At 39.3% G+C, this 126712-nt stretch overlaps 12 protein-coding genes across 20 annotated transcripts in view; 3 read left to right on the top strand and 9 right to left on the bottom strand.

Moving 5' to 3' along the window:
• Window positions 1-7002: 7002 nt before the first annotated feature.
• si:ch211-170d8.2 (uncharacterized protein LOC571755 homolog) lies at window positions 7003-10759 on the bottom strand. The gene is made up of 3 exons (XM_066644366.1): window positions 9579-10759; window positions 8817-8961; window positions 7003-8215 (listed from the first exon to the last, which is right to left on the bottom strand). The coding sequence occupies exons 1-3, from the start codon at window positions 9913-9915 to the stop codon at window positions 7903-7905; spliced, it is 795 nt and encodes a 264-aa protein (XP_066500463.1). The 5' UTR covers window positions 9916-10759; the 3' UTR covers window positions 7003-7902.
• Window positions 10760-10804: 45 nt separating this feature from the next.
• hps4 (HPS4 biogenesis of lysosomal organelles complex 3 subunit 2) lies at window positions 10805-19998 on the bottom strand. 6 transcript variants are annotated; one of them, XM_066643935.1, is made up of 13 exons: window positions 19613-19998; window positions 18513-18623; window positions 17830-17920; window positions 17341-17484; window positions 16967-17074; window positions 16686-16802; window positions 16342-16436; window positions 16167-16239; window positions 15956-16086; window positions 14629-15358; window positions 12598-12724; window positions 12225-12336; window positions 10805-11899 (listed from the first exon to the last, which is right to left on the bottom strand). In XM_066643935.1, exons 2-13 carry the CDS (start codon window positions 18539-18541, stop codon window positions 11728-11730), a joined length of 1929 nt encoding a protein of 642 aa, XP_066500032.1. In that variant the 5' UTR covers window positions 18542-18623; window positions 19613-19998; the 3' UTR covers window positions 10805-11727. The 6 variants fall into 6 exon arrangements, with proteins under 6 accessions (XP_066500032.1, XP_066500030.1, XP_066500031.1 ...); XM_066643933.1 differs by having other exon boundaries at window positions 19685-19998; XM_066643934.1 differs by lacking the exon at window positions 19613-19998 and adding an exon at window positions 19318-19526.
• A 532-nt stretch (window positions 19999-20530) lies between these two features.
• Window positions 20531-23533, bottom strand: cox6a1 (cytochrome c oxidase subunit 6A1). The gene is made up of 3 exons (XM_066644133.1): window positions 23375-23533; window positions 22315-22457; window positions 20531-20865 (listed from the first exon to the last, which is right to left on the bottom strand). Exons 1-3 carry the CDS (start codon window positions 23469-23471, stop codon window positions 20779-20781), a joined length of 327 nt encoding a protein of 108 aa, XP_066500230.1. The 5' UTR covers window positions 23472-23533; the 3' UTR covers window positions 20531-20778.
• Window positions 23534-24122: 589 nt separating this feature from the next.
• On the bottom strand, window positions 24123-35847 carry LOC136665677 (zinc finger protein 850-like). The gene is made up of 4 exons (XM_066643345.1): window positions 35737-35847; window positions 34249-35168; window positions 29801-30274; window positions 24123-26383 (listed from the first exon to the last, which is right to left on the bottom strand). Exons 2-4 carry the CDS (start codon window positions 35061-35063, stop codon window positions 25291-25293), a joined length of 2382 nt encoding a protein of 793 aa, XP_066499442.1. The 5' UTR covers window positions 35064-35168; window positions 35737-35847; the 3' UTR covers window positions 24123-25290.
• A 1978-nt stretch (window positions 35848-37825) lies between these two features.
• On the bottom strand, window positions 37826-50355 carry LOC136665676 (zinc finger protein 850-like). The gene is made up of 3 exons (XM_066643344.1): window positions 50313-50355; window positions 48033-49257; window positions 37826-40205 (listed from the first exon to the last, which is right to left on the bottom strand). Exons 2-3 carry the CDS (start codon window positions 49166-49168, stop codon window positions 38309-38311), a joined length of 3033 nt encoding a protein of 1010 aa, XP_066499441.1. The 5' UTR covers window positions 49169-49257; window positions 50313-50355; the 3' UTR covers window positions 37826-38308.
• Window positions 50356-50548: 193 nt separating this feature from the next.
• On the bottom strand, window positions 50549-53411 carry LOC136665675 (zinc finger protein 391-like). The gene is made up of 2 exons (XM_066643343.1): window positions 53348-53411; window positions 50549-52663 (listed from the first exon to the last, which is right to left on the bottom strand). Exon 2 carries the CDS (start codon window positions 52561-52563, stop codon window positions 51766-51768), a length of 798 nt encoding a protein of 265 aa, XP_066499440.1. The 5' UTR covers window positions 52564-52663; window positions 53348-53411; the 3' UTR covers window positions 50549-51765.
• Window positions 53412-56739: 3328 nt separating this feature from the next.
• On the top strand, window positions 56740-93549 carry asgrl1 (asialoglycoprotein receptor-like 1). Of its 2 annotated transcripts, XM_066644679.1 has the most exons (8): window positions 56740-56846; window positions 57245-57343; window positions 62722-62805; window positions 62927-63004; window positions 63173-63211; window positions 63303-63442; window positions 63555-63676; window positions 92486-93549. In XM_066644679.1, exons 2-8 carry the CDS (start codon window positions 57247-57249, stop codon window positions 92646-92648), a joined length of 723 nt encoding a protein of 240 aa, XP_066500776.1. In that variant the 5' UTR covers window positions 56740-56846; window positions 57245-57246; the 3' UTR covers window positions 92649-93549. The 2 variants fall into 2 exon arrangements, with proteins under 2 accessions (XP_066500776.1, XP_066500777.1); XM_066644680.1 differs by lacking the exon at window positions 62722-62805.
• Window positions 93550-94464: 915 nt separating this feature from the next.
• pla2g1b (phospholipase A2, group IB (pancreas)) lies at window positions 94465-97939 on the top strand. Its single transcript, XM_066644584.1, has 4 exons — window positions 94465-94498; window positions 95499-95649; window positions 96207-96334; window positions 97404-97939. The coding sequence occupies exons 1-4, from the start codon at window positions 94465-94467 to the stop codon at window positions 97538-97540; spliced, it is 450 nt and encodes a 149-aa protein (XP_066500681.1). The 3' UTR covers window positions 97541-97939.
• Window positions 97940-98653: 714 nt separating this feature from the next.
• Window positions 98654-105369, bottom strand: prkab1b (protein kinase, AMP-activated, beta 1 non-catalytic subunit, b). 3 transcript variants are annotated; one of them, XM_066643844.1, is made up of 9 exons: window positions 105223-105369; window positions 104890-105005; window positions 103184-103332; window positions 102739-102890; window positions 102081-102174; window positions 101159-101273; window positions 100597-100730; window positions 100303-100371; window positions 98655-99447 (listed from the first exon to the last, which is right to left on the bottom strand). In XM_066643844.1, exons 3-9 carry the CDS (start codon window positions 103328-103330, stop codon window positions 99370-99372), a joined length of 789 nt encoding a protein of 262 aa, XP_066499941.1. In that variant the 5' UTR covers window positions 103331-103332; window positions 104890-105005; window positions 105223-105369; the 3' UTR covers window positions 98655-99369. The 3 variants fall into 3 exon arrangements, with proteins under 3 accessions (XP_066499942.1, XP_066499941.1, XP_066499940.1); XM_066643843.1 differs by lacking the exon at window positions 105223-105369 and having other exon boundaries at window positions 104890-105025; XM_066643845.1 differs by lacking the exons at window positions 104890-105005; window positions 105223-105369 and having other exon boundaries at window positions 98654-99447.
• A 1584-nt stretch (window positions 105370-106953) lies between these two features.
• LOC136665783 (transmembrane protein 233) lies at window positions 106954-121732 on the bottom strand. Its single transcript, XM_066643532.1, has 5 exons — window positions 121031-121732; window positions 119438-119495; window positions 114462-114694; window positions 109851-109985; window positions 106954-108821 (listed from the first exon to the last, which is right to left on the bottom strand). The coding sequence occupies exons 1-5, from the start codon at window positions 121046-121048 to the stop codon at window positions 108810-108812; spliced, it is 456 nt and encodes a 151-aa protein (XP_066499629.1). The 5' UTR covers window positions 121049-121732; the 3' UTR covers window positions 106954-108809.
• Window positions 114249-118031, top strand: LOC136665782 (uncharacterized). Its single transcript, XM_066643531.1, has 7 exons — window positions 114249-114525; window positions 115846-115975; window positions 116255-116590; window positions 116810-116920; window positions 117009-117046; window positions 117579-117647; window positions 117893-118031. Exons 2-7 carry the CDS (start codon window positions 115924-115926, stop codon window positions 118016-118018), a joined length of 732 nt encoding a protein of 243 aa, XP_066499628.1. The 5' UTR covers window positions 114249-114525; window positions 115846-115923; the 3' UTR covers window positions 118019-118031.
• The window catches only part of msi1b (musashi RNA binding protein 1b), a 10845-nt gene continuing 3556 nt past the window's right edge, over window positions 119424-126712 (bottom strand). Inside the window, exons 5-8 of the mRNA XM_066644280.1 lie at window positions 126286-126348; window positions 125634-125788; window positions 125510-125555; window positions 119424-119495 (exon numbers count right to left, since the gene is read on the bottom strand). Coding sequence (XP_066500377.1) covers window positions 125514-125555; window positions 125634-125788; window positions 126286-126348 — 260 coding nt within the window. The 3' untranslated portion in view covers window positions 119424-119495; window positions 125510-125513. The remainder of the gene's footprint in view (window positions 119496-125509; window positions 125556-125633; window positions 125789-126285; window positions 126349-126712) is intronic.

The following is a 126712-nucleotide window of genomic DNA, read 5'->3' as shown; positions in this document are numbered from 1 at the left end:
ACACACTCTATCAGATTTGTCATTTTAAGGTGGAATATGTCATTTAAGGTGGAATATGCCATTAAAGGTGGAATATGTCATTTAAAGGTGAAATATGTAATTTGAGGTGGAATATGTCGTTTAAGGTGAAATATGTAATATAAGTTGGAATATGTCATTTAAGGTGAAATATGTGATTTAAGTTGGAATATAATTGTATATTTCACCTTTAATGGCATATTTCACCTTAAATGACATATTCCACCTTAAATTACATATTTCACCTTATATTACATATTTCACATTAAATGACATATTTCACCTTAAATGACATATTCCACCTTAAATTACATATTTCACCTTAAATTACATATTTCACATTAAATGACATATTCCACCTTTAATGGCATATTTCACCTTAAATTACATATTTTACCTTAAATGACATATTCCACCATTAATGGCATATTTCACATTAAATTGCATATTCCACCTTAAATGACATATTTCACCTTAAATGACATATTCCACCTTTAATGCATATTCCACCTTTAATGGCATATTTCACCTTTAATGGCATATTCCACCTTTAATGGCATATTTCACTTTAAATGACATATTCCACCTTTAATGGCATATTCCACCTTAAATGACATATTCCACCTTAAAATGACATATTCCATCCTAAATGACATATTCCATCTTTAATGACATATTTCACCTTAAATGACATATTCCACCTTTAATGGCATATTCCACCTTAAATGACATATCCACCTTAAAATGACATATTCCATCCTAAATGACATATTCCATCTTTAATGACATATTTCACCTTAAATGACATATTCCACCTTTAATGACATATTTCACCTTAAATGACATATTTCACCTTAAATGACATATTCCACCTTTAATGGCATATTCCACCTTTAATGGCATATTTCACCTTTAATGGCATATTCCACCTTTAATGGCATATTCCACCTTAAATAACATATTTCACTTTAAATGACATATTTCACCTTAAATGGCATATTCCACCTTAAATGACATATTCCACCTTAAATGGCATATTTCACCTTAAATGACATATTCCATCTTTAATGACATATTTCACCTTAAATTACATATTCAAAGGTGAAATATGCCATTAAAGGTGGAATATGTCATTTAAAGTGAAATATGTCATTTAAGGTGAAATATGTAATTTAAGGTGGAATATGCCATTTAATGTGGAATATGTCATTTAATGTGAAATATGTAATTTAAGGTGGAATATGTCATTAAAATTAAATATGTTTTAAAGATGGAATATGTCATTTAAGGTGAAATATGTTATTAAAGATGGAATATGTCATTTTAAGGTGGAATATGTCATTTAAGGTGGAATATGCCATTAAAGGTGGAATATGTCATTTTAAGGTGGAATATGAAATTTAAGGTGAAATATGTCATTTAAGGTGGAATATGTCATTTAAGGTGAAATATGTCATTTAAGGTGGAATATGCAATTTAAGGTGAAATATGCCATTAAAGGTGAAATATGTCATTTAAAGTGAAATATGTTATTTAAGGTGGAATATGCAATTAAAGGTGAAATATCTAATTTAAAGGTGAAATATGTCATTTAAGGTGGAATATGCCATTAAAGGTGGAATATGTCATTTAAAGTGAAATATGTTATTTAAGGTGGAATATGCCATTAAATGTGAAATATGCCATTAAAGGTGAAATATGTAATTTAAGGTGAAATATGTAATTTAAGGTGAAATATGTCATTAAAATTAAATATGTTTTAAAGGTGGAATATGTCATTAAAGATGGAATATGTAATTTAGGGTGGAAAATGCCATTAAAGGTGAAATATGTCATTAAAGGTGGAATATGCCACTTAAGGTGAAATATGTCATTAAAGTTGAAATATGTAATTTAAGTTGGAATATGTCATTAAAGGTGGAATATGTCATTTTAAGGTGGAATATGTCATTTAAGGTGGAATATGCCATTAAAGGTGGAATATGTCATTTAAAGGTGAAATATGTAATTTGAGGTGGAATATGTCGTTTAAGGTGAAATATGTAATTTAAGGTGAAATATGTCATTAAAGATGGAATATGTCATTTAGGGTGGAATATTTCATTAAAGGTGAAATATGTCAATAAAGGTGGAATATGTCATTTAAGGTGAAATATGTCATTTAATGTGAAATATGTAATATAAGGTGAAATATGTAATTTAAGGTGGAATATGTCATTTAAGGTGAAATATGTAATTTGAGGTGGAATATGTCGTTTAAGGTGAAATATGTAATATAAGTTGGAATATGTCATTTAAGGTGAAATATGTGATTTAAGTTGGAATATAATTGTATATTTCACCTTTAATGGCATATTTCACCTTAAATGACATATTCCACCTTAAATTACATATTTCACCTTATATTACATATTTCACATTAAATGACATATTTCACCTTAAATGACATATTCCACCTTAAATTACATATTTCACCTTAAATTACATATTTCACATTAAATGACATATTCCACCTTTAATGGCATATTTCACCTTAAATTACATATTTTACCTTAAATGACATATTCCACCATTAATGGCATATTTCACATTAAATTGCATATTCCACCTTAAATGACATATTTCACCTTAAATGACATATTCCACCTTTAATGGCATATTCCACCTTTAATGGCATATTTCACCTTTAATGGCATATTCCACCTTTAATGGCATATTTTACTTTAAATGACATATTCCACCTTTAATGGCATATTTCACCTTTAATGGCATATTCCACCTTTAATGGCATATTTTACTTTAAATGACATATTTCACCTTAAATGACATATTTCACCTTAAATTACATATTCAACCTTAAATGGCATATTTCACCTTAAATTACATATTCAACCTTAAATGGCATATTTCACCTTAAATGACATATTTCACTTTAAATGACATATTCCACCTTTAATGGCATATTTCACGTTTAATGGCATATTTCACCTTAAATGGCATATTCCACCTTAAATTACATATTCCACCTTAAATGGCATATTCCACCTTAAATGGCATATTTCACCTTTAATGGCATATTTCACCTTTAATCACATATTTCACCTTAAATGGCATATTCCACCTTTAATGACATATTCCACCTTAAATGACATATTCCACATTAAATGGCATATTCCACCTTAAATTACATATTTCACCTTTAATGACATATTTCACCTTAAATGACATATTCCACCTTCAATGACATATTTCACCTTAAACGACATATTCCACCTCAAATTACATATTTCACCTTTGATGACATATTTCACCTTAAATGGCATATTCCACCTTAAATGGCATATTCCACCTTAAATGGCATATTCCACCTTAAATGGCATATTCCACCTTTAATGGCATATTTCACCTTTAATGGCATATTCCATCTTTAATGACATATTTCACCTTAAATGACAAATTTCACCCTAAATGACATATTCCATCTTTAATGACATATTTCACCTTTAATGACATATTTCACCTTTAATGGCATATTCCACCCTAAATGACATATTCCATCTTTAATGACATATTCCACCTTTAAAACATATTTAATGTTAATGACATATTTCACCTTAAATGACATATTCCACCTTAAATTACATATTTCACCTTATATTACATATTTCACATTAAATGACATATTTCACCTTAAATGACATATTCCACCTTTATTGACATATTTCACCTTTAATGAAATATTCCACCCTAAATGACATATTCCATCTTTAATGACATATTTCACCTTAAATTACATATTTTACCTTAAATGACATATTCCACCATTAATGGCATATTTCACATTAAATTGCATATTCCACCTTAAATGACATATTTCACCTTAAATGACATATTCCACCTTTAATGGCATATTCCACCTTTAATGGCATATTCCACCTTAAATGACATATTCCACCTTAAAATGACATATTCCATCCTAAATGACATATTCCATCTTTAATGACATATTTCACCTTAAATGACATATTCCACCTTTAATGGCATATTCCACCTTAAATGACATATTCCACCTTAAAATGACATATTCCATCCTAAATGACATATTCCATCTTTAATGACATATTTCACCTTAAATGACATATTCCACCTTTAATGACATATTTCACCTTAAATGACATATTTCACCTTAAATGACATATTCCACCTTTAATGGCATATTCCACCTTTAATGGCATATTTCACGTTTAATGGCATATTTCACCTTAAATGGCATATTCCACCTTAAATTACATATTCCACCTTAAATGGCATATTCCACCTTAAATGGCATATTTCACCTTTAATGGCATATTCCACCTTTAATGGCATATTTCACCTTTAATGGCATATTCCACCTTTAATGGCATATTTCACTTTAAATGACATATTCCACCTTTAATGGCATATTCCACCTTAAATGACATATTCCACCTTAAAATGACATATTCCATCCTAAATGACATATTCCATCTTTAATGACATATTTCACCTTAAATGACATATTCCACCTTTAATGGCATATTCCACCTTAAATGACATATTCCACCTTAAAATGACATATTCCATCCTAAATGACATATTCCATCTTTAATGACATATTTCACCTTAAATGACATATTCCACCTTTAATGACATATTTCACCTTAAATGACATATTTCACCTTAAATGACATATTCCACCTTTAATGGCATATTCCACCTTTAATGGCATATTTCACCTTTAATGGCATATTCCACCTTTAATGGCATATTCCACCTTAAATAACATATTTCACTTTAAATGACATATTTCACCTTAAATGGCATATTCCACCTTAAATGACATATTCCACCTTAAATGGCATATTTCACCTTAAATGACATATTCCATCTTTAATGACATATTTCACCTTAAATTACATATTCAAAGGTGAAATATGCCATTAAAGGTGGAATATGTCATTTAAAGTGAAATATGTCATTTAAGGTGAAATATGTAATTTAAGGTGGAATATGCCATTTAATGTGGAATATGTCATTTAATGTGAAATATGTAATTTAAGGTGGAATATGTCATTAAAATTAAATATGTTTTAAAGATGGAATATGTCATTTAAGGTGAAATATGTCATTAAAGATGGAATATGTCATTTTAAGGTGGAATATGTCATTTAAGGTGGAATATGCCATTAAAGGTGGAATATGTCATTTTAAGGTGGAATATGAAATTTAAGGTGAAATATGTCATTTAAGGTGGAATATGTCATTTAAGGTGAAATATGTCATTTAAGGTGGAATATGCAATTTAAGGTGAAATATGCCATTAAAGGTGAAATATGTCATTTAAAGTGAAATATGTTATTTAAGGTGGAATATGCAATTAAAGGTGAAATATGTAATTTAAAGGTGAAATATGTCATTTAAGGTGGAATATGCCATTAAAGGTGGAATATGTCATTTAAAGTGAAATATGTTATTTAAGGTGGAATATGCCATTAAAGGTGGAATATGCCATTAAAGGTGAAATATGTCATTTAAGGTGAAATATGTTATTTAAGGTGGAATATGTCATTAAAGATGAAATATGCCATTAAAGGTGGAATATGTAATTTAAGGTGAAATATGTCATTTAAGGTGGAATATGCAATTAAAGGTGAAATATGTAATTTAAAGGTGAAATATGTCATTTAAGGTGGAATATGCCATTAAAAGTGGAATATGTCATTTAAAGTGAAATATGTTATTTAAGGTGGAATATGACATTAAATGTGAAATATGCCATTAAAGGTGAAATATGTAATTTAAGGTGAAATATGTAATTTAAGGTGAAATATGTCATTAAAATTAAATATGTTTTAAAGGTGGAATATGTCATTAAAGGTGGAATATGCCACTTAAGGTGAAATATGTCATTAAAGTTGAAATATGTAATTTAAGTTGGAATATGTCATTAAAGGTGGAATATGTAATTCAAGGTGAAATATGCCATTAAAGGTGGAATATGTCATTTAATGTGAAATATGTAATTTAAGGTGGAATATGTCATTAAAATTAAATATGTTTTAAAGATGGAATATGTCATTTAAGGTGAAATATGTCATTAAAGATGGAATATGTCATTTTAAGGTGGAATATGTCATTTAAGGTGGAATATGCCATTAAAGGTGGAATATGTCATTTAAAGGTGAAATATGTAATTTGAGGTGGAATATGTCGTTTAAGGTGAAATATGTAATATAAGTTGGAATATGTCATTTAAGGTGAAATATGTGATTTAAGTTGGAATATAATTGTATATTTCACCTTTAATCACAAATTTCACCTTAAATGACATATTCCACCTTAAATGGCACGGTGGCGCAGCAGGTAGGTGTCGCAGTCACACAGCTCCAGGGACACTTGCTGGAGGTTGTGGGTTCGATTCCCACTCCGGGTGACTGTCTTTGAGGAGTTGATGTGTTCTCCCCGTGCCCGCGTGGGTTTCCTCCGGGTGCTCCAGTTTCCTGCCACAGCTCCAAAAAACACACGTTATTAGGTGGATTGGCGACTCAAAAGTGTCCGTAGGTGTGAATGTGTGTGTATCTGTGTTGCCCTGTGAAGGACTGGCGCCCCCTCCAGGGTGTATTCCTGCCCTGCGCCCAATGATTCCAGGTAGGCTCTGGACCCACCGCGACCCTGAACTGGATAAGGGTTACAGATAATGAATGAATGGCATATTTCACCTTAAATGACATATTCTTACCTGGACCCTTGAAGAACAGTGAATGGAGGCTAACAAAGTATGCAGAGCAACAGGTAGACAGTTCTACAGTGTGTAAGTGTAGAATTACAGAGGGACTGGTGTGGTCAGCGGCGCTGAGAGAGTGGACAGTGAGTGTGTGACTGAATATCTGTAGTATACACTTATTTCCTGTCAGCTGTTGTACATCTCTTAGCCTTTGTGTGTGTGTGTGTGTGTGTGGATTCCACACACCTGAAAACAGCACAGTAGACTTCACTCAAACTCTAATTGGAAACCGTCTTTTATTTTGAAAAACGAGTAAATGCAATAAAACACAATTCTGAGAATGAGGGCAAAAGCACGATATATAACTTTGTCTTTACACTATTTACATTTCTCTTCCCACAGAACAACACCCATATAAATTAAATAAACTGAAAAGGACTTGCTGAAGTGCTCGAGATGTAAAGCTAGGAGCATTAGCAGTGAACAGCTTCTCTATTGTTATTAAACAGCAGGAGCCATTAGCATTAGCATCTCTCCAGTCAGGCTAATCCACCGCTTAATCTCGCTCCCCCGTGCTAATCTCACCTCCCCTGGATTTCTGCCACGTTATTGGTTGGATCTCACACTTAAGAGCCGTCAGTCTATGACTGTGGATGGCTCAGGGGTTGTTTACGCTGAGGACATGTCCCCGCCGCTTCCTGCAATGGCTGACTTTGACGTTGTGTGATTTTGAAGCTGTTTCTCAACTCGGACACTTGCTGGAGCGCTAGCCCTGCTACATACTCAGCTCTCCCCCCTGTTCTTTGTTGTTTGTATTTGTGGTCTTACAGTTTACAGTCTGAGCGCACAGAGCAGACAACACACGGGGGCGCTGTGGAACTTCAGCTGCTGCAGTGTGGCTCACTGCAGTGGAACAGTCTGGTATAAAAGTGGGTATTACACTGGAGCTAATGAGCTCTAACCCTGGATCTCTGCCCTCACCCTCCCTCCTGTAACGGTGTATCTATGCCACAGTGAATACTGTGCCCTCTGTATTGTATTTGATAAACACTCTCAGTGGAGTCTTGGGAGGTGAGATTAGGACGGAGCACTGGGATTACACAAAGCACTGGAGCTGTGTGTGTGTGTGTGTGTGTGTGTTATCTGTACGACAGTGTAATGAAAGGTGTGTGTAGAAGCTGAACTCCATATTTATCACACGGCTCAGTTATATCCCCCTCTTTGCTGCAGTGCAAAGCGAGTCCAAGCTCCACTGCCTCCTCTAGGGGGCGCTCCACTGATCCCTCTCCTGGGGTTTTTTCTCGCGGGTCTGAAGCCCATGGTCCCCTCAGGACACCCACCCTCCTGATGTCCAGTAAACTCTGGCCTTTGTCGCCTCCATCATGCGCCTGAAAGAAGAAGGACAAGTCCACCCTCAGCTCCAAAATACCGTTCTCAGACCATACACTGTGCCTAGAGAGAGAGAGAGAGAGAGAGGGAGAGAGAGAGAGAGGGAGAGGGAGAGAGAGAGAGAGGGAGAGGGGGGGGAGAGAGAGGGAGAGAGAGAGAGAGAGGGAGAGGGGGAGGAGAGAGAGGGAGAGAGAGAGAGGAGGGGGGGGAGTTCATCATTAGTTCTAGATCCCAGCTCATATCAATCCTCCAACCTGACCTCACTGATGCCTGGATGCCATCAAATCCTCACAGCAGTTCAGAGGTTCCCGAAGCAGGGGCTTGTCCCATGGGGTGGTGCAGGCATGTGATTGTAATAATTCACACTGTGAAGGTGATGTGTGGCTTTGTTTTCAGTTGTGTGTGTGTGTGTGTGTGCTGGAGTGAAAAGAGGGGCACTGCAGGGAATGTTTGGTAACCTCTGATCCAGTGTAAGTCCCCCCTGGAAGAGCAGAGGCTGCCGTAAACAGAGGAACACGCTCCCGATTAATGTTCTTCTTTTCTGGGAGTAACACCAGCGTAAGATGCAGATTTAATGGGACTCTTATTTTGAAACAGGAATACAGTTTATAATGAATAATAAACCTATCTCTACAGAGTAAAGAGGCAGTGTTTGGGGTCACACCTCGTGGGCAGCTGGCGTTTCTCCAGTGAAGGCAGAAGCGGTCGGACGCTGAGAGGCTGAGGGTCTAAAACGTGGAGGTGGAGCTCCGCTCTCAGCACCGGCGCCGAGAGGACGTCCTCGCTCAGAACAAACTCAATACCGCCACCTTCAGGACACAGAGAACACAGGCGTTACACCAGGACACTGCTCTGGGTTCATTTACATCCGGGACACGGTTTAAACCCTGCTCTGCTTAGTTCAGTAGACACACATCATCCAGAACATTAAAGCCCCCGCCACAGGCCACACGCTGTAGTCCTTCTGTTACTCTGCATACTTTGTTAACCCCTTTTTCACCGTTAAAGCTCAGGATTTTTTTTGTACTGTCTTTAATTCTGAAGTATTATTTAGTTGGAGTGCACCCCTGGCCCCGGTGTGTGTAGGAGGTATGGTGTTGTCCAGCTCTACTCTGAAATCCTGCTTTATTTAACGCCCTCGTGGACTGAGAAGAATGTGTTGTATTTAATGGAGTCCCCAGCAGAAACACTTCTCTGAGACCGTTGTGAGTCCTCCACTCGTTTCTTTAATTCTTTTATCCTTCTTCCAACAGGAAATAAAGCTTAACAATGAACTGAGAGCAAAACAAAGTACTTTCTCTGGAGAACAATAAGCAGAAACACATCTAGAAATAAGAAGAGGAAGAGTAGAGTTCTCTGTTTCTTTAAAAACTCCCCTGGACCCAGGCCCCTCTATTAACCCCCCGTTTTCCTCCCGTATAAACGCCCCTCTTACCCCCGGTGTCTCTGCCCTGAATCCCCTTCACTCCTCTGCAGTAGAAGCCCATCTGACAGCAGCGATAAACTCGTCTCACGTAGCGAAAGAGCGGCTCCTCTGGAAAAACCGTCCTCTTCGCCCCGTCTCTGCTCATGGAGAGGACCCTGAGCCTGTAGATGTGACCCCAGTGACCTCGCTGAAGCCGGGCCTCTGTCCAGGGCGAGTCTAAGGCAGCGCACTTTCTCTCAACCTCTCCTCGAGCTGCAGAACTGAGGAACAGGGTTCTGCAGTGGCCTAGTGTCAGCAGCGTCACGGAGGTGAGGATCAGGAGCGCGGAGTGGAGCATGGTGAAGAAGATCCCACAGAAATAAACCAGAGAACACAGAAAGCTCTGAAACGACTTCTTCTGGAAATGAGAGCCTTCTCCTCTGAGCTCAGCTCATTTCAGTGGAGCCCTGTGGCTCTCCTCCCCCAGGGAAAGCCATTCACACCCCCACAGGCCCACGCATAATGTCCCGCACCCCCACTAATGACCCTCATTACACTGCATCACTAACAATGCAGTCATTTGCAAAAGAAAAAAAACAAAAAGCAGCCACCAGCGGAGAGAGCGTTAAACTCCTCTGTCCCCGAGAGCACAACGGCTCAGAGCGACCGGGACAAGAGCTTTAGAAATTCACTCCTCTACGGTGATCACTCTTTATTTACCCTTTAACAGCCGTGTGGATAAACAGACCTTAAAAAGCCAGGACTCGTTTCTTTACGAGCGTCAAACCTCCCCCAGAGAACAACGCAGAGCTTTACTTTCACACACCACCAGTGTTTTTATAGAAAGTTTAAAGAAAAGTACTCACTGTTTCCCTCCTGTGGACGATATTGACTTTGGCGGCGCCTCGTGGTCAGCAGCTGGAACTGCAGCTTAAGGTTTTTAAGATTTTAAAGTTGAAACTCCTGTGGTTCGTAGTTTGCTTTGAAAACAGTTAATTATTTTTCCGTTTACTTCAACAACTTCCTGCGAGGAGCTTAACAACTTCCTGTGAGGAGCTTAACAACTTCCTGTGAGGAGCTGTTGGAGGCAGGCGCCTGGTTCCACTCTTCAGCACCGCCCTGAACTCTGGCTGACGATACGCAGCAGAAACGGGGAGATGTTCCTCTGTATTTTCTCAAACCGCACCGTGTCAACTGTCTGTTTCACGAAATTAATAAAATAAATCATTCCCAGTCGATATCATCACAGTTTTTATTATAATTTATGAGAAATATATTAGAAAAGAGCTTTAAAACACTGTATAACTTTAATATTCAAAGCTCCGCTCCACAGCGACATGATTTTAACAAAAACACCAGTGAGAAACAAACACTCAGCCGTCACAAAGATCCACAGTTAAGTGCTTTGTGGGTTCCCCACTCTTTATAAAGGGTTTATAAAGGACTTACTATCACATTAATGCTCATAAATACATAATAAAGACACTAAAATCCTTTAATATAAATTATATTTAATGAAGGCAGCAGTGAGGCGCCGCGTGCGCTCGTCTGCACGTGAACCTCAGACGCTGCTGTTTATTAAGAACTCTTAAATGAACCTGCGCCAACGTCTTTAAGGCCCTTTCCCACAGCGTCAGTCGTCAAAAAGACTGCATTCATTACAACACTTCAGTCGTTGGAGATTAATGTTTAATTAAAGTGTCATTTAATGAAGTGCAGACCTTTAATGAACTCCTCTGCTGTAAAAGGGCAGTGCTCTGTTTAATGTCGTGGTTCTATTGGCTGATCGTGTTCAGTGGGCGGAGTCTGAGGAGGTGTGGCTGTGAGCAATGAGCAGAAATGTGGTGAGATTATTATTAGATTATTATTAGATTATTTCGCCGTTTTATTCAGAGAAAGCGTTTTATTTCATCAGTCGACCGTTTAACTTTCATTCTTCCGAAGAGAGACGCTTATAAAACAAGCCCAATCTGCCACTTTCTCTGGAATAAAGGCACTTACAGCAAGTGAAATGTGCCCAAGGCACGGCTCAAATAGTCTTCTAAAATCCGTACAATAATCTGACACCGTGCTTCACCTTAAATCTCTGATATTTCACTGAGTACGGGATCGGTGCACTCCTCGTGTCACACACAGGGACCTCCTGCTGGTGGAGGGCGGTGGCGCGCGGTCAGAGGAGGTTAACCCCGTGTTTGAGGAGCCGGTGGCGAGCTTTACTGGGCAGAGAGAAAGCGGTGTCCTGGGCGTTGGGGACCCCCGAGTTCCTGGAGTTTGCCCCCTGCTGGAGGAAATATGTCTCCTGTGCAGCCGTCCGAGTGCCATACACTGCACAGCTGGCGTTCCTGAAAACCAACCACACACACACACACACACACACACACACACACACACACAGAGAGAGAGCGCAGCTTAAATCAGTATAAGTTTAACCATGAACTTACTATTTTCTCACATTTTTCCATAAAGTGCAGCTCACTGAATGACACAGTCATAAGGCAGGTCCGCCACAAGGGGGCGTCCATCTTTATAATAATTTCAGTACAAAATCTGATACAGACAACAGAATAAAGTAAAAACAATCATTTTCTCTGATTTTAACTGAGAGCAGACAAGATTTCAACTGTGATTTTTACTCAGTTCTGTCAGGCCACACACACACACACACACCTGATGATGGCCTCCTGCAGCGTTTGTGTGTGAGAGAAGTGTGAGTGCAGCAGAGCCGTGGCCTTCACGAAGGAACGATCCTGAGGCCCCGCAGAAGGGCCACACACATTCGCTAAAAAACACACACAGACACGAGGTTAATACATCACACATATCACACACCTGACATTCAGAACATCTATAATCATATATCTCTCTTATTACAAACTTAAAACACATGCCTAGGTTCTTTAATGTTCAATAAAACAAGAGTCTCCTGGCTTTAATGTGTGTCACAGACTCTGCTCCTCGTTCTGGAGTGTGGCAACGTCTCTGTTCTGTTCAGACATGAAGTCATTTAGTGTGTGTGTGTGTGTGTGTGTGTAAAACTTACTGGTGAGTGTGTTCTGGATGCAGTCGTAGTGTGTGAATGTGTACGGTCCTGGAGCTGAAGTGGTCCTGGGAGAGATGGTCCTCAGATGAGCCTCCAGTCCGTTCAGAGACGCCAAACTACTGTGATACTGCAACAGAGTTTATAACTTCACATTAACATCAATAGCAATGCACCAGCCACTAGCTCAACACTAACCTCTGTTCATCAGACTCAACACGCTCAGAGGAGAACACTAACCTCTGTTCATCAGACTCAACACGCTCAGAGGAGAACACTAACCTCTGTTCATCAGACTCAACACGCTCAGAGGAGAACACTAACCTCTGTTCATCAGACTCAACACGCTCAGAGGAGAACACTAACCTCTGTTCAGCAGACTCAACACGCTCGGAGGAGAACACTAACCTCTGTTCATCAGACTCAACACGCTCAGAGGAGAACACTAACCTCTGTTCAGCAGACTCAACATGCTCGGAGGAGAACACTAACCTCTGTTCATCAGACTCAACACGCTCAGAGGAGAACACTAACCTCTGTTCATCAGACTCAACACGCTCAGAGGAGAACACTAACCTCTGTTCATCAGACTCAACACGCTCAGAGGAGAACACTAACCTCTGTTCAGCAGACTCAACACGCTCGGAGGAGAACACTAACCTCTGTTCATCAGACTCAACACGCTCAGAGGAGAACACTAACCTCTGTTCAGCAGACTCAACATGCTCGGAGGAGAACACTAACCTCTGTTCATCAGACTCAACACGCTCAGAGGAGAACACTAACCTCTGTTCATCAGACTCAACACGCTCAGAGGAGAACACTAACCTCTGTTCATCAGACTCAACACGCTCGGAGGAGAACACTAACCTCTGTTCATCAGACTCAACACGCTCGGAGGAGAACACTAACCTCTGTTCAGCAGACTCAACACGCTCGGAGGAGAACACTAACCTCTGTTCATCAGACTCAACACGCTCAGAGAGCACACTAACCTCTGTTCATCAGACTCAACACGCTCGGAGGAGAACACTAACCTCTGTTCAGCAGACTCAACACGCTCGGAGGAGAACACTAACCTCTGTTCATCAGACTCAACACGCTCAGAGGAGAACACTAACCTCTGTTCATCAGACTCAACACGCTCAGAGGAGAACACTAACCTCTGTTCAGCAGACTCAACACGCTCAGAGGAGAACACTAACCTCTGTTCATCAGACTCAACACGCTCAGAGGAGAACGCTAACCTCTGTTCATCAGACTCAACACGCTCGGAGGAGAACACTAACCTCTGTTCATCAGACTCAACACGCTCAGAGAGCACACTAACCTCTGTTCATCAGACTCAACACGCTCGGAGGAGAACACTAACCTCTGTTCAGCAGACTCAACACGCTCGGAGGAGAACACTAACCTCTGTTCATCAGACTCAACACGCTCAGAGGAGAACACTAACCTCTGTTCATCAGACTCAACACGCTCAGAGGAGAACACTAACCTCTGTTCAGCAGACTCAACACGCTCAGAGGAGAACACTAACCTCTGTTCATCAGACTCAACACGCTCAGAGGAGAACACTAACCTCTGTTCATCAGACTCAACACGCTCAGAGGAGAACACTAACCTCTGTTCATCAGACTCAACACGCTCAGAGGAGAACACTAACCTCTGTTCATCAGACTCAACACGCTCGGAGGAGAACACTAACCTCTGTTCATCAGACTCAACACGCTCGGAGGAGAACACTAACCTCTGTTCATCAGACTCAACACGCTCAGAGGAGAACACTAACCTCTGTTCATCAGACTCAACACGCTCGGAGGAGAACACTAACCTCTGTTCAGCAGACTCAACACGCTCGGAGGAGAACACTAACCTCTGTTCATCAGACTCAACACGCTCAGAGGAGAACACTAACCTCTGTTCATCAGACTCAACACACTCGGATGAGAACACTGACCTCTGACCCTGTCACATCAGTGAAAGTCAGGAAACTGAAAAACTGACTGGTGAACAAACTGTTATTTTCCTCACCACTTCCTCCTTGGCCGTGGGGTGTGTGCTGAAGTTTGGTTCCACAAGCAGCGCCAGAACCAGAGCTCGGATCCTGTGCTGATAGAGAACCATCAGCTCCAGAGACGTCTCACAGTCTTCCAAAGGCTCTTCGCTCGTCTCTCTGCTTTGGTTCACCCGCTCTTCCTCCTCGGTCTCTCTCGGCTCGTTCCCGAGGCTGGCGTCGTCGTTAAATGGCTGTAGTTTGGTCAAACTCTCGTTCAGGTGCCGGCTGAACTCGTCCGGTTCTGACGGACGTCCGTTACAAACAGAACTGGGTTGTTTCTCTTCTGTAATTTCATCGTTATCTGTTAAAACCTGGGATGTTTTACTCTCTGAATCACCCTCTTGCTCACTAACATCCTCTTTCGAGCTGTTACCGCCATTTGCTCCGCCCCCTTCCACCTCACATGGAAGGGTCCCATTGCTCAGACCATGGTCACGTGACCCGGGAGGCGTGCCTCCATCCGATCGGCCGACGAGGCTGGAGCGAAGCGGGGTGCTGAACTGCGAGGGCGTGGGGCTGAAGCAGGACTCGTCCGAGAGGGAGGAGCGAGGGGAGGACGGCAGGGTCTGATAGGACGGCTGAGGAACATGGGCGGAGTCAAACTCAGACGAGTCTTGATCTGTGATTGGTGTGTCAGAGAGGGTGCGAGACAGGAGGCGGGACTTCCTGGGGCGAGAGAGAGGCTGAGGGACCATTCCATTGGATCTAAAAGAAAAGATAGAAACGTGACAAATGATGGTTCTACAAGGGTTCTTTATTAAAGGAAACGGTTCAGTACAGAACCCTGAACACTTGAAGGAACTTTTGCATCATGAAGGGGTTCTTCAGTTTGATGAAGAATGTGCTGTAGATGGTTCTACATGGTACCTTTCAGAAAAGGGTTCTATAAGGAACCAAAAGTGGTTCCTCTGTTGTAACATGTAAGAACCCTTTTTGGTGCTGAATAGAACTCTTCTCTAAAAGGTGCTAAAGCCATCATTAGCACATTCTTCATCAATCTGAAGAACCCTTTAATTGTGCAAAAGTTTAGTGCAAAAGAGTGCAGTGATAAACAAACAACTTGCAGGAGACAAAGAATCACACTGCTCTGCCGTCCCTGAATAAACCAGTTTATGCTCCATAGAGAGGGCCCACACCAGGGCACGGCCATGTTTATTTATTTCCCATTCATTATTAGTACAGAGCCTCTGACACATCCTGACCACAAGGTGTCAGTGTTACTGCGGTTACAGGACGTGAAGAAGAATCACTTTAAAGAAGCAGAGTTAATGTTTTTATTATAAAACTGTTATAGAGTTGTACCTGCTGGAGTTGTCCACTGGGGGGCAGCGGAGTGTGTGTAGTTCACTTGGTGTGAGGAACACTCTCGTTGTGCTGGTGGTGGATGGAGGTGAAGATCCTGAGGTCAGTCCATTAGCTCTCAGTCTATGATCCTGGAGAGAAAACGAGTGTGTGAACTCTCAACCTCAAGGAGAGACGGACTCTGTGTGTGTGTGTGTGTGTGTGTGTTTACCTGGCTGTAGGTTTCAGTCTCATGCACCATCACCTTCACAGTAAGTTCTGGAGGCATTTGTGTACTCACCACCCTACACACACACACACACACACACACCAGATTACCACATTCATTTTGTAACCCACGACCTGTCTCCTCCTCCTTTACGAAGCCTGTGTTTATTCCCACTGACCTGCCACGGTACAGAATACACCCTGCCACCACCAGGGGGCAGCGCTGACATGCCTGCAGGATGAGGGCGGCCTTTAAAAGCAGCAGGGGGTCAATCTAAAAGGAACAGAGAGAAAGAAGTGAAAAAGTGAAGAAGAATCACTTCTTTGGCTCCATTAGTAAAAACAAACAAACACTACACTGACACCTAGTGGTCTAAATCACTACATCTCCATTTATGTGACCCTCTCTATGGAGCATAAAGACACATTTTAAAACTTTAGACCAGTCTGAGTAATGAGTAATGAATGAAATCTCTGGACTGTCGCTTTAATGCCTGCGCTATAAATCTGAATCGTGTGTTACATGAGTGGAGTCGATGGTTCTCAGGCAGCTGAAGATGTGATGGAGCTCAGTGGCGCTGCCCTGCAGGTGAGAGAGATAATGAGCCCAGCGCAGAGCCAGCTCCTCCCGACTGTGCAGCTACAGCACAACAGACAAAACGAAAACTATCACTAATGTTTAACGGGTCTGTAATGATTAGTCAACAAGAAAATGTCCACAGCGTTTATACGGTCCAAACGGTCATTCTGACAGACTGTAATGCACTACAGGAAATGTAGGGGGCGATATGACAGATGTGTTACCTGATAGCTACGACGAACCGGGCCGTTATAAAAACAGAAAAGTTCAATCAGCTGATCCAGAAAAGCACACACACTCACATCAGGGACATCTGATACACAGCTCAGAGCCTGAGAGGAGGGGGGGGGGAGAAAAAATATAATTTGTCCATGCATATGTACATCAGTGTTATCTTTGTGAGGTCACAAATATGCACCTCAATACACACACAGACACACACACACACAGACAGACAGACAGACACACACAGACACACACACACACACACACAGACAGACAGACAGACACACACACAGACAGACAGACAGACACACACACAGACAGACAGACAGACAGACAGACACACAGAGACACAGACAGACACACACACACATACCCAGAGGAAGTTGTCTCTCATGTGAATGGCATATTTGCTTTTCCTGAGCCTGAGGAGTCGAACTGGAGAGGACGAGAGCTCGGAAACACAGCGGCTGACACCAGCTAACTGACCACACAACAACTCCTGCTGATCCAGGGGAGTCTGAGAGACACACACACACACACACATTACGGACACTGCTTTGACAAACCTTTTCAGAACTCCATTTTCACATTGGCCTAGTCCTGTCACATGAGCTCAGCTCAGGACAACACTCACTAATACATGTCTGTTATGATGGGGGGGGGGGCATGTTCTCCACCCAGAGAGACCCAGAAGATACTTACGGAGGGCTGTGGCATCACTAGAAGAGAAAAGCTAAGGTTTAAACCTGTTGTAAGTTTGTTTCCCCTTGTATTTGAATGTTTAAGGCCCGAATGTTGGCTAAGATTACCTGGAGTTTCAGATTAGCATTAACATTAATCAGAGAAAGCGTAGATACATTACATCTTCAGGGTAAAAGTAGCAAATCCCAGCTCTGGTGAGATCCCCCTCCTCCTGAACCTTCGAGCGGTCGTACAGGAAGAAATAGATGTATCTGAAAGTGTCACAAAGGAAATGAAAGTGAGACAATAATAGATTATTATTAATAATAATAATACAATAATACAAATCTTAATGTGATAATACAATAATAAGGTGCTGAGAAACAGCCATTTTAACAGTCCCTTAAATATGACCTCATCATAAACTAAGGCACTCATTAAATGTTACCAAAACGACTGCATTTAAAGGTGCACTAGGTCATTTCTATCTAATACAAATTAAACACATTAAAAGCTGATATTTTAGTAACAACATCATGTTTTCGTTCTAAGGTCAAAGAACCAACTTGGGAAACTGCACCCTGGGACCAAGCAGCTGTTTTTGTTGTTGAGCTTCATCTGTTTGGCCACAAGAGGTCGCCAAGAAAAACGGAGAAGAAAGAGAACAGAGTGAAAACGGCTAAAAACCAGAGCTTCTGCTCCTCGCTCCTCACTGCTGTGCGCTCGGGGTCGGGGTGAACAGCGAGCGGCTCATTATCATTTAAAGGAACAGGTGCTGTTTACACAGGGGGAGAACACTGCTGTGGGGCTCGTGGGGGTTCGTTAAGAAACAGAACTATGTTCACAACAAAGATCCTAACTTACCGTCTGGACTCTGACACCGTGTCCGCCATCAGTGAACGCTTTGAGATGGACTCAACCCTGATCAAACGTCCTGTCCTCCTCCCATTCCCCTCAGCCACAGCTTGGCGTGACCTGGAAGAAAAGCAGAAGTGTAAAGAGAAGCAAAACTAACTTCGGTTTATTTAACTTCAGATTATTTTCAAACCTTTTCTATCAAAGGAAATGTAATTAACTCATCAGTGCCAGCCTCACACAAGCTAACGTCACCATGCTCAATACCAAGAGTGGGCCAGAGAGGTATAAAGCCCTGTGGAGCGGTACCTGGCCTCATTAATGTTTATGTGGCTGAATGGCATCAAATCCTCACAGCAATGTCCCACTGCGTCTGGTGTAAAAGCTTAGAGCGGGTAAACAAGGGGTTTATAAGGGGGAATTTTGGAAATGTGGTGAAGCTGTCCTTTAACTTCTGTAAACGCTCAGACAGTTGCTGCTACACCATTTAAGGTGGAACGGTGGAAACAGTAGGAAATCCTAAGTCACCTTTCACTTCTGGCGGCGCGTACACAGCAGTTACCGTTATCTACCTCAGTATTTAAGGTGGAACGGTGTCATAGCCGTAAAATGTTAGAAAGTAACATTATCCGCTCATTTAAGGTGGAATTCTCTTAAGCACATTACAGCTTCGTCTCATTCTGCCATTGACTGCTACAACTTTTAAGGTGGAGGGGATTACATTAACTCCTTAACTTCTTTAATCACCTTAAACACCTGCGATATTTAAGGTGGAACGAATTAATTAATCATCATTAATTCCCGAAACACTTACCGTTAATGTGGAACAGATCAATTCAGGAGAAACTACAGCCCCCACTTAAGGTGGAACGAATTAATCCATCACCACTTCCGCAACGCTTAAGGTGGAACGGATTCCTCAGAACCACTAACCGCTGCTTCATTTAAAGTCTGAATAAAACCCCGAGGACAGCTTCGTTTGACTTCTATCGTCACACAGTCACTGGTTAACGTTATTTCAAACGCTGCAGGTTTGTGTTTAATAGATTAATAATTAATGAAGGGAGTAAAAGCCTGGTTTAGCGGCTGTCAAAGTAAAAGCTCTCAACCTGAAAAACTCCAAACTTTCAGAACTGAGCGCAGAGGACTCTCGGATTTAAAGCTGATTTTCGAATAAAAACCTGGGTTTAAGGCTCCAGAGTTTCTCCGGGAAGAAGATGAAGTGGTGAGAGTCTGTCAGAGTCAGGAATGTGGATCACAAGAGCAGAGTCATGTGAGTCCCTCTGAAAGTAAGGCGAGCACCAAGGGCCAGGCTCAGTCTGTACACACACACACACACACACTACTGAACGTCATCTTTAACACTCAAAGATTAAAACAATCCACACCAAGTGGAAACATGACATTTCTCTGAACTGTGAAGATTAAGAGCAACATTAACACAGTTGTTATTTAAAGAACAGCCTCAGCGCCTGTGAAAGCCCTTCTCCGTCTGAGTGCCTCTGTGTTGTTGTGGTTCACCCTCCTAACCACCGGGGGTCTCCCTCAGTAACACCATCAGTCACTGACTGAGACCCAGGACACGTAACCTGAAGAGGTACGGACAATAACAGACCAACAACTCCAGTGAAACTACACACTTCACCTTTAATACCCGACTGAACATCCGTCTCAAACATTTAAAAGCCCTTTAAACTAACGTTAGACTGTAATTTAAAGAGCTATTTAATTCCTAAAGGAGCCTGTCCGTTATTGTAGTTCACACACCCAACCACCAGAGGTCACCTTCTGAGTTCTTATTGTTGAATTAAAAATAGTAAAAATGGTACAAATATAGAGCAGAATTTCTAGAAAAACGTAAGAACGAATAGCAAACTCCGAACAAGAACGGCTCCAAAACAGTCCATCGTCAGCGCCGATAGCCGTGGGGTTACATTTAAATCAGATATTAAACTAACGTCAGCCTCATATTTAACCTCCAGAACCCCAATAAAAGGTTTAATTCAAATAACACACAGACTACCGTTGTATAACTTAAGGAATATCATCTTTATTTTCGGTTAAGTTCCGACAGCTGTGGTGTGATGGTCCGATGTAATGGTCTCCTGCAGGGGGCTCCACTGAGAGGAGCCCAGAGGTCAGTGAAGGGTTTTATTTTAAACGTAAACTGAAAGAGGAGGATCATGGTCCTGGGAAGTGAGAGGGGGGTGAGGAAGCCCTCTGGTCCACCGAGAGAAAGAGGGAGAAAAGAATGAGAAACAGAGGATAAAAGCCTTTATTCGTGTCCCTCGTATCCGTCGGGAAGAGCGTTCACGTGGGAGTTGTGGAAGAGGGATTTGTTTCCGTCGCCCCAGGGGAAACGCTGCAGGGGGAAAAAACAAAAAACAATTGAACAGCGATTAAATCATTTATAATATTCACCACAAAACAGATTACTATAAGAATCAATAGTTAATTACATACGAGAAAAATCAAATCTATATTTACAACACGTACAGAGTGTCCTTGTGGGAAATGTACACACTGCTGCAGTAAAAGTATTTATATTTATTCTTATTTATTCCCACATTTTATTTTGGTTAAATGTTAAATTTGATCACGTCTCAATATTTACATAAACACAGAGAGTAACATTAACTCATTCATCTTCAGTAATGGCCTCATCCTGTTCAGAGTCGTGGAGAAGACGGGGGTGAAACCCAGTCACAAAGCACCACCACGTTACACTCGGAGGGAACTAGAACTTAGTGGGTTCTTTTACACGCCTCTGTACTTCAACAGAAAAAAACTAAAATGACTTTTAAATGATAGCCACCTCATTAAAACTGAATGTGCACAAATAATAAGGCACTTTCCACATTCAAACTCTTTTTATAAAGTGCTATGTGCAATAAGAACTATAGACACAGCACAAAGAAAGTAAAATAACGCATCCGCCCGCTAGGGCCCTGTAAAATAACGCATCCGCCCGCTAGGGCCCTGTAAAATAACGTATCCATCCGCTAGGGCCCTGTAAAATAACGTATCCTTCCGCTAGGGCCCTGTAAAATAACGTATCCTTCCGCTAGGGCCCTGTAAAATAACGTATCCTTCCGCTAGGGCCCTGTAAAATAACGTATCCTTCCGCTAGGGCCCTGTAAAATAACGTATCCTTCCGCTAGGGCCCTGTAAAATAACGTATCCATCCGCTAGGGCCCTGTAAAATAACGTATCCATCCGCTAAGGCCCTGTAAAATAACGTATCCATCCGCTAGGGCCCTGTAAAATAACGTATCCATCCGCTAGGGCCCTGTAAAATAACGTATCCTTCCGCTAGGGCCCTGTAAAATAACGTATCCTTCCGCTAGGGCCCTGTAAAATAACGTATCCTTCCGCTAGGGCCCTGTAAAATAACGTATCCTTCCGCTAGGGCCCTGTAAAATAACGTATCCATCCGCTAGAGCCCTGTAAAATAACGTTACTCCTGTGATTTGAGGCAGCATCTAAACAAATAGAAAGGAGAAATTTACAGAAACTTAATTGAAGAGGAAAAAATAAAAATGACACTCTGAAAAATAACACTCACAGGAACAGGTCTGAACTACACAGTAAATACTCCACATTTCCTCATGTCTGTGTTCTTCAGTGAACACTCCTTCTGGGGTATTGTCAGGTGGTAACACTATAGTTATATTTGTGTTTGCAGTCACACTGAGGACTGGCTGATTAGGGGTGGGGTGGATAATAAAAGACAAGGAATATGAGGACTTTATCTGGGGAGAGACGGCGCATGCGCACGCGCACACACCTGACCAGTCCCATGTGTGTTTACCTTGCTGCGGATGCGCAGGTGGGTGTATGGAACAAACTCTGGAGTTTCGTGGCTATGGTGCTGAGCCTTCAGGAAAGTGTTGAGCATACACACCCCCACGCCAGGGAGAGCCACGATGAAGCTCAGGATCTTCCATGTCTTTGCTGAAGGAGAACGTTTGAACACGGGTTAAACACTCGTCTCAGGCTTTAAACAGGAAAGTCTCCATTTATCCACTATATTTAGACACAGAGCTCCTCGTGGAACAGGCCTGGAACTCTCACGTAGACTACACTTCACATACAATAACACATCTGGGGTAAAATGAGTGCATATTCATCATGAGGCTACTTTCAGATTAAATCTTTGGGCACTGGATGAACACGAAGGGGCAGATTTAATTCTCAGCTAATTGTAAAGTGTGAGGGCACTTATTTTGACATTAACTTCAGGGGGGACTTTAGACACAGGGACGGTGTGTGTGTGTGTCCTTCACTGTAACCTATGGGCAGGTTTCAGATTAATAAAATATATATTTAAAAACACACAGACCACTTTAAGAATAGGATTCTGTCTGAACAAAAGTCACTTTAAAAACCCTCAACTCTTGAAGCATAATCCTTTAAACACGGCCCGTTAAATCATAGACAATGTGGATGAAAGTTAATTTTCAAACACTACACCTCCTAGTTGTAGAATCTGCCGATAGCTATCGGTAGAATAACATTTAAATACGTTTTAAAAGGTATCGAAAGTGCTGCTGTGGTGTCAAAGTTAGTCCTCTGTAGCTAAAGCTAAGCTAACTGACAAAACTTCAGACTCTACGCTGTAAGGTTTACAAATAAAGCACTTCAGCGGAACCTGTTCAGACAAACACGACATTAGTTGCTAAACAATGTCAGACAAAGCGTAAACAAACGCTTAAATACAGAGATAAACTGTTATAAAGTTGAGGATTAGCATTAGCTTCTACGCCGCGTTTCCGCAGCAAGGTCAAAGCGAGCCACTACAGTTCCGACACCCAGCGCCAACAGACCCGGACTCTCCCAGCGTTCCAGACCGGGAGGGTTCATCAACTCACCCCCCTGCTCGCCGTGGGCAACAGCGGACAGCTGGCGGGACTGAGCCGCAGTCACAGAGCGGCGGAGAGCGGTGCTGAAACGGCCGAACAGAGCCATCTTTGATCGCGGAAAATGACGCTGCTGTGGCGCTTTATCAGAGAGAACCGCCCACAGAGGGGCGCTATAGGAAAGGAGGGAGGTCCAGGGTCACGTGGGTTTTACGAGGAAGGGTCATTCTTCTCTTAAAACATTCATTAATTCAATCGTTATTTTTTTCGTTAAACCGTTAAATGTTCTGTGACTGATTTATTAGAAAAAACTAAATGCACAGATATTTTTACTGAGCTATAAATAACCTGAAAATAATACAATGATGACGTAATAAATCACCTAATCAAACATAAACACTACGTTTCCAGATTATAACTGAAAAACGTTTAATAGACATTCATTATTATAACTAACGTCTTTTACAATGTTGTGTATTAGCTGCAAAATGCAATTTACTGAACTCTTTTCATGTTTTATTCCTGTCGTTGTTATTGTAGTCATGTTTATTGTTGTTTTATTATTATTTATGATCTCCTTGATTCACATTTATGAAATGTTAGGTGCTAATGTGCTCTTTTCGCTCCTCTACAGTGTTGCTGTAACACGACTTTCCCTCTGTGGTCAGTAAAATGGTCCATCTATTCTACATCATTTATATCTGTGATTCTGCGTAGGCTCTGGACCCACCGCCACCGTGACCCCACCGCGGCGTTTACAGACAATAAATAAACGAATGAATGTTTCCAGCAGCACTCCTTGGAATTGGAGACTATCCTCACGCTCCACAGTACGACTGATAAACCGTGTGTTAATACAGTGGTGTAAGAAAGTATATAACAATCAAAGCCTTTATTTGCATTTTCTCTGGAGTGTTTCAGCAGACAATGAGCACATTTGGAAAATTAGACGTGCAGCACTTCATATCTCTTCACATATTAACATCACACACACACACACACACACACACACACAAGAAGCACTGGCTCAAGGGGCTGTGTATGTGAGGATTTGAGGAAAGATAAACTCAGTGTTACGGTGATGTAGATGACGACAGCAGAACGTTACACAAACAAACCCAACGTCACTTTACACACAAACACTGACAGAGAAATCATTTTTAAAGAAGGTGTAATTGACTTGATTCAGACGGTAATTATAAAGCTCCACGCTGAGGGTTCATGACGGAGGAGAGTGTAAACAAGTTTAAAAAGTGCATCTCCGTGTGGTGACTGCTGTAAAAGTCTATTACAGAAGATTAGATCTTGACCCTGAGACCTTGAGAAATCTAGGTCACGTTTTTAACTCCAACTGCGGCGACGCTGAGGAAGAGGATGGAGTACTGAGGCTTTCATTCGTTCAGATTTGACCTCAGATACAATTTATACACAATTCAATGGCAAATCTAACCCTCAGTCCCCCACCACGCCACGCCTCACCTCACAGTCAGTCAGGTACACGCTTAAAAATCATGGTTCTAAACGGCACCAAAAAGACTTCTTCTGTTGGGACGGTGTCAACCTTTTTACAGCAGAGGAACCGTTTTTGGTGCCGTACAGAACCCTTCTCTAAAAGGTGCCGTATAGAACCATCTACAGCACATTCTCCATCGACCTGAAGAATACCTTCATGATGCAGAAGGTTCTTCAAGTGTTCAGGGTTCTTCACAGAACCATAATTTTATGGGGTACTTTTTGAACCGATTGATAGTTTTTTTTATACTAAGACCACACCTACATCTCAAACAATCTTCTGCACTTTCCTACTGCATTTATTCACCTGCGAAGTCCAAGTGTCTGAAGGTATTCCCTCATTGTGTGCATCGTTCCTGCTTCTATTCTGGGTAAATGCACTTTTTATTATTATTATTGTCAGATGTCCCACTTCCTCACTCTGAACACGGATGCCGTTTTCCTCCGGCGTGACTACGCCAGTGTCTCTGGAGAGAAATCTGATGAGTAAAGCTCCTCTCACACTCGGAGCACTGATAGGGTTTCTCCCCCGTGTGAATGCGCTGGTGTGTTTGGAGATTACTCTGGGTGGTGAAACTCTTCCCACACTCTGAACACGGATACGGTTTCTCTCCTGTGTGAACGAGCTGGTGTCTTTGGAGATTACTGAGTTGAATAAAACCCTTCCCACACTCGGAGCACTGATACGGTCTCTCCCCCGTGTGAATGCGCTGGTGTGTTTGGAGATTAGTCTGTCTGGTGAAACACTGCCCACACACTGAACAGTGATACGGCTTCTCCCCCGTGTGAATGCGCTGGTGTTTCTGTAGATCACTCAGTTGAGTAAAGCTCTTCCCACACTCGGAACAGTAGTAGGGCTTCTCTCCAGAGTGAACGCGCTGGTGATGTTTGAGAGAAATCATGTGAGTAAAGCTCTTCCCACACTCTGAGCACAGATAGGGTTTCTCCCCAGTGTGAACGCGCTGGTGGTCTCTGAGAGAAACGTGGTGTGTAAAGCGTTTGCCACACTCCGAACACAGATACGGTTTCTCTCCCGTGTGAACGCGCTGGTGTCTCAGGAGATAACTGTGTCGTGTAAAACTCTTGTCACAGTCTGAGCAGTGATACGGTTTCTCTCCTGTGTGAACGCGCCGATGTCTTTGGAGACTACTCCGTAAAGTAAAACACTTCCCGCACTCTGAACAGGAGTAACGTTTCTCTCCCGTGTGAACGCGCCGGTGAGTTTGGAGGTTACTCCGTTGAGTAAATTTTTTCCCACACTCCGAGCACTGGAACGGTTTCTCTCCCGTGTGAACGCGCCGGTGTCTGTGGACGTCATGCAGCTGATTGAAACGCTTCCCACACTCTGAACAGGAATAGGGCTTTTCTGCAGTGTGTTTTTGAAGGTCACTCCTTTGAATAAAGGTCTTCTCACAATCTGAGGAGTAATACTCGTTGTCTCCAGCGTGAATGCACTGGTGGTGTTTGAGATTAAAGCTCTTCCCACAGTTTGAACAGTCGTACATTGTCCTATCGTCTATAACGTTAAGGGTTTGTTTGTCAGATGTGTTAGTGTCCTCAGAATTGGAGCTTCCATAGTCCACACACACATCTAATCTCTCCTGGTTTCAACGTGGTAATACTTTCCTCTTCACACTGTGACTTGATGTGATTGCTGAGGTAAAGTAGAATGGTGGACAGTAGGAGACTTGCAAAGAGTCACTGAAAGAAAAAAGTAAAAGGGAGACAAATGTAAAGTGAGTAAAGTGTGTGTGTGTGTGAGTGGGGGGGGGGGGGGTGAAGCAGAATAGAACAGTGTAACAGGGTCTACACGTTAAAGACTAAAATTCAACTGAGAAGAAAAACAAATCCCTCAATAATAAACTACAGGAGAAATAATTGGTTATTAAAGTCCTCAGTAATAAACTACAGAAGTGTTATTAAAGCTCTCCTCCGTCAGAAGGTTTATTTCCTCCCTGGAGCTGAATAAACGGCACTATTTCACCGTCCTCCACTCAACTCTAAACATTATTATCTCCCAGAGTCACAGCTAAGAGCTAACATTAGCCTCCTGAGCTCAGTGTGGACACAGCTCCCACATTTCCCCCCATTCTCCACCTTCCTTTCAGAGAGAGAAGCTGTCCGCCCCCGTTTCTGAGAGAGAGACAGTTACAGACACAGTGTAAACAGTGGGGAACAGTCTCACACACATCTTTACCTTCAGTAAAAACAGACCCTCATTTATCTCCAACACACAAAGCCCCCAGCACTGCGGCAAAATAAAAGTCCCCATAAACAAAGGAAAACAGTCCGCTCAAATAAATCAGTCCCTCGGATAAACACCGAATAAACTTTAATACGACATCATATAATACATTTGTGAAGTCGTTATTGTGAGGTGATAAACCGAGAATTTCTAACGTGAAGATACGTCACATAGACGAATTATAATAAAGAAATAAATATATTTAAAAACAAGAGCAAGTCCTAAATCTTCATAACACTTTTCTCCAGTTAATCTCTATTTATTTTGGAATGTAATTGTAGTTCAGCAGAATGTTTCGTCGTTACATTTAGTTTGTGACTAAATAAAACTAGTTTAGAGTTCTGATGATATTTTTTACATTTATTAGAAATAAAACAGAAAAACGGGCTGATGCTAGCAGTTTTCACAAATAGGTGCTTTAGTATTTTAATTTTTTTCTTTACATTTTTTAAAACATTTTAACATTCCATAATTACATTAACTCAATTTAAAATTTGGGTGCTTTTTTTTCTTTTTTCCATGTCTCTCTATTATACCTGAGGTGGAAACAGTCAGATCGATTACAGACAGTGTAGCCGTCCCCAACATTCAGACTGTAACTCAGTGAGAATCTTAGTAAAGTTCTAATTTATCAGTTTGAGTAATGAGCTTTAGGGCCTTAAAATAATAACATTACAAACAAAAAACGAACTATTGCAACAAAATCAATGTTATATGAATATGAACTATATTCAGTGAAATATATTCATTCATTCATTGTCTGTAACCCTTATCCAGTTCAGGGTCACGGTGGGTCCAGAGCCTACCTGGAATCATTGGGCGCAAGGTGGGAATACACCCTGGAGGGGGCGCCAGTCCTTCACAGGGCAACACACACTCACACCTATGGAAATTTTGAGTCGCCAATCCACCTACCAACGTGTGTTTTTAGACTGTGGGAGGAAACCGGAGCACCCGGAGGAAACGCACGCAGACACAGAGAAAACACACCACACTCCTCACAGACAGTCACCCGGAGGAAACCCACGCAGACACAGAGAGAACACACCACACTCCTCACAGACAGTCACCCGGAGCGGGACTAGAACCCACAACCTCCAGGTCCCCGGAGCTGTGTGACTGCGACCCCACCGTGCCGCCCAATATATTCATTATATATTAATAATATTAAAGGCTTGTTTCATTTGTAACACCATGGTTTATTGTACATCTAATAATTTACAACTAAACCACCTCCAGAGCCACTCTCCACTGTACTTCACTGTGGAGAAACCACTCATGAAATGAACGTATTCTGTGTAACTGCACACTGATGTTTTTATCGTTTTAAAACATGACGATTTTATTGTGAACGATACGATACGGAACAGTCCTAACGAGGACTTCATACATTTAGATTTGACAGCAGTTAAAGGCTTGTACTATTCACATAAAAACTGTCATTTCATCCACGGTCTCCATTCACACAATTCATTCTTAGATCTAAAGTCACACGTCAGTGGGTGGCTCCCTGGCATCTTCTAAACGTACACCCAAGCTTTCTGTAAATAACTCAGCAGAGAGGGAACACAGCCCGGGCCTTTCAGTCAACCTTTATTTTCACTCCAGAGAAACACAGAGGGAAGCCCTCTTTTCAAACAAAGCTGAGGATGTACAGTGCAGGGGCCTAAGGGGAAACTAAAACGAACCTTCAGAAATATTGCAGATTAATACATTATTAAACAAACCTTAATATAAAAATGAACGAGTGACTGAATTATAGAAAATTAAAAATGAAAAAGAATGAATGAAAACTACAGATAAAAAGATCAATCAAGTCAAATTAATAAAGCAATAATTAGATTAAAGAATAAAGAATTTAAAAATGAATGTCATGAAAGTTACTGATGTAAATGTAAAGGAGAAAGGACAGAACAATACAATTAAATAAAAACAAACTAAAAGTGAAATAAATAAATGGAGGAAAAGAGAATTGAAAAGAGAACTGTCGCTCACTGGTGCACTGCAATAAAAGGCTTATGTTCCCAGTTTTTGGACAAATTTGTACCTCTTCACACATCAACACCACACACACAGCTCAGGAACCGGGGAAATGTGGATTTCACAAAACGCCAAATCAGCGTTCGACAGATGAAGATATGACAACAGCAGACCTGTCCTTCCAGTTCTGTTTGAGTAGCACCTTCACCACCACCACCTGGACTCATCCACCATCACGGCGTCCGTCTCCAGGCCTCGGAAAACATCAGAGTCTTCCGCTTGTTTGAAATGTCCAGAGAAAATATTAAAGACACTCTTCTGAATGTTGAGTACAATTACACACTTCTACCACAGAGGGCGCCACATCCTAAAAGTAGTACAATGCATCTTTAAATAAAATGTAGCTACTTCTTTGAATGGTGTGCCACAATATAGTAATTAAACAAGCTCTTTTTATTGCTCATTATCAACTACACACACTCTGGTATTTATAGAGTTAACAAAGCCCAACCCTGCCCTCAGTAAAACTGAATATCAATCAGCGGGACGTCACTCTACGACTTTCTTAATGCGTTTATTGTAGTTCCAGTCCAAAGGCCCGAGGGCACTCTCACGCGCTGTAGTGTGGTTTTCTCGAGTTCTGTTTGAACGCGTCGACGTTTCCGTTAACGTTCCGCTGTTAGTCGCCCCACGTGTACAGCTCCTCTCCTACGTGGATGCGCTGGTGTCGCTGGAGAGAAATCTGATGAGTGAAACTATTCCCGCACTCGGAGCACTGATACGGCTTCTCTCCGGTGTGAATGCGCTGGTGTCGCTGGAGAGAAATGTGATGAGTGAAGCACTTCCCACAGTCCGAACACAGGTACGGTTTCTCCCCCGTGTGAATGCGCTGGTGCGTCTGGAGAGAGCTCTGTCTCGTGAAACTCTTCCCGCACACAGAACAGGAAAAGGGTTTCTCCCCGGTGTGAATGCGCTGGTGTGTTTGAAGGTTGCACCGTAGGGTAAAACTCTTCTCACACTCCGGACAGGAATACGGCTTCTCTCCGGTGTGAATGCGCTCGTGTTTCTGGAGGTCGCTCAGCTGAATGAACGTCTTCTCGCACTCGGAACAGTAGTAGCGCCTCTCTGCGTTGTGAATGCGCTGGTGTTGCTTGAGATTACTCTGCTGACTAAAGCTCTTCCCACAGTCCGAGCACTCAAACACTTTCCCGTCGTCTGTGTTCTTCTGCTTTTCTTTGCCAGACGCGTCAGCGCTGGGAGCTGCTGAGGATGTTTCGGGTGAAATTGAGTTTTCACTCTCGGTGTCCTCACGTTTTATCTCGCTAGCTTTCAACATTGTGGCGTTTTGCCCTCGGTGATGTTGACTGATGTATCTGTGGAAGCAGTGTAAAGCTGGACACCAGGAGCTGGAGAAGACTTCAACGGGACTTTATTCTTTTACTGGAAAAGAAAAAGAAAACAAAGTAGTTAATGATTCTGCTGCTGGCGTTTGTTCTTTATTTATATGGTTATGGTGCGTATCTATAAACACACTACTCTGGTTTCCAGCTTCGCCGCACACGGACTGAGATTACTCTAAATAATGTACAGAAGATGGTGGAGAGAGTTGTAAGGAGATAGTTTGGTTTTTCAAGTTAAATAAAAGGTTTAAGCGCATTATAAAACATTTCTGGAAAAGTAGTTTACACAAATGAAATGAATCCTCACAGTACAGAAAAAGCACTACATTATCGTCTGAGCAGAGCTATGGATCTCTGCTGCTTGGTTTTAGTGCAGCGTTTGAAGACCCTGATCACACCACAGCTGAGATTAACTGGGTGGGGATGTGGCTGTCACACTTGTTGGGTTTAGATCTGATAACAGTCTGGAAGTGTAAACAGCATCTGTACTTACAAAATAAAACAGGTACCACATGGTTTTGTTTCAAAATAAATTGTTGCGTTCATATTCTCTGTCTCAGCAAATATCTTTATACTTTTAGACAAAAACTACAAACATTATTAATAAAGTAGATGTGTAGAATAAATTCACATAATATTTACATGAAAGATTTAATTTGGTTTGTTGAGTTTTACTGAACTAGGAAATTAAATTTCGCTGAGGTCACGTGACGTCTATTTGTTAAATTCAGAATATTCAATTCAGCAGAAGTGTGTAAAGGGCGTGTCGCTTATTTCAACTCAATTTCAAAACCAACCAGGAATTGTCACAGCAAGCACCAACACATAATAACATTGACATTCCACGACTGCGCAGCTCTTATTAAAGTGTAGTGCTCGTGATACAAACACCAGAAATTAAAATGTAACTTAATACCCACGGCCTGTTGGGTGGGTATCAGTCTAACAATAGACCACACGTGCTGCTGCTAGCCATCTGTTTCCCACCAGTCTGTTAGTTTAGCAGTACGTTAGCATCTGTGGTCTCTGATTAGCTTAACACAGCAAAATCAAGCCTTTAACAGACCTGTCCTGCTGGGCTCAGTCTGGTTATTTACACATCTTCAGTGCTGTCTTCAGAAGTGGTTTTCCTCGTCTTCGACCCAATGTCTCACTCCAGACGAGACTGCAGCACAACTGTAGGAGGAAAGCAGACAGGTTTATAGCACATTTAGACATGGTTTACCTTTTCATTTTTTGCTGGAGTCTCTTTAAAAAGCTGCAGTGAAACTCCTGACTACATCCACCTCAGGAACTGAAGTGTACCACTCTGTTTACTAATGAACTACAGGAGGGGAATAAAGGGTTATTAAATCCCTCACTAATAAACTACAGGAGAATAAAGGTTTATTAAAGCCCTCAATAATAAACTACAGAAGTGTTATTAAAGCTCTCCTCCGTCAGAGGGTTTATTTCCTCCCTGGAGCTGAATAAACGGCACTATTTCACCGTCCTCCACTCAACTCTAAACATTATTATCTCCCAGAGTCACAGCTAAGAGCTAACATTAGCCTCCTGAGCTCAGTGTGGACACAGCTCCCACATTTCCCCCCATTCTCCACCTTCCTTTCAGAGAGAGAAGCTGTCCGCCCCCGTTTCTGAGAGAGAGACAGTTACAGACACAGTGTAAACAGTGGGGAACAGTCTCACACACATCTTTACCTTCAGTAAAAACAGACCCTCATTTATCTCCAACACACAAAGCCCTCAGCACAGTCACACACTCACTGCGGCAAAATAAAAGTCCCTACACCTCCCAGAGTTATCGCAGCCACTCGCTGTGGCAAAATAAAAGTATCCGAAGCACAGAGATAGTGGCAAAATAAAAGTCCCAATACCCGAGAATCAGTCTTTGTGTAAATAAATAAATAAACCAGGTTCAAAACGGGAAACTAGACAAAATTGAAAATACTGATTCTTCTGTTGGTTTAAAACGAGTAAAACTTGAACATTTTCTGATCATAGATAATAAAAACACAAATCAGCTGGTTTCCTATTTTATTTATTTAAAAATCAAGAAAATCTAAATAAATTTCCGTGTTCTCATTTCCAAACTAAAGTCAAATGACTACAGGAAACAAAAAAAAAAAAGAATATTTAGTTGTCCACCAGTTACCTTTTAGTGCTCCAAGATTACTGCCATTCCATAGTGTGGTCAAACTAGGAGGACATTACACAACGGCTGGAGAAAGACCCCAAACAGAACCTGGATTAATTCAGTCCATTTCTCATTCACGACACCGCTCCCAACATCTAACAGCTCGTCAGAACTGACCACGAGTCACAGATTTTAGCAGTAAACACTTTCCCTGTGCAGGCTGCTGAATGTAGCTCTCAGTAACAGGTTGTTTTAGTAAAATGGCTGATGGCTCTTTGAGTGAAAGAAAAATTCTTTTGGATAATGTTTATTTAAACTGCAGTCACATTAAATGACACTTCTATCATCTTTTGGACCTCATGGTAAATTGATGCTAGGTCAGGAGCAGGTTACATTTTGTTCATTCCCTCAAAGATTTGAAGACTATGAACATTTAAACAAATCATTTGTGGGAAAAAAAGTGTGTTTCATTAACAACATTACACTTTTATTCTGCTCACTTTTAATTAAACAAGGCGTATAGAGATTAAGTATAGACCAAATTCAGGGTTTAATCCACTCCCTGCGTCAGTATTAAACTCTAATATCTAATACTGTCAATGTGTCAAAATAAAAGCTTCTACACCGTCCAGGCATCTGACCCAATGTGGACCAGGAAAGAGCATTAAAACTAATCACTGTGAGGTTTGGGCTACATTTGGGAAAGAGGTGAACACCAAACACTACAGCTTTGTCAGCTGATGTATTCAGTGTCTCAGTAAGTCAAATAAATAAATAAATAAATAACACTCTGATTTACTTGGCAAAAATAAAAGTATCTAAAAGAAAAGGAAAAAAAACACATTATAATAAAGTCAGCCATTATATGATGTAACTTTATTTAGGTCCCAGTTAAAGACGTGTGTAAACCAGACACAAAGGTCCTGATGGTCTTGTTTGGGTTTCTGTAGATGTGAAGCAAGGACTGGCGCCCCCTCCAGGGTGTATTCCCGCCATGCGCCCAATGATTCCGGGGTAGGCTCTGGACCCACCGTGACCCTGAACTGGATAAGGGTTACAGATAATGAATGGATGGATGGATGGATAGATGTGAAGCTCTCCTAAAAGCTGTAGGTGGAAGTTACTCTGCTGGTATTATTATTATTATTATTATTATTTTAACTTTATTCACTTATGAGATAACGATGTGAATTCCCCTTTCGCGGGACCTTTCCTGCATGCATTTCAATCTGTATTCACCTTAGTGCTCAGTCATCAGATTCATTCATTGGGGGAAGGGTTTGAATAACAGCCCATGTTCCTAAATATATTTACTACAATTACACATTCCCACCACAGGGGTCTCCAATTCCCCAAAGTAGCAAAATGCAGCTTTAATTTGTTACAGTGGCGTTTGAAAATGTGTGACCCCTTTAGAATTGTCTATATTTAATCGACATAAACACAGAAAAATAGTTCAAAACAAACAAAACTCCCGCTCTGCACAACTACCCACTAAACAACACATCACAATAACGTCTTCCTGAACGTATTCATGCAGAGCGTGTGGAGGCATTACATCTGCTCTGTGTGAATGCAGTGATGTTTCCGGAGAGTGCTCTGATGAGTGAACCTCTTCCCACAGTCTGAACAGGAATACGGCTTCTCTCCCGTGTGAATGCGCTGGTGAACGTGGAGAGAATGCTGAATAGTGAAACTCTTCCAACACTCAGAACAAAAATAAGGTTTCTCTCCTGTGTGAATACGCTGATGAACTTGGAGAGAACTCTTTAAAGTAAAACCCTTCCCACAGTCTAAGCAGTGATACGGTCTGTCGCTCGTGTGAACGCGCTGGTGCATCTGGAGAAAACGCTGTAAAGCAAAGCTCTTTCCACAGTCTGAGCACTGATACGGTTTCTCTCCCGTGTGAATGAGCTGGTGTCGTTGTAGATGACACTGTTGAGTAAAACTCTTGCCACACTCCGAGCACCGATACGGTTTCTCTCCGGTGTGAATTCGCCGGTGCCTTTGGAGTGAAATCAGATGAGAAAAGCTCTTCCCACACTCTGAGCACTGATACGGCTTCTCTCCCGTGTGAACGTGCTGGTGTCTTTTGAGAGTACTCTGTTTGGAAAAACGTCGCCCGCACTCAGAACAGGGATACGGTTTCTCTCCGGTGTGAATGCGCTGGTGCACTTGGAGATGAATCTTCTGAGAAAAACTCTTCCCACACTCCGAACACCGATGCGGTTTCTCTCCGGTGTGGATCCGTCGGTGTCTGTGGAGGGCACGCACGTCACAAAAACCCTTCCCACACTCTGAACACTCGTGTTTTCTCTTAGTGTCTGCACGCGAACGTGTTCGTCTACCAGACTCATCCGTGCGGAGAGCAGCCGAGGATGTTCCACACTCGTTATCCTCACATTTAATCTTTCCTGATCCCAACATTGCGATATGTTCCTCTTTGAGGTGTTACCTGAAGGGTTTGTGGATCAGACGTTTCTCTTGGGCACCAGCAGCAGGAGAAGACTTGTTTAGGAACATCTCTTTTCACTGGAAGTGGGGAAAAAAAGGAGGGAAATGCAGGTTAAGTAAGTAACAGAACAGTTTATTTTCTCTGACAGTTCCCTGAGAGTGAGGTCTCAGCACCTAGAGTTCCTCATGTATAAATCAGTCAGAATACGTTAGAAATAGATTACATTTTCTGTATCTTATTTATTCATGAATAATAAAGAGAAAAAAGTCATTTTTGATTCTTGTGCATTAAATCACATAATATTCACTCACTAATAAACTACAGAAGGAGAAGTACAGGGTTATTAAAGCTCTCACTAATAAAACACAGAGGTAAAAGGGTTTACAGAGTGTTTATTTCCTCCCTGGAGCTGAATAAACGGCACTATTTCACCGTCCTCCACTCAACTCTAAACATTATTATCTCCCAGAGTCACAGCTAAGAGCTAACATTAGCCTCCTGAGCTCAGTGTGGACACAGCTCCCACATTTCCCCCCATTCTCCACCTTCCTTTCAGAGAGAGAAGCTGTCCGCCCCCGTTTCTGAGAGAGAGACAGTTACAGACACAGTGTAAACAGTGGGGAACAGTCTCACACACATCTTTACCTTCAGTAAAAACAGACCCTCATTTATCTCCAACACACAAAGCCCCCAGCGCTTAATAAATAAATAAACATAAGCAACGTAAAAGACCCCACATCTCAGCCGCTCACTGCTACAAAATAAAAGTCATCTGATTCGGTCTCTGTGCAGATGTTTATATCTAAATACGTTTATAGGATCGTGCAGATTTTGGATATTCGAATTTATTTTTAAACAGGGGAAGAGGAAATTTGCAACAATATATTTACTGACATTAAAAACACAGCGCCCCTGAACTCAATAATCTAGGGAGACCGGGGGGGCGTTGTGTGCTTAGCTGAACATATGTGTGCTTTTAGGTCTTTTACACATTTATTTTCTACACAAAACATGGGAATTTCTTTTTTAATTCATCCGAGAACTTACATTTACGTTTCGGCATAGCTGCTCGAAATGAGGGTAGGTACCTGAGCTCTGCCTGAGGTAAATAAGGACTACAGACGTGCAGACTGACCAATTAAAGGTTGTCGACCAATAACGGTAGCTCTACAGTCAGACCGTCCAATCAGAAGATTTTAGGCTACTTCACCACGCTCCCTTCTCACTCAAGCGAACCAATCGGGGTAGGGGAGGGCGGGACTAGTTTGTGAACGAATCTTCTCGAAGTTCTATGTGAGCTCTAAAAAAACAACATCCCGGAGGTTTGTGAAATTACGGCCGGACATTTTTTTAAGACTAAAAAAAAGAGGACATGTCCGGGTAAAAGAGGACGTCTGGTCACCCTAGGATAACCCGTTACAGACAATGAATGAAGGATGTTGAAAACGTAAATAGAGAAAATTCAAGATCTGCTCAAATATAGCTTCGTTAGCATGATGCTACATTACACTCGCGCCACAGCTTACTAAACCTCATATAAAACTCTTCTTTACGTAGATCCTAACATTAATACTCCGACTATAATCCCACAGTCCCACTAGGTTTTGCTATCAGAATTAAGCCGTCCCTCATTAACTGGCCCTGCTGTGACATTAACCCCAAGACTTATAGGCCCCAATATGGTGTACATGTCCAGTACCATTCAAATATACAAAATCAATAATTTTACTAGAAGGCTGCCATTTTTGTTATTTAGTGTTTATTGATATTAAAATCAACATATCCTTCATCTGAAAATAAATATAATTTTAATAATAATAATAGGGAGGCAGTGTCTCTGTCACAGCTCCAGGGACCTAGAAGTTGTGGGTTTGAGCCCCGCTCCCAGTGACTGTGAGGAGTGTGGTGTGTTCTCCGTGTCTGCGTGGGTTTCCTCCGGGTGACTGTCTGTGAGGAGTGTGGTGTGTTCTCCCTGTGTCTGCGTGGGTTTCCTCCGGGTGACTGTCTGTGAGGAGTGTGGTGTGTTCTCCCTGTGTCTGCGTGGGTTTCCTCCGGGTGACTGTCTGTGAGGAGTGTGGTGTGTTCTCCCTGTGTCTGCGTGGGTTTCCTCCGGGTGACTGTCTGTGAGGAGTGTGGTGTGTTCTCTCTGTGTCTGTGTGGGTTTCCTCCGGGTGACTGTCTGTGAGGAGTGTGGTGTGTTCTCTCTGTGTCTGTGTGGGTTTCCTACGGGTGACTGTCTGTGAAGAGTGTGGTGTGTTCTACCTGTGTCTGTGGGTTTCCTCCAGGTGACTGTCTGTGAAGAGTGTGGTGTGTTCTCCTTCTGTCTGTGTGGGTTTCCTCCCACGGTCCAAAAATATAAATTTGTAGGTGGATTGGTGACTCAAAAAATTAGGTGTGTATCGCCCTGTGAAGGACTGGCGCTCCCTGGATAAGGGTTACAGGCAATGAATGAATGAATGAATAATAATAATAACGATAATACACAATCCCCTGAGAATAAGGTCTGAACACCAAAGGGGTGATTTCCCAGACAGGGATTAAGCCTAGTCTTGGACTACACAACATTTTGAATTGGGATTTTCCACGGAAAAGATGATTTAGTCCAGGACTAGGCTTAATCCCTCTCTAGGAAAAGACCCTCAAGAGTCTCCCCTCTGTAAATCACAGTCAGCTGGAAAAAAAATTGAAAATGAAGTGTGGTTTCTGTAAAGTTCACAATATATTTTATTTATATATTTTTCAAACAAAAGTAAGGTACAGTTTAAGGAAATTCATTTCTGTAAATGAACAGTGTCTCATTATTCTGGGCACCACATTTAAAGCCTGAAATATATTTATGTGAACACGAGTCAAAAGAGCTTTCACCGCAGGCTGCAGGGAGCGTTTCAGATTCCTAACACTGACGTTAACCACCTGCCATCCTTCTGCATTCACCAAGTAACGAAATCAAGACCATTTCTAAACCGTCTGCACTCAAAAATCAGACAGATTTCAACCTTCAAGACACGTCATCAGAAGAGGTTTCCCCTCACCTTCATCCCAAAACCTCACTACAGACGGGACATCTGTACAACTGCAGGAGAGCGAACACGTTTACAACAAAGAGAGACTCATTAATATTTAAAATAGCGATAATCCGTAATATGTCATAGCATTTTAGAGATATACACAAACACACCTCCCACTCAAAAGTCCCCAGCCTTTCATCAGAAAATATTTACACATCGCACTGCATTTCAAGTTCTGAACAGGAATACAGCTCCTCTTCTGTGTGAACCTGCACATGCTGTTTAAAACCAGTCAGGTTTAAAAAGCCCTTTCCACACACTGAACAATAGTATGATTTTTCTCCAGTGTGAACACGCTGGTGTTTCTGGAGAATATACTGTAAAGAGAAACCCTTCCCACACTCCGCACAGGTGTAAGGCTTCTCTCTTTTGTGAACGCACTGGTGTATTTTGAGAGAAATCTTGTGATTAAAACTCTTCCTGCACTCTGAACAGGAATAGGGTTTGACTCCAGTGTGAATGCGCTGATGTGTTTTGAGAGAACTCAGTTTAATGAAGCTCCTCCCACACTCTGAACAGGAATACGGCTTCTCTCCTGTGTGAATGCGCTGGTGCACTTGGAGAGAGCTGTTCTGAGTAAAGCTCTTCCCACACTCGGAACAGGAATACGGTTTCTCCCGTGTGTGGGTCTGCTGGTGTTTTCTGAAAGTACCCTGCTGGGTAAAACTCTTCCCGCACTCGGAACAAAAATACGGTTTCTTTCCCGTGTGAATGCGCGAGTGAATTTGGAGGGAACACTGTGCACTAAAGCACTTCCCACACTCCGAACAGCAGTAGAGTTTCTCTCCAGCGTGAACGAGCTGGTGCTTCTTGAGAAGGAACTGGAAAGTAAAACTCTTCTTACACTCTGAACAGGAATACGGTTTCACTCCAGTGTGAATGCGCTGGTGGTTTTGGAGTGAAACCTTAAAATTAAAACTCTTCCCACACTCGGAGCATGAATACATTTTCTCTTTGGAGTGAACGCGCTGGTGCTGTTTGAGATAATCACGATGAGTAAACGTCTTGTCGCAGTCGGGACAGGAGTACGGTTTCTCTCCTGTGTGAATGCGCTGGTGTTTTCGGAGAGAACTGTTTTGAGTAAAATACTTCCCGCAGTCGGAACAGAAGTACGGTTTCTCTCCTGTGTGGGTCCGCTGGTGCTTTTGGAGATGACTCTGCTGAATAAAACACTTCCCACACTCCGAACAGGAGTACGGTTTCTGTCCTGTGTGTATTCGCTGGTGTGCATGGAGAGAACTGTTTGTACTATATTTCTTTCCACACTCTGAACAGGAGTACGGTTTATATCCCGTGTGAATGCGCTGGTGCTTTCTGAGGTAATTCAGAAAAGCAAAGCTCTTCCCACACTCCGAACAGGAGTACGGTTTCTCTCCTGCGTGAACGCACCTGTGTTTTCGGAGAGAAATCTTTTGACTAAAACTCTTCCCACACTTGGGACAGGAGTACAGTTTTACTCCCGTATGGGTCCGTTGGTGTTTCTGGAGCGTACCCTGCTGAGTAAAGCTCTTCCCACACTCTGAACACGAGTACGGTTTCACTCCTGCGTGAAGGCGCTGATGTATTTGGAGAGAACTCTTGGCACCGAATTTCTTCCCACACTCTGAACATGAAAACAGTTTCTGTCCTCTGTGAATGAGCTTGTGCTTCTTGAGATTGCACTTGAGCGTAAAACCCGTCCCACACACTGAACAGGAGAACAGTTTCTCTCCCTTGTGATTGTGCTGGTGGTTTTGGAAAGACAGCTTATGATTAAAACTCTTCCCACACTCTGAACACGAATACAGCTTTTCTTTGGAGTGAATGCGCTGGTGCTGTTTGAGATAATCGTGATGAGTAAAGCTCTTTCCACACTCTGAACAGGAATACGGTTTTTCTCGCATGTGAACACGTTGATGTTTATTGAGACAGTACTTTTGGGCAAAACTCTTCCCACACTCTGAACAGGAGTAGGGTTTCTCTCCACTGTGATTGCGCTGGTGTTTTTTGAGAGAAGACTTACGAAGAAAACTCTTCCCACAGTCTGAACAGAAGTACGATTTTTCTTCCGTGTGGTTTTCCAGTTGTTGTTTGGGAATACACGGCGGAGCAAAACTCTCCTCACCATCTGAATAATCATATTTCATTTGTTCTGTACTTCTCCGTGTTTGTTTGTCAGACACATGGGGAGAAGCTGAGGATGCTTCCGGAGAAATGGAATATTCCCACTCTGTTTCCTCACATTTAATCTCTTCCGCCTTCAACATTGTGATATTGTCCTCTGGTGATGTTACTTTGTGTATTTGTGGAAGCAGAGATTTGTCTGTGACACTAGCAGCGGAAGAAGACTTGCTTAGGAATCTGCCCTTTCACTGGAAGAGAAAAATAAAGATGAAATTTAGTAAGTAACAGAATAATTTATGTTCCCTGAGAGTGAGGCCTGAGCATAAAGAGCATCTCCTGTATAAATCAGTCAACAGGAATAAGCAGAAAATTGGTTATTTAAGGCCTCATTCACCTGTGGCATTAACACGTGACCTTGGCGATCATAAGTGTTCAGTACAAAGTACAGGTGTGAACAGGTGACACTTCATCTGGAGGATACACTGTAAACCAATCACTCAAACCACAGGCAGCGTGGTCTGACACACACACGACCATGTTATTCCTGTCACGGTTTTCTGAATAAAGGATGTTGTGATTCACAGACTGAATGTGTCTTTTGTTTTATTATGATTCTCTCAATAAAACCTAAAAATAAAAGTATTTTCAAACTGTTCATTAAGGAAAACAGAAAATGTGTGAGAAATCCAATCACAAGAATCACGATTAAATGCCAAGTGTGAATGGCTGTGTGAATGGACAGTGACAGTGATCACATCTCCCTAGCTGCATATTAATGCCATATATAAATGTGGCCTTAATTTCACTGTACAGTGAATATAAATATATTTACTGACAAAAATGTAGTTTAAAAAAATATTCACCAGGTAATGAAAACAAGAACATTTCAACAGTCCATTCTCAAACATCAGCTGTTCATCCGTCGTTGGTCTTACCTTCAAAACATGTCAACTAAGGAGTATTCCTCCATCTTTAACCTGACATTTCACCACAGACAGGATTGTAGCACAACTGTAGGAGCAGAGTGAACAGGTTTATATCACGTGTAGAAACCGGTTATCTTTTCATTTTGCCTGGAGAGATCCTTCAAAAAGCTGCAGTGAAACTCTTGAATACATTCAGCAAAGGAACTGCACTGTGTACCACACTATTTACTAATAAACTACAGGAAAACTAAAGGGTTATTAAAACTCTTACTAATAAACTACAGGAGAAGTAAAGGGTTATTAAAACTCTTACTAATAAACTACAGGAGAAGTAAAGGGTTATTAAAAATCTTACTAATAAACTACAGGAGAAGTAAAGGATTATTAAAACTCTTAGAAAATAAACTACAGGAGAAGTAAAGGGTTATTAAAACTCTTAATAATAAACTACGGGAGAAGTAAAGGGTTATTAAAACTCTTACTAATAAACTACAGGAGAAGTAAAGAATTATTAAAACTCTTAGAAAATAAACTACAGGAGAAGTAAAGGGTTATTAAAACTCTTAATAATAAACTACGGGAGAAGTAAAGGGTTATTAAAACTCTTACTAATAAACTACGGGAGAAGTAAAGGGTTATTAAAACTCTTACTAATAAACTACAGGAGAAGAAAAGGGTTATTAAAACTCTTACTAATAAACTACAGGAGAAGTAAAGAATTATTAAAACTCTTAGAAAATAAACTACAGGAGAAGTAAAGGGTTATTAAAACTCTTAATAATAAATTACGGGAGAAGTAAAGGGTTATTAAAACTCTTACTAATAAACTACGGGAGAAGTAAAGGGTTATTAAAACTCTTACTAATAAACTACAGGAGAAGTAAAGAATTATTAAAACTCTTAGAAAATAAACTACAGGAGAAGTAAAGGGTTATTAAAACTCTTACTAATAAATTACGGGAGAAGTAAAGGGTTATTAAAACTCTTACTAATAAACTACAGGAGAAGTAAAGGGTTATTAAAACTCTTACTAATAAACTACAGGAGAAGTAAAGGATTATTAAAACTCTTACTAATAAACTACAGGAGAAGTAAAGGGTTATTAAAACTCTTACTAATAAACTACAGGAGAAGTAAAGGATTATTAAAACTCTTACTAATAAACTACAGGAGAAGTAAATGGTTATTAAAACTCTTACTAATAAACTACAGGAGAAGTAAAGGGTTATTAAAACTCTTACTAATAAACTACAGGAGAAGTAAAGGGTTATTAAAACTCTTACTAATAAACTACAGGAGAAGTAAAGGATTATTAAAACTCTTACTAATAAACTACAGGAGAAGTAAAGGGTTATTAAAACTCTTACTAATAAACTACAGGAGAAGTAAAGGATTATTAAAACTCTTACTAATAAACTACAGGAGAAGTAAATTGTTATTAAAACTCTTACTAATAAACTACAGGAGAAGTAAAGGAATATTAAAACTCTTACTAATAAACTACAGGAGAAGTAAAGGAATATTAAAACTCTTACTAATAAACTACAGGAGAAGTAAAGGATTATTAAAACTCTTACTAATAAACTACAGGAGAAGTAAAGGGTTATTAAAACTCTTACTAATAAACTACAGGAGAAGTAAAGGGTTATTAAAACTCTTACTAATAAACTACAGGAGAAGTAAAGGATTATTAAAACTCTTACTAATAAACTACGGGAGAAGTAAATGGTTATTAAAACTCTTACTAATAAACTACAGGAGAAGAGTTATTAAAACTCTTACTAATAAACTACAGGACAAGTAAAGGATTATTAAAACTCTTACTAATAAACTACAGGAGAAGTAAAGGGTTATTAAAACTCTTACTAATAAACTACAGGAGAAGTAAAGGGTTATTAAAACTCTTACTAATAAACTACAGGAGAAGTAAAGGATTATTAAAACTCTTACTAATAAACTACGGGAGAAGTAAATGGTTATTAAAACTCTTACTAATAAACTACAGGAGAAGAGTTATTAAAACTCTTACTAATAAACTACAGGACAAGTAAAGGATTATTAAAACTCTTACTAATAAACTACAGGAGAAGGGTTATTAAAACTCTTACTAATAAACTACATATGGCCCTAAAATTATATCATATTTCAGGGTGTTTCTGCGATGATATTCGTGGCGATGTAAACAAAACACTGAAAAATACTTTTATTAATTTCAAGAACACAATATTAACAAAATACATTATATATTAATTTTAATGATATTAAATTAACTATAGTTAATACACATTAATGTTTTATTTTAAATCTGCTTCGTTTGTAAACAACAGTAACTTATAAAGATTTTTTTAATTACAAAAATAAAACTTTTTTGTTTTTAATTTAGCATTTAAATCTACCACACGCCGATCATTTCTGAGGTAACACCATGGTTTATTTTACATTTGCTGTTTTCACCAAACCACCTCCACTTTTTTATTTTTGTAAACTCCTCCGCGGTTCACTGTCTCACCCACTCGGGTAATGAATGTATTATGTGTAACGGCATAATGTCATTTCATAATCACGTCAGAATATCGCGATATTGATCTTTTATCGTTTAAAAAATTATGACATCACGAACGATACGATGCAGCACAGCCCTAACTCTCACTGTTAAAAACTAGCTACAGACGTAAAGGGTTACTAAAGGAAATCACTCCTCCGTCAGAGGGTTTATTTCCTCCCTGGAGCTGAATAAACGGCACTATTTCACCGTCCTCCACTCAACTCTAAACATTGTTATCTCCCAGAGTCACAGCTAAGAGCTAACATTAGCCTCCTGAGCTCAGTGTGGACACAGCTCCCACATTTCCCCCCATTCTCCACCTTCCTTTCAGAGAGAGAAGCTGTCCGCCCCCGTTTCTGAGAGAGAGACAGTTACAGACACAGTGTAAACAGTGGGGAACAGTCTCACACACATCTTTACCTTCAGTAAAAACAGACCCTCATTTATCTTCAACACACAAAGCTGCGGCAAAGTTAAAGCCCTCATACACCCAATATCGTCATCGCAAAATAAAAGTCTCCACAGCTCTCAGAATTAAATCACTGTGAATATGTAAATACCCACAAAAAGGTCAATGTACATTTTTGTCATTTAACTTTAGTTTTGTCTTTGGAAAATAGAAAGCGGGAAACGACCAGGAATCTTAAAAATAAAATATAAAAACATAAAATGCTGTCTCTGTGTTTTGGGGGCTGTGACTTGAGGCGTGTTAACTTTGACTTTTCTCCACGGATTTCTCTGTTCACAGAGCGGCTGTCAGTTAAAACCACGACAGCACCACACCCACGAACTGCTCAAATTCAGCTATCTATTTTTATTGTGTATGATCTGATTATAAATGGTATTTTATGGACATAAAAATGTTTGTGTTATGTAACTTATTTTGTATCTCTCTTAATTAAGCACTAATGGACATATTTTTTTTTATTATTATTGTCCCTGATATTTTGTTGTTTTCTATTAATTACAAAATGCCTGGCACCCATAATAGTAAAAAAAAAAAAAGTAAAATTCAGACAGACGTGGACCCACTACAATAAAAGTGCTAATCAAGAAGAAACTGCAGTCACCTGAGCTAAACTCTGTCAAAATAAAAGCCCCTCACCCAAAAAAGAAAGTTCAGTCAGCTGATTCACTTGTTTTAAAAATTAAATCCGGAAAAAATGCTGATTTATTAATACTGACTGACAAAAACATCCCATAACTGAAAAACCGTACATAATAAAGTTGTCAAAATAATAGTCTAAAAATAAATAAATAAATAAATCACTTTACAACACAACCAGCCATTTCATGTTACACTGTGTCAAAATGAATGTCTCTCTATCATTTTATTCAGTTACAAGGTTCTAATTCAGTTCCACTTAAATACAAGGCTAAAACACAGTTCCTGATGATCTTGTTTGGATTTCTGAATAGCACTCTTCCTAAAATCTGTAGGGGTAAATGCCATTTTTTTTAAACTTACAAAGACATGATAATTCAGTTCCATCTCTGAAAGACCTTTCCTGTATCAAGTTTAGTCTGAGTTCACTTTAGCAGTCTCATCCTCATCCTCATCACAATATAGAAAATTAACCAACATATATTGCTTATTATTAATTATTCACTAACCTTGAGTACTTTATTAATAAAATTCAAACATGCAATTCAAAATGCAGCCTAGCCACCAATATATCATGAGAAAATTTGGCATTTCCAAATCCAAATGTCTTAAGGTACTTCCACACGGTGCAGTGGTGATATCCTGGGTTCTGTGTGAATGAATCAATGATATTACAGGGAGAATTTAGAAAAGAATAATAAGGTTACACTTATATAGCGGCTTTCACATACACAAGCACGCTTTACAATTGAGTATGTTGGTTGGAGGGAAAAAAAAGAATAACCAGAGAAAGAAAGTATGGCAAGAAGAGTGTAAGGAGTTCCAAAGTCCTGCTGCTCCTAAAAATAAGCCCATTGAGTAATGCCCCTTCCACAAATCCGTTTATTTTTAAAAACTGACATTTTCATCTCTCCATATTTGAAAGGATTCCCATCTAGACGAACACGAAAACGGCTGAATTATCATGTCTGTCCAGCAGGGGGCAATAGCACCTCACTAACAGTGCAGTATGTATTTCTAACCCACATCATTTCAATTTATTTATCTGTGTGAATCTGAGCTCTAGTGCTGTCTGTGTGTGTACAGTGTAGTTTATGACCGATGTAGTTCACTGTAGAGGGAGTGAGGAGCTGTGTGTGTACAGTGTAGTTTATGACCGATGTAGTTCACTGTAGAGGGAGTGAGGAGCTGTGTGTGTACAGTGTAGTTTGTGACTGATGTAGTTCACTGTAGAGGGAGCGAGGAGCTGTGTGTGAATAGTGTAGTTTTCGACTGATGTAGTTCACTGTAGAGGGAGCGAGGTGCTGTGTGTGTACAGTGTATTTTGTGACTGATGTAGTTCACTGTAGAGGGAGCGAGGAGCTGTGTGTGTACAGTGTAGTTTGTGACTGATGTAGTTCACTGTAGAGGGAGTGAGGAGCTGTGTGTGTACAGTGTAGTTTGTGACTGATGTAGTTCACTGTAGAGGGAGTGAGGAGCTGTGTGTGTACAGTGTAGTTTATGACCGATGTAGTTTACTGTAGAGGGAGCGAGGAGCTGTGTGTGTACAGTGTAGTTTATGACTGATGTAGTTCACTGTAGAGGGAGCGAGGAGCTGTGTGTGTACAGTGTAGTTTATGACCGATGTAGTTCACTGTAGAGGGAGTGAGGAGCTGTGTGTACAGTGTAGTTTATGACCGATGTAGTTTACTGTAGAGGGAGTGAGGAGCTGTGTGTGTACAGTGTAGTTTATGACCGATGTAGTTTACTGTAGAGGGAGTGAGGAGCTGTGTGTGTACAGTGTAGTTTATGACCGATGTAGTTTACTGTAAAGAGAGTGAGGAGCTGTGTGTACAGTGTAGTTTATGACTGATGTAGTTCACTGTAGAGGGAGTGAGGAGCTGTGTGTGTACAGTGTAGTTTGTGACTGATGTAGTTCACTGTTGAGGGAGTGAGGAGCTGTGTGTGTACAGTGTAGTTTGTGACTGATGTAGTTCACTGTAGAGGGAGTGAGGAGCTGTGTGTGTACAGTGTAGTTTGTGACTGATGTAGTTCACTGTAAAGGGAGTGAGGAGCTGTGTGTGTACAGTGTAGTTTGTGACTGATGTAGTTCACTGTAAAGGGAGCGAGGTGCTGTGTGTGTACAGTGTAGTTTGTGACTGATGTAGTTCACTGTAGAGGGAGCGAGGTGCTGTGTGTGAATAGTGTAGTTTTCGACTGATGTAGTTCACTGTAGAGGGAGCGAGGAGCTGTGTGTGTACAGTGTAGTTTGTGACTGATGTAGTTCACTGTAGAGGGAGCGAGGAGCTGTGTGTGAATAGTGTAGTTTTCGACTGATGTAGTTCACTGTAGAGGGAGCGAGGTGCTGTGTGTGTACAGTGTATTTTGTGACTGATGTAGTTCACTGTAGAGGGAGCGAGGAGCTGTGTGTGTACAGTGTAGTTTGTGACTGATGTAGTTCACTGTAGAGGGAGTGAGGAGCTGTGTGTGTACAGTGTAGTTTGTGACTGATGTAGTTCACTGTAGAGGGAGTGAGGAGCTGTGTGTGTACAGTGTAGTTTATGACTGATGTAGTTCACTGTAGAGGGAGTGAGGAGCTGTGTGTGTACAGTGTAGTTTGTGACTGATGTAGTTTACTGTAGAGGGAGCGAGGAGCTGTGTGTGTACAGTGTAGTTTATGACTGATGTAGTTCACTGTAGAGGGAGTGAGGAGCTGTGTGTGTACAGTGTAGTTTATGACTGATGTAGTTCACTGTAGAGGGAGCGAGGAGCTGTGTGTGTACAGTGTAGTTTATGACTGATGTAGTTTACTGTAGAGGGAGCGAGGAGCTGTGTGTGTACAGTGTAGTTTATGACTGATGTAGTTCACTGTAGAGGGAGCGAGGAGCTGTGTGTGTACAGTGTAGTTTGTGACTGATGTAGTTCACTGTAGAGGGAGTGATGAGCTGTTTGCATTTCAGACAGAGACAGACCTTTCTGAAACCCTCCACTTACCGTCGTCTACATGGGAACACTGGCAGTTTTCGTTTGGACACAAGGACAAAAACCAATGTTTTTTAAAAAAAAATAAACGGATCCATGTGGACAGAGCCTAAAATACTTCCCACATTCACAAGAGAAACACGGAATCTCTCGTGTGTGAATGCTCTGGTGTTGCTACACATCAGTCCGTTGAAAAAACCAGCTCCATATTCTGAGCTGTAATGTCTTTCTCTCCTGTGTGAAGGCACCTGTGTCTTTGGAGATTCTTCAGTGCAGAAAACATCTTTCCACACTCTGAACAGGAGTATGATTTCTCTTCTGTGTGAATGCGCTGGTGATTTTGGAGGTTACTCAGCGTAGTAAAACTCTTACTACACAAAGGACAGGAATACGGTTTCTCTCCTGTGTGGCTGCGCTGGTGTTTTAAGAGAATACTCAGCGTAGTAAAACTCTTAGCGCACACTGAACAGGAATACGGTTTCTCTCCTGTGTGAATGCGCTGGTGATTTAGGAGAGTGCTCCTGTGATTAAAGCTATTCCCACACACTGAACAGGAATACGGCCTCTCTCCCGTGTGAATGCGCTGGTGTTCTTTGAGAGAATCGTGGCGGGTAAAGCTCTTCCCACACTCTGAACAGAAATACGGTTTCTCCCCTGTGTGAATGCGCTGGTGTTGTTTGAGAGCGCTCTGTTGCGCAAAACTCTTCCCACACTCTGTACAATAATACGGTTTCTCTCCAGTGTGAATGCGCAGGTGATCTTTGAGATAAAAGTGAAGCGTAAAACTCTTCCCACACTCTGAGCACTGATACGGTTTCTCCCCAGTGTGAATGCGCTGGTGGTCCTTAAAATAACTCTGACAGCTAAAACTCTTCCCACACACAGAGCAGGAATAGGGTTTCTCCCCCGTGTGAAAGCGCTGGTGTTCTTTCAGGTAACTGTTACAGGTGAAACTCTTCCCACACTCCGAACAGTAGTAGAGTTTCTCTCCCGTGTGCATGCGCTGGTGTCTTTTGTAAGAACTCTGTGTAGTGAAACCCTTCCCACACTCTGAGCACTGATACGGTTTCTCTCTGGTGTGAACGCGCTGGTGATCTCTAAGAGAACTGTGTTGAGTAAATCTCTTCCCGCACACGGAACAGAAAAACGGTTTCTCCCCCGTGTGAATGCGCTGGTGCTGTTTGAGGTGACTCTGCTGAGTAAAACTCTTCCCACAGTCCGAACATTCGTGACTTTTCCTTTTGCCTGTAGCCGTCTGTGTTTGGAGGTGGCAGGAGGTGTTAAAGTGGGGCGCATCCAAGGATTCCTCCTGAGTGCTGGAGCTTCCACTCACTGCGTCCTCACATTTAATATCCCCTGACTTCAACATTGGGATGTTGTCTTCTCGGTGACGTAGTTCTGGAAGTAGAACTGTCTTGAACAAAAGGAGAAGTTCTGTAAAGGGCCGTTACTCTTTTACTGGAAGAAAAAAGACAGAAGATTCATGTCAAATGAGTATAAGAATGATGTGTGTGGTCGGATGTGTTTTACACAGCACTGAGGGTGAGGTCTCAGCAGAGTCTCCTCCGTACAAATCACAGCCATCACAAATAAGTTGGAAATGGGTTGTTTTATATATTTTTTCAGATAGAAGAATGGTAAAGTTCACGAAAATGTATTTCTGTAAATAATCAGTAGTATATTATTATGGGAACCATATTTAAAATCTGAAAAATATCTACATTAACACAGGGGTCAGATTAAAGCTCTCACTACAGGCTGAGGGGAGGGGTTCAGGTCATTATCACTGACACCTGTCACTCTTCTGCATTCATCAGCGAATGGAAACAAGACAGTTTCTAAAGAGTCTGTGCCCAATAATCAGACACAACACAACTGTTCTCCTCTTTCTGGATCATTCTACACTTAAATAAAGACTCACTAATCAACTACAGAAGAGGTAAAGGCTCATTAAAGACACAATGTAGCTGTAGTTTTTCAAAACTTTGCCCTACATTCAAAACGTGTCATCAGAATTGCTCGAATTTAACTTAAAAATAAATAACTAATTATTTTTTAGCTAAAAAGCTCCTTTACAGAACTGCAGAGAAACCCCTGAGAACGTCCAGCACCTACAAGCAAAAGAAGTGAAGTGTGTATCACTCTGTTCTTCCATTTCTGGATCATTCTGTTCTGAAGTAAAATTTAAACTCTCACTAAAACACAGAAGAATTAAAGTGTTATTAACGCCCTCAGGAAAAGCTCTCCTCCGTCAGAGGGTTTATTTCCTCCCTGGAGCTGAATAAACGGCACTATTTCACCGTCCTCCACTCAACTCTAAACATTATTATCTCCCAGAGTCACAGCTAAGAGCTAACATTAGCCTCCTGAGCTCAGTGTGGACACAGCTCCCACATTTCCCCCCATTCTCCACCTTCCTTTCAGAGAGAGAAGCTGTCCGCCCCCGTTTCTGAGAGAGAGACAGTTACAGACACAGTGTAAACAGTGGGGAACAGTCTCACACACATCTTTACCTTCAGTAAAAACAGACCCTCATTTATCTCCAACACACAAAGCTGCGGCAAAGTTAAAGTCCCCACACCTCCCAGTCAGCGCAGCCACTCACGGCGGCAAAATAAAAGTCTCGATAGCCCAGAGATTATATCGAATATGGAAAATAGAAACGACCCGTTATAAAAGCGGTAAATTTAAAAGAGAATGACAATAAGAATCTGAAAAGTGTTTATTGGCCGGGATGTTGAAAAATACAGGTAATTTGTAAAATAATCAAAGTTAAATTCACAAAGACAGAACTGAAAAACACTTCATTCAGGATTCTACAATCAGCTGACCCTAGCAGAGAACAGTAAAAACATTAAAAAAGAGCACAACTAAACCCGACCAGCAGAGGGCTACACTCAATTGCACAGCTCTGGACGTAAGGTCACATCTTGTAAAATTATTGTTTATTTATTGATACGACTTTATCAGCCATTCAAACTCAATTTAAAAGTGGGAAAACTGTGTTTCCCCCAGTTTCTGAGACCATCTGAATACAGATATAATTAAGGTGTCTGCCATTTTGTAATGTGGACAAATTGAAAACACGTTACAAAATGGATGACACGGTGTCGCAGTTAAGAGTGGTAATCTGAACCTGTTTAACCCAGATGAGCACTTTATAATACAATTCATCATAATATTAGGTATATTCTATATACATAAGATACAATATGCCAGAAAATTCCATCGTGACTTTCTACACAGATATATGTAATTACACCTGCTTTAGCGAATTAGCATTAGCATCAAAATAGGAAACATCATGCGTCCACTTTATTTTTTCAGAACCCGTGATATTTTTTGTTTTTCTTTATTTTCTTCTATATTTTAAGTCTGTTATATCTATTCATTCATGTTTTATTATTGACAAAATAAATCCAATCTATATAAAAAATATTTGTCCAACTCAGTCTGACCTACTTTGTAAAAATAAAAAAAAAATCCTCATTCCAGAGAACACTAATCTTATTAATCGACTTTGTCAAAATAAAAGTCCCCACCTCTGAGACAGTAATCATTAAAGCTGGATAGAAAACGCAGACTGCTTATTTTTAATGCTCTGATTATTCATCGTTATATTAATATTATTACACATTACTAACACAGAGGTTTCACATTCCCCAAAGTAACAAAAATGCAGCTTTAAAAAACACAATCTTATAAATGATCTGCCAAAAATAGTAAATAACCAAATTATGTCTGATATTAATTATTTATAAAGTTGGATACTTTCATAATAAATATGTACAAACCTGCCATTAAAAAATAGCTAAGCCACCAATGTATCATCAGAAAAGCTTGGCCTTTCTAAATCCAAATATCTGAAAGTATCCCCCACACACTGTGCATTAGATTTATATCTGTTCTGTGTGATTTCTGTTGAGTAAAACCCCTCCCACACTCTGAACATGAACGTGGTTTCTCTCAGGTGTGAAGGCGCTGGTGTTTTTGGAGATTACTCAGTCTGGTAAAACTCTTTCCACAGTCTGAACAGGAATACGGTTCCTCTCCCGTGTGAACGCGCTGGTGTCTTTGAACGGTGCTCAGTGTAGTAAAGCCCCTCCCACACACTGAACAGGAATACGGTTTCTCTCCCGTGTGAATGCGCTGGTGTTCTTTGAGAGAATCGCAACGAGTAAAAATCTTCCCACACTCTGAACAGAAATGAAGTTCCTCTCCAGTGTGAATGCGCTGATGTGATTGGAGAGAACTATTCTGTGTAAAAAACTTCCCACACACGGTACAATAATACGGTTTCTCTCCAGTGTGAATGCGCTGGTGAACCTGAAGAGAAAAGCGCTGCGTGAACCTCTTCCCACACTCCCAGCACAGATACGGCTTCTCTCCTGTGTGAACGCGCGAGTGCTTTCGGAGAGAATTGTGATGAGTGAAACTCTTCCCACACTCAGAACAGGAATACGGTTTCTCTCCGGTGTGAATGCGCTTGTGTTCTGTGAGGTGACCCTGCTGAGTGAAACTCTTCCCACACTCTGAACAGGAAAATGGTTTTTCCCCGGTGTGAATGCGCGTGTGTTCTTTGAGGTGACTCTGCTGAATAAAACACCTTCCACAGTTTGAACAGTAAAACCTCTTCCTTCGGTCTGTAGGTGTCTGTGTTTGTTGGTGGGACGTGTCAGCGTGGAGAACAGCCGACGGTTTGTCCTGAGGATCTGAGCTTCCACACACTGCATCCTCACATTTAACCTCTCCTATTTTCAACATTGTGTAAACTTCCCCTGGGGACGTTACGCGGTGTATTTATAGAAGAAAAGTAGTTCTTGGGACACTAGGAGCAGGGGAAGATTTGAAATCTTCTAATTTACTGGAAGAGAAAATGAAACAACATGGAAGGCGAATGAGTAACAGAATGGTTTATGTTTTCTGTTGTGCTTTACGCAGAGTGAAGTCGTAACGTACAATTTTGTAAACCTATTAAATGTATATCATCTGTGGTTCACAGCTGGGAACAATCTATAAAACCTGTAATACATCTACATTAACACAGGGGTCTGAAGAGCTCACTACGGGCTGCAGGGAGTTTCAGGGTATTAGCACATTAGCTATCTGTCACCCTTCTGCACCAACTAACGAACACAAGACCGTTTCTAAAGAGTCTGCCCTCAATAGTCAGACACAACATAGCTGTTCTTTTCTTTCTGGATCATTCTGCTCTGAAATAAAACAAAAAGCTCTCACTAATAAAACTAGGAGGAGAATTAAAGGCCTCAGGAAATCACTCCTCCGTCAGAGGGTTTATTTCCTCCCTGGAGCTGAATAAACGGCACTATTTCACCGTCCTCCACTCAACTCTAAACATTGTTATCTCCCAGAGTCACAGCTAAGAGCTAACATTAGCCTCCTGAGCTCAGTGTGGACACAGCTCCCACATTTCCCCCCATTCTCCACCTTCCTTTCAGAGAGAGAAGCTGTCCGCCCCCGTTTCTGAGAGAGAGACAGTTACAGACACAGTGTAAACAGTGGGGAACAGTCTCACACACATCTTTACCTTCAGTAAAAACAGACCCTCATTTATCTCCAACACACAAAGCTGCGGCAAAGTAAAAGTCCCCAGAAACGAAGGAAAAAATAATCGGAGTCACTCACAGTGGGAAAATAAAAGTCCCCAGACACAAACATGTTTATTTCATGTTAAACAGTCATCTCTTCAGAAGTTTACATTTGGTAAATCCCAGAGTCCTAATTTCATAGATTTTTGTGTCAGATTTTGAACAAATACAGAGTGTGTTAATTTGAAATGTGTTTCATCATATAATTAACAAGCGATGATCGAGTTCATTAATTCATTCCCCTCTCTATACGGCTCTAGAGAGAACGCGCTTCTGATTGGTCGTCACGTAACCAATAACCAATCAGCAGCCAGAGTTAGCTGTCCATCATTTAGTGCTGCAGCTAATGGAGTCAGAGCCCCTCCTAAACAGACTGCACTGAATGTCAGTTTTAATCTTATTTTAATAACCACTTCCAGAAATTAAAACGATGATTAATAATTAAATATAAATTCTTGTAAATGTACTTGTTTTATGGCCCTATTATTCAGTTTATAGTCTGGGAAGGAGCATGGGAACTTTAATTTGAAGGAATTGTTGAAACGTTCTTTGACAAGTTGGTCGTTTCTTTTAAGAAGCTGTTTCTTCATTTGGAGAAATTTGTTTCACTTTAGCACTGGGAAAATTGTATATTGTGGTTTTGTTAATGTTTTTGTAACACTGAATAATAATGTAATAATACATTTTTTTTAGGTATAACCCAGTAAACATTTAGCTGTTGATTCAACGTTGAAATAACGTAATGACTGCCGTCTAATCAACGTTCTCTTAAGTTTGAAAATGAAAAGACGTCCAAACACAGACATTGAAAAGACGACTATTAGACACATTTTGGACGTCAACTGACGTTATCGATTGGTCCGCACTTAACTAACTTATTAAGATGGATTTTGGACGTCCACTGACATTTAAAATATGTCCTTGACGGACAGACTACTTTTAGACCTATTTTGAACGTCCAGGGAGGTTCCTTGTTTACTGGGAACGCTCTTTTTCTCTTTATTGTAACTTTTCTAGGCATCGACCAATTGCTCAACCACAGAAAATGGATCAGGGTTAGGAACTGACCACAGGGTTTAATCAGTGTGTGTGTTTGTGTGTGTGTGTTTGTGTGTTTTTGTGTGAGTGTGTGTTTTTTGTGTGTGTGTGTGTGTGTGTGTGTGTGTTTGTATGTATGACTTCATTCAGAAAATATAGGAAAACATAAATATTTTAAATTTGCAGTATATTTTATCATTTATATATTTTAAAGATTTAAATATTTAAATCGATGTTGATGTGAATGGTAGACTTAAAAGCCAGTGTAAACAGCATGTTATTTTATACAGGTGTATAATGTATAAAAATATATTATATTATTAATAGAGATTAATTATTAGACAGAATTGTATTTACCTCTGTGTTTGTCCTGAGGTCAAAGATTTCCATAAAACTAAAGAGCATAATGCTTTATATAAAAAACAAAACAAAAAAACAACAAGTTACAGTTTTGGGCAAATGTGAATTTGAATGTGATTTTGAATTTTGTTTATTTTTACAATTACAGTCATGAGTGAAAATGATAAAAAAAATAATAATAATATATTCTATTTACAAAGAGCTTTTTTTCTTAAACAAACCCATGTGAAGCACCATAATATTACAATAAATAAATAAATTAATTAATAATAAAAATAAGATCACATGAATTAAGATTTAACTAAATTAATTACATTTTATTTACAAACCAGATTCCCAAAAAGTTGGGACACTAAACAAATTGTGAATAATAGAACATAGACGACAGATCAAAAGTTTAATCTGAGTAAATGTAACAGTTTAAAGTAAAAATATGTTGATTCAAAATTTCACAGTGTCAACAAATCCCAAAAAAGTTGGGACAAGTAGCAATAAGGGGCTGGAAAAAGGAAAAGGAAATCATCATCAACCGTACATTACATCATCAAAAGATTCAGAGAATCTGGAACAATTGCTGTGCGTAAGGGTCAAGGCCGTAAAACTCTACTGGATGCTCGTGATCTCCGGGCCCTTAAACGTCACTGCGCCTCAAACAGGAACGCCACTGTCAAGGAAATAAGAGAACGGGCTCAGGAATACTTCCAGAAAGCATTGTCAGTGAACACAATCTACCGTGCCATCCGCCATCGCCATCTGAAACTCTTCAGTGCAAAGAGGAAGCCATTTCTAAGCAAGCTCCACAAGCTCAGACATTTGCACTGGGCCAGGGGTCTTTTAAAATGGAGTGTGGCAAAATGGAAGACTGTTCTGTGGTCAGATGAGTCACGATTTGAAGTTCTTTATGGAACACTCTGACGCCATGTCATCCGGACCAGAGAGGACAAGGATAACCCAAGTTGTTATCAACGCTCCGTTCAGAAGCCTGCATCACTGATGGTATGGGGCTGCATGAGTGCTTGTGGCATGGGCAGCTTGCATGTCTGGAAAGGCACCATTAATGCAGAGAACTATGGTCAGGTTCTAGAACAACATATGCTCCCATCTAGACGTCATCTCTTTCAGGGAAGACCCTGCATTTTTCAACAAGATAATGCCAGACCACATTCTGCAGCAATCACAACATCACGGCTACATAGGAGAAGGATCCGGGGACTGAAATGGCAGCCTGCGGTCCAGATCTTTCACCTGTAGAGAACATTTGGAGCATCATAAAGAGGAAGGTGCAGCAAAGAAGGCCCAAGACGATTTAACAGTTAGAGGCCTGTATTAGACATGAATGGGAGAGCATTCCTATTTCTAAACTTGAGAAACTGGTCTCCTCTGTCCCCAGACGTCTGTTGAGTGTTGTAAGAAGAAGGGAGGATGCCACACAGTGGTAAAAAATGGCCTTGTCCCAACTTTTTTGGCATTTGTTGACGCCATGAAATTTTGAAACAACATATTTTTCCCTTAAAATGATACATTCTCTCAGTTTAAACTTTTGATCTGTGATTTGTGTTCTATTCTGAATAAAATATTAGATGTTGGCTCCTCCACATCATTGCATTCAGTTTTTATTCACAATTTGTTTAGTGTCCCAACTTTTTTGGAATCCGGTTTGTATAATTAAAACATATTCTTTAAAATGAAGTAGACATAATTAAATGTAATGAAATATGGTCAAATAGGAATAATAAAAATTAGTTTAATAGAAAATAACAAATGTATCTAAAATTAGAAAGAAAAGATAATAATTAAGGGTTAAAGAATCTGTCATGTTTTATCCACTGTTTAAATCAACTTTAACTGAGGAACAGATAATGACTCTAACAGTTTGGGATGGAATAACATTTATATTCTGTGTTTATTTTCAGGTTAATGTTCAACATATGAGCGCTGTCCTTTGAACATTAACCATTCCACAGTTTTCTGGCCTTAACTCGTGTTGACTTTGATGTTTACAGCATTAATGTGTCTACGGGAAGTGAAGAGGAATCACTGGTGATTATTGTTCATTTTAAAGTTGTATTTATTTTTCTGCTTTTATTTGGCAGGACATTAGAAGTTATTTATTTATGAACTCAAAAAGTCAAATTAAAAAAAGTAAATTAAAAAAGTAAAATTAGTTAAAAATAACGTTTGAAGGAAATGGAGTAAATGATGTGAGAGTAAATATAATTTATTTAAAATATCACTGCTACTAACTGTTTTTAATGTCAGATGTTTGAATGAAATTAAATCAATTACAGATAGAGAAATAACACGAGTAACATGCACTAATCTTAAACTTTTTAAAAGTAAATACGTTCACCGTGTGGTTTGTTTGTGTAAATGATAATAATATTTATGTGAAAAAGAGAGTGAGTTTTTACTGGCCGTGTCTGTTTTTCTCTGCTCAGAGATGGAGTCTGTGGGGTACAATCGATTCTCATCATCTGACCCAGAGATTTCACATAATCAGCCTCATCATGAATTCCAGCCGCACTTCAGTCTTCCCAGTGAGTCCAGCTCCTAATTCCACTGACTATTATTCATGATTCATTCTTCAGTAACACTTCAGTCTTTCCAGTGAGTTCAGCTCTTACTTCCACTGACTATTATTCATTCTTCAGTAACACTTCAGTCTTCCCAGTGAGTCCAGCTCCTAATTCCACTGACTATTATTCATTATTCATTCTTCAGTAACACTTCAGTCTTCTCAGTGAGTCCAGCTCCTAATTCCACTGACTGTTATTCATTATTCATTCTTCAGTAACACTTCAGTCTTCCCAGTGAGTCCAGCTCCTAATTCCACTATTATTCAGTATTCATTCGTCAGTAACACTTTTCAGTCTTCCCAGTAAGTCCAGCTCTTACTTCCACTGACTGTTATTCATTATTCATTATTCATTCTTCAGTAACATTTCAGTCTTCCCAGTGAGTCCAGCTCCTAATTCCACTGACTGTTATTCATTATTCATTCTTCAGTAACACTTCAGTCTTCCCAATGAGTCCAGCTCTGACTTCCACTGACTGTTATTCATTATTCATTCTTCAGTAACACTTCAGTCTTCCCAGTGAGTCCAGCTCCTACTTCCACTGACTGTTATTCATGATTCATTCTTCAGTAACACTTCAGTCTTCCCAGTGAGTCCAGCTCCTACTTCCACTGACTGTTATTCATTATTCATTCTTCAGTAACACTTCAGTCTTCCCAGTGAGTCCAGCTCCTAATTCCACTGACTATTATTCATTATTCATTCTTCAGTAACACTTCAGTCTTCCCAGTGAGTCCAGCTCTTACTTCCACTGACTGTTATTCATTATTCATTCTTCAGTAACACTTCAGTCTTCCCAGTGAGTCCAGCTCCTAATTCCACTGACTGTTATTCATTATTCATTCTTCAGTAACACTTCAGTCTTCCCAGTGAGTCCAGCTCCTAATTCCACTGACTGTTATTCATTATTCATTCTTCAGTAACACTTCAATCTTCTGAGTGAGTCCAGCTCTTACTTCCACTGACTGTTATTCATTATTCATTCTTCAGTAACACTTCAATCTTCTGAGTGAGTCCAGCTCTTACTTCCACTGACTATTATTCATTATTCATTCTTCAGTAACACTTCAGTCTTCCCAGTGAGTCCAGCTCTTACTTCCACTGACTGTTATTCATTATTCATTCTTCAGTAACACTTCAGTCTTCCCAGTGAGTCCAGCTATTACTTCCATTGACTGTTATTCATTATTCATTCTTCAGTAACACTTCAGTCTTTCCAGTGAGTCCAGCTCTTACTTCCACTGACTGTTATTCATTATTCATTCTTCAGTAACACTTCAGTCTTCCCAATGAGTCCAGCTCTGACTTCCACTGACTGTTATTCATTATTCATTCTTCAGTAACACTTCAGTCTTCCCAGTGAGTCCAGCTCTGACTTCCACTGACTGTTATTCATTATTCATTCTTCAGTAACACTTCAGTCTTCCCAGTGAGTCCAGCTCTGACTTCCACTGACTGTTATTCATTATTCTTTCTTCAGTAACACTTCAGTCTTCCCAGTGAGTCCAGCTCTTACTTCCACTGACTGTTATTCATTATTCATTCTTCAGTAACACTTCAGTCTTCCCAGTGAGTCCAGCTCTTACTTCCACTGACTGTTATTCATGATTCATTCTTCAGTAACACTTCAGTCTTCCCAGTGAGCCCAGCTCCTAATTCCACTGACTGTTATTCATTATTCATTCTTCAGTAACACTTCAGTCTTCCCAGTGAGTCCAGCTGACTTCCACTGACTGTTATTCATTATTCATTCTTCAGTAACACTCCAGTCTTCCCAGTGAGTCCAGCTGACTTCCACTGACTGTTATTCATTATTCATTCTTCAGTAACACTTCAGTCTTCCCAGTGAGTCCAGCTCCTAATTCCACTGACTGTTATTCATTATTCATTCTCCAGTAACACTTCAGTCTTCTGAGTGAGTCCAGCTCTTACTTCCACTGACTATTATTCATTATTCATTCTTCAGTAACACTTCAGTCTTCCCAGTGAGTCCAGCTCTTACTTCCACTGACTGTTATTCATTATTCATTCTTCAATAACACTTCAGTCTTCCCAGTGAGTCCAGCTATTACTTCCACTGTTATTCATTATTCATTCTTCAGTAACACTTCAATCTTCTGAGTGAGTCCAGCTCTTACTTCCACTGACTGTTATTCATTATTCATTCTTCAATAACATTTCAGTCTTCCCAGTGAGTCCAGCTATTACTTCCATTGACTGTTATTCATTATTCATTCTTTAGTAACACTTCAGTCTTCGCAGTGTGTCCAGTTCTTACTTCCACTGACTGTTATTCATTTTTCAATAACACTTCAGTCTTTCCAGTGAGTCCAGCTCTTACTTTCACTGACTGTTATTCATTATTTAGTAACACTTCAGTCTTCTCAATGAGTCCAGCTCTGACTTCCACTGACTGTTATTCATTATTCATTCTTCAGTAACACTTCAGTCTTCCCAATTAGTCCAGCTCTGACTTCCACTGACTGTTATTCATTATTCATTCTTCAGTAACACTTCAGTCTTCCCAGTGAGTCCAGCTCTTACTTCCACTGACTGTTATTCATTATTCATTCTTCAGTAACACTTCAGTCTTCCCAGTGAGTCCAGCTCTTACTTCCACTGACTGTTATTCATGATTCATTCTTCAGTAACACTTCAGTCTTCCCAGTGAGCCCAGCTCCTAATTCCACTGACTGTTATTCATTATTCATTCTTCAGTAACACTCCAGTCTTCCCAGTGAGTCCAGCTGACTTCCACTGACTGTTATTCATTATTCATTCTTCAGTAACACTTCAGTCTTCTGAGTGAGTCCAGCTCCTAATTCCACTGACTGTTATTCATTATTCATTCTCCAGTAACACTTCAGTCTTCCCAGTGAGTCCAGCTCTGACTTCCACTGACTGTTATTCATTATTCTTTCTTCAGTAACACTTCAGTCTTCCCAGTGAGTCCAGCTCTTACTTCCACTGACTGTTATTCATAATTCATTCTTCAGTAACACTTCAGTCTTCCCAGTGAGTCCAGCTCCTAATTCCACTGACTGTTATTCATTATTCATTCTCCAGTAACACTTCAGTCTTCTGAGTGAGTCCAGCTCTTACTTCCACTGACTATTATTCATTATTCATTCTTCAGTAACACTTCAGTCTTCCCAGTGAGTCCAGCTCCTAATTCCACTGACTGTTATTAATTATTCATTCTCCAGTAACACTTCAGTCTTCCCAGTGAGTCCAGCTCCTAATTCCACTGACTGTTATTCATTATTCATTCTTCAGTAACACTTCAGTTTTCCCAGTGAGTCCAGCTCTTACTTCCACTGACTGTTATTCATTACTCATTCTTCAGTAACACTTCAGTCTTCTGAGTGAGTCCAGCTCCTACTTCCACTGTTATTCATTATTCATTCTTCAGTAACACTTCAGTCTTCCCAGTGAGTCCAGCTCCTAATTCCACTGACTGTTATTCATTATTCATTCTCCAGTAACACTTCAGTCTTCTGAGTGAGTCCAGCTCTTACTTCCACTGACTATTATTCATTATTCATTCTTCAGTAACACTTCAGTCTTCTGAGTGAGTCCAGCTCCTAATTCCACTGACTGTTATTCATTATTCATTCTTCAGTAACACTTCAGTGTTCCCAGTGAGTCCAGCTCCTAATTCCACTGACTGTTATTCATTATTCATTCTCCAGTAACACTTCAGTCTTCCCAGTGAGTCCAGCTCTTACTTCCACTGACTGTTATTCATGATTCATTCTTCAGTAACACTTCAGTCTTCTGAGTGAGTCCAGCTCCTACTTCCACTATTATTCATTATTCATTCTTCAGTAACACTTCAGTCTTCCCAGTGAGTCCAGCTCCTAATTCCACTGACTGTTATTCATTATTCATTCTTCAGTAACACTTCAGTCTTCCCAGTGAGTCCAGCTCTTACTTCCACTGACTGTTATTCATGATTCATTCTTCAGTAACACTTCAGTCTTCTGAGTGAGTCCAGCTCCTAATTCCACTGACTGTTATTCATTATTCATTCTTCAGTAACACTTCAGTGTTCCCAGTGAGTCCAGCTCCTAATTCCACTGACTGTTATTCATTATTCATTCTCCAGTAACACTTCAGTCTTCCCAGTGAGTCCAGCTCTTACTTCCACTGACTGTTATTCATGATTCATTCTTCAGTAACACTTCAGTCTTCTGAGTGAGTCCAGCTCCTACTTCCACTATTATTCATTATTCATTCTTCAGTAACACTTCAGTCTTCCCAGTGAGTCCAGCTCTTACTTCCACTGACTGTTATTCATTATTCATTCTTCAGTAACACTTCAGTCTTCCCAGTGAGTCCAGCTCTTACTTCCACTGACTGTTATTCATGATTCATTCTTCAGTAACACTTCAGTCTTCTGAGTGAGTCCAGCTCCTAATTCCACTGACTGTTATTCATTATTCATTCTTCAGTAACACTTCAGTGTTCCCAGTGAGTCCAGCTCCTAATTCCACTGACTGTTATTCATTATTCATTCTCCAGTAACACTTCAGTCTTCCCAGTGAGTCCAGCTCTTACTTCCACTGACTGTTATTCATGATTCATTCTTCAGTAACACTTCAGTCTTCTGAGTGAGTCCAGCTCCTACTTCCACTATTATTCATTATTCATTCTTCAGTAACACTTCAGTCTTCCCAGTGAGTCCAGCTCTTACTTCCACTGACTGTTATTCATTATTCATTCTTCAGTAACACTTCAGTCTTCCCAGTGAGTCCAGCTCTTACTTCCACTGACTGTTATTCATTATTCATTCTTCAGTAACACTTCAGTCTTCCCAGTGAGTCCAGCTCCTACTTCCACTGACTATTATTCATTATTCATTCTTCAGTAACACTTAAGTTTTCCCAGTGAGTCCAGCTCATAATTCCACTGACTGTTATTCATTATTCATTCTTCAGTAACACTTCAGTCTTCCCAGTGAGTCCAGCTCCTACTTCCACTGACTGTTATTCATTATTCATTCTTCAGTAACACTTCAGTATTCCCAGTGAGTCCAGCTCCTACTTCCACTGACTGTTATTCATTATTCATTCTTCAGTAACACTTCAGTATTCCCAGTGAGTCCAGCTCCTACTTCAGTAACACTTTATTACAAGGCTGTTTTCAAAGTAGATTTCCATCACCTTTTACAGTTCACACGAGAAAAAGAAAATCTAATCATTCTGTAGACATTGAATGAACTGGTTTATCCTCCACAGAGCAGGCCGCCCAGATGAAGGTGGCCATGTTTAAAACAGGTGTCAATACAGAGGCTGTTTAATGACAGATTATCATTTTGTGTGTGTGTGTGTGTTCAGACAGACAGAACAGGCGGATGTTGGTTGTGTTTGGAGTTATCTTTCTCTTTCTCCTCATCCTCTCACTCGTCATGGGGGTTAAATGTAAGTGAATACAATGAGTATAAAACTATTATTGCATATTGTAATATAGTGATAACCTCTCTCTCTCTCTCTCTCTCACCCCCACTCTCTCTCTCTCTCTCTCTCTCTCTCTCTCTCTCAGTCTCGGAGGTGAATCAGCAGATCTCTGATGTGATGGAGTCTCTTCATTATTTCCAGCACTCCTTCAAATTGCCTCAAGGTCCCTCTCTCTCTCTCTCTCTCCTATTCCTTTCTCTCTATCTCTCTCCCTCTCTTTCTTTCCCTCTCCAACAAAACATATGAAATACATTTGTCTATGTACATATACATCACTTTGAAAAGTCTCCCCCCCCCCTCTCTCCCACCTCTCTCTCACTCTCTCTCTCAGCTGGTCTTTTGATTTCTGAGCCTGTTGCTCCAGTCCAAGGTGAGAGATTACAGTCCATGAATTAAAATTATTCATTTACACTTAACTCACTGCCCCATCTCTTACTGTGTGTGTGTGTGTGTGTCTACAGGGACCTGTAAGGAAGGCTGGACATTCTATAAAGAGAAATGCTACTTTGTGTCTGTACAGATGAAGGACTGGGAGTCTGCAGAGAACGACTGCATCCGTAAAAACGGGCACTTACTTGTGGTGAACAACAGAGAGGAGGAGGTGCAAAACACGGACCTCATACTCTCCTCACACTGAAGTTATAAAGAGTGTTCCCCACTGCATTCACACAGCCAATCGGAAACAAGTCTATTCTCTCTCTCTCTCTTCTCAGGACTATATTTCCCAGTTAATAAGACATGATCATAACTCTCATTTCTGGATGGGTTTGGTGGAGCGGGAGACGGAGGGGGAGTGGACGTGGGTGGATGGAACCAACTTTGGAAAAACAGAACAGTGAGATTCACACATCTTTATAATCATTAAGTAAACACCTCGACTGCAGTCAGTCATTTCCACCTCTGATTCTGTTTGTAGCTTTAAAAATACACTGTTTGTGTCTTTAAAGATACACTATACTGTTTGTGTCTTTAAAGATACACTACACTGTTTGTGTCTTTAAAGATACACTATACTGTTTGTGTCTTTAAAGATATGCTACACTGTCTGTACCTTTAAAGATACGCTCCACTGTTTGTGTCTTTAAAGATACACTCCACTGTTTGTAGCTTTAAAGATACACTACACTGTTTGTACCTTTAAAGATACACTACACTGCCTTTAAAGATACGGAACACTGTTTGTGCCTTTAAAGATACACTACACTGTTTGTACCTTTAAAGATACACTACACTGTTTGTGCCTTTAAAGATACACTACAATGTTTGCACCTTTAAAGATACGCTACACTGTCTGTACCTTTAAAGATACGCTACACTGCTGTACGTTTAAAGATACGCTACACTGTTTGTACCTTTAAAGATACACTACACTGTTTGCACCTTTAAAGATACGCTACACTGTTTGTAACTTTAAAGATAAGCTACACTGTTTGTGCCTTTGAAGATACACTACACTGTTTGCACCTTTAACGGTACGCTACACTGTTTGTAGCTTTAAAGATACGCTACACTGTTTGTAGCTTTAAAGATATGCTACACTGTTTATACCTTTAAAGATACACTACACTGTTTGTACCATTAAAGATACACTACACTGTTTGCACCTTTAAAGATACGCTACACTGCCTTTAAAGATAAGCTACACTGTCTGTACCTTTAAAGATACGCTACACTGCTGTACGTTTAAAGATACGCTACACTGTTTGTACCTTTAAAGATACACTACACTGTTTGCACCTTTAAAGATACACTACACTGTTTGTACCTTTAAAAGGTATGCTACACTGCCTTTAAAGATAATCTACACTGTTTGTACCTTTAAATATACACTACACTGCTGTACGTTTAAAGATACGCTACACTGTTTGTACCTTTAAAGATACACTACACTGTTTGCACCTTTAAAGATACACTACACTGCTGTACATTTAAAAATACACTACACTGTTTGTAGCTTTAAAGACAAGCTACACTGTTTGGAGCTTTAAAGATACACTACACTGTTTGTACCCTTAAAAGGTGTGCTACACTGCCTTTAAAGATAATCTACACTGTTTGTACCTTTAAAGATACGCTACACTGTTTGTGTCTTTAAAGATACGCTACACTGTTTGTACCTTTAAAGATACACTACACTCTTTGTACCTTTAAAGATACGCTACACTGTTTGTACCTTTAAAAGGTATGCTACATTGCCTTTAAATATAAGCTACACTGTTTGTACCTTTAAAGATACGCTACACTGTTTGTACCTTTGAAGATACTCTACACTGTCTGTACCTTTAAAGATACGCTACACTGTCTGTACATTTAAAGATACACTACACTGTTTGTAGCTTTTAAGATACATTACACTGTTTGTACCTTTAAAAGATACACTACACTGTCTGTACCTTTAAAGATACACTACACTGTTTGTACCTTTAAAGATACGCTACACTGTTTGTACCTTTAAAATATACGCTACACTGCCTTTAAATATAAGCTACACTGTCTGTACCTGTAAAGATACGCTACACTGTCTGTACCTTTAAAGATACACTACACTGTTTGTACCTTTAAAGATACACTACACTGTTTGTACTTTTAAAAATACGCTACACTGTTTGTGTCTTTAAAAATACGCTACACTGTTTGTGTCTTTAAAGATACACTACACTGTTTGTACCTTTAAAGATACGCTACACTGTTTGTAGCTTTAAAGATACGCTACACTCTTTGTACCTTTAAAGATACACTACACTGTTTGTAGCTTTAAAGATACACTACACTATTTGTAGCTTTAAAGATACACTATACTGTTTGTGCCTTTAAAGATACACTTCACTGTTTGTACCTTTAAAAGGTATGCTACATTGCCTTTAAATATAAGCTACACTGTTTGTACCTTTAAAGATACGCTACACTGTTTGTACCTTTAAAAGGTATGCTACATTGCCTTTAAATATAAGCTACACTGTTTGTACCTTTAAAGATACCCTACACTGTTTGTACCTTTAAAGATATGCTACACTGTTTGTACCTTTGAAGATACGCTACACTGTCTGTACCTTTAAAGATACGCTACACTGCTGTACATTTAAAGATACACTACACTGTTTGTAGCTTTAAAGATACATTACACTGTTTGTACCTTTAAAGGTACGCTACACTGTCTGTACCTTTAAAGATACACTACACTGTTTGTGCCTTTAAAGATACGCTACACTGTTTGTTGCTTTAAAGATACGCTACACTGTTTGTACCTTTAAAAGATACGCTACACTGCCTTTAAATATAAGCTACACTGTCTGTACCTGTAAAGATACGCTACACTGTTTGTACCTTTAAAATATACGCTACACTGCCTTTAAATATAAGCTACACTGTCTGTACCTGTAAAGATACGCTACACTGTCTGTACCTTTAAAGATACACTACACTGTTTGTACCTTTAAATATACACTACACTGCTGTACGTTTAAAGATACGCTACACTGTTTGTACCTTTAAAGATACACTACACTGTTTGCACCTTTAAAGATACACTACACTGCTGTACATTTAAAAATACACTACACTGTTTGTAGCTTTAAAGACAAGCTACACTGTTTGTAGCTTTAAAGATACACTACACTGTTTGTACCCTTAAAAGGTATGCTACACTGCCTTTAAAGATAATCTACACTGTTTGTACCTTTAAAGATACGCTACACTGTTTGTGTCTTTAAAGATACGCTACACTGTTTGTACCTTTAAAGATACACTACACTCTTTGTACCTTTAAAGATACGCTACACTGTTTGTACCTTTAAAAGGTATGCTACATTGCCTTTAAATATAAGCTACACTGTTTGTACCTTTAAAGATACGCTACACTGTTTGTACCTTTGAAGATACTCTACACTGTCTGTACCTTTAAAGATACGCTACACTGTCTGTACATTTAAAGATACACTACACTGTTTGTAGCTTTTAAGATACATTACACTGTTTGTACCTTTAAAAGATACACTACACTGTCTGTACCTTTAAAGATACACTACACTGTTTGTACCTTTAAAGATACGCTACACTGTTTGTACCTTTAAAATATACGCTACACTGCCTTTAAATATAAGCTACACTGTCTGTACCTGTAAAGATACGCTACACTGTCTGTACCTTTAAAGATACACTACACTGTTTGTACCTTTAAAGATACACTACACTGTTTGTACCTTTGAAGATACGCTACACTGTCTGTACCTTTAAAGATACGCTACACTGCTGTACATTTAAAGATACGCTACACTGCTGTACATTTAAAGATACACTACACTGTTTGTAGCTTTAAAGATACATTACACTGTTTGTACCTTTAAAAGATACACTAAACTGTCTGTACCTTTAAAGATACACTACACTGTTTGTGCCTTTAAAGATACGCTACACTGTTTGTTGCTTTAAAGATACGCTACACTGTTTGTACCTTTAAAAGATACGCTACACTGCCTTTAAATATAAGCTACACTGTCTGTACCTGTAAAGATACGCTACACTGTTTGTACCTTTAAAATATACGCTACACTGCCTTTAAATATAAGCTACACTGTCTGTACCTGTAAAGATACGCTACACTGTCTGTACCTTTAAAGATACACTACACTGTTTGTACCTTTAAAAATACGCTACACTGTTTGTGTCTTTAAAGATACGCTACACTGTTTGTACCTTTAAAGATAAGCTACACTGTTTGTACCCTTAAAGATACGCTACACTGTTTGTGCCTTTAAAGATACGCTACACTGTTTGTAGCTTTAAAGATACGCTACACTCTTTGTACCTTTAAAGATACACTACACTGTTTGTACGCTTTAAAGATACGCTACACTGTTTGCACTTTTAAAGATACGCTACACTGTTTGTAGCTTTAAAGATACACTACACTGTTTGTACCTTTAAAGATAAGCTACACTGTTTGTACCCTTAAAGATACGCTACACTGTTTGTACCTTTCAAGATACACTACACTGTTTGTGTCTTTAAAGATACACTACACTGTTTGCACTTTTAAAGATACGCTACACTGTTTGTACCTTTAAAGATAAGCTACATTGTTTGTGCCCTTAAAGATACACTATCCTGTTTGTAGCTTTAAAGATACACTACACTGTTTGTACCTTTAAAGGTACGCTACACTGTCTGTACCTTTAAAGATACATTACACTGTAGCTTTAAAAATACGCTACACTGTTTGTGTCTTTAAAGATACGCTACACTGTTTGTACCTTTAGAATATACACTAGACTGCCTTTAAAGATAAGCTACACTGTCTGTACCTTTAAAGATAAGCTACACTGTCTGTATGTTTAAAGATACGCTACACTGTTTGTACCTTTAAAGATACACTACACTGTTTGCACCTTTAAAGATACACTACACTGTTTGTACCTTTAAAAGGTATGCTACACTGCCTTTAAAGATAATCTACACTGTTTGTACCTTTAAAGATACACTACACTGTTTCCACCTTTAAAGATACACTACACTGCTGTACATGTAAAAATACGCTACACTGTTTGTAGCTTTAAAGACAAGCTACACTGTTTGTAGCTTTAAAGATACACTACACTCTTTGTACCTTTAAAGATACGCTACACTCTTTGTACCTTTAAAGATACGCTACACTGTTTGTACCTTTAAAAGGTATGCTACATTGCCTTTAAATATAAGCTACACTGTTTGTACCTTTAAAGATACGCTACACTGTTTGTACCTTTGAAGATACGCTACACTGTCTGTACATTTAAAGATACACTACACTGTTTGTAGCTTTTAAGATACATTACACTGTTTGTACCTTTAAAAGATACACTACACTGTCTGTACCTTTAAAGATACGCTACACTGTTTGTACCTTTAAAATATACGCTACACTGCCTTTAAATATAAGCTACACTGTCTGTACCTGTAAAGATACGCTACACTGTCTGTACCTTTAAAGATACACTACACTGTTTGTAGCTTTAAAGATACATTACACTGTTTGTACCTTTAAAAGATACACTAAACTGTCTGTACCTTTAAAGATACACTACACTGTTTGTGCCTTTAAAGATACGCTACACTGTTTGTTGCTTTAAAGATACGCTACACTGTTTGTACCTTTAAAAGATACGCTACACTGCCTTTAAATATAAGCTACACTGTCTGTACCTGTAAAGATACGCTACACTGTTTGTACATTTAAAATATACGCTACATTGCCTTTAAATATAAGCTACACTGTCTGTACCTGTAAAGATACGCTACACTGTCTGTACCTTTAAAGATACACTACACTGTTTGTACCTTTAAAGATACGCTACACTGTTTGTGTCTTTAAAGATACGCTACACTGTTTGTACCTTTAAAGATAAGCTACACTGTTTGTACCCTTAAAGATACGCTACACTGTTTGTGCCTTTAAAGATACGCTACACTGTTTGTAGCTTTAAAGATACGCTACACTCTTTGTACCTTTAAAGATACACTACACTGTTTGTACGCTTTAAAGATACGCTACACTGTTTGCACTTTTAAAGATACGCTACACTGTTTGTAGCTTTAAAGATACACTACACTGTTTGTACGTTTAAAGATACGCTACACTGTTACTAGCTTTAAAGATACGCTACACTGTTTGTACCTTTCAAGATACGCTACACTGTTTGTGTCTTTAAAGATACACTACACTGTTTGCACTTTTAAAGATACGCTACACTGTTTGTACCTTTAAAGATAAGCTACATTGTTTGTGCCCTTAAAGATACACTATCCTGTTTGTAGCTTTAAAGATACACTACACTGTTTGTACCTTTAAAGGTACGCTACACTGTCTGTACCTTTAAAGATACATTACACTGTAGCTTTAAAAATACGCTACACTGTTTGTGTCTTTAAAGATACGCTACACTGTTTGTACCTTTAGAATATACACTAGACTGCCTTTAAAGATAAGCTACACTGTCTGTACCTTTAGAGATAAGCTACACTGTCTGTATGTTTAAAGATACGCTACACTGTTTGTACCTTTAAAGATACACTACACTGTTTGCACCTTTAAAGATACACTACACTGTTTGTACCTTTAAAAGGTATGCTACACTGCCTTTAAAGATAATCTACACTGTTTGTACCTTTAAATATACACTACACTGCTGTACGTTTAAAGATACGCTACACTGTTTGTACCTTTAAAGATACACTACACTGTTTGCACCTTTAAAGATACACTACACTGCTGTACATTTAAAAATACACTACACTGTTTGTAGCTTTAAAGACAAGCTACACTGTTTGTAGCTTTAAAGATACACTACACTGTTTGTACCCTTAAAAGGTATGCTACACTGCCTTTAAAGATAATCTACACTGTTTGTACCTTTAAAGATACGCTACACTGTTTGTGTCTTTAAAGATACGCTACACTGTTTGTACCTTTAAAGATACACTACACTCTTTGTACCTTTAAAGATACGCTACACTCTTTGTACCTTTAAAGATACGCTACACTGTTTGTACCTTTAAAAGGTATGCTACATTGCCTTTAAATATAAGCTACACTGTTTGTACCTTTAAAGATACGCTACACTGTTTGTACCTTTGAAGATACGCTACACTGTCTGTACCTTTAAAGATACGCTACACTGTCTGTACATTTAAAGATACACTACACTGTTTGTAGCTTTTAAGATACATTACACTGTTTGTACCTTTAAAATATACGCTACACTGCCTTTAAATATAAGCTACACTGTCTGTACCTGTAAAGATACGCTACACTGTCTGTACCTTTAAAGATACACTACACTGTTTGTACCTTTAAAGATACACTACACTGTTTGTACTTTTAAAAATACGCTACACTGTTTGTGTCTTTAAAAATACGCTACACTGTTTGTACCTTTAAAAGGTATGCTACATTGCCTTTAAATATAAGCTACACTGTTTGTACCTTTAAAGATACCCTACACTGTTTGTACCTTTAAAGATATGCTACACTGTTTGTACCTTTGAAGATACGCTACACTGTCTGTACCTTTAAAGATACGCTACACTGCTGTACATTTAAAGATACACTACACTGTTTGTAGCTTTAAAGATACATTACACTGTTTGTACCTTTAAAAGATACACTAAACTGTCTGTACCTTTAAAGATACACTACACTGTTTGTGCCTTTAAAGATACGCTACACTGTTTGTTGCTTTAAAGATACGCTACACTGTTTGTACCTTTAAAAGATACGCTAAACTGCCTTTAAATATAAGCTACACTGTCTGTACCTGTAAAGATACGCTACACTGTTTGTACCTTTAAAATATACGCTACACTGCCTTTAAATATAAGCTACACTGTCTGTACCTGTAAAGATACGCTACACTGTCTGTACCTTTAAAGATACACTACACTGTTTGTACCTTTAAAAATACGCTACACTGTTTGTGTCTTTAAAGATACGCTACACTGTTTGTACCTTTAAAGATAAGCTACACTGTTTGTACCCTTAAAGATACGCTACACTGTTTGTGCCTTTAAAGATACGCTACACTGTTTGTAGCTTTAAAGATACGCTACACTCTTTGTACCTTTAAAGATACACTACACTGTTTGTACGCTTTAAAGATACGCTACACTGTTTGCACTTTTAAAGATACACTACACTGTTTGTAGCTTTAAAGATACACTACACTGTTTGTACGTTTAAAGATACGCTACACTGTTACTAGCTGTAAAGATACGCTACACTGTTTGTACCTTTCAAGATACGCTACACTGTTTGTGTCTTTAAAGATACACTACACTGTTTGCACTTTTAAAGATACGCTACACTGTTTGTACCTTTAAAGATAAGCTACATTGTTTGTGCCCTTAAAGATACACTATCCTGTTTGTAGCTTTAAAGATACACTACACTGTTTGTACCTTTAAAGGTACGCTACACTGTCTGTACCTTTAAAGATACATTACACTGTAGCTTTAAAAATACGCTACACTGTTTGTGTCTTTAAAGATACGCTACACTGTTTGTACCTTTAGAATATACACTAGACTGCCTTTAAAGATAAGCTACACTGTCTGTACCTTTAAAGATAAGCTACACTGTCTGTATGTTTAAAGATACGCTACACTGTCTGTACCTTTAAAGATACGCTACACTGCTGTACATTTAAAGATACACTACACTGTTTGTAGCTTTAAAGATACATTACACTGTTTGTACCTTTAAAAGATACACTAAACTGTCTGTACCTTTAAAGATACACTACACTGTTTGTGCCTTTAAAGATACGCTACACTGTTTGTTGCTTTAAAGATACGCTACACTGTTTGTACCTTTAAAAGATACGCTACACTGCCTTTAAATATAAGCTACACTGTCTGTACCTGTAAAGATACGCTCCACTGTTTGTACCTTTAAAATATACGCTACACTGCCTTTAAATATAAGCTACACTGTCTGTACCTGTAAAGATACGCTACACTGTCTGTACCTTTAAAGATACACTACACTGTTTGTACCTTTAAAAATACGCTACACTGTTTGTGTCTTTAAAGATACGCTACACTGTTTGTACCTTTAAAGATAAGCTACACTGTTTGTACCCTTAAAGATACGCTACACTGTTTGTGCCTTTAAAGATACGCTACACTGTTTGTAGCTTTAAAGATACGCTACACTCTTTGTACCTTTAAAGATACACTACACTGTTTGTACGCTTTAAAGATACGCTACACTGTTTGCACTTTTAAAGATACACTACACTGTTTGTAGCTTTAAAGATACACTACACTGTTTGTACGTTTAAAGATACGCTACACTGTTACTAGCTGTAAAGATACGCTACACTGTTTGTACCTTTCAAGATACGCTACACTGTTTGTGTCTTTAAAGATACACTACACTGTTTGCACTTTTAAAGATACGCTACACTGTTTGTACCTTTAAAGATAAGCTACATTGTTTGTGCCCTTAAAGATACACTATCCTGTTTGTAGCTTTAAAGATACACTACACTGTTTGTACCTTTAAAGGTACGCTACACTGTCTGTACCTTTAAAGATACATTACACTGTAGCTTTAAAAATACGCTACACTGTTTGTGTCTTTAAAGATACGCTACACTGTTTGTACCTTTAGAATATACACTAGACTGCCTTTAAAGATAAGCTACACTGTCTGTACCTTTAAAGATAAGCTACACTGTCTGTATGTTTAAAGATACGCTACACTGTTTGTACCTTTAAAGATACGCTACACTGTTTGTAGCTTTAAAGATACACTATACTGTTTGTACCTTTAAAAGGTATGCTACACTGCCTTTAAAGATAATCTACACTGTTTGTACCTTTAAAGATACACTACACTGTTTGCACCTTTAAAGATACACTACACTGCTGTACATTTAAAAATACACTACACTGTTTGTAGCTTTAAAGACAAGCTACACTGTTTGTAGCTTTAAAGATACACTACACTGTTTGTACCCTTAAAAGGTATGCTACACTGCCTTTAAAGATAATCTACACTGTTTGTACCTTTAAAGATACGCTACACTGTTTGTGTCTTTAAAGATACGCTACACTGTTTGTACCTTTAAAGATACACTACACTCTTTGTACCTTTAAAGATACGCTACACTCTTTGTACCTTTAAAGATACGCTACACTGTTTGTACCTTTAAAAGGTATGCTACATTGCCTTTAAATATAAGCTACACTGTTTGTACCTTTAAAGATACGCTACACTGTTTGTACCTTTGAAGATACGCTACACTGTCTGTACCTTTAAAGATACGCTACACTGTCTGTACATTTAAAGATACACTACACTGTTTGTAGCTTTTAAGATACATTACACTGTTTGTACCTTTAAAAGATACACTACACTGTCTGTACCTTTAAAGATACACTACACTGTTTGTACCTTTAAAGATACGCTACACTGTTTGTACCTTTAAAATATACGCTACACTGCCTTTAAATATAAGCTACACTTTCTGTACCTGTAAAGATACGCTACACTGTCTGTACCTTTAAAGATACACTACACTGTTTGTAGCTTTAAAGATACATTACACTGTTTGTACCTTTAAAAGATACACTAAACTGTCTGTACCTTTAAAGATACACTACACTGTTTGTGCCTTTAAAGATACGCTACACTGTTTGTTGCTTTAAAGATACGCTACACTGTTTGTACCTTTAAAAGATACGCTACACTGCCTTTAAATATAAGCTACACTGTCTGTACCTGTAAAGATACGCTACACTGTTTGTACCTTTAAAATATACGCTACACTGCCTTTAAATATAAGCTACACTGTCTGTACCTGTAAAGATACGCTACACTCTCTGTACCTTTAAAGATACACTACACTGTTTGTACCTTTAAAAATACGCTACACTGTTTGTGTCTTTAAAGATACGCTACACTGTTTGTACCTTTAAAGATAAGCTACACTGTTTGTACCCTTAAAGATACGCTACACTGTTTGTGCCTTTAAAGATACGCTACACTGTTTGTAGCTTTAAAGATACGCTACACTCTTTGTACCTTTAAAGATACACTACACTGTTTGTACGCTTTAAAGATACGCTACACTGTTTGCACTTTTAAAGATACGCTACACTGTTTGTAGCTTTAAAGATACACTACACTGTTTGTACGTTTAAAGATACGCTACACTGTTACTAGCTTTAAAGATACGCTACACTGTTTGTACCTTTCAAGATACGCTACACTGTTTGTGTCTTTAAAGATACACTACACTGTTTGCACTTTTAAAGATACGCTACACTGTTTGTACCTTTAAAGATAAGCTACATTGTTTGTGCCCTTAAAGATACACTATCCTGTTTGTAGCTTTAAAGATACACTACACTGTTTGTACGCTTTAAAGATACGCTACACTGTTTGCACTTTTAAAGATACGCTACACTGTTTGTAGCTTTAAAGATACACTACACTGTTTGTACGTTTAAAGATACGCTACACTGTTACTAGCTTTAAAGATACGCTACACTGTTTGTACCTTTCAAGATACGCTACACTGTTTGTGTCTTTAAAGATACACTACACTGTTTGCACTTTTAAAGATACGCTACACTGTTTGTACCTTTAAAGATAAGCTACATTGTTTGTGCCCTTAAAGATACACTATCCTGTTTGTAGCTTTAAAGATACACTACACTGTTTGTACCTTTAAAGGTACGCTACACTGTCTGTACCTTTAAAGATACATTACACTGTAGCTTTAAAAATACGCTACACTGTTTGTGTCTTTAAAGATACGCTACACTGTTTGTACCTTTAGAATATACACTAGACTGCCTTTAAAGATAAGCTACACTGTCTGTACCTTTAGAGATAAGCTACACTGTCTGTATGTTTAAAGATACGCTACACTGTTTGTACCTTTAAAGATACACTACACTGTTTGCACCTTTAAAGATACACTACACTGTTTGTACCTTTAAAAGGTATGCTACACTGCCTTTAAAGATAATCTACACTGTTTGTACCTTTAAATATACACTACACTGCTGTACGTTTAAAGATACGCTACACTGTTTGTACCTTTAAAGATACACTACACTGTTTGCACCTTTAAAGATACACTACACTGCTGTACATTTAAAAATACACTACACTGTTTGTAGCTTTAAAGACAAGCTACACTGTTTGTAGCTTTAAAGATACACTACACTGTTTGTACCCTTAAAAGGTATGCTACACTGCCTTTAAAGATAATCTACACTGTTTGTACCTTTAAAGATACGCTACACTGTTTGTGTCTTTAAAGATACGCTACACTGTTTGTACCTTTAAAGATACACTACACTTTTTGTACCTTTAAAGATACGCTACACTCTTTGTACCTTTAAAGATACGCTACACTGTTTGTACCTTTAAAAGGTATGCTACATTGCCTTTAAATATAAGCTACACTGTTTGTACCTTTAAAGATACGCTACACTGTTTGTACCTTTGAAGATACGCTACACTGTCTGTACCTTTAAAGATACGCTACACTGTCTGTACATTTAAAGATACACTACACTGTTTGTAGCTTTTAAGATACATTACACTGTTTGTACCTTTAAAATATACGCTACACTGCCTTTAAATATAAGCTACACTGTCTGTACCTGTAAAGATACGCTACACTGTCTGTACCTTTAAAGATACACTACACTGTTTGTACCTTTAAAGATACACTACACTGTTTGTACTTTTAAAAATACGCTACACTGTTTGTGTCTTTAAAAATACGCTACACTGTTTGTACCTTTAAAAGGTATGCTACATTGCCTTTAAATATAAGCTACACTGTTTGTACCTTTAAAGATACCCTACACTGTTTGTACCTTTAAAGATATGCTACACTGTTTGTACCTTTGAAGATACGCTACACTGTCTGTACCTTTAAAGATACGCTACACTGCTGTACATTTAAAGATACACTACACTGTTTGTAGCTTTAAAGATACATTACACTGTTTGTACCTTTAAAAGATACACTAAACTGTCTGTACCTTTAAAGATACACTACACTGTTTGTGCCTTTAAAGATACGCTACACTGTTTGTTGCTTTAAAGATACGCTACACTGTTTGTACCTTTAAAAGATACGCTACACTGCCTTTAAATATAAGCTACACTGTCTGTACCTGTAAAGATACGCTACACTGTTTGTACCTTTAAAATATACGCTACACTGCCTTTAAATATAAGCTACACTGTCTGTACCTGTAAAGATACGCTACACTGTCTGTACCTTTAAAGATACACTACACTGTTTGTACCTTTAAAAATACGCTACACTGTTTGTGTCTTTAAAGATACGCTACACTGTTTGTACCTTTAAAGATAAGCTACACTGTTTGTACCCTTAAAGATACGCTACACTGTTTGTGCCTTTAAAGATACGCTACACTGTTTGTAGCTTTAAAGATACGCTACACTCTTTGTACCTTTAAAGATACACTACACTGTTTGTACGCTTTAAAGATACGCTACACTGTTTGCACTTTTAAAGATACACTACACTGTTTGTAGCTTTAAAGATACACTACACTGTTTGTACGTTTAAAGATACGCTACACTGTTACTAGCTGTAAAGATACGCTACACTGTTTGTACCTTTCAAGATACGCTACACTGTTTGTGTCTTTAAAGATACACTACAATGTTTGCACTTTTAAAGATACGCTACACTGTTTGTACCTTTAAAGATAAGCTACATTGTTTGTGCCCTTAAAGATACACTATCCTGTTTGTAGCTTTAAAGATACACTACACTGTTTGTACCTTTAAAGGTACGCTACACTGTCTGTACCTTTAAAGATACATTACACTGTAGCTTTAAAAATACGCTACACTGTTTGTGTCTTTAAAGATACGCTACACTGTTTGTACCTTTAGAATATACACTAGACTGCCTTTAAAGATAAGCTACACTGTCTGTACCTTTAAAGATAAGCTACACTGTCTGTATGTTTAAAGATACGCTACACTGTCTGTACCTTTAAAGATACGCTACACTGCTGTACATTTAAAGATACACTACACTGTTTGTAGCTTTAAAGATACATTACACTGTTTGTACCTTTAAAAGATACACTAAACTGTCTGTACCTTTAAAGATACACTACACTGTTTGTGCCTTTAAAGATACGCTACACTGTTTGTTGCTTTAAAGATACGCTACACTGTTTGTACCTTTAAAAGATACGCTACACTGCCTTTAAATATAAGCTACACTGTCTGTACCTGTAAAGATACGCTACACTGTTTGTACCTTTAAAATATACGCTACACTGCCTTTAAATATAAGCTACACTGTCTGTACCTGTAAAGATACGCTACACTGTCTGTACCTTTAAAGATACACTACACTGTTTGTACCTTTAAAAATACGCTACACTGTTTGTGTCTTTAAAGATACGCTACACTGTTTGTACCTTTAAAGATAAGCTACACTGTTTGTACCCTTAAAGATACGCTACACTGTTTGTGCCTTTAAAGATACGCTACACTGTTTGTAGCTTTAAAGATACGCTACACTCTTTGTACCTTTAAAGATACACTACACTGTTTGTACGCTTTAAAGATACGCTACACTGTTTGCACTTTTAAAGATACACTACACTGTTTGTAGCTTTAAAGATACACTACACTGTTTGTACGTTTAAAGATACGCTACACTGTTACTAGCTGTAAAGATACGCTACACTGTTTGTACCTTTCAAGATACGCTACACTGTTTGTGTCTTTAAAGATACACTACACTGTTTGCACTTTTAAAGATACGCTACACTGTTTGTACCTTTAAAGATAAGCTACATTGTTTGTGCCCTTAAAGATACACTATCCTGTTTGTAGCTTTAAAGATACACTACACTGTTTGTACCTTTAAAGGTACGCTACACTGTCTGTACCTTTAAAGATACATTACACTGTAGCTTTAAAAATACGCTACACTGTTTGTGTCTTTAAAGATACGCTACACTGTTTGTACCTTTAGAATATACACTAGACTGCCTTTAAAGATAAGCTACACTGTCTGTACCTTTAAAGATAAGCTACACTGTCTGTATGTTTAAAGATACGCTACACTGTTTGTACCTTTAAAGATACGCTACACTGTTTGTAGCTTTAAAGATACACTATACTGTTTGTACCTTTAAAAGGTATGCTACACTGCCTTTAAAGATAATCTACACTGTTTGTACCTTTAAAGATACACTACACTGTTTGCACCTTTAAAGATACACTACACTGCTGTACATTTAAAAATACACTACACTGTTTGTAGCTTTAAAGACAAGCTACACTGTTTGTAGCTTTAAAGATACACTACACTGTTTGTACCCTTAAAAGGTATGCTACACTGCCTTTAAAGATAATCTACACTGTTTGTACCTTTAAAGATACGCTACACTGTTTGTGTCTTTAAAGATACGCTACACTGTTTGTACCTTTAAAGATACACTACACTCTTTGTACCTTTAAAGATACGCTACACTCTTTGTACCTTTAAAGATACGCTACACTGTTTGTACCTTTAAAAGGTATGCTACATTGCCTTTAAATATAAGCTACACTGTTTGTACCTTTAAAGATACGCTACACTGTTTGTACCTTTGAAGATACGCTACACTGTCTGTACCTTTAAAGATACGCTACACTGTCTGTACATTTAAAGATACACTACACTGTTTGTAGCTTTTAAGATACATTACACTGTTTGTACCTTTAAAAGATACACTACACTGTCTGTACCTTTAAAGATACACTACACTGTTTGTACCTTTAAAGATACGCTACACTGTTTGTACCTTTAAAATATACGCTACACTGCCTTTAAATATAAGCTACACTTTCTGTACCTGTAAAGATACGCTACACTGTCTGTACCTTTAAAGATACACTACACTGTTTGTAGCTTTAAAGATACATTACACTGTTTGTACCTTTAAAAGATACACTAAACTGTCTGTACCTTTAAAGATACACTACACTGTTTGTGCCTTTAAAGATACGCTACACTGTTTGTTGCTTTAAAGATACGCTACACTGTTTGTACCTTTAAAAGATACGCTACACTGCCTTTAAATATAAGCTACACTGTCTGTACCTGTAAAGATACGCTACACTGTTTGTACCTTTAAAATATACGCTACACTGCCTTTAAATATAAGCTACACTGTCTGTACCTGTAAAGATACGCTACACTGTCTGTACCTTTAAAGATACACTACACTGTTTGTACCTTTAAAAATACGCTACACTGTTTGTGTCTTTAAAGATACGCTACACTGTTTGTACCTTTAAAGATAAGCTACACTGTTTGTACCCTTAAAGATACGCTACACTGTTTGTGCCTTTAAAGATACGCTACACTGTTTGTAGCTTTAAAGATACGCTACACTCTTTGTACCTTTAAAGATACACTACACTGTTTGTACGCTTTAAAGATACGCTACACTGTTTGCACTTTTAAAGATACGCTACACTGTTTGTAGCTTTAAAGATACACTACACTGTTTGTACGTTTAAAGATACGCTACACTGTTACTAGCTTTAAAGATACGCTACACTGTTTGTACCTTTCAAGATACGCTACACTGTTTGTGTCTTTAAAGATACACTACACTGTTTGCACTTTTAAAGATACGCTACACTGTTTGTACCTTTAAAGATGAGCTACATTGTTTGTGCCCTTAAAGATACACTATCCTGTTTGTAGCTTTAAAGATACACTACACTGTTTGTACCTTTAAAGGTACGCTACACTGTTTGTACCTTTAAAGATACATTACACTGTAGCTTTAAAAATACGCTACACTGTTTGTGTCTTTAAAGATACGCTACACTGTTTGTACCTTTAGAATATACACTAGACTGCCTTTAAAGATAAGCTACACTGTCTGTACCTTTAGAGATAAGCTACACTGTCTGTATGTTTAAAGATACGCTACACTGTTTGTACCTTTAAAGATACACTACACTGTTTGCACCTTTAAAGATACACTACACTTTTTGTACCTTTAAAAGGTATGCTACACTGCCTTTAAAGATAATCTACACTGTTTGTACCTTTAAATATACACTACACTGCTGTACGTTTAAAGATACGCTACACTGTTTGTACCTTTAAAGATACACTACACTGTTTGCACCTTTAAAGATACACTACACTGCTGTACATTTAAAAATACACTACACTGTTTGTAGCTTTAAAGACAAGCTACACTGTTTGTAGCTTTAAAGATACACTACACTGTTTGTACCCTTAAAAGGTATGCTACACTGCCTTTAAAGATAATCTACACTGTTTGTACCTTTAAAGATACGCTACACTGTTTGTGTCTTTAAAGATACGCTACACTGTTTGTACCTTTAAAGATACACTACACTCTTTGTACCTTTAAAGATACGCTACACTCTTTGTACCTTTAAAGATACGCTACACTGTTTGTACCTTTAAAAGGTATGCTACATTGCCTTTAAATATAAGCTACACTGTTTGTACCTTTAAAGATACGCTACACTGTTTGTACCTTTGAAGATACGCTACACTGTCTGTACCTTTAAAGATACGCTACACTGTCTGTACATTTAAAGATACACTACACTGTTTGTAGCTTTTAAGATACATTACACTGTTTGTACCTTTAAAACATACACTACACTGTCTGTACCTTTAAAGATACACTACACTGTTTGTACATTTAAAGATACGCTACACTGTTTGTACCTTTAAAATATACGCTACTCTGCCTTTAAATATAAGCTACACTGTCTGTACCTGTAAAGATACGCTACACTGTCTGTACCTTTAAAGATACACTACACTGTTTGTACCTTTAAAGATACACTACACTGTTTGTACTTTTAAAAATACGCTACACTGTTTGTGTCTTTAAAAATACGCTACACTGTTTGTGTCTTTAAAGATACACTACACTGTTTGTACCTTTAAAGATACACTACACTGTTTGTAGCTTTAAAGATACGCTACACTCTTTGTACCTTTAAAGATACACTACACTGTTTGTAGCTTTAAAGATACACTACACTATTTGTAGCTTTAAAGATACACTATACTGTTTGTGCCTTTAAAGATACACTTCACTGTTTGTACCTTTAAAAGGTATGCTACATTGCCTTTAAATATAAGCTACACTGTTTGTACCTTTAAAGATACGCTACACTGTTTGTACCTTTAAAAGGTATGCTACATTGCCTTTAAATATAAGCTACACTGTTTGTACCTTTAAAGATACCCTACACTGTTTGTACCTTTAAAGATATGCTACACTGTTTGTACCTTTGAAGATACGCTACACTGTCTGTACCTTTAAAGATACGCTACACTGCTGTACATTTAAAGATACACTACACTGTTTGTAGCTTTAAAGATACATTACACTGTTTGTACCTTTAAAAGATACACTAAACTGTCTGTACCTTTAAAGATACACTACACTGTTTGTGCCTTTAAAGATACGCTACACTGTTTGTTGCTTTAAAGATACGCTACACTGTTTGTACCTTTAAAGATAAGCTACATTGTTTGTGCCCTTAAAGATACACTATCCTGTTTGTAGCTTTAAAGATACACTACACTGTTTGTACCTTTAAAGGTACGCTACACTGTTTGTACCTTTAAAGATACATTACACTGTAGCTTTAAAAATACGCTACACTGTTTGTGTCTTTAAAGATACGCTACACTGTTTGTACCTTTAGAATATACACTAGACTGCCTTTAAAGATAAGCTACACTGTCTGTACCTTTAGAGATAAGCTACACTGTCTGTATGTTTAAAGATACGCTACACTGTTTGTACCTTTAAAGATACACTACACTGTTTGCACCTTTAAAGATACACTACACTGTTTGTACCTTTAAAAGGTATGCTACACTGCCTTTAAAGATAATCTACACTGTTTGTACCTTTAAATATACACTACACTGCTGTACGTTTAAAGATACGCTACACTGTTTGTACCTTTAAAGATACACTACACTGTTTGCACCTTTAAAGATACACTACACTGCTGTACATTTAAAAATACACTACACTGTTTGTAGCTTTAAAGACAAGCTACACTGTTTGTAGCTTTAAAGATACACTACACTGTTTGTACCCTTAAAAGGTATGCTACACTGCCTTTAAAGATAATCTACACTGTTTGTACCTTTAAAGATACGCTACACTGTTTGTGTCTTTAAAGATACGCTACACTGTTTGTACCTTTAAAGATACACTACACTCTTTGTACCTTTAAAGATACGCTACACTCTTTGTACCTTTAAAGATACGCTACACTGTTTGTACCTTTAAAAGGTATGCTACATTGCCTTTAAATATAAGCTACACTGTTTGTACCTTTAAAGATACGCTACACTGTTTGTACCTTTGAAGATACGCTACACTGTCTGTACCTTTAAAGATACGCTACACTGTCTGTACATTTAAAGATACACTACACTGTTTGTAGCTTTTAAGATACATTACACTGTTTGTACCTTTAAAAGATACACTACACTGTCTGTACCTTTAAAGATACACTACACTGTTTGTACCTTTAAAGATACGCTACACTGTTTGTACCTTTAAAATATACGCTACTCTGCCTTTAAATATAAGCTACACTGTCTGTACCTGTAAAGATACGCTACACTGTCTGTACCTTTAAAGATACACTACACTGTTTGTACCTTTAAAGATACACTACACTGTTTGTACTTTTAAAAATACGCTACACTGTTTGTGTCTTTAAAAATACGCTACACTGTTTGTGTCTTTAAAGATACACTACACTGTTTGTACCTTTAAAGATACGCTACACTGTTTGTAGCTTTAAAGATACGCTACACTCTTTGTACCTTTAAAGATACACTACACTGTTTGTAGCTTTAAAGATACACTACACTATTTGTAGCTTTAAAGATACACTATACTGTTTGTGCCTTTAAAGATACACTTCACTGTTTGTACCTTTAAAAGGTATGCTACATTGCCTTTAAATATAAGCTACACTGTTTGTACCTTTAAAGATACGCTACACTGTTTGTACCTTTAAAAGGTATGCTACATTGCCTTTAAATATAAGCTACACTGTTTGTACCTTTAAAGATACCCTACACTGTTTGTACCTTTAAAGATATGCTACACTGTTTGTACCTTTGAAGATACGCTACACTGTCTGTACCTTTAAAGATACGCTACACTGCTGTACATTTAAAGATACACTACACTGTTTGTAGCTTTAAAGATACATTACACTGTTTGTACCTTTAAAAGATACACTAAACTGTCTGTACCTTTAAAGATACACTACACTGTTTGTGCCTTTAAAGATACGCTACACTGTTTGTTGCTTTAAAGATACGCTACACTGTTTGTACCTTTAAAAGATACGCTACACTGCCTTTAAATATAAGCTACACTGTCTGTACCTGTAAAGATACGCTACACTGTTTGTACCTTTAAAATATACGCTACACTGCCTTTAAATATAAGCTACACTGTCTGTACCTGTAAAGATACGCTACACTGTCTGTACCTTTAAAGATACACTACACTGTTTGTACCTTTAAAAATACGCTACACTGTTTGTGTCTTTAAAGATACGCTACACTGTTTGTACCTTTAAAGATAAGCTACACTGTTTGTACCCTTAAAGATACGCTACACTGTTTGTGCCTTTAAAGATACGCTACACTGTTTGTAGCTTTAAAGATACGCTACACTCTTTGTACCTTTAAAGATACACTACACTGTTTGTACGCTTTAAAGATACGCTACACTGTTTGCACTTTTAAAGATACGCTACACTGTTTGTAGCTTTAAAGATACACTACACTGTTTGTACGTTTAAAGATACGCTACACTGTTACTAGCTTTAAAGATACGCTACACTGTTTGTACCTTTCAAGATACGCTACACTGTTTGTGTCTTTAAAGATACACTACACTGTTTGCACTTTTAAAGATACGCTACACTGTTTGTACCTTTAAAGATAAGCTACATTGTTTGTGCCCTTAAAGATACACTATCCTGTTTGTAGCTTTAAAGTTACACTACACTGTTTGTACCTTTAAAGGTACGCTACACTGTCTGTACCTTTAAAGATACATTACACTGTAGCTTTAAAAGTACGCTACACTGTTTGTGTCTTTAAAGATACGCTACACTGTTTGTACCTTTAGAATATACACTAGACTGCCTTTAAAGATAAGCTACACTGTCTGTACCTTTAAAGATAAGCTACACTGTCTGTATGTTTAAAGATACGCTACACTGTTTGTACCTTTAAAGATACGCTACACTGTTTGTAGCTTTAAAGATACACTACACTGTTTGTAGCTTTAAAGATACACTACACTCTTTGTAGCTTTAAAGATACACTACACTCTTTGTGTCTTTAAAGATACACTACACTCTTTGTGTCTTTAAAGATACACTACACTGTTTGTACCTTTAAAGATACACTACACTGTTTGTACCTTTAAAGATACGCTACACTGTTTGTACCTTTAAAGATACATTACACTGTAGCTTTAAAAATACGCTACACTGTTTGTGTCTTTAAAGATACGCTACACTGTTTGTACCTTTAAAGATACGCTACACTGTTTGTAGCTTTAAAGATATACTACACTGTTTGTAGCTTTTAAGATACATTACACTGTTTGTACCTTTAAAAGATACACTACACTGTCTGTACCTTTAAAGATACACTACACTGTTTGTACCTTTAAAGATACGCTACACTGTTTGTACCTTTAAAATATACGCTACACTGCCTTTAAATATAAGCTACACTGTCTGTACCTGTAAAGATACGCTACACTGTCTGTACATTTAAAGATACACTACACTGTTTGTAGCTTTAAAGATACATTACACTGTTTGTACCTTTAAAAGATACACTAAACTGTCTGTACCTTTAAAGATACACTACACTGTTTGTGCCTTTAAAGATACGCTACACTGTTTGTTGCTTTAAAGATACGCTACACTGTTTGTACCTTTAAAAGATACGCTACACTGCCTTTAAATATAAGCTACACTGTCTGTACCTGTAAAGATACGCTACACTGTTTGTACCTTTAAAATATACGCTACACTGCCTTTAAATATAAGCTACACTGTCTGTACCTGTAAAGATACGCTACACTGTCTGTACCTTTAAAGATACACTACACTGTTTGTACCTTTAAAAATACGCTACACTGTTTGTGTCTTTAAAGATACGCTACACTGTTTGTACCTTTAAAGATAAGCTACACTGTTTGTACCCTTAAAGATACGCTACACTGTTTGTGCCTTTAAAGATACGCTACACTGTTTGTAGCTTTAAAGATACGCTACACTCTTTGTACCTTTAAAGATACACTACACTGTTTGTACGCTTTAAAGATACGCTACACTGTTTGCACTTTTAAAGATACGCTACACTGTTTGTAGCTTTAAAGATACACTACACTGTTTGTACGTTTAAAGATACGCTACACTGTTACTAGCTTTAAAGATACGCTACACTGTTTGTACCTTTCAAGATACGCTACACTGTTTGTGTCTTTAAAGATACACTACACTGTTTGCACTTTTAAAGATACGCTACACTGTTTGTACCTTTAAAGATAAGCTACATTGTTTGTGCCCTTAAAGATACACTATCCTGTTTGTAGCTTTAAAGATACACTACACTGTTTGTACCTTTAAAGGTACGCTACACTGTCTGTACCTTTAAAGATACATTACACTGTAGCTTTAAAAATACGCTACACTGTTTGTGTCTTTAAAGATACGCTACACTGTTTGTACCTTTAGAATATACACTAGACTGCCTTTAAAGATAAGCTACACTGTCTGTACCTTTAGAGATAAGCTACACTGTCTGTATGTTTAAAGATACGCTACACTGTTTGTACCTTTAAAGATACACTACACTGTTTGCACCTTTAAAGATACACTACACTGTTTGTACCTTTAAAAGGTATGCTACACTGCCTTTAAAGATAATCTACACTGTTTGTACCTTTAAATATACACTACACTGCTGTACGTTTAAAGATACGCTACACTGTTTGTACCTTTAAAGATACACTACACTGTTTGCACCTTTAAAGATACACTACACTGCTGTACATTTAAAAATACACTACACTGTTTGTAGCTTTAAAGACAAGCTACACTGTTTGTAGCTTTAAAGATACACTACACTGTTTGTACCCTTAAAAGGTATGCTACACTGCCTTTAAAGATAATCTACACTGTTTGTACCTTTAAAGATACGCTACACTGTTTGTGTCTTTAAAGATACGCTACACTGTTTGTACCTTTAAAGATACACTACACTCTTTGTACCTTTAAAGATACGCTACACTCTTTGTACCTTTAAAGATACGCTACACTGTTTGTACCTTTAAAAGGTATGCTACATTGCCTTTAAATATAAGCTACACTGTTTGTACCTTTAAAGATACGCTACACTGTTTGTACCTTTGAAGATACGCTACACTGTCTGTACCTTTAAAGATACGCTACACTGTCTGTACATTTAAAGATACACTACACTGTTTGTAGCTTTTAAGATACATTACACTGTTTGTACCTTTAAAAGATACACTACACTGTCTGTACCTTTAAAGATACACTACACTGTTTGTACCTTTAAAGATACGCTACACTGTTTGTACCTTTAAAATATACGCTACACTGCCTTTAAATATAAGCTACACTGTCTGTACCTGTAAAGATACGCTACACTGTCTGTACCTTTAAAGATACACTACACTGTTTGTACCTTTAAAGATACACTACACTGTTTGTACTTTTAAAAATACGCTACACTGTTTGTGTCTTTAAAAATACGCTACACTGTTTGTGTCTTTAAAGATACACTACACTGTTTGTACCTTTAAAGATACGCTACACTGTTTGTAGCTTTAAAGATACGCTACACTCTTTGTACCTTTAAAGATACACTACACTGTTTGTAGCTTTAAAGATACACTACACTATTTGTAGCTTTAAAGATACACTATACTGTTTGTGCCTTTAAAGATACACTTCACTGTTTGTACCTTTAAAAGGTATGCTACATTGCCTTTAAATATAAGCTACACTGTTTGTACCTTTAAAGATACGCTACACTGTTTGTACCTTTAAAAGGTATGCTACATTGCCTTTAAATATAAGCTACACTGTTTGTACCTTTAAAGATACCCTACACTGTTTGTACCTTTAAAGATACGCTACACTGCTGTACATTTAAAGATACACTACACTGTTTGTAGCTTTAAAGATACATTACACTGTTTGTACCTTTAAAAGATACACTAAACTGTCTGTACCTTTAAAGATACACTACACTGTTTGTGCCTTTAAAGATACGCTACACTGTTTGTTGCTTTAAAGATACGCTACACTGTTTGTACCTTTAAAAGATACGCTACACTGCCTTTAAATATAAGCTACACTGTCTGTACCTGTAAAGATACGCTACACTGTTTGTACCTTTAAAATATACGCTACACTGCCTTTAAATATAAGCTACACTGTCTGTACCTGTAAAGATACGCTACACTGTCTGTACCTTTAAAGATACACTACACTGTTTGTACCTTTAAAAATACGCTACACTGTTTGTGTCTTTAAAGATACGCTACACTGTTTGTACCTTTAAAGATAAGCTACACTGTTTGTACCCTTAAAGATACGCTACACTGTTTGTGCCTTTAAAGATACGCTACACTGTTTGTAGCTTTAAAGATACGCTACACTCTTTGTACCTTTAATGATACACTACACTGTTTGTACGCTTTAAAGATACGCTACACTATTTGCACTTTTAAAGATACGCTACACTGTTTGTAGCTTTAAAGATACACTACACTGTTTGTACGTTTAAAGATACGCTACACTGTTACTAGCTTTAAAGATACGCTACACTGTTTGTACCTTTTAAGATACGCTACACTGTTTGTGTCTTTAAAGATACACTACACTGTTTGCACTTTTAAAGATACGCTACACTGTTTGTACCTTTAAAGATAAGCTACATTGTTTGTGCCCTTAAAGATACACTATCCTGTTTGTAGCTTTAAAGATACACTACACTGTTTGTACCTTTAAAGGTACGCTACACTGTCTGTACCTTTAAAGATACATTACACTGTAGCTTTAAAAATACGCTACACTGTTTGTGTCTTTAAAGATACGCTACACTGTTTGTACCTTTAGAATATACACTAGACTGCCTTTAAAGATAAGCTACACTGTCTGTACCTTTAAAGATAAGCTACACTGTCTGTATGTTTAAAGATACGCTACACTGTTTGTACCTTTAAAGATACGCTACACTGTTTGTAGCTTTAAAGATACACTACACTGTTTGTAGCTTTAAAGATACACTACACTGTTTGTGTCTTTAAAGATACACTACACTGTTTGTAGCTTTAAAGATACACTACACTCTTTGTAGCTTTAAAGATACACTACACTCTTTGTGTCTTTAAAGATACACTACACTGTTTGTACCTTTAAAGATACACTACACTGTTTGTACCTTTAAAGATACGCTACACTGTTTGTACCTTTAAAGATACATTACACTGTAGCTTTAAAAATACGCTACACTGTTTGTGTCTTTAAAGATACGCTACACTGTTTGTAGCTTTAAAGATACACTACACTGTTTGTAGCTTTAAAGATACACTACACTCTTTGTAGCTTTAGAGATACACTACACTGTTTGTACCTTTAAAGATACGCTACACTGTTTGTGTCTTTAAAGATACGCTACACTGTTTGTGCCTTTAAAGATACGCTACACTGTTTGTACCTTTAAAGATACGCTACACTGCCTTTAAAGATAAGCTACACTGTCTGTACCTTTAAAGATACGCTACACTGTTTGTAGCTTTAAAGATACGCTACACTGTTTGTAGCTTTAAAGATACGCTACACTGTTTGTAGCTTTAAAGATACGCTACACTGTTTGTACCTTTAAAAGATACACTACAGTGCCTTTAAAGATAAGCTACACTGTCTGTACCTTTAAAGATACGCTACACTGTTTGTAGCTTTAAAGATACACTACACTGTTTGTACATTTAAAGATACACTACACTGTTTGTACCTTTAAAAGATACACTACACTGCCTTTAAAGATAAGCTACACTGTTTGTAGCTTTAAACATACACTACACTGTTTGTACCTTTAAAAGATACCCTACACTGTTTGTACCTTTAAAGATACACTACATTGTTTGTAGCTTTAAAGATACACTACACTGTGTGTCTTTAAAGATACACTACACTGTTTGTACCTTTAAAGATACACTACACTGTTTGTACCTTTAAAGATACACTACACTCTTTGTACCTTTAAAAGATACACTACACTGCCTTTAAAGATAAGCTACACTGTTTGTAGCTTTAAAGATACGCTACACTGTTTGTAGCTTTAAAGATACACTACACTGTTTGTACCTTTAAAGATACACTACACTGTTTGTACCTTTAAAGATACACTACACTCTTTGTACCTTTAAAAGATACACTACACTGCGTTTAAAGATAAGCTACACTGTTTGTAGCTTTAAAGATACGCTACACTGTTTGTAGCTTTAAAGATACCCTACACTGTTTGTACCTTTAAAGATACACTACATTGTTTGTAGCTTTAAAGATACACTACACTGTTTGTGTCTTTAAAGATACACTACACTTTTGTACCTTTAAAGATACGCTACACTGTTTGTGTCTTTAAAGATACGCTACACTGTTTGTACCTTTAAAGATACGCTACACTGTTTGTACCTTTAAAGATACGCTACACTGTTTGTGTCTTTAAAGATACGCTACACTGTTTGTACCTTTAAAGATACACTACACTGTTTGTACCTTTAAAGATACGCTACACTGTTTGTACCTTTCAAGATACACTACACTGTTTGTGTCTTTAAAGATACACTACACTGTTTGCACTTTAAAAGATACGCTACACTGCCTTTAAATATAAGCTACACTGTCTGTACCTTTAAAGATACGCTACACTGTTTGTACCTTTCAAGATACGCTACACTGTTTGTACCTTTCAAGATACGCTACACTGTTTGCACTTTTAAAGATACGCTACACTGTTTGCACTTTTAAAGATAAGCTACATTGTTTGTGCCCTTAAAGATACACTATCCTGTTTGTAGCTTTAAAGATACACTACACTGTTTGTACCTTTAAAGATACACTACACAGTAGCTTTAAAAATACGCTACACTGTTTGTGTCTTTAAAGATACGCTACACTGTTTGTACCTTTAAAATATACACTAGACTGCCTTTAAAGATAAGCTACACTGTCTGTACCTTTAAAGATAAGCTACACTGTCTGTATGTTTAAAGATACACTACACTGTTTGTGCCTTTAAAGCTACACTACACTGTTTGTACCTTTAAAAGATACACTACACTGTTTGTACCTTTAAAGATACGCTACACTGTTTGTAGCTTTAAAAATACACTAAACTGTTTGTACCTTTAAAAGATACACTACACTGCCTTTAAAGATAAGCTACACTGTCTGTACCTTTAAAGATAAGCTACACTGTCTGTATGTTTAAAGATACACTGCACTGTTTGTGTCTTTAAATATACACTACACTGTTTGTACCTTTAAAAGATACACTACACTGTTTGTACCTTTAAAGATACGCTACACTGTTTGTAGCTTTAAAAATACACTAAACTGTTTGTACCTTTAAAATATACACTAGACTGCCTTTAAAGATAAGCTACACTGTCTGTACCTTTAAAGATAAGCTACACTGTCTGTATGTTTAAAGATACACTGCACTGTTTGTGTCTTTAAATATACACTACACTGTTTGTACCTTTAAAAGATACACTACACTGTTTGTACCTTTAAAAATACACTAAACTGTTTGTACCTTTAAAAGATACACTACACTGCCTTTAAAGATAAGCTACACTGTCTGTACCTTTAAAGATACGCTATACTGTTTGTAGCTTTAAAGATACACTACACTCTTTGTACCTTTAAAGATACACTACATTGTTTGTAGCTTTAAAGATACACTACACTGTTTGTGTCTTTAAAGATACACTACACTGTTTGTACCTTTAAAGATACGCTACACTGTTTGTGTCTTTAAAGATACGCTACACTGTTTGTGTCTTTAAAGATACGCTACACTGTTTGTGTCTTTAAAGATACACTACACTGTTTGTAGCTTTAAAGATACACTACACTGTTTGTAGCTTTAAAGATACACTACACTCTTTGTAGCTTTAAAGATACACTACACTGTTTGTGTCTTTAAAGATACGCTACACTGTTTGTGCCTTTAAAGATACGCTACACTGCCTTTAAAGATAAGCTACACTGTCTGTACCTTTAAAGATACGCTACACTGTTTGTAGCTTTAAAGATACACTACACTGTTTGTACTTTTAAAGATACACTACACTGTTTGTACCTTTAAAAGATACACTACAGTGCCTTTAAAGATAAGCTACACTGTTTGTAGCTTTAAAGATACGCTACACTGTTTGTAGCTTTAAACATACACTACACTCTTTGTAGCTTTAAAGATACCCTACACTGCTTGTACCTTTAAAGATACACTACATTGTTTGTAGCTTTAAAGATACACTACACTGTGTGTCTTTAAAGATACACTACACTGTTTGTACCTTTAAAGATACGCTACACTGTTTGTACCTTTAAAGATACGCTACACTGTTTGTGTCTTTAAAGATACGCTACACTGTTTGTACCTTTAAAGATACGCTACACTGTTTGTACCTTTAAAGATACACTACACTGCTGTACCTTTAAAGATACACTACACTTTCTGTACCTTTAAAGATACACTACAATGTTTGTAGCTTTAATGTGGGAGACCCGCTCTGTGGAGCATAAACTAGTTCGTCAGGGTCTCCACAGAAATTTGATTAGTCAAACCATGGGAGCTGCACCTCAGAAAAATACAATGTGAAGCACTTTCATTAACACTGTTTACCCTTTAAAAAAGTAAAAACGATTGACTGCTCCTTTAATGTTTGCTCTCTGTTTTTTTTGGGTCAGTTTCTGGGACGAGGGTCAGCCGGACAACTGGGACGTCCGAGTGAACGGAGAGGACTGCGGTCAACTACATGGTTATCCCAAGACACCTCGCCGACTCTGGAACGATGGAGACTGCACCCTGCCGAACAAATACATCTGTGAGGCACCAGTGCCCAAACACTGAAGAAACACTCAGTATACACCTAACACACACACATACCTAACATACACACACACACACAAACACACACCTAACACACACACACTCGCACACGTGTTTTGGTACCCACAAATACATAAAAACACATACGGAGACTTACATATTTAGTATGGTGATGTATTTGATTTCCAGTATTTGTGTATTACTCTTGATGCTGTAACTAAACCTCTAATCAATATCAAATTCAACCTCATTAATGTCTCTTAGCCACAGAGACGCAACTGTGGACATCATCCTGGTAGAGTTTCCCCACCCAATTACCCACAGTCTTCAGTACTCCCTTCCACACGACTGTAATAAAACACCTTCCCAAAGGGAGTGGAAAAACATGCCCTTTTCTTTTTGACATCTCCAACAGTCCTCGTTATTTATGAGACCCACTTTATTCAATCGGCAGGGTCCAGTAATGTCTGTGCAATATTTTATATTTGGTAAATTTACCCCTGGCCTCTTGAATATATATCTTCCTGAACCTCATAAAACCTCTGACCAGGTTTCACTATCAATTTCACACCGCAAACCTCTGCCGAAGTATTTTTAAACTCTTTTCATTACTACGTCTCACTTTTGGTGTCAATCTTTAAAACACTGATGCTTTACGATGTTCTTCTGATAACTTTATTATAATCCACTCTTTTTAAAAAATGAAAACTTCACGTTTTGGGGAAATAAAACTTCATCTGAAAAATATAAATACACATCAAATATAATTCCAGGGAACCTCTGATGTGTGTGTGTGTGTGTATGTGTGTTAAGATGATGTAAGGACACACACAGACTATAAACAAGTATGAACCCCAGTTGAAAACTGAAATATTTATTGGACTCTGTTCTGAATTCATCACTGAACTCAAATAAACATTTTATAAAATCTTTGCTGATTTCTCTAGTCATTATTCTTCTTTAAACTCATAATCAGGGTGTTTTTATTCTTTTGAATCATTCTCATTTTCTGAGGTCTTTCTTTAAAATGAATCTCATTAATTTTTCTTCTTCTGTTTAACGTGGATTTGTTGCAACTGCTTTAACAGAGTCAGTGTTAGGGGTGTGTTGTGATGAGTGAGTGAGTGTGATGAGTGAGAGGATGACAGTGGGGAGTGTTAGAGGTGTGTTGTGATGAGTGAGTGAGTGTGATGAGTGAGAGGATGACAGTGGGGAGTGTTAGAGGTGTGTTGTGATGAGTGAGTGAGTGTGATGAGTGAGAGGGTAAGAAGTGTGTTGTGATGAGTGAGTGAGTGTGATGAGTAAGAGGGTAAGGAGTGTGTTGTGATGAGTGAGTGAGTGTGATGAGTGAGAGGGTAAGGAGTGTGTTGTGATGAGTGAGTGTGATGAGTGAGAGGGTGACTGTGTTAGGGGGAGTGTGAGGTGAGTGTGAGGTCAGGAGCTGGTGTGGAGGATTAGTTCTGAATCAAACACTGAACTCCAGCTCATAACAGAGTTTCAGAAGGAGTTCCATCACTTCAGAGAACACAGTTCCACAGTTCCACTGCTCCACAGCTCCACCTGGGGGTATTTACACTCCTCTGACATAGAGCACGGTGGCTATGAGAGTGAGGATTTAACATATGGCCTCTTTAAGAATATGTTTGTGTTCAGTGCACTGCCCAAAACCTGCCCATAATTTCAACCAATCAGCTCTGTCCTTCTTTTATCCTTCTCACACACTCCTCCTTCATCTGTTGCTTTCCCACCACCATTCGTCTCCCTCCCCCTCCCCCTCCTCCTCCTCATCTCTTTTTAAAGGCCAGTTCACTGAGAGCTCTGTTTTCTGACCGACACCATGCAGCTCTCCTTGATTCTCCTTGTAGCCACAGGTGAGTCTAACAGACTCTACTCTTCTGGGAAGGCTTTACACCAGACAGGGGGACGTTGCTGTGATTGCTGTGAGGATTTGATGGCACACAGCCATTCAGAACATTAGTGAGGTCAGGTGCTGATGTTTAAGGATTAGTTCTAGACCCCAGCTCATTCCAAAAGATTTGGATGAGTTCCATCACTTCAGAGAACAAAGTTCCACTGCTCCACAGAACACTGCTGAGACACACGGTGCTTCTCCACTGCGTGGTACCAGCTCAACTCGGCTCTATCCACTTGCAGCCTGGTTTTCCGCTATAAATCCCCCCTCAAGCCCTGAAATGTATCAGTGTCGTCTCTAACCCCGTCTCTAAGGGGAACGGTGGGCTTTGGAAACCACAACAACGGCGGCGGTAACGTTAAGCGGTGTTTACTCATGGTGTATCGGCGTGTTGTTGTTGTTTGGGACTGAACACAGCTCCGTCATCAGTTCAGACAGATCAGTAGAGTTTGTTCCTTCCTTGTTGCAGCGTCCAGCTCTCGCTGGATTCTTTCGTCGGCCACCGATCCGAGGAGCGTTCGAACCTCTTCAAAAGACCACGGCGTCATTTTACGAGCTGCCGTCGTGAGTCGGATAAAAACAAACGTGATCTCTGCTGCAGCTGGAGATTTTACAGATGGAGAGTTGGTGCTGGTCGTCTGCGTTGCGTGGCGTAGAGTGACGACTCTCTCTGGACGATCAGCGCTCTGCAAGGTTTACACGCCACGGTTTAGTCCCTACTCGACTCGCTCTGAACCACGAGAGAACAGCCACTAAACAAGAACCCGCTTCCAGAACCAGCACCTGATTCACCTGGTGGAGGAGAGTAGTACAGCTGAGTAGGGACCATGCAGTGGAAAAGCACCAGTGGTGACCTCAGGCTCATGTGCAGCTGCTCCAGAGTGTTCTGTGTTCACTTACAAAGATTTTAATATCCGTGAGGTTGTAACTCAGCAGGTATTTTTGAATTCTTCTCACAGTGAGCGCAGTGCGAGGGGCTCCTTATGCGTTGTGGCAGTTTGGGAAAATGATCCAATGTGCTCAGCCCGGAGTTAACCCTTTAATCTACAACAACTACGGCTGTTACTGTGGGCTCGGAGGGTCCGGCACACCCATAGACCCCGTGGATGGGTAAAGAAACAGAGTCTAACAAACACTGCAGAAAATCACACACGACACAAGGGCCATATGCAATGTTTGGATTTACAGAAGTTACTCTTCTACGTGTTACGTTTTACAGATTTACACTAACACAGAGGTAATGTGTAACAGAGTGTTGAGTCCCTACCTGAGTGGGGAATCAAACCCCATGCTTCCATGTGGAGACCAGTGGGGTTATACCACCTCAGCAGAATCACTGTAGGAATGATATATACATATTTTATTATTAACATTAATATTAAATAATGATTAAATGAAACCTTCTCAAATCTAAACAAACGTAAATGATTATACAATAATTAAATACATTTCTGGACATTTTGGGTTGTAACTAGTGATTTAAAACAGATTTAAATTGAAATGAATAATTCTCCATTGTGTCTCATGAATAAAGCCTGAACCGATCAAACAGCTTCAGTAAGTTCTTAAGAACATCCACGTGTTTAGATTGACGTCGTGGACACGCTGTGAGTTCAGGAGGTGTTTTATTTGTTGCTGTGTTTTAAATCATGTTCTCTGATGTTCAGGTGCTGTGAAGTGCATGATAAGTGCTATTTAAACGCTAGAAAACTTCCAGAATGTCCCACTATAGTGGACCTGCCGTACGTCAAAGTGTATGACTACACCTGCTCCAACAGTAGAGTCACCTGCTCAGGTGAGACACAGCAGCAGTTTGTGGTGTAAACCACATATCGTCACTGTCCTAATAACAACGTCCATCCATCCATCCATTATCTGTAACCGCTTATCCAATTTAGGGTCGCGGGGGGTCCGAGAAGGATACGTCTTTCTTAACTTTCAGTGGAATCAACGTAAGAAGGTGTTATTGAGAGTGATTTTGGAGCGTTTCTATTGGTCCATTCATGATGTAATATTCACAGTGTGGAGAACAGCTGCTGTGTTCAAATGTTGTAGTAAAATAAACATCCACAAACACAGAGATACATGTTCTCCTTTAGACAGCTCATGGTATTTCTGACGCCCACCAGGGGGCAGCCGTGTTTATTATAGGTTTAGTACGGCGCTAATTCAGAGCCAGGTCACTCAATGCTAACGTTAGCGTTAGCCTGAATAATTACAGTTCAGAGAGAAACCAGGGCTTAAAGTGGACCAGAACGATACCGTGTACAGAGCAGAATTACAGCAGTGTTCATTAATAATTAAACACTTCTGACCCGCAGTTTCACACGTAGTAATGTGAGCACAAATTCACTTTTGTTTTCTGAAGTTTCTCCCTCAGAAATAATGTCAAAAGTGAGGGCGGGAACAGGACTCTCCCAACTCCCGCTTCAGCCCCGGGGTCAACGTCAAAGTCTGTGATGACAGGGTTATTTTAGTTTAAAACCTAATATAATATTAATACGATATAAATATGTAGCTTGTGAATGAACGTTCTGCTAATTCTGACTAGTGCTGCTAACTGCTAACGCACAGGATTGTGGGAAGTGTAAAGCAGCGGAGAACGTCTACACTGCCTTCAACAATGAGGCAAATGGAGGACCTTCAGCAGACAGTTTTATACAAACACTCGAATTAGACACAAGTCAGAACCATTCTCCTCCTCAGTACAGTGTCTTCAGGACGTTTCAGACACTTTCTGAGGGTTTGTATGTGATTAAATGTAAAGAAAATGTCTTATTACATTAAACATAAATGACCATAAATATATATATAATTTGTGTTTTAGAAACGTGTTTAAAGTGTTGTGTTTTTTGTGTTTAAAGGCTCCAATGATAAATGCCAGGCCGCGGTGTGTGAATGTGATCGAGCGGCTGCTCGTTGTTTTGCGGAGAATAATCACAACTACAACTCTGAGCATAAAAACCTGGACCAGAACCTCTGCAAAAAACAACAAAACTGACCTCACAGCTGGAGAACAACATCTTTAACCAGTGACCTCTCTCCTCTCTCCGTCATTACATCGAAACAATGAACCCATCTTAAATCAAAGGGTCTTTGATCTAGTGGAGATGAATATTAATTAGGGGATGTTTCTTAATTATATTTAATTGTTAGTGTCTTATTCCATCGACAGAAAAATGTTTAAAACTTTTTTTAAAGAAACGTTGCTTGAAACAATTAATATTTATGAAGAAATCTGTAAAATGTGAATAATCTTATAATATTCTTACAATAAGTTCATAATGAGAAACATTAGAGCCATCCACTTGATTTAAGACCATTTCTCTGAACGAGCTCCTGTTCTGAGGTGTGTTTCTTCCATCATTTACTTGCAAAATAAATAGACAAAAAAAAATTAAATAAACGTTCTACGAAAACAACCATGGCCTCGGAAATGACCTGCAGCTGGTGTGTGTGTGTGTGTGTGTGTGTTGTGGTTACTTTATTATTGTAATGAAAGTCCTGTCTGGTTTCAAACAGCGTTTTAGTTCTGAGGCCTATATTTGAGTAAGAATCAGTCTCATCACATTCCCACATCAGCCATAACATTAGACCACACTGTTTCTGCCCTCACCAGTCACTCTGTAGTCCACCTGTTGCTCTGCATACTTTATTACCCACTGTTCCTCAGCGCTGCAGTGACACTGACGTGGTGGTGGTGTGTTAGTGTGTGTTGTGCTGGTGTAGAGTGGATCAGACACAGCAGTGCTGCTGGAGTTTGTTTACATCCTAACAGTTTATTTATTTATTTATTTAAACACATCTCCACAGTCGAAAACGTGACAAAGTGTTTTTCAATTTGTAGAAATACTCACTTAAATGTATAATTATAGATATTTAAAAATAAACATTACACTTTTAAAAAACAAAATATAAATTAATATTTCACGAAAATTAACTGTAAAATATTTGATGAAACGGACTCTTTACAGGTTTGTTGTTGTAATTAAATACAAAACAAACCCAGCGATGGTTTTTGGACCTTACACCTGTGACACTTCAGCACCAAACACCAACACCGGGGAAAGAGTGTGGTCTTTTTAAAGTAAAATCAAAACTATATTAAAATATACCAAGTGTTAATTACCAAGTGTTTATTTGTTGAAAGATAATTAACAACAGGCCAAGTTCATTTCACAGGCGAATAATTTAGAACACAATCAGAAAGAGTGCATTAATTTGAGCAGAAAAACATTTCAGTTTATTTTTGTTCAGACCTTTGCTCATCACTGCATCAGTTACAAAAAAAAAACCCCTCAAACAATACTTTGTCCCTGAATTGGTTCATTTTTACAAGAAAAAACAAAACAAAACTAGGTTTTAATTACATTTCTGCAGCACAACTGTCCTTTAGACGCTTTACTCTTGGTCCGTCGGTTTAACACCGGGTTCAAAACATCAACACACTTATTAAAGTCATAAATCATGTTAAATCTTAGTGATATCTCTATTATTCCTCACCACAGCGGCGTGAGGATGTTATTCACCTGTTTATAGTTTTCACTTGAAGATGAACTTTGAGGAAAATCTACTTTAGTGCTCAGTTTCACCAAGGCTTCACTTCAGGGATAACTTCTGCCTTGTGGTGTTTTGTTTTCTGGGAAAAGACATAAAAAATGCAGAAACCTCAGATGAGTAGAAGGGGTTAATACGAGTTCAGTGGAATAATCCAGCGCACAAGCTTTCTGGGGATTTCTGGTCTCAGTCTTACGACACGCCACTTCCTGTTTGAATAGTGTTGATACCGCAGACAGGTGCTTGTTTCCCAGCTGACAGTCTGTGGCTCTCTCAGATCGGCTTGTACAGCAGAGTCGTCACATATTTCTTTTTGTAGCGATGTGTGGCGCTTAACACCATTACACCGTCCTATAACAACACAAATACAATCAAATAAATGCAGTGAAATTCTGCCCTTTAAACAGAGGCCCTGTCCACTTTATTAGAAACACCTTCTACAACACAGTAAACAACAGACTTCACAGCTATTTCAAGTGATTTTACCAGAGAAAGCGTCTTATAAATAAAACTTTTTCATTCTTCAAATGGATTTAGATTAATTCAATCTGTCCATGAGGAGTGTGGTGTGTTCTCCCTGTGTCTGCGTGGGTTTCCTCCGGGTGACTGTCCGTGAGGAGTGCGGTGTGTTCTCCCTGTGTCTGCGTGGGTTTCCTCAGGGTGACTGTCCGTGAGGAGTGCGGTGTGTTCTCTCTGTGTCTGTGTGGGTTTCCTCCGGGTGACTGTCGGTGAGGAGTGCGGTGTGTTCTTTCTGTGTCTGTGTGGGTTTCCTCCGGGTGCTCTGGTTTCCTCCCACGCTCCAAAAACACACGTTGGTAGGTGGATTGGAGACTCAAAAGTGTCCGTAGGTGTGAGTGTGTGTGTGAATGCGTGAGTGTGTGTCGCCCTGTGAAGGACTGGCGCCCCCCTACAGGGTGTGCTCCTGCCTTGTGCCCAGTGATTTCGGTTGGGCTCTGGACCCACCGCCGCTCTGAACTAGATAAGGCTCACAGAGAGTGAATGAATGAACCATCTGAAAACGGACTAGATTTATGGTGACGGCACACGTGCTTTTGTGAGTGTAAGTGGTCTTTTTAAAAGTAAAATCTCAAGATAGGGATTAAGAAAGTTTGTTCTCCAGGCTGTTCTCTGTGGTAGTTGTGAACCTGGTCCAGAAAGAGAAGAGTTTATTTACACAGCGTGGGTAACAGCTCTTAAGAGTCGTACCTTGATGGAGAGAGCGTAGAGGTGGTTCAGCATCACATGATTGGGTTCAGGAAGCAGAGTCGGGTCACACTGTTTATCAAAGTAAAACAATGGGTTTGTTACAAAAATATTCAGTAAAGTATTCAGTAAAATGTTGATTCCCTGAATCACTTGCTGAATTGAATCGACTCATTTACAGGTCAGGGTCCTCTTAGCTTTTAAAGGCTACTGCAGCTTTATTTCTGATGGAACACTGAGCTTTAAGTCTGAAGTCCTGTTTTATTGAATGGTTTTAAGGTGAATGATGACACTCACTGAGACGCCCGTGTCTTTATTGAGCAGAACCTGCAGGAGGTGCGGAGGGAGGAAGGGGGGCGTTCGGAGGCGATCCTCTGCTTTATTGGAGTAAGGCTCCTGAGAGTACGGTCCGGGAGGAGACCCAGACACATCTGTGACACAAGATAAAACACACCTTTTTACTCTTACGTGTTACATAAAGGTCACCCACCAAAATCACTCATTCATTCATTCACTCATTAATTCATTCCCTCGTTCACTCTGTAACCCTTATCCAGTGCCGGGTCGCGGTGGGTCCGGAGCCGACCCAGAGTCCGTTTCCTAAAAAACTCAAATTGTGTCAAAGGAATTTTACTGATTCTTTAAAAAAAACATTAACGAGGAATGTTTCTTTTTGAACGAACAGACGTCTTTTAAAGTGCTACGCAAAGAAATCTCTTTAGAACAGGGATTTTTAGCAGTTTACATTTGTGACGAGGGAAAAATGATGTAAATTTGTACAAATAACACTCTTTTGTATCAAACCCTCACTTTAAAATCTATATTTTTAAATAATATAAAAGCTCTAACCCCCTCTGACCTGAGAGATCTGCAGTCTTCTCACAGTCCGTCTTCAGTGCGTCGAAAACCTCGAAGTCCGTCTTCTTCACGTGGATGACGTTGTTGACGGCCCCTGATTTACTGGTCACCACCGGCTGAGGGACATTAGAGATCACAGCCGTGCAGTAAATCTCCGTAATTAATGTGATGTTTCATTATTTTGACCTTGTTTCTGAGATAAAGTGGATCTTAGATCGTTTCAAAACAGGTCCAAGGACAGATTCTCTGGTACATTCCTGCCACTAGGTGTCAGTACAACAGCAGTTCATTTGAAGCAGCTGCAGAGGATTTCTGTGAATTCTCTCAGTGACATCAGTTCTAAAAAGTGCTGTACAAATAAATTAGATTTGAACTACTGCAGAACAACAACAACACTATAACAATGAATATAATTAAAAATAATAAGTAAATCTCTCAGAAACAATGTAAACAAAAATAACTAGACTTTAGTTTTTAAAATATATAAAACTCTTTAATTATTTAAAGTTAAAACGTCACCTTCTGTCTGTAAATGTGGTGTATGTGGTGTGTATGTGTTAATGTATGTGGTGTGTATGTGTGTGTGTGTGTGTGTATGTGGTGTGTATGTGGTGTGATAAAACGGTCTTGTGTTTGACAGAAGTGTTAGGGTTAGGGCTCAAATAAAGTGTAAAGAACATTTTAGAAACTCTAATTAATCTGGAATTAATCAAAAAACAAAGATACCATTAAAACCCCCACAGGCCAAAGGCTGGGACCTGGCTTCGCTGAGGGCTCTGATGTTTACACAAGTGTCTCTGACTGTTTCACTGATAAAGTCACTGGAAAACTGAGAGCTCTCTCCTCTCGGCTGAAGCTCTGAAACTGAAGCGTTCTTATGTAACGAAGATGAACGAATACATTTTCAGAACGGACTCACGCACCTGCTTAGGATCCAGGGTCCAGTGTCCGTCCACGTAGAATTTATACTGGTGCTCGCCCTCAGGGAGGTCCACTATCGCCACAAAGTTGTTATGACTGAGAGAGAGAGAGAGACAGAGAGAGAAGAAATGAATGAGTGTTAGATGAATATCTTTTATTTGCACGTTTGTTCTATACTTTAATTTGTTTTAATTATCCACAGATGCTCAGGTCTCTTATAAATGGAGCACATACCCAACGAACGAAGGAGACACAGAGAGAACCGCGCTCAAACAGCGAGCGCTGGAGAGGGATGAGGACGTTTACAACAGCAGAGGGCTTCAGCTTTCCACATTTATTTCATATGTGGAAGGTTTGGATACAGAGGGCAGACTTCACACTGCTCTGTTCTGCTCTGTACTAACACACCCTAGAGTGTGTGTGTGTGTGGTGCACTGTTCACTATGATGCTAAGCAGTATTTCAGTACGCTGAACTGCTTATGTCCATGCATCAACCTTCCTCTACTCATTACCAAGCCCTTACTCCACTGCTGTGAACCCACAGCGCCCCCTACTGGTTCAAACACAAAGAACTGATTCAGATCTACTTTTACCAGAAAGGGAAGGCAGGTCTGTTCACTTGCCATCAGTATAAAATCATCAGCGCTGCTGAGACCTACCTCTTTGAGAGGGGGATCTTGCCCGTCCAGTTGTTGAATGATCCGGACACACAGACGTCCTTCCCCGGTCCTGACCACCGGAACACAGTGGGCCGCTCCTCTGGGGGGGCTTTAGAGTCCGACTCCAAATCTCTCTGCCACGCCAAAAACTCCTGAGAGAGAGAGAGACAGACACAGAGAGAGAGAGAGAGAGAGAGAGAGTTAGTTCTCCATTTTCTCACATTGACATTTCTGTGATGATTTAATGGCATTCAGCCACATGAGCGTTAGTGAGGTTGGGTTCTGATGGCGGAGGATTAGATCTGGACCTCAGACACACTACAACTCCACTCCAAAACGTACACAGCCCAAAGCTGAGGGGCTTTATTCAGTTTAACCCCCACTCTTCTGTCAGTGTCAATAACAGCTGCCTGTTTATGTCTCTAACCCACACAAAGAGAACTACCTTGGCATCATCTCCTTGGAAGAGATCACCATCTTCAGTGCTGTCCATTAATATTTTGGGTCGTGCTCCATCCTTTGCTCCACGGCTCTCTCTCCGAGGGGTTTTCTCTCCCTGAGACACACTCCTCTCACTGCTGGCGTTACCCATCTCTAAAAACAACAACAACAACAATCAATACAGAGTTAAACTTGTTTAAATGTCATATTCTTAATTATAAAAAATCTGTAATTAGCCACGCTCCCAGGTCACATTTAGAGTTACATAGTGTAGCTAAATGACAAAAAAGCATCTATAATGTCATATGACCACTGTGTTATCACCAGTGGCTTTTAGTGGTGGGCGTCTGGTTCCATTCACAAGCACCATGAACAACTCCGACTCCCCCAGTAAACAATTAGCCGTTGATTCAACGTTGAAATAACGTAATGACTGCCGTCTAATCAACGTTCTCTTAAGGTTGAAAATGAAAGTTGAAAAGACGTCCAAACACAGACATTGAAAAGACGACTATTAGACGTATTTTGGACGTCCATTGACGTTATTAATTGGTCCCGATATAAATGACTTGTATAAAACGCGTTTTGGACGTCCACTGACGTTATCGATCGGTCACCACTTAACTAACTTATTAAGATGGATTTTGGACGTCCACTGACGTTTAAAATTTGTCCTTGACGGACAGACTACTTTTAGACCTGTTTTGAACGTCCAGGGACGCTCCTTGTTTACTGGGCGGTTACTTTCTCCCGTGACTCTGTTTACGCCTCAGGTTTGTAGTTTTCCTGAGAATTTTAAAAACCGTCTGGAGTTCCCCTTTAACTCTGAACTTTGACCGACTGCACATTCTCCAAAGATTCACCGACAAACAACACAAAACAACACTGTACTTTTGAGTGAATTTCAGACTGGACGATACATGAGGGGAGAATAACGTTGTGAAAGGAGTAATAAATAATAAAGTATCTCCTGCGCTATTGAACTTTACTGAATTCTTCATTCCACCTTAAATATTACACAAATAATTCTGAAACCTTAGCTACACATTAAACGGCACAGTTAGTTACTAAAGACACTTCTTTCAGCATTTTACAAACACAAACGGCTTTTTCTTCAATTCCTCATTTCCACCTTAAAAGGTGAAGCAGTTTCAATGTGTTTTGCCCCATTTAAGGTGGAATGGAAAAATAATTAGGGAGATAAGTAGCTAAACACCGCTGTAATTATTTGGTTATTCAAAGCTGGCGGTTTAACAGCTAAATGTTGCCACAGTCACCTCTCAAACCGAAGCTCCATTTAAGGTGGAACGGAATATTGAGAGTGAATAAACTTGGTGAATGTCACTGAAGTTCATCAAAGTTCTTATTGGAATTTCCTTTGCTCCTCAGACAACAACGTATCGTTATTTTCAGACTCAATAATCATCAGCTCAAATACTTACTTTGACTACGTCTTTGTACTAAAATAAAGGCTTTTATTGGCTATTGGCCGGTCCACCTTAAATGGCGCAACAGTTATGAATGGAACGTTTAAGGTGGAACGGAGAGTTTGATTTAAGAAGCCAAACTCACTCCAGTAGTTTAAGATTTTCAGCGGTTTTTATTCATTCGGAGACCGGTTTATATATATTTTACAGCTGTAGGTCACAGGTAAAAGTCTTTCTATGTGTTTGTAACTGCTGCAGGTTTAGGAGGTGTGTATTCTCTTACCTTGTTATTTCTTGGTCTCTCTCTCTCTGTTCCTCTCACTGCTCCATGTTCCTGTTCCGGCCTCAGGCCCGGGGCTGTTCTCAGACTGATCCCCGACTGATCCCTGAGACACGGCTCTGAAATGGACCAGTACTCCTCTTAAATTCATATAAATGACTTTATTTACCGTTTGATGTTGTTACATTATTTAATTTTACCACAGTGAGACTCAGCTTTCAGTTAATTACTTTCAGCCAAAACAATTTAAAATAAAAGTCGTCAGTTTTATAAAAAAATAAAATAATTATAAAAAAACAACAGTAACGTGAAGAAAAGGGGAAAACTCATAACAACCATGACTTCTCAGTTCAGCCAAATATCTGAGGGACGTCCTGTTCCACAGTCCTCAGTTTTGGGCTTAAGTCTAATATCTCACTAAATTAACTACAACTGACCCAACAGCCTTTTATACAGAACCAGACCAACACCAGCACCACTCAATCTGTGAGAGAACTGCAGATTTAAACACATCCACAGCTGCTTGTGTTCATCCTCTCACTGTGAGATCCACAGCTCAACACCGTGGGTCTGAAAGGACACGGCACTGGAGAGAAGCTGAGGATCTTTCACAGAACAGTGGCCCAGCCCCGAACCCCAGACCTCAGCCGCACTGAATGAGCTTGGGACGTCCTGGAAACGTATGGACGCTGAACTGTATTTACATATTTACATTTAAAATCTCCCATAATTCCTTTCAGAAATATCTTTTCTAAACTGAATAATAACACTGTTGTTTTCGTGTCTGATTGTTTGTGTTGATCGGTCGTTAATGAACAGACAGTGAGGTGTGGCTGTGTGAGGTTCTAAAAGCATTCTCACGGCTATCTGATTACAGTGGATCACTGCAGGTAACGCTACACTGTGGGAAACAGCCCCTGACCAGTGACAGTGAGCTTTTATAAACACACACACACACACACACACGGACTGATTCAGATCTTTTTGTCATTATTGTAACAGTAATTTAGTGAACAATGAGGTACAGTTGGGTGTAAAGTCATGTGCCACTAGTTTATTTCATTGTTGTGTAAAAACAACCATAAAGTACAAGTTATTTGTTCTGGACACATCTGAGTGGAGATTAGACCAGGTGTGAACACGAGAAACTCAAGGGAAAATCAGCGAGGATCTGAAAGGATGTGGAGAGAAGAAAAAGGAAATAAACACAAAAGAAGACTGGAGTGCACTTTAATGCACTGCTTGTCACTGAAATCTCTGGGATCATGGGAAACTCCTGAGACCTAAGGCTTGGGGGCGTGGCTCCAGATTTCACTGAAAACAAAGTCTCAGGGAACGAGTGGAAGCTGTAACGAAGGGAACACATTAGAATTATTCATGTTTTTAGATTATTTTCCAGAAACTCAATATTTAAAAACCATGTATTTGTTAATTAATTAACCAAATTAACAGGGGATTCCTGACTTTTGTTCACAGTAATATGAATGTGTGGAGTATCAGGGGAATGTGATTAATGTCTGATCTAAATCATTATAAAATAAGGGTGTTGTGTTGAGTGGTTAAACTCCTGAGTGCTGCCCCTGTGCCAGGTTTGGAGAATACCTCAGCTATATTTAGTGGAGCTGGTTATAATATTACATATCGGAATACAAGATCTAACACAGTCTGCAGATTACAGAGAGAGAGAGGGAGAGAGAGAGAGAGAGGGAGAGGGAGAGAGAGAGAGAGAGGAGGGAGAACGAGAGCGAGAGGAGGGAGAGAGAGAGGGAGAGAGAGAGAGAGAGAGAGAGAGGAAGGAGAGGGAGAACGAGAGGGGGAGAGAGGAGGGAGAGGGAGAGAGAGAGAGAGAGAGAGAGAGAGAGAGAGAGGGAGAGAGAGGAGGGAGAGAGAGAGAGAGAGGGAGAGAGAGAGAGAGAGAGGGACAGTGGGAGGTTCTATTCGTCAGTGGAAATTCACAAGCTTCAGCACAATCCATATTTTTATGAGTGTCACAGAAAATCCCGCACCAGCAGCACTTATCTACAGGTGTTTTATTTAATACACGTTTATTAACATCCTTAAATGGTACAAAAAAAAATCACATTCACACGTTTACATCGCCACAATTTCTGTACAAACACACAATGTGTTATAAGTGAAAAGAGTTATTATCAGACTTTTACAAATTTAAATTGTAGGGATTTTAAGATTTTTTCAACTTATTTTTAAATGAAATCGAGGAAATTCTAATATTGCTTAGTTTTTTTAATGAAGAGTTTGATGTACTTTGTAAACATAACTCACAAACATGTAGCATTAGCTTTGTTTAGACTGTAATAAACAGTCATATCCATATATGACTGGCGCCCCCTCCAGGGTGTATTCCCGCATGCGCCCAGTGATTCCAGGTAGGCTCTGGACCCACCGCGACCCTGAACTGGATAAGGGTTACAGACAATGAATGAATATCCATATATGCACACGTAGCCCCGCCCACTCTCACTGAAGTTATAAGGAGTGTTTTTTAATAAGACACAATAAAAAAAATGTCAGCTCCATTACATAAAGGCACGGGTATGAACACATCTAACATCCTGTTTCATTCAGAAGGAATAGAGGTTTGTTTTGGGGTAAAACAGAATATCAAAACCAAAGGCCACGCCCCTTTTCTCTGATTGTGATGTCACTTAACCCTTTCAGGTGTTTCAAGAACCTTTGAGCTAAATATAAAATACACAGTAGATATACATTAGCGCAAACATCACTGACAGGAAACTAAAACTCAACATGGATTTACTTCTTAACGATTCGAAAAGGAAAAATACAAATAAAAGTATCTGAGAATTACAGAAAAATCTCAGTGTCCCAAAAAATATACTAAATCACTTTTATTTAAAATGGTAAATGTGTAAAACGTCAGTGTCTTACGCCGCTTAACTACGATATCCACATCACACAGCTCTCATTTACAAAGGCTAAAGCAGCTTGTTGTTCAGCCATTGCAGGCGTGAGGTTTATAAATGTAATCATGTGCTGTGTCAGTTCCCACACCTGCTTGTGTTGCTGTGTGCTAAGTTTAAATGTTGCAAATTCCTTTTCTGAAATATATCAAAAACTGGAGCGGCTTTTCCTCACCTCCAGCTCCTAAAACAAAACCCATGAAGAAGGAAACAGAGCAAATCACTGCTAGAAAATACTGAGCACTGTCAAACACTGGGTTTTTTTGGAAATCAAGAAAAGAGAAAGAATTAGAGTAAAACCTCTGAGGTGTCTATACAATGCCCTGTAGGAAAAAAAAAATCAAATATGAAAAATATGAACTTCCTCTTTAAAATCGCCCTAAAATAGATATCAGACACATCACTTTCAGCGCGAGGCATTTCCGAGTGAAACAGGCCATTTGTGCAGAACATGATTATCTTCGACATAGAGATACGAATAAAACATTTCCACACCCACATTCTTTAAGGTTCGTAACCACAGGTCATTTGAATTTTTACAGAAGAAAAAATCCCCACACTTTTCATTTTAAAGATGACAAAGCAGGAGTGTTGTAGTTAAATGAAATGGCACAATGATTTTTACTGAATATAAACTAAACTAAACTAAAAAGATAAAAAAAGTGATTGATTTAAACTGTCCTCCTCTAAAACAGCAGTAAAAACAGTAAACACAAGTTAGGTAAGATCAGTAAGACATAGAAAATAAGTATTTTTTTTCTCCATTTGCTCCTCTGCACTCATGAGAGTGTATATAAGACTTCATAAAACTGAGAAATAAAGAGAATGCAGATGTAGTCGTGAAGGCTGCAGTGTGCTAGCCTGCCATCCATAGCATTAGCAAAGACAGAGGATGGTGATGTCCTTCTTTCTGCTGTCAGTCCATCAGAGCGCATGGGGACAGAGGTGAACCATTCCCTTTATAACTCCATCGATCGCACTCCGTCAGATCGGTTTCTAACACAAATCAGAGGATTAGAGAAGCATTAGCGAAGTTTAGCTTTAGCCAGTGTTAACCGTGCAGTGTTGTGTGCTTTGTTTTGCAGGCTAAGCTAACTAAAAAGGAATGTAGCAGTTACCTAAAATTAAATTGTCCTATGTTAGCGTTGCAGTGTTTGCTCTAAGGCTGCAATGCTAATCAAGCTAAGTTCTGTAGCAATTATATTCAATGGAATTAGTTCCTTGTAGCCTAGCGGTGTCTTGCAGTGGAGCTAGGTGGCTAATCTAGCTAATAAACAATGTAGAAATTAAATTGGAACAGCTTATTTTATCCTTACAGTTTTTAACAGGATTAAAACATGAGTGAAAATTATATATAGTGTTTTTTATTGTATTATTAATTTAACATATATATTTTTAATATGTTAAATATGTATATTTGTGTGTATAACTTAAATTATTGTGGACATTTATCTTCTCTTAATAGATTAATATTTTTTTGACCATTTTTTATCAGAGCCCCTTTAAGTGACTCCCCACCATAAATTAATATTATTAATAATGATAAATTACACCAAGAATCTTCTCCATTAAAGCCTCAAATGTCAGCAGCGTGAGGACGTCCAGCTCCATTCACCTCCACTGTAAACTCCTCTAGAACCAGAACGTTCTCCACTGCTGCGTTTATATCTCAACTATTTAATGACATAGAAGAATGAGTGGAAATCCTGTTTAATGTCTTGGTGGATGTGAGAGTGTGTTTGTTTCATGTCTTCACAGTAAATGGAAACCAGTAGTCATTTATTTCATTTGAAATCTAAAAAACATTAAACACTTCCTTTCAGTGAAGGATGATAAAGATCAGGTCTGGGTTTGGTGTAGGCAGAAAACTACTACAGCAACACACGGAAAACCCCTATAGATACTCAATATGGCCAACGGATTCTAAACAGCTGCTTGTCCTGCATTTCTTTTAAACAGAAGGAGTTTGTTGTACTCTTTGGACAAGGCAGAGGTGTGTGTGTGTGTGTGTGTGTGTGTGTATACCGTAGTGAAGTGTACAATGCAGAAGATTGTGATGATGAGGACGCCGATGATGAAGGAGGCGATGCCCATGTGAAGAGCCTTTCTCCCCAACCGCTGAGATCCATCATAATCTTCATTATCATAACTGCTCTGAGACTAACACAGAGGAACAGAGGTCAGCCGTTTCCATGGTTACACTACACACATTTCCACAGTTAAGGTAAGATCTACGATTGTGGGGAAACATTGTTCTGTCGTATTCTCATCTGTTTCATTTTGTAGCACTTTTGCTCTGTGTTTATTTTATTCACTGTTTGAATTCCCACAGAAACTCATGTGTAACTCGAGCTGTTTAGTTTTGGAGCACATTCCCTCTGTGTTTACTTTCATGCAGTTAGCGCTCTCCTGAATTTAGAGTCAGTTCCACCTTAAGTAATGTAACTGTAACAGCAGAAATAAGTCAGTGTTACCCCCCTATGGAGCAGGAATAGAGCAACATCCTCATCTCGGTTGGTGCTTTTCAGCGTTTGGAGTCTCTCCGTTGTCTAAAAACCTCCAGATGGCGTTTCTCTGCCGTGAGCAGAGAGAGAGAAAGCCTAGCACCGGACCCAGACACTTTGTTTTTTTACCCATTTACAGACACTGGGGCTTCGTAAACACATTAGAGCGGTTTCCAGAGCAGCACATGGAGAGGAGACACACTCAGAGCTTTATACACAGGGTTTAAAAAAATAAATAAATAAAATTGTGAACACTGGCTTTAAATTACACACATTTCCATAGTTACAAAACACATATTTCCATGGATATGTCACGATAATTTATATCACACACATTTTCATGTTTCTGCTATATGTTTTTACATAAAGGTTATGTCATAATTGTTTCCATGGTTACAGTAAACTGCATAGTTTTATTACACCAGTTTTCATGTTAAAATATGTTTCCATGGTTACATTACAGCCATTTCCATGGATACTCTACACCTTTTTCCATGGTTACACTACAGTAATTATCATAACATCAAATTTCTATGGTTACTTTACATCTGTTTCCATGGTTACACTACACTAATTTCCTTGGTAACAATGGATCATAATATTATCATTTTTTCAAGTCCTTATCTAAATAAATAAGTAATGAAATGGGGTCATTTACTGAACTGATCCAGCAGGTGTTTTGTTTGTCACTTTGTCTACTTTAAAGAGCCATGTTTTATCGGGTTAACATTTGAAACCTGACACACACAGATTCCGTTTGTGAACTGTGGTCCCTGGAGATTTATTCTCTCTGGGGTCCAAGCCTCTCTTTTTTTCTCTCTGGACCCTTCTGAGGACGATCACGAGTCTCACAGCTCATAAAACTCAGAGCCCGGACCAACATAGTGATGATGCCGTCTGCTTTTAGCTCCTCAGAGCAGTGATGTGCAGCAGTAAACACACAAAACTCTCCAGAATGACACGGAATGACTCACTCACACACACACACACACACACTGAATGTGAAACTGAAAATATCAAAGTTGATCGTTTGAAGATAACAAAGTATTGTTCTGAGATTTTGACGATATTCAAAATGGCCGCCTCTGTTTATCTCTGTTATAATTTTTATTAAATCTATTAAACAGTGAAGCACAGAGGGGACTTTCTTTTGCATCTTGAGGATAAACACCCACATGTTGCATGATTCAGTGTGTGTGTGGGTGTGTGTGTGATTGGAGCCGAGCAGGTGTCACACACTCGTAGAGTGCAGCACAGTCAACCTGAAACCACACTCTCTCACACACACATCAGAGAACACCCAAACACTCACAGACCACACGCACAGGAACCTGTCCCCTCTGTGGGTGGGGAGGGGGCGCTGTGTGCGCTGCATGACCAAATGTTTTCGGTCACTTGCTCGTTCAACGTTTCCCTTAAACGAAGGGCGTTAATCAGGAGTGTGTTCCTCTCTTCACTGCAGTAACAGTCTCAGCTCTTCCGGGAAGACGTTACACTACGTGTTAAAACATTGCTGTCAGGATTTGATTGCCCCAAAAGTACTGGCTGGTGTTTCTTTACTCAGGAGAACGTACAGTTGTTGAGGGGCTACATCTCTGTAGCTCCCACTAGGAATTAGGCTCATGTGCAGCTACTCTAGAGCAACCCATTTAAATTCATGTCATGTTTCCCGTGTAGAGACACTGTCCACGTGGCTGCAGTTCACAGAGCTGGTGTCTGAAAGAGCCAGGCAGAGGGTGACACCGCGCTGTGGGACGGTGGAACCGTTTTCCGTAGAGGCCTCAGTGCACTACCCGCCTCAGCCTTTGCACACACTTGTGTAAATATAGTGAAGAACTGAACTGAAAGCTCAAAACAAGGGCTGTAGAGGTAACAAACCTATTCAGATACGTCTCGTGAGAAAGGCCCGACGTGAGGGCAATTATCTGGACGTGTGCTGGCTGTTATCAGCGTGTGCCATCGCACTCTTTCGGCCCAAACTGCTGACACGCAGAGGTAGGTCTTAAGTGAAGTGTAGAGACGATGCACGAAGAGAACAAAACTCTGAGGTTAAAGTGTGAAAAGTCAGACCGCCGAGAGAAGAGTTTCTCATGCAGAAAGGCAGGGCATGAGCAGAGACGAGAGGAGAACATCTCCAGCTCCTGTTCAGGCAAGTTTCACACCCTTCATCTGGGTTTGTTTAACACTACAACCTTCACTGATGAGACTGAGTGTAGCAAACGCAGCGCTGAGCCGTTCCTGTTCCCTTACGAGTAGGTCTTATTGCTCAAAGGTTTCTCACCGGTGTCTCAGGAGACTTAACACTGTCTCATACTGAACAGCTTCAGACAGAAAGATGTGAGGTGTGTTTCCAGGTCAAAATAATAGTTAATGTTTAGCATCAGAGATGAGTGGGTGGTGAGCGCTGGTGAGAAACAGTGGAGTTCTGTCTTTAGTCCAGAGGCAAATAAACAGGAGTGTTATTATCTCAGCACTGAGCTCCGCGTGAGACGTCACTGAAATTTCCACTTAAACCCGAGAGTAGACACAAGGGACATTCCTGTACACTTTTCTCCAGAGAAACATCTGAGCAGCAGGAGAAACAAGCTACAGTCTCCATCGTCTCTCCATCTGACCTCAGTGTCTTACAGGAGACGCCAAAGAGACATTAAGGAGACACTACAGAGATATTGAGGAGAAACTACAGAGATATTAAGGAGACACTACAGAGATATTAAGGAGACACTGCAGAGATATTGAGGAGAGACTACAGAGATATTAAGGAGACACTACAGAGATATTGAGACACTACAGAGATATTAAGGAGACACTACAGAGATATTGAGGAGACACTACAGATATATTAAAGAGACACTACTGAGATATTAAGGAGACACTAGAGAGATATTATGATGGAACTACTGAGATATTAAGGAGACACTACTGAGATATTAAGGCGCAACTTCAGAGATTTTAAGGAGGCGCTACAGAGAAATTAACGAGGAACTACAGAGATACTTGTGAGAAAGAAATATTCATAATTAAGGATGTTAATATTGTTCTCCTGTTTTGGCTTTTATTCATCCACCGCTCCATCCACCGTCTCCAGCAGCAAATCGGTGAGAATATGTGTGTGAACATGACATGCAAAGATTGGGGTGTGTGTGTGTGTGTCTGCACCCTTACACACTTCTTGCGGGCTGCAGAAACTCGAGGCTGGTCTATTTTTAACGGTTATGTCTGAATTATGAGCCTGAGGCTTTGGTCAGATTTCACAATCTCTAAAGGAGCAAGCGTGAGAACATCCTTCAGAGAATAACTCCAGCAACAGCCCCTCAGCTCTGAACCTGGGGTCGGCTTCGGAGGAGGTCTCTTAGGGTTTATTCCCAGAATTAGCCACTGTCTGAAATAAAGCTTTAGCTTCCGTTTCTGTCCGTTTTCATCATCATTTAGAAATGTTACAGAAAATATTTAGCTTATTGATTACGCCACTGTTACCTGGACAACCCTGAGGTGTGACATGAGTTACTTCATCATCAACACAAAATAAAGCTTGTTCTTGAGCTGATTTAATCATTTTATTGCGAATTTGAGAAATGTCTGTGAAAATAAAGCAATTATTTATAAAGTAACATTAATATCACAGCATTAACTTCGTAGAAAATAATCCCTAAATAAATACAATATGCGAATCCATAGCTTTAAGTACATTGTATGAGGCACGACCCACAGAAAAGATCCAAAAAGATGTGGGAAATTTCATTAAAACTAAAGCATTTGTGTTCCTTCATCTGCAAATTAGTCAAAATATTCCCGTGTTTATGTGAGAGCGCAAAGACGAGGTTAAACTCAGCAAAACAGACACAACGAGCGCGGAGAAATAAGAGCACTGAGTAAAAACGGAGAAGAAAGAGAACAGAGTGAAAACGGCTAAAAACCAGAGCTTCTGCTCCTCGCTCCTCACTGCTGTGCGCTCGGGGTCGGGGTGAACAGCGAGCGGCTCATTATCATTTAAAGGAACAGGAGCGTTCTGAACAGGGGCGGTTTGTGGACACAGGTCTGAGAGCCAGACACATCCCAACACTTGATTATTCTGACTCTTTATTCATTAACTCCATTGAAAGGGGACACGAGGACACGGAGCTGGACTCACCATCATAGAGAAGACCAGAGCCACGATGTTGATGGGCCACGCTGGACAGAAGCAGGTGAAGATGGTGAGGAATATGTAGTTTCTGAGCGGCGGCGGACCCCCGCCCTCCACACCTGTCCCCAAACTGTGGTCCAGGCTTCCGTCTATCGATCTCCTCATCTTCTCCTCCGAGCGAGGGATCCCGGGACTCATGATGGAGGGAGGACGGAGGACAAACACATGCAATTCAAATCCTGTTTAAGGCAGTCCACAAAAAAATAAAAATAAACAAAAATCAGGTCCAAAAAAAAAGGGGGCGAGGGCAAGAAGGGCCCAGAGGACGAGGAGAAAAATGAAGGGATGGAAAAAAGAAAAAATAGGGACAAAAAGAAGCAGGAGGAATGCTAGAGGGAAACGAGAGATAGAGAGAAGTGAGAGAAGCGAGGGATAAGGAGGGGAGTGAGCCAGAGATGGAATACGACTTTAATTACTTTGAGGGGTGCAGGGGTGAACATTATCCCACTTCAGAGTGGGAGAGGGAGGGAGAGAGAGAGAGGGAGAGAGAGAGAGAGAGAAGGAGAGAGAGAGAGAGAGAAGGAGAGAGGGGGACAGAGAAGGAGAGAGAGTGTGTGAGAGAGAGGGAGAGAGAGTAAGAGAAAGGGAGGGAGTAAGAGTAAGAGAGTGAGAGAGGGAGAGACAAAGAGAGAGGGAGAGAGAAGCAGAGAGAGAGAGTAGGAGAGAGAGTAAGAGAAAGGGAGAGAGAGACAGAAGGAGAGAGAGAGAGAAGGAGACAGAGAGTGAGAGAGAAGGAGAGAGAGAGAGAGAGTAAGAGAAAGGGAAAGAGAGAGAGAGAAGGAGTAGAAGTAGGGGTCCTCTCCGCTGGTTGGAGAGAGCTTATGATTTTAAAGTGACAGTTTGCTGAACACTCAGATTGACCAAGTTTTCCCTGTAAAACCGAACACAGCCGGTCTGTGAGAACACAGCCACATGCTAAAGCTAGTTCTTGGTCAAATAATGCTACATGCTACAAGCTACTGCTTACACTTAAGGCAATGACATCCCACTGTGAGTGAGTTTACTAATAAACGCCATGATCAGTTTAAACCCAGAGTGGATCATTCTCAGCGCTGCAGTGACACTGACGTGGTGGTGGTGTGTTAGTGTGTGTTGTGCTGGTGTAGAGTGGATCAGACACAGCAGTGCTGCTGGAGTTTTTAAACCCTGTGTCCACTCTCTGTCCACTCTGTGAGACACTCCTCCCTCGTTGGTCCAAAGTGACGGTGGCTCATGTGTCGCTGAGATGTCACTGAAGGATGTAGAAATAATAAGTGAATACGGTAAATAGGTTTGTTGGTGTGTTACTGATATAATTCTTTGATGTTTGTGTGTGTGTGTGTGTCCTCAGCATGTGGGTGTGAACAGAAGAACAAGCAACAGAGAAACAACTGAGAGCTAAACACACACACACACACACACACACACCATGGCACACACTAGCGCTATGTACACACTGCTCCTCAGCTTCTTTATCACAGGTAAGAATTTCAGCTCAGGGTCACTGACATTATATATAAATACAATATATCACACACACACACACACACACACACACACACACACACACACACAACACTGCTTTTTCTACCTAACCTCGTGTGCTTGGGGGAGTGCTGTATATTTTTCAGTGTTATGTGAATTGTATGTTTGAATACAGCAGTGTGACACATTTAAACAATGTATAAATTAATTATGTGAGTGTGTGTTCAGGGCACAGCAGAGTACGCACATCTCTCTCTCTCTCTCTCTCTCTGCAGGGTGTGTGTGTGGATCAGTGCTGAGAGTGTGGCAATGTCCTGAAATAATAAACACAACAGAATATAAACAAGTCAGAATCAGCTGCCACTTCTCGGTTGGTTCAGTCCGGCGCTGGGTACAGATTACAGTGGAGTGGTTTAATAATAATAATAAAACTGACTTTCCAAATGAACAGTTAAACATTTCAGAAAACACAAATAACACCAACTACACCTCAGTGTTGCTCTTACCATCAGTGCGTGTGAACGACAGCGGTGTTTATTACTGTAGAGTGTGGGAGTCTTTACCTGTTCTAGGAGACAGAGTCTCTGGACCCGGGACTGAGCTCAGAGTGGGTGAGTTCACCTTTAATCACATCACAGTTAAAGTAGATAATAAACTAGAGCCTGCCCTCCACACTTCATTAAAACACAGTGTGGTTTGCTTTAATTTAAAGCTCACAGATCTAATCCAGTGCTAAATCCAGTTTTCTTTGTCTATGCGCTAATAACAACGCTAATGTAAATGAGTACTTTTGTTTAAATATCAATAATCACTTTATTTTCCACGTCTAGGAGCGGCAGGTTTCAGTGCTGTGATCCCTGCGTTGATCCCTGCGTCGGTGTCGGGTTCAGTGCTGATCACAGCCTTCGTCACATTCGCTGTAATTTACTTTATTTACAAGAGTGAGTGAGAATCGTGGACGTGTTTATTTTCCTCTGACCCTCTGTTCGTTTCTGAATTCAGAGCTGACTCTAAAACTGATTTCTGCAGGTCGCCGTAAAAAACACAGAGAAGAGCAAGGAGAACAGGTCAGAACTGTCTCTGTATTTAATCTTTATTTCATTTAGATTCTCGGTTTGGCTCAGATTTAATCGTCAGACGTTTCAGATTCCACAGCTGTGCTGCTTTTGTAGTGAACATTGTTTTAAAGTTTGGTTTTGAAGTTTCTAAACTGCATTTTTGAATCCAAAGTTCCACAGCCTCAGTGATGTTCGATTAAAGTTTTAAATCTTAAACATTCTCTTTCTAAAAGTTTAAAATCATCATTTAAAATAATTTCAATTTTATGTTTTAGACTCAAGCCTTAAATTTTATGAACATTTTTTAAAAAAAGAAAAAAGAAAGCAGCTAAATGTAATAATCTGTAAATTAAAGCATATTTTTGAATAAAATAATTAAATATTATAAAATGTGGATTTGAAAACTGTAGGAAATAAACAAATAAATGAAGAGCGCACAAACATTTTCCTGAGCGTCTGGGGCTCTGTATAAATCTGATAAACCCATGGGCCTCGTATCAAACTAAGATTCGTGATAAAATGTGTGTTTATGTTTAAACAGGTGGAAGAAGTGCCCTCTGTGCTTTACACCGCTCTGAAATTCACCAAACCACAGGACACCACTCCGGGGGTGAGAGACGTTTAGAACACATTTTAACACATAAACCATATAAAATGAGGTTTTCTGGTTTGAAGCTTGCTGGCAGTTTCCTGTAAATTCTAACTGTGGCCGGCGCTTGTTTCTGTGACAACGAAGAGATAAACAGCTCGATACCAACGACACAAACCAATAAAACCAGCTCAGAGCGAGGATTAAAGTCAAAAGTGATTCATCTTTCCATCGGTCTGAAGTGTGACTTTCCTGTGTTTCCTCAGGGCCCTCCTCAGTCGGACACAGAGGTCGTGGACAGTGAAGTTTTATACTCGGACGTCCGTTTAAAACAAAACAAAACCAATAAACATCAGCAGGTTGAGGCTCAGTCGGACCCTGAGCTCCAGTGATGAACGCGGTTATTGTGAATTACAATGAGGCTAAAGTAGTTTCGCTGTGTGTTCGTGGAGAGAATGGCCCTCACTCTCTGTTCGTGTAAAAGTACAGCTTCTGTGTTCAATAAAGAGTGAGAGAGAAGACTCTGTGGCGCCGTGGGCTTTTTCTCTTTCACACGTTCGATGGCTGTTTGATAAAGTATTGACCACAAGCAGAAGACAACAGATGTGTATCAGAGCTTCACCAACGAGAGAATCAACCCTTCATCGTTTACTCGTGAGAATGTGATTGAACGTGAATTACTGACACTGACACAGAGGCCGAGGAACTGCTCGACTGCAGCAAACCCTCCTGTGTTTACATTACACTGAATCCAGATTAGGAACCAGATTCAATTCAGAATTAAACCCAACACTTAAACAATTTAAAGTAAAAACCTGTTAAACCTGAGAACATTAATACGGCAAAGTGACTCTCAGGCTCCAGGGTTTAACCCCTGATCTCTGAGATTAAAGACGTAAACCTACTCCAACACCCAAACTCCTCCCAGGTCCAAAGCCCAAGACCCACTCTTCAGAGCCAGGGCCCGAGAGCTGAACGACTGAAATCATGTCTGAACTCTAAACTCTAAACCTGAACTCTTAAGGCCTCAAAACCCAGCACAGACACTAACTCCTCCACATTTTACTGAAAAACTTATCCGAATAAAACTCAGTTACACTTTAAAGCTCAGGCTTCATGACCCAGGCCCTAGAACCGAGCCCTGACTCTAAGACCCAGTGTAAAGATCTAATCTCTGAACTCAGAGTGGGAGTGGACCCACCGTTTCTGATCAGATGTAGGAAATTAAAGCAACAGGAACATTACACACTCTCACACACACACACACACACTCACACCATGACACACTCTACACTGTACACACTCCTCCTCAGCAGCTTCATCACGGGTAAGAACCCAGACTCTATTTATTTATTTTAAAGCGACAGTTTGAAGATGAGCTCTGGTTCTAGAGAAATTTACAGATGTACAGTGTTTTTACACATGACTTTTATTTTTTTAAGTGAGTGTGTGTGTAGTGAACAGAGTATAGTGGAGTATAGGAATAAATATAACTCTCTCTCTCTCTCTCTCTCTCTCTGCAGGGTGTGTGTGTGGATCAGTGCTGAGAGTGTGGCAATGTCCTGAAATAATAAACACAACAGAATATAAACAAGTCAGAATCAGCTGCCACTTCTCGGTCGGTTCGGTCCGGCGCTGGGTACAGATTATAGTGGAGTGGTTTAAAAATAATAATAAAACTGACTTTCCAAATGAACAGTTTAACATTTCAGAAAACACAAATAACACCAACTACACCTCAGTGTTGCTCTTACCATCAGTGCGTGTGAACGACAGCGGTGTTTATTACTGTAGAGTGTGGGAGTCTTTACCTGTTCTAGGAGACAGAGTCTCTGGACCCGGGACTGAGCTCAGAGTGGGTGAGTTCACCTTTATTACATACATTAGTGTACACACACACGGAGCAGAGTGAAAACGTATAAACGTATAGAACAGTACAGAGGTGTGTGTGTGTGTAATTAGTGACCGCGCTGAACTGTGAAATAATACAAACATAAACCTGCAATTTACAAACGTTTAAATAAGAATACATTATATACATTAACTGCTTTAATAAATCCATTATAAATCTATATCATTATATCATTAATCGAAATATAAACATTTTACTCAATATTTTGAGGACTTCCAAGTGTTTAATTTGAATAAAGTCAGATCTGATCAAATACACAGCTCTTTATCGAGTCATGGACAAATCTACAATTAACAGAACTATAATAATCACCATAATTAATCATATTTAAATACATATTTATATCATCATTAAAATAAACAATAGTAATAACATCAATACTTTACTATATCACTATTATTACAGTTATATTACTGTATCATACTTTAATTATTACATTTATAGCACTGTATATTCTTATTATTTATTTATTATTATTATTATTTTTATTCAGGGTTTCTGAGCTCTGTAAATTCTACTGATGCTGTTCCTCTAAGTCCTTATTCCGCTCCAGTTTTCACAGCGCTGCTGTTAATCAAAGTCGTTCTCTTCTGCAGTAAGTGAAGGTGTTTTGTTAAAACCCAGTGTGTTTTTGTCTTTATTTCAGTGTAAAGCTTTATAAATGTAACTGTGGTCTAAACTGCACTTTTCTGCAGCTCTTTGCTTGAGAAGAAGTCTAAAGAAGAACGAGGTAATCACAGGTTTTTGCATGTTTTATTTTATATAATGTACCTGTCATTTTTAAACTCCTTTATAAATAAAATAATAATAATCCGCTGTTTTAATGATATGTGTTTTTTATTTGAAAAACTGTCTTGTTTAAAAACAGTATGAAAATATACATTTAATTATGAATAATTATAAAAGCAGGAATTAAACTATATTTATGAATATACACCTCCTCTGATCAGAATGAGAATAATAGCTAATCATTTTATATTTTTATTTTCAGAGCAGTGACTCAGCCACAATGACCACAGTTATTTACTCATTTGTATAAAACTAAGCTCAGAATCTAAAGCTGGTTGTTTACAGCAGTTTGGACTCGTAATCTGGACCTGTGCAATTTTTATTTTTTTCATTCATTGGGAATAAAGTTGTTTTATTTGCTTTTTAATACTGTATTAAATTTCCCTCTCTTTTCTCTCATTGTTTAATGTATTTTAAAAGCTATCGGGAATGTACCTGAGTTTCCTGTTTTGTAATTTTCTGTTTGATATATTTTTTATATCGGTTGTTTAAATTTTTTTTTGAAGGATAATAAATCCTGAATGTATATTTTAATGTAATTAACCCTTAATTCCTGTAGCTAAGATTAAATTAAACCTCTGAATAAACCTAAAAGCTAAATAAACACTGGGTGGCTAAGCTAACGCAAACGAATAAAACTTGCTAGCATGAATGCTAACGTCTTCTTGGTGTAAACGGAACAGAGGCTAATGGTGTAGCTAACCTGCTCAACGAAGTCCATTCTCCAATAAAAGTTCAGTAAATCCTGAATGTTCTGACCACAGCACTCACTCTTTCACTCAGTCACCCATTCACTCACTCTGTCACTCAGGAAGAGGTTTAAAGAGCTCGGACTGTTGGAATTATACTAAAGATACAACCGTTTTTTTTAAATAACCAAACACTTGCTGGAGAATGGACTTAAGGTTTTCACATACTCGGTGCTTAAGAATTTAAAGTGGAATATATAAATTAATATATAAATATAAATAAATAAATAAATTAATTAATATAATTAATATAAATATATAATTTTTTTAAATTCATGGTACTTGGTAGATGTTCTTTTTCAGAGAAACTGAATATAAATCCTGTTACTGATTTACAGTAATATTAGAGTAAAGCAGTTTTAGGAATCTTGCCTAAATAACTGTATTTTTACAGAGGTGGTGTACCCAGGGATTGGAACCTGTTTATTTTGTGTACGGCTGCATCTTTATCAAAAACACTTCATTACTGCAGGGGTTCCCAGCCTTTTGCAACTGGCAGCCCACTACCCAACCTCAAGACTCTCCACGGCCCACATCAACATTTAAACCTTTAAAAATCCATACAAATAAACCACAACAAGCAGTGCAACCTTTTGATTTCAGTCTCCACGTGGACACTTGTAGGTGGTCCACCCTCAGGACACTTCAGGTTTAAATTGAAGGAGGTTGAGCTAAATATGTTTCATTTTTTATTTTGTAAACAATGTGTGTGTCTTATTCTATATTGTTATTTGAAGTAAAAAAAAAAAACCCGCCCCTTGCAGTTCCTCTGAGGCCCACAGGTTCATTGTTTTACTTTGTCTTAAGATATGGGTGAATCATTCAGTCATTCCTGTCCTGCCCAGTAACCCGTTTGGTAGAGTGTGTGGTTACCAGAGCAGGGATTCAAACCCCAGGCTCTTCTGTGGAGAGTGATGTTATCCACTACACCACACATTCCTCATGGGGTGTAAATATGTGGAAATAAAATCACTGTCATTAATGCAGTCTTTCAAAAGGACTCTTATTATGTAGTGTGGTTACCTAAGTTGGGATTTGAACCCCACTCTGCTGCGTGGAGGACAGCTAATGCTTCAGAGTCTGAATAAAATCACTCACTCGACTGTAATATTTGAAATAATTTATTAGGAATTTTGAGATGTTTATTTGTTGCAGACAGTGTATAGTGACCAGAGACGTCATTACCCTCCCAAACCCTCCCGAAACCTTGTAGCTCCACCTCAGCTTTGTTCGCAGTGATTTGTTTTGTCGTTTTGATCAGCAGAAAGATTTAAAAACAATAAAGAGAGTTGGTTTAGTGCGGACGACAAAAACATAACGTGGCTGTTAGAAAAAGTTAATAATTCACATTTTAAAATCCTCTCGTACAAAGGGAATACGTTTAGAGTGTGACAGCAGCAAACACTCACGCACACACACACACACACACAGAGCCTCCAGCGTTATTAGTAGTAGCCCGTCTCACACACACACACACACACACACACTCACACTCACACACACACAATTTAAAACAATAATAACAAGGAAAAAAAGAGCAAAAAGTCAAAATATTACATTTAAACAAATCATTTAAAGACCGTCTCGTGTTTCTTAAAGGAGAACTCCACCATATTTACAAAGTTCCCTCAGAATCCCCTGCGAGAGAGACTCAGATTTGGAAAGTGGTGGACAGTAGAGACTCAGATTTGGAAAGTGGTGGACAGCAGACACTCAGATTTGAAAAGTGGTGGACAGCAGACACTCAGATTTGAAAAGTAGTGGACAGCAGACACTCAGATTTGAAAAGTGGTGGACAGCAGAGACTCAGATTTGAAAAGTGGTGGACAGCAGACACTCAGATTTGAAAAGTGGTGGACAGCAGACACTCAGATTTGAAAAGTGGTGGACAGCAGACACTCAGATTTGAAAAGTGGTGGACAGCAGAGACTCAGATTTGGAAAGTGGTGGACAGCAGACACTCAGATTTGAAAAGTGGTGGACAGCAGACACTCAGATTTGAAAAGTGGTGGACAGCAGAGACTCAGATTTGGAAAGTGGTGGACAGCAGACACTCAGATTTGGAAAGTGGTAGACAGCAGAGACTCAGATTTGGAAAGTGGTGGACTGCAGACACTCAGATTTAAAAAGTGGTGGACAGCAGACACTCAGATTTGAAAAGTGGTGGACAGCAGAGACTCAGATTTGAAAAGTGGTGGACAGCAGAGACTCAGATTTGGAAAGTGGTGGACAGCAGACACTCAGATTTGGAAAGTGGTAGACAGCAGAGACTCAGATTTGGAAAGTGGTGGACAGCAGACACTCAGATTTGGAAAGTGGTGGACAGCAGACACTCAGATTTGGAAAGTGGTGGACAGCAGACACTCAGATTTGGAAAGTGGTGGACAGCAGACACTCAGATTTGGAAAGTGGTGGACAGCAGAGACTCAGATTTGAAAAGTGGTGGACAGCAGAGACTCAGATTTGGAAAGTGGTGGACAGAAGAGACTCAGATTTGGAAAGTGGTGGACAGCAGAGACTCAGATTTGGAAAGTGGTGGACAGCAGACACTCAGATTTGAAAAGTGGTGGACAGCAGAGACTCAGATTTGGAAAGTGGTGGACAGCAGACACTCAGATTTGAAAAGTGGTGGACAGCAGAGACTCAGATTTGAAAAGTGGTGGACAGCAGAGACTCAAATTTGAAAAGTGGTGGACAGCAGACACTCAGATTTGAAAAGTGGTGGACAGCAGAGACTCAGATTTGGAAAGTGGTGGACAGTAGACACTCAGATTTGGAAAGTGGTGGACAGCAGACACTCAGATTTGGAAAGTGGTAGACAGCAGACACTCAGATTTGGAAAGTGGTGGACAGCAGACACTCAGATTTGGAAAGTGGTGGACAGCAGACACTCAGATTTGGAAAGTGGTGGACAGCAGACACTCAGATTTGGAAAGTGGTGGACAGAAGAGACTCAGATTTGTCTGGTGAATGGAATCAGGCTTTTAGAGGAGAACGTCTGGCTCCATTCACCTCCACCGTCTACTGTCCCCCACCGTCTACTGTCCTCACTTTCTGTGAGGGGCTTTTAGAGGAGGACGTCTGGTTCCATTCACCTCCACTGTCCACTGTCCCCCACCGTCTACTGTCCTCACTTTCTGTGAGGGGCTTTTAGAGGAGGACGTCTGGTTCCATTCACCTCCACTGTCCACTGTCCCCCACCGTCTACTGTCCTCACTTTCTGTGAGGGGTTTTAGAGGAGGACGTCTGGCTCCATTCACCTCCAGCGTCCACTGCTCTCTCCATGAGAGGATTATGAAGGAGTTTTGGGGACATGGGTGGAGTAGCTCTTTAAGTGTACAAAAGTTCTGCGTGTTAAGACTCACACAAAGAGGAAAGAGAAATCCCACATCACAGATGTTTCCACATCGAAATGTTTTCCACTTGATCTCAGCAAGATCCAAAAAGACAGCATTTAAAAATGTTTACAAGAAACAAACAAAAGCTGGAATCTACAGAAAAATATGTCCTCAGTTAATAACATCGCTATGTTCGTGATCAATATCATAATTCCAGTTGAAAAACTACCAAAATATACATTTTTGAACATTCCTTCCAATATTTTCTTTTCCGTAGAAAACGTATCATCTTAAATTCATCGCATCCTTTACAAAAAAACACGAAAAAACACAAAACAAAAACACAATCCCAAAGTGTATCAAGGACACGTTATTATTATTATCCTCATTATTAATTATTATTGTTATTATTGCTCCTGAAAAACTGTTATTGTCTAAAAAGGTCACTCTACAAATGTAAACTACAGTGTGTCGAAAAATGAATACGTTTCATAACAAAAGAGAAAACAGCATTTTCCATAAAAAGAAAAAAAGGAAAATATTTATAAGAAAAAAGAGTACAGCATCGTCGTGTTGTTGTTTTTTTTTAAACCAGAAAATAATCTAAATATTTACAAGCCCTTCGTTTAAAGAGAGAGAGAGAGAGAGAGAGAGAGAGAGAGAGAGAGAGAGAGAGAGAGAGAATTATCCTAGTGTCGTGTGGTGTGTTTTTTTGCCATAAAAGTAAAGGACTGGCTCAGGGCAGGCATCCAGCAGCGGCCAGCTTTAGGAGAAAAAGAGAAACAAACATTTGTTATTAAACACACACACACACACACACACACACACACACACACAGAAAACATCTAGAATGTCCTTGTTCTGATGAATGTGCTCTCTGCGTTCCCCTCTGTGTATTGTTTACAGGTTTGGCTCCGCCCCAGAGACCTGTGCATTGTTATTGTGTGCTGCACACACTGTAAACACAGTGTAATCTCTACAGAACACACCAAAGGGCACGGCCTGGAGGAGCCTAAGCTCAAGGCCAAGAGTCGGCCGGGGGCGTGGTCTGAGGACAGGAAGAAGATAAAGGAATGTAGTGCAGTAAACACTCACTGTTTCAGTGGTAGCCGTTAGTGAACGCTGTAGCGATCAGAGGACCCTGGGAGGAGAGGAAAGACAGGACATTTAAATATATATTTGACAGATAAAGCAGTGTGTGTGTGTGTGAGATACCCACCCCGAGGCTGTGGCTGAACCCGGTGCTGGGGGCGGGGCTTGCAGCGCTGATGTAGCTGCTGACGGTGGAGTCCTGACTGGTCGCTGCGTAAAGGTCCGCCATTGGTCCAGGGCTGCTGGTGCTCAGGAAGCCAGCTGAGCGAGAGGGGGCGGAGCCTACAGAAGACACACAATCGAGATTAAATAAACAATTAAAAGAATATATTTTTGGGAGGGGGTCTATGAGTGTTGTAGGGGTTAGTGCACATTTCTGGCCACTAGGTGTCAGCACAACCTGCTCCTTTAATATAAAACATTTCGAATGACTTTTAAAATGAGCACCGATATTTTCATATTAATATTTTTGCATATTCAATGGATGTAAATGTCTGGTGAAGCCAACCAGAAAAGCATTTTCACTTTACTCCTTACCTTTATACGTAATGTTATAGTGTGTGTGTGTGTGTGTGTGTGCACGTGTGTGTCAGAGGTTATTTTGCAGAGCGTGACAGGCTCAACCACACACTCCGCTATTTTGAAGTGTACACAGACAGCGAGAGCGAGTGTGTGTATGTGGGAGAACAGTGTAAGTGTGTGAGAGAACAGTGTGTGTGTGGTATAAAGGGGTCAAAAAAAAAAACATACAGTAGAAAAGATAAGCAAGCATTTCTCACCTCTGACCACAGCTGCTGCAGCTGCCGCCGCCGCCATCGGATTATACGCTGTCAGAGGGATGGCTACACACACACACACACACACACACACACACACACAAACATCAATATGTGAATATTCCTGTAAATCTCATGATGAATGACCAATAGAAACGCTCCAAAATGACGAAGGCTCTTTCCTCTAAAGTCAGTTTCCACTAAAGTCAGTTTCTTGTAAAGTCAGTTTCCTCTAAAAAAAAGTCAGTTTCCACTAAAGTCAGTTTCTTGTAAAGTCAGTTTCCTCTAAAGTCAGTTTCCTCTCAAGTCGGTTTCCTCTAAAGTCAGTTTCTTGTAAAGTCAGTTGACTCTAAAGTCAGTTTCCTGTAAAGTAAGTTTCTTGTAAAGTCAGTTTCCTGTAAAGTCAGTTTCCTCTAAAATCAGTTTCCTG

This window comes from Hoplias malabaricus, chromosome 14, assembly GCF_029633855.1.
Source record: "Hoplias malabaricus isolate fHopMal1 chromosome 14, fHopMal1.hap1, whole genome shotgun sequence".
Lineage (NCBI taxonomy): Eukaryota > Metazoa > Chordata > Actinopteri > Characiformes > Erythrinidae > Hoplias > Hoplias malabaricus.
Note: the sequence above shows the minus strand (reverse complement) of the source record. Positions and strands in the feature narration are given on the sequence as shown.

Bases quoted from the DNA above. Each gene is read 5' to 3' on its own strand.
- si:ch211-170d8.2 (XM_066644366.1), bottom strand. From the start codon at position 9,915: ATGCTCCACTCCGCGCTCCTGATCCTCACCTCCGTGACGCTGCTGACA. The intron at 8,962-9,578 runs GCGTTTATACGG...TGTGTCCTGAAG, and splicing joins AGACACCGGGGGTAAGAGGG to GTGGCGGTATTGAGTTTGTT. The intron at 8,216-8,816 runs GTGTGACCCCAA...CTCTCTCTCTAG, and splicing joins AAACGCCAGCTGCCCACGAG to GCACAGTGTATGGTCTGAGA.
- LOC136665677 (XM_066643345.1), bottom strand. From the start codon at position 35,063: ATGTTGGGATCAGGAAAGATTAAATGTGAGGATAACGAGTGTGGAACA. The intron at 30,275-34,248 runs GTTCACTCATCA...CTGTGGGAAGAG, and splicing joins TGTTCAGACTGTGGGAAGAG to CTTTAGTCAGCAGAGTAATC. The intron at 26,384-29,800 runs GCTGTACACGTG...TATAGACGATAG, and splicing joins CGCATCCACGTAGGAGAGGA to GACAATGTACGACTGTTCAA.
- asgrl1 (XM_066644679.1), top strand. From the start codon at position 57,247: ATGGAGTCTGTGGGGTACAATCGATTCTCATCATCTGACCCAGAGATT. The intron at 57,344-62,721 runs GTGAGTCCAGCT...GTGTGTGTTCAG, and splicing joins GCCGCACTTCAGTCTTCCCA to ACAGACAGAACAGGCGGATG. The intron at 63,443-63,554 runs GTGCAAAACACG...CTCTCTTCTCAG, and splicing joins TGAACAACAGAGAGGAGGAG to GACTATATTTCCCAGTTAAT.
- LOC136665676 (XM_066643344.1), bottom strand. From the start codon at position 49,168: ATGTTGAAGTCAGGGGATATTAAATGTGAGGACGCAGTGAGTGGAAGC. The intron at 40,206-48,032 runs AGAGAAAGACAT...AAACCACACGGA, and splicing joins CACAGGTGCCTTCACACAGG to AGAAAAATCGTACTTCTGTT.
- hps4 (XM_066643932.1), bottom strand. From the start codon at position 18,847: ATGCCATTCAGCCACATAAACATTAATGAGGCCAG. The intron at 17,921-18,512 runs GTAAGTTAGGAT...TGACACTTTCAG, and splicing joins ACGGTGTCAGAGTCCAGACG to ATACATCTATTTCTTCCTGT. The intron at 11,900-12,224 runs GTGTGTGTGTGT...GTTGGTTTTCAG, and splicing joins CTGCAGGAGGCCATCATCAG to GAACGCCAGCTGTGCAGTGT.
- LOC136665782 (XM_066643531.1), top strand. From the start codon at position 115,924: ATGGCACACACTAGCGCTATGTACACACTGCTCCTCAGCTTCTTTATC. The intron at 117,047-117,578 runs GTCAGAACTGTC...ATGTTTAAACAG, and splicing joins GAGAAGAGCAAGGAGAACAG to GTGGAAGAAGTGCCCTCTGT. The intron at 117,648-117,892 runs GTGAGAGACGTT...GTGTTTCCTCAG, and splicing joins CACAGGACACCACTCCGGGG to GGCCCTCCTCAGTCGGACAC.
- cox6a1 (XM_066644133.1), bottom strand. From the start codon at position 23,471: ATGGCTCTGTTCGGCCGTTTCAGCACCGCTCTCCGCCGCTCTGTGACT. The intron at 22,458-23,374 runs GTGAGTTGATGA...GTTCTCCTTCAG, and splicing joins TGCCCACGGCGAGCAGGGGG to CAAAGACATGGAAGATCCTG. The intron at 20,866-22,314 runs GTAAACACACAT...TTCCCCCTGCAG, and splicing joins ACCTGCGCATCCGCAGCAAG to CGTTTCCCCTGGGGCGACGG.
- LOC136665675 (XM_066643343.1), bottom strand. From the start codon at position 52,563: ATGTTGAAAATAGGAGAGGTTAAATGTGAGGATGCAGTGTGTGGAAGC.
- LOC136665783 (XM_066643532.1), bottom strand. The intron at 114,695-119,437 runs GTAAAGACTCCC...TGCCTTAAACAG, and splicing joins GACTCTGTCTCCTAGAACAG to GATTTGAATTGCATGTGTTT. The intron at 109,986-114,461 runs GTGAGTCCAGCT...CCTCTGTGTTAG, and splicing joins CTCTGGTCTTCTCTATGATG to TCTCAGAGCAGTTATGATAA.
- prkab1b (XM_066643844.1), bottom strand. From the start codon at position 103,330: ATGGGTAACGCCAGCAGTGAGAGGAGTGTGTCTCAGGGAGAGAAAACC. The intron at 101,274-102,080 runs GTGCGTGAGTCC...AATGTCCCTCAG, and splicing joins GGACCCTGGATCCTAAGCAG to CCGGTGGTGACCAGTAAATC. The intron at 100,731-101,158 runs GTCAGAGGGGGT...CTTGTGTCACAG, and splicing joins GAAGACTGCAGATCTCTCAG to ATGTGTCTGGGTCTCCTCCC.
- pla2g1b (XM_066644584.1), top strand. From the start codon at position 94,465: ATGCAGCTCTCCTTGATTCTCCTTGTAGCCACAG. The intron at 94,499-95,498 runs GTGAGTCTAACA...TTCTTCTCACAG, and splicing joins GATTCTCCTTGTAGCCACAG to TGAGCGCAGTGCGAGGGGCT. The intron at 95,650-96,206 runs GTAAAGAAACAG...TCTGATGTTCAG, and splicing joins CCCATAGACCCCGTGGATGG to GTGCTGTGAAGTGCATGATA.